Below are 144,179 nucleotides of genomic sequence, written 5' to 3'. Positions count from 1 at the left end.
TTTTTTGTGTGACTAATGTTGACTTCCAGTTAGTCATTTCATTGGTTGGTCAAGTTTGTGAAAGGTCGTTGTGACGTGACCTGTAATATGGGATATCCTCAGCAGTAGTGAGAACTTGGACATGATTTAATGAGTCTGAGGTAATCGAGGCATGTGATTATTCCTATGTTGTTTATTTAAAGGGTTAATTGTTTATTTAACAAGATTTTCTGCAGCCTTGGTAATATGCAGCCGCTAACTGACTCGTCTTGCATCAAAACACAGGCTGTGTACTCGCGGGTATGATATAAGTAAAAGAGGTGGAAGGGTACAACACCCTCAATACCTCAGGCTAGAAATGATAAACATCTAACAATGTCCGTATAACTGCTGTTGCCTCGTGATAGAAACATTCCCACTGAAATGAGGGAACCCAAGCAATCAATGCATTAATCAGTGATTGCTAACTGCTTGTGTATTGAATACACAATCCTGTATAGAAAGTGGACAAATGTAACAAATGTGATATTTGGTGTAACACTTTCTTAGTAAAGTACAAATTCTAGTACTTTGTGGTTGAGTCCCACCAAGGATTCAAACCAATACTCTCAGAGTAAGGCACCAAATCTTCAGCACACAAAGTCAGCGATCTAACTCACTCAGCCACTGAGGATTCCAAAATATAACATTTGTTACATTTGACCACTTTATAAATGGCATTCGTAGCTTTCGGCCATGGGACCCATGCCAATCTTCACTTGTCAGAGGGGTACACAAAGTATACGATCTGGACTACCAGTTGTCAGACTTTCATTTTGTGGAAGCCTCGCTGTTCGCTGTCAATGTCAGGTTGCAATGTTCAGTGTCAGGTTGCACTGTTCAGTGTCAGGTGGCACTGTTCAGTGTCAGGTGGCACTGTTCAGTGTCAGGTGGCACTGTTCAGTGTCAGGTGGCACTGTTCAGTGTCAGGTGGCACTAGTGCATGTTTAATATGGTAACTGCATGTTTAATATGGTAACATTGCGCCCGGCCACCTTCATACCTTACTTCACCTCACCGGGTGTTTGGGACCACTTCTAACTTGGACAGAGGGAAAGAAAATGGCTCAATAAGAAGTTTCAGTTTTCAAAATGGTCGAAGTTAAAGGGTCAAACGAATGAAGGTCAACATTTAAAGTATTGCAAAAAATGGAAAATGTGCCAGTATTCATCCATCTTGTGAGGTACTGACCTCAGTGGGAGGGAGGGGGGGATATGGGGCTGGAATATATTGTCTCTTCACTTTGTTTTGTTTTCCTTTGCATTACAAGTTCCCGTTTGGTTAATATCTTGACAGTACACTATGAATATACTGTCCGGGATTCGAACCCACACATCTCAGAGTGAGGCACCAAATTGCCAGCACACAAAGTCAGCGTACCATACTACATCTCTTTTCCAAGTGTTATGTGTCATTTGACCTTGTCCTTTGGACTTGACATCATGAATCAGGTCAGTCTTATGATGATGCCAAGGAAACAAGAGAATGTATGGGATGTTGAACAGTCATTCTCAGTTAAGTGGTACAAATGCAGTCGCTGAGATATGACACTGATTTATGCCTAAATATTTTGCAACCAAACAGGTTTATTCAAAGCTGGAAGAAACATACAAAAAGTATATAACTTGTAAAATACAACAAAAGCTATAGTTGGTAAGAAATTGTTCGTGAATGAGGAATTTTCAAAGCGATTTTTAAGGATGTAATTACATGTGACAGCGAGTAAAAGGTACCGGTAATGTGAATTTGAATTAGTTTCAGCCTATCGTCATGAACAGGGCTACTATATCCACAAATGTTTCGTAACAGAACAGCGCCAAACCGCAGCTTTTATGTATGGATATTGAACCATTGAAGTTCAGATGTAATTTACGTTTAGTAATTTATGTTTGATAGGCATTTGAACAAAAACCCCGTTTAGTAGTAAATGCAAACCCCAAAGACTGTTTAAACACAGGTGTTTCTACCACAGGCCATTGCATCACGCCTTCTGATGTCACCAGATACATCTGGAGGTTTGGCTTGTCCATGTTGTTCAGTGTAACGTAACTTACAAACTCTGTGACGTACATTTCTCGTGATAGGAATCTTCATTTACTACTATCTAACTTTATAAAATCTGACAAGTCTTTCTTTTATTTTGTGCTTAGAAGTGTCATCAATTTAGATAACCCGCCAGGTTAAATTAAAATATTGAGTTTTTATCATTTTTAGTCAAATTCAATGACAGATCATTTATTGTTCGGAATTCTTCAAACAACCCATGCCAGGAGCTGTATTTTTAAATGTAATCGAGGTTAATTGTAAATTGTATTTGTAAAATTAATCACTGGGTCAGATTACACTCAAATACAAGTGTTTTAGGAAGTAATTTCAAATGCAAACCAACAGTTTTCAGAGTGATGTAAATTACAATGTAAATTACACATTCAGTATGGAATAGATTAGTGTCAATAAGTTCAAGTAAACTGAACCAATGCAACAGTAATCGTTTGAAGAGGTTTTATATAAGCTGCTACTTTAAATTAGACTGTTTATTGCAGACAATATGGCAAAATTGTTTAAATTTGAAATTTACGTCAAGGTCATATGTACTGTGCTACTGTTTGAACGACTGTCTAAATGTGAGAACCAAGTATTTTTCATATTGCTACGTTATGTGACTTCCCAGTGACATTTATCAAGATATTTTGATGTATGAAGACTTGCCTTCCCGGGATCTGTAATGAGGCTTATATGTTGTCCTCGGGTCTAATATCTTGCACATGCAAATAAAGGAGAAAAACTATAAGTATAAAGTAGACATCTTTAAAAGTTATTGTGAATGAAATATCTAGTTTCCTTTTAGTATTTAGAATATGCTGCATTGTCCATCAAAGGATCTTTAGGAATTGCGATAGATTCTGTTATTTTTAACCAGGTTTTGTTATGTAAATTACACTGTAGTATCAGGGTAGGGCACTTTGTATTACTTGGGTCACAACACTATTTGTTCCTAAGTGCTGAATGTTTGGTTATAGTATTGTTGAAGTTTCTACTTTATGAAAATAAAAAGTTTTCATGAAAAATCAAAACTTATTTTTTCTATACTTTGCTCATCTAGTTGTTCCATTTAACTGAGAATGACTGATAAGTGATTACATTCAAAGCGATCTTGTTCATGAACTGAAAAGTTTTGAATATTAACGACATTGAGATCATTCTGTAATCTGAGATTATGTTTTCCCAATTATATACAGCTATAGTTGATAGGTTCCCTTATGAGTGCAACCTGGTTTCATCTGGTGCAACAAGGCAGTGATGTCAACATGCGCCAGGTGCAAGCTGTATCTAGTTCCTACAGCGAGCCCCAGGTGGTCTGACTCAGTGACTTGGTTCATGATGTGTGTGGAGCGTTGCTTGTGATATCAGTTGCTGGATTGTCTGGTCAACATGGACTAAATGGATCCGGTGGTAGGGTTTGGGGACTTGATTGATTGTGTGTTATTGTATCACAGTTATGTAAATCAATGCTCATGATGTCATTCACTGGATTCTCTGGTCCAGACTTAATTATTTACAGGCCGCCATCATACATCTGGAATATTGCTCAGTGTGGCGTCAAACAACAAACAATACAAATCGAGTACATGTAGTAGTAGTGGTTTATTTCAGTAAATCAGGCCACAGGCCCATTTTACAATATATATATTCAAGCATTCAAACATGTTGCGCCACAAGTGCATGTAGTAATATCAATACTAATCAGTACAAGGGTATCTGAGACCATATACATATGGTGGTAGAATTAATAGTTTATATAATGGATAACTGCTTGCTCCTCATTTTAAGAGCAAAGAATGTAAACTTGGCAAGATTATTGATTGTGAAAGCATTACTGGTGGTAAATAAAACCTTACATTTATGCTCTGATGGAGATGTATTATAATAACTTGGCAGAAAGTTTCTTCTAAGATCGTCATAAAACGGACAAACTAAACAAACATGGTATTCTGTTTCTACACTTGGAATGATACAAAATGGACAAAGTCTTTCACACTTTGGAATACCTAACTTTCTACCCTGTGATACCATAAGATCACTGCTCGACGTGCGAAACTGTGAGAGAATAATCCTAAATGCAGCAATTTTCACAACACTTAAATAATTTTCATATTCATTTGATAGCTTAATTGTTTTATACAAATATAATGAAGATAATTTGTCAAAAGATTCAAAGAGACACTGGTTATCAATATCAATACATCTTGTTCTGAAAGCGGATATAAATGAATGGATACAAGAAACTGATTGTCTATTCCAAATTTCACCATATCCAAAGGAAAATAACAGATTTTTAACAATACAAATACCAGATCTGTATGTGTGAAAGAAACACTTTTTTACAAAATTTATTATTCCCAAACCAATATACATGTTACAGAAAAAATAAATAATTATAACAACTAGTTAAAACATTTATTTCATTTTTCATATAGAACATGCAACTGAATACCAATCTTAACATATATAAATTCTATATGTGGCAGTAACACTTTTTATATATTTCTTGTATTTGACTTGAGTATTTTAGTTTTGTTGCTTTGTACATCAGAGCCACCAGTAAATGTAAATAAATAAATGCTTTTTCATTCACAGTTTTAGTCATCTTGTTTTATGATATTGCTTAGTCTATCTCAAACATACACTATTAGTCACAGCCCTTGCACTGAGCATGCTTGCTGCTGATCAGTTTGTGTAACTCACTCCCTGTGCACTGTCTGACACAATAGCCCAAGCCCTTCCCCCACTCAAGCCCTTTCCCCACTCAAGCCCTTTCCCCACTCAAGCCCTTTCCCCACTCAAGCCCTTTATCGCCAGCTTGGGTATTCAGCTGGGCTGTGTACTGGACACCTCAGAAGGGCAGGGGTCACTCCACATATAGTCATCTAAGGAGATATACTCACGACTCTAATCGGAATTGTGAATCCCAAGGAAATAACTTTGGTTCTTTGGCTCATATTCCAAGGTTAGTGTTTTATTGTTGGATTGAGTATTTTATCTATAATTGTATTCCCAATATTGTAGGAATATAGTAGCTGTCTTTGTATGTAATACACAGTACTGTTGTCAGGCAAAAACGTTCAAAGAAATCAATAATGTTTTTTGGTTGGACATTGTAATTGCCTTTGATAGGTTTTCATAGAAAATACAGTCCAAATCATTTCACGACTTTATTACAGAACCTATCTTTTACTACAAAGACATCACCATTGGTAGAGAGATTATTTTCTATTCTAAATGGTTTGATAGAGGTGTCAGCCAAGTACTGGGCTTTATTAACCCTGAAGGAAACTACCTAACATTTGAGCAATTCCAATACACCTTTGGACTTGATGTCAACTTCCTTCATAATTATGGGATTATCAGAGCTATGATGAAGTAACAAGATATGTTGAAAATAAGTAAACCATGTTTTGCCAATTGGATGATAACCCTGTTGTCCGAAAATTGCTATCAGTTCAGAGGCATAAGTGTTATTATTTTGTATTGAATACTGATAGTCACCTTTACATTTGAAATTTGACCTTCAGCTTATTATCCCCCGCCACGAAGTGGAAGGGGGATATAGGAATGGGTGCTGTCCGTCACATTTCATTCTGGAGCAGATCTTGAAAACTGTACCATATTTCTTCACCAAACTTGGCACATAGATAGGTCTAGTGGTGAACTGGTGCCTTTTGATAGTTTTAGATTTAAAAATTATTTTTTTCGAGTTCCCATGGCAGCGACTTTGATTTAGACTGAAAATGGTGGTAGTCCTCGTTTCTGGAACAGATCTTGAAAACTGTACCACATTTCTTCACCACACTTGGCACATAGATAGGTCTAGTGGTGAACTGGTGCCCTTTGATAGTTTGGGATTTTAAAAAAACACTTTTTTTCGAGATTCCATGGCAACGACTTTGACTTAGACTGAAAACGGCGGTAGTCGTTGTTTCTGGAGCAGATCTTGAAAGCCTTACAATATTTCTTCACCAAACTTAGCACATAATGTCATCTTGCAGTTATGAATACATTTCCTTTCTTGTTGGTAAGCTCTGCATTTCTTGTGTGTCATGGACACGGTTGTTGCATTCACTTACTAACTTCATGCAGAAACACAACTCATTACAAATACAACAGTGTAACTGATCTTAAACCTACTCAACTGTATTAACGCTGTCTCCTATCCTGTATATATTCTTGTCAACCTTGTCTGTGGCTATTCATGTTAAACTGCGGCATGGTATCTCGGTGGGCTAGCACTATAGGTTACACACAACCAAATGTTTTCCCATAGACTTCTATAGTAACGTTATGATTTTTTTTTAAATAACTAAGCATTCAACAGCTATTACCTGTACGTGTGGGCACAGTTTGGCCTTAGAGCAGCAATAAAAAAAATAAAAATGACTAGCTTACCCAGCTCCTTTTCCGAGTACCGGAAGCTAAACACACCACCCCCAGTTTCGCACCAAATGTCACCTACTTTAAAATAGCTGTGGTCACATTCAGCATAAGTCATCATGTTGAAAAAGACAGTACTAAATATAGAAGAACATGGTCAGTTTTAATAACTGGATGGATGTACATTTGAAAGACATAAAAATCTTACAGAATATCCTCCAATCACAGCCTGCAGATATCTCTCGATCTGCACTGAAGGCTCCCTACGAAAACCGCACTCTCCAAACTGGTACTGATTTGGTGTAGTAGAACCTGTAGACAAATCAGAATATATTTGCACTTGTCAAATCTGTGATTTATATATTGTATATATATGTAGCTTCTCAGAAAAAAAATGGAAATTGGATTAAACTTCACTACTTGTTCCTATCCAGCATGTCTATATGGCACCAGAATACATAGTTTTGATGCACAGAAAGAGTTGTGAGAGTTTAATGGTGTACACTTCATCAATGTTTTACAAAAGGTATTTCTGTATTAATAAAGAAGTTTTTACCTTCATGCACTGACCATGGAAGTTCATTTATATTTCATAAAAGATGGTGGTCAGGGGTCAATTCTATAAATGATTGAGGCTGCATAGATCATATCACCCTAAAATATTTTTTCGACTAAAAAAATTGAACAAATCTTTAAACCTCAAAACCAGTTACAATACATATTTAAAATTGAGTAGTGGTGTGTTGTTTGCCTTCCTTTGCTGACATCATCAGAACATAGCAGAGTCTGCTACATTCATGGAATATGGTTTTGACACTCATGACATGATGCGATTGATATTGTTTGAGATTGCTCGAACTTACACCATCCATTGTTTATATAATTAAACACTCAAATGGCTGTCAGCATTTGGTAAATCATCTATGGAGGGGCTATCACAAATGTTTGTGCTTTCATATACTCCAAAAATCAAAAGTATAATCCTCTATGATATAGGCTGATGACATAAGTACACATGGAAAGGAATCAGAAAAAAATCTCAAAATTGGACAGAGAGCATGGAATTCAGGCCAACAATAAGCAAGGGACACATTAAGCAGCTTTAAAGTCATCATATATGTAAGGCTGGATAATGAACTTTACCAGAAAATAGGAAGTAAAGGGGTGCATTGTTAACAGCAATCTCAAATGCTGACCAGTGAACCATACCGCCTATTAAAGCCGAGAAATTGAAATGGACCCTCAAGTAGAAAAAAGCTTTTTGAAACCACAACATGGAAGGAAATTACACTTAACTCTATTGATTTATTTAGTTAAGACTTTAAAATACTCACAGGACATCAAACATTCTTACTGTTTAATGTTTCAAGGTGGCTAAACTTGCTTATTTCAGTTATTTGCCAGTTTCAATGAAACAAAGTTAAAATTCCATATAATTATGAAAATGTACAGCTTATCCTGGCATAAATGTAATTCTTTTTATTCACAATTAACAGTGTCATGCAATACCAGCTTAAAATAGTGTTTCTCTCCAATAATTTATGGGTTTATAGGGGAATGAAAGATACAATGCATTTTACTAAACAGGGGAGATAATTTAGTTTTGTCGAACACTATCACATTCTTTAGATGATTTCAGAACCATAATGTTACATTCCAAAAGAGCCAGTGGATATTATTTTCATCTAAGCAGGTTCTGGGACTGGTGTATAGCCCTTACTTCATGTTTGCAAACTAAAAAACTGCACAGTGAGGCATTAAGGGACCACTGTCAGAAATGTCTAGTGCATGAGGGTGATCTTATTATGGCACTTGATAGTGAGCAACAGAGGGGCCTCAAGTGGACTGGGGTTCTTAAATGTACTTACTGTACCTACATGTCCAAGTTCCACAACTTCTACAAGGTAATGAAGCGCAGCGAGGCAAAACAAGGGTTGTCGATCACACACTGCCAACACCGGACTTCGGATCAGCTTCTCCAAATGCCAAATTCGATGTCGAAACTCCTACTTCTTCTGCATGAGTGCACATATACCTCCCCAGTCAACATCAGGCATGTGAAAAGCTGAAAAAAGTGTTCAGACAATATCAAATGGCAAACCAGTTTGGATATAACAGCCAGGAGTCAGTTCTTGAGGGGACAAAATAATTATTTGAAAGTTATATGAGTGAAAAATAAGTCTGTTTTAAGAAACTTAATAGAAAAATAGCATCATTCATTCACACAAGAGCACCTAACAGAAAGACATATTGGTATGCTACATTGTTTACTATAAATAAGGGGATGTTTGACATATTCTGCTGTCAGCAGTGTACATGCTTCATATTCAAGATAACGGCATCGCGTAACTTGACTGGCAAGCGATTGACACAAGGCAGAAATTGTTGTGGCAGTGGTGACTTTATCCTAATTTGTTGTCAAATTCATCAGTTTCAACAAATTCAGAAGGCAGGAGGAGGGCTTGTTGGACAGAGGTACCCTGGGGGGTTCGTGCTGAGTTCGACCACAATACGAAGCAACATTCATTTCCAGCCCATCCAAATGCTCCATTCAACCCAAAATGTCCCCAACTTCACTGTCATTATTTTTAAATTTGCCTCCATGGTGTATCCATGGTGAAATATAAACAGAAAAGCATGTAAAGTATGAATTACTGAAATGTGCACTCACCCTACAGGTTACACACAACCAAATGTTTTCCCATAGACTTCTATAGTAACGTTATGATTTTTTTTTAAATAACTAAGCATTCAACAGCTATTACCTGTACGTGTGGGCACAGTTTGGCCTTAGAGCAGCAATAAAAAAAATAAAAATGACTAGCTTACCCAGCTCCTTTTCCGAGTACCGGAAGCTAAACACACCACCCCCAGTTTCGCACCAAATGTCACCTACTTTAAAATAGCTGTGGTCACATTCAGCATAAGTCATCATGTTGAAAAAGACAGTACTAAATATAGAAGAACATGGTCAGTTTTAATAACTGGATGGATGTACATTTGAAAGACATAAAAATCTTACAGAATATCCTCCAATCACAGCCTGCAGATATCTCTCGATCTGCACTGAAGGCTCCCTACGAAAACCGCACTCTCCAAACTGGTACTGATTTGGTGTAGTAGAACCTGTAAGCTCAGCATTAGTCCGGATAGTACAAGCAGCCACACACACATGCTATATAAGTGCAATAATAATATGTCCAAACTTTAATGTAGACTAGGTAGGTTACAGTGTTGGCGGCCATGGCTTATTTTTCTTTAATTTGTGACCAATGAGTCCTGGATTTGTTTCGGAATGAAATATTATCAAGAGGTTATGCTGTACTTTCTGACTTCAATCTAACCGTCCCGCCACTAATATATGCACCCTGTTACCAAAATCCAAACACGGAAGATTCACCAGTTGACCAGGGACTTAATTTAAAATCACATCGTATTTTAGTGTCATTTTCATGCAATGAAAATTGGATTTCTTAACATTAATGCATTAAAGTCTCAAACACTTTTTACAAGGTTCTATTTATGTTTGTGTTACCCCAGTGACACATCTCTCTGCATTAGACACAGGCTTGGTTGCAGGTAGTTCTACAACTAAGGTAATACGTTTTCTAATAAACCTGGAATGATATATTGCTGTAAGACCCATCACTAAATTATCAGAACAATGGAATGAATGTAAATGTAAGATGTCAAATTGTCATTGGTGTAACACTAATTTAGGATACGTTTTATGGTGTTTTGATGTTGTTCTTACAAAAAATAATTAAAATCCGTTTTCTGTGATACACGAAAAACGCATTTGAATCACATTTACCTTTTTCATTTCATAAAAGGGTTACCCATTTCATAATATCAGTGGCATAACAAATTAAGTCATTGAAATAACAGTAGTGTTGTGTGGTAATCATAATTTCTCTTTTTCATATATGTTTATGATGTTTTTTTATAAAAGAACTTATTTCAGTTTGTAAAGGCTTTACCATGACAATAAGTACAAAGAGTTGTTTAATTAGAAGAACCACATTACGAAATTTCGCTAAAGTGTCAGTGGGGGTTTGAATTGTGTCATGTGTAACCAAGTTTGTCAAAAAAGTAAGTTACAATTGCTGAATGTCTAATTTTTTTCTGTTTCCTATCAGGACTTGATCATATTTGAAATGAATCAAATGTGTATTAAACTATAATTAAACTATTTTATCAGTAACATGATATTTTGAACTATTCATCATGTTCTGGTCAGTGGAGTAACAACATTTGCCTTAAGTGTAATGCATTTTGAATATAACAACTACTCCCTCTGCATGTGGTCACAAAAACAAATTAACAATTTCTATGCATCAAATGAACAAAATGTGTTGAATCAGTGCACATGTGATAGATAACAATATTACACTTATGACAACAGACGTCAAGCTAACAGATTCTTTTCAACTGATCTGCTGCCTTCTATTCATGCCGTCGGCTACTTGGCCTCATGCGCAGAAAGTGACCAGGAGAAGGGACCTTTCAGTTTCTTCTCAATTTTCAAAGGGTGATTACTTTTAATTTGGCTATTTATGATTTGTTACACTGCTGACAGTGTTTTTTGGGCAAGTATATAATTGTATATATGTGTATAACTTAAAAAGACTGTAACACCAGGTGATTCACGAGGTATTATGAAGAGATTATAAATGTGCCATAAGAATTATAAAATTGTTCCAAACATTTCATTTAACAGGAAAAAATGCAACGCAAAGTGATTTCACAGTGCACTGACAAGATAATATACTGTATTTGGAATTATTTGAACATTTTTTAATATGATTAAATTACGTAAGAGGAGTTAAATCTTGTTTACTTATATAAACGAATGGATTTAGTAATCAAATCTATTTTCGATTTCTTTCCAAATTGTCATTTTCTGAGAATTTCTCAACTGACCATAAAAAGGACCAACTTTGACAATGACCTATATTTAGCAGTCCTTACTCTACCAAATGAAACAGATTCACCTTCAGTCACAGTGACACACTGACAGCCATAATCACCTGAACATGCTAAATGTCTCGCTTCAAAAATATGTCATCAGAGGGATTTATCAAGCTGTTATGACTTGATGCCCATGCTTGGCTGACGAATCTGGAAATTTGTACCAATGTCAGGACATTTTCAGATTACTTAATTGGTCTTTCTATCAAATAGAGCTGAATAATTATTCCCTTAATATCTTCATGAAAACCAGCCACCACTGTTGAAAGTTGGAATTTTTTTGGCCATATGATAATGGGGAATACAATCACAATTGTTCAGATTTGGAACTGAAATTTGGTCTCTGTATGTAATCATCACAAAAGTATGATCATACCTAAATAAACTGTTGAGTAATGTCCACGTCCATGTGAGTAAGTATGCTGGTATCATAGTATGGGGAGCCTTCAGGGGGATGTATGGAACCAAGAAGAAGATCTCTTTTACCTTGGAGTGACATCCTCTGTGGTGTAGTGGTAGAGCCACTGTCCGGAGAGCGGAAGATCCGGGTCACATCTTACCAAAAGATGTTAAGATATGGTACATGTTGTTGCCCTGCCTGTTGTCCTGCACACATGCACACTATGTAATTGCAATAATCTTGGACGTGATGCGATGTTAAACCCCATTTCACCTCACCTGGAGATTTGGCTGTAAAATGTTCCTCACCAAGTCAGTGTCATGTTGAGAGCTGATAAAGTGGTTCAGTGATTATGTGATGAAGCTGATTGAGTGACTGCGTGCAATCCTTTGAAAGCTTCAGAATTAAGAAATTGTCACCAAGTGCTTGTCACCAAGATGGCTGCAGAACACAATTGAGACTGGGATGGGCCCACGGCATCATTGCATCAGGCTGTTGGTTTAAAGTCAGGCATAGTACCCACTTCATGTACGATTGTTTGTCAGTGTGAAACACAACATGCACAGCTCGTCTGTCAATGGAAATGTCTTTCACCTAGTTTCAATTATGTTCAGCAGAATGACAAATTGTCGTGGGTATGTGCGATATATATGAATGAAAGTTGTTTGGTTTAAATATTTTTCATTGCCTAGAAAATTTCATTTGGGACCATATATGTTCTGTGTGACAGGCTGTTGTACCAGGATTGTGATCTGGATGCCTGACATTTGTAAAACCCTGACAGGTCAAACTGTGAGGAAGATGCCGAGGTTCAGTGGGTAGAGTACGTGGGTTAGCATAATCTTAGCACAATCTTAGCACTCCTTCACACTTGAATATGACAAATATACCAACAGATTAATCATAGGAAACACGCTATTAAATGTGACCAGGATGTACATATATATATATATATATATATATATATATATATATATATATATATATATATATATATAATGTATATTTATATAGGCATTATTAGCGGGGTTGTATCCTTAATATATATTGGGAATAAAAATTGTCTTATGCGAGCCTTTGGCACAACTGTGCTCAACATGGGTTGGCACTATGGTCAAAAGTAAGGTTGAAAGGGCAAGGATGAAAATGACACAAACAGGGCTTTATGATAATTTTGATGAAAAAATGTTGTAGAATGTCATAGAAGAATAGCCAGAAGGTAATATAAGATAAGTGAGAGTGATGATGCTGCAAATCTGCTTCCTGACCTGCACATTAAATTTACTGATTTTCTGTGATGCTATGCTGGTCCAAGCATGCTAATAGATATTTACCAGTAGCTAGATGGTGAAAATTCCCATCTGACGTGGTCATATTCAGCTGATGTAACCAATCTGTAGATATGGTCAAAGGGGAGACAATTTTCAAATTGTATTTCCACAGTTACTTCCCTTGAATGCAGTGTATCCCCAGGTGATTGAAAAAACATGTTTTCTCTAAACCCCATGAGGCTCAACGCTTTTGCTTGAATAATAATGACTTAGTTTAGTGATAATTAACACAACTGGTAGAATTGTTTGATTAATTGTGAAATAAAATAATTAAATCCCACTTAATGCCAATCCAACACAACATACAGTGATACTGTTGTTTGCAAATACAAATATAAATGTAACTTCAAGAATCCGATTCTGGTGCTCTGTATCTACCATCTATGTTTTCCCTGTAAAGGGAGTTATTTTGGATTCAAAGCCGAGTATCCTTGGGAGGCAAATTGGGGAAAATATTTGTTATTCTGTTCAAAATGGGAGTTATTTTACAGTTCTTATTTTCCAAAGTTTTGGGGGTATTTATACACTGTATCGTTGCATCATGATTCCTCCCTTCTTCCCTGGTCCTGTTCTCAGTGTACCACAAGTCACCCCCACACAGCCACAAAATTAGGACTACTGTGACAGCATGAACTTGGGAAGGTGTAAACGTGGGAACTTGTGCTGATGATTGCTGCAGACCCGGTTGGGAATATCGGCGTCTGACATGATCTAGATCAGTCTGTGTTGTCTCATGGATGGTGAGCTGGTGTAGTGTTTACTGAAGTAACATTGGATCATTACTTTCAACTTGACTCGGAGATACTGTGGTGTTTAAGTTAAGTTCAGGCAGCAGTTCAGCCTTGTGGAAATATGGATGAAAAAGGTTTCATACATACAGGACCCATATACGATCAGTCTGAACCCAGAAATACTCTTTAATTGAACTGGTCGATTGTGTGTCAGCTTGCTTACTTACTTACTTACTTACTTACTTACTTACTTACTTACTTACTTACTTATTTACTTTGGAGATTTAACGTGCGCTTTCCGACTGATGCGTATTTCGCACACGGGCCCGGCCAGGCCATTTAATGTGTTTCCGAAAGGGGCGAAAATGGTCTGTGCAACCCAAGAGGGGGGTTTAGGGGTTGCTTATATAGAATTTGGGAATTTTGAGATTTGGAATAGATGCTGATGGGGTTGGGGAGGAGAACTAAGGGAGCTGGGTATGGTGGATGTTTGTTTGTTTATGTGATTTTGATTTGGTGAGTTATTGTGTTTTTAGATGCATTTTATTAGTTCCGTTTTTATTAAGAATACGCCTAAGGCCTTGAAGTTTTCTAGTTTATTTTGTGGGTTTAGTATTGCTTCTAGAGTGAGAGCCTTGTTTAGATTGAGGGTGGTTTGTAATGCGGTTCGATGTGTTAGGTAGTGTGTGCAGTGGATGAGTGCATGTTCTGGGGTTTCTGGTGGTTTGCAGTGTGGGCAGTTACCTGTAGTGTGTTTTTTTATTTTTTTTAGGTGGTTATTTAGGTTGGTGTATCCTGTTTGGAGTTTAGTGATTACTCTGTCGATTTTTTTTGATGGATTGAGAATTTTTGGTTTGGTTAGTGGTTTGCTGAGCACTTTTTTGATTTGGCTATTTGAGTTAAGATATAGGTTATGCCATTTTTTGTGATTTTTTGCTTGTTTACACTTTTAATTTCTGATTTTGAGATGGGTAAGTTTAATCTTATTTCTGGGATTTTGAGGGATAATTTAGCTGCTTTATCGGCGTTTTCATTACCGTATATTCCTACGTGGGCGGGTATCCACAAGAAGGTTATTTGTTTGCCTGCCTTAGTTACGTCGGTTTTTGGTATTTTTGTTTTGGAGGGCTTGCAGTCCACTTAGGGAGTCGGTAAGTATTAGGATTGTTTTTGTGGTTTTTGGATTCTTGATTATGGAGAGCTGAGGCCATGCCCATTAGTTCTGGCGTGAATATTGATTGGTTGTTTGGGAGTTGGAAGGATTGTGTGGTTTTAGCTGGTTGTGTGGTATGGACTCCGAAACCTGTGTGTTTGGAGGTCGGATCTGAGGATCCGTCCGTGTAAATGTGACACCAATTTGGCCAATTTTCGTGTATGTATGCTAGTGTGGTAGTTTTAGCTATGTTTGGGTCGGTTTGTATATTTATTTGGCTAGCTAGTGTTGTGTCTATTTTGGGTATTTTAAGTTTAGGGGTGAAGATATTTGATTGTTTGCAGTTTTGTTTAAGATTTTTAATTTGGTGTTCATTTAGGTAGTTTGTTATTCTTTGGGATATTGGGGTAAGTAAGGGGTGTTTACGAGCTAGAGCTTGGTTTTTGGGGCTGATGTTTGGTTTATTAAGTTTTGGATGAGAGGGTTTGATTGGGACGCGGCCCAGAAATTTAAGCTTAGCTGTTCCCTGAGTACACTTAGTGGCATTTCTCCTGTTAAGGCCTGAAGTGAGGTGTAGGAGGTGCCATGTTGGGTGCGTATAATTAGTTTGAGAGCCTGATATTGTATTGAGTCAAGTTTTTTAGATAGAGAGTTGTTTAGGGTGTTGTATATGGCGCAGCCGTAGTCTAGTTTTGATCTAATTAGTGATATGTAGAGAGAGAGGAGGGTATCTTTGGAGGCTCCCCAGTTAGAGCCAGTTAGGCATCTTAGGGTGTTTAGGTCTTTACTGCATTTAGTTGTTAGGTTTTGGATGTGAGCATCCCAGTTGAGATGTTCATCGAAAATAAGTCCTAAGAATTTGGTTTGTTTTTTAAATTTGATTGTTTGATTGTTTAGCTGGAGGATTGGGGAGGCGGGTTTCATGTTTTTATGTTTGAATACTATTCCTGTTGTTTTTTCTGAGTTAAGGGAGAAGCCCCATTTGTCAGCCCATTGTTGTATTTTATTAAGAGAGTAAATTTTGGACCATTTTCATGCTTTTAGTGCGGATCCAGATGGCTCCATTATCCGCGAATTTTGATGTGTTTACTTTAGAGGATAGGCCGTCGAATACATCGTTTATCATTATATTGAAGAGGGTGGGGCTGAGGATACTGCCCTGTGGAGTGCCATTTTCTAGGGGACATTGGTCCGATAGAGTTTGGTCTATACCCACGGTTATTTTACGATTGTTTAGGAAGTCCTTGATGTAGTTTATTATCTGACCTTTGAGTCCTATTTTTTTAAGTTTTTGTATTAGCCCATCGTGCCATACCATGTCGAAAGCTTTAGAGAAGTCTAAGAAGATGCCTGTGGTATATAGTTTATTTAGTTGTCCTGTCTTAATATCTTGTTCTAGTCGGGCGAGGTTATCTAGGGTTGAGCGGCCAGGAGTGAAACCACTTTGATCTGGGTTTATGATGTTATTTTGGGTTAAGTAATGTTGTAATCTATTTTTAGCCATTCATTCCATTACTTTACATAAGTTTGAAGTTAGGGATATTGGTCTATATGAGTTAGCATGATTAGCTGGTTTATTAGATTTAGGGATTGGTATGACTAGGGCCTGTTTCCAGGGAGTAGGAACCTGTCCGTTTAGGTAGATGAGATTGTATAGTTTGAGTAGTGCCTGGAGTAGTTTTAGGGGGAGTTTTTTAATTATTTGGTAAGAAGTTAGGTCTAATCCTGGGGCTGTGCCCTTGTTCCTGTTTTGGATTACGTAGAGGAGCTCCTCCATTGTGTAGGGTTGATTTATTTCTAGATTGTTATTGTTTGGTTCTTTTGTGGGTTTGTTTTCTGTTTTAAGTTTATCTTGGAATTTTTGGCTGAAGTTGGTGTTACTGCTAACGGCCGAAAAGTGGTTGGCGAGATTATTTGCTTTTTGGCCGGGGTTGGTTGAGTTGTCAATGTTAGGTTGTTTTTTATGTCGTTTTAAGCCTCTGATGGCGTGGATTTTGAGCCAGACCATTCTGGCATCTGTACGGTTATTTATACCTTCGCAGAATTTTTTCCAGTCTCTACTTTTGGCTATTTGGACTAGTTTTTGAACCTGGTGGTTTAGTTCGTGGGCTATGTTTAAATATTTGTAGTCGTGTTTTGCTTTATTGAAGGCTGATTTACATTTCGTCTAGTCTGTTCTATTTCCTCATTCCACCATGGTACCGTCGGTTTGCCTGTCTTAGATGTTTTGAAGGGGATGGAGGTTTTGGCTGCGTTTATTATATAGTCTGTTAGGTTTTTACAATAGGTTTCTGGATCATTATTTTCTATTTCGTTTAAGTTAGCTTCGTTGCAGATATCTTGGAATTGGTCCCAGTTAGCTTTATTGTAATGGAATTTTGGTTCTTGGTTTTCTGTTTGGATTGGTACATTTGTATTTCCTATGGTTATGTTTATGGGGAAGTGGTCACTACCTAGCGGGACATCGTGCACTTCCCATTGAATACTTTGGGCTAGATCTGCGGTGCATATGGTTAGGTCGATAGCCGACATTTTTTGGCTTATCTTATCGTACCTCGTGGGTTGGTTGCTATTAAGGAGTACTAGGTCGTTTGTTTCTATCCATTCGGAGATTAATTTGCCATGATTATCTATTTTATCATCTATGCTCCATGTAGGATGGTGAGCGTTAAAGTCTCCTAGGAATATAGTAGATTTATCGCTTATTTGGAGTAGTTTGTTTAGATCCTCAGGTTGGACTTTTTGTTCCGCCCAGTGGTAAATATTTATGATGTTTATGTTTTGGTTATTTAATGTGATTTTAATGCCGTTGGCTTCTAGGTTTGGCGTGTCTATTTTTATTTCTTCGTAATTTATATCTTCCCTGATAAATATGATTAGTCCTCCTGCGGCTCTTCTTGTTTTCGGTTTAGCTCTGTCAGTTCTAACTGAGTTGTAGTTAGGTAGTGTGAATTTGGATTTTTTTGAGAATTTGGTTTCCTGTATACAAGCAATGTGAGGGCCTGTGTCAGCAGGGCTTTATCATACTTATACATTGGTGAAGAGGTCTACTACGTCTATGATTTCACTAAAAGAAAACTAACAGAAGCAATCCACATTTGCCGCCACAAGCCATCAATCAACAGAGATCAAGGTTATTTCATCCCATCCGCCTACTATGAACTCATCAAGCAATAACCACTTATCTTGTTTAATTGGCTTCATGTCCCATTGGCTTCCACCTATGTGTTCTCTGTCCAACGTGTTGTGACAGTATTGTCCCCTTGTTGTCAACACCTTACCTATGTTATCCCACTCATACATGCAATTGCTGTTAATGTTAATCCTCCACCTACTATATATATTCTGTACTAAGGCCCTCATTCAGTCTTGCTTGACAACGGTATAAGGATCTATACCGAAAAGTCGCTTTTTACAGTATTAAATAAGTTGTTATCCATAAAATTGTGTTTACCTTGTCATCCGTCAACTTCTAAGTAATGCCTATCACACAATGTCTTAAATAACTAAGCATTCAGCAGCCATTTAATAGATGCACATGTGTGCACAGATTGGCCTCAAAGCAGCAATAAAAACAAAAAGAATTGACTAGCTTAGCCAGCTCCTTTTCCGATTTACAGTTCCGCACCAAATGTAACTTCCTTGAAAATATCTGTGGTCACATTCATCATAAGTCATCATGTCAAAAAACCAGCACTGAATATAGAAAAACATTGTCAATTTTAATTACTGGATGGAAGTACATAACCAAAAACTTGAAATCTTACATAAAATCATCCAATCACAGCTGCCAGATGATTAAAAAAGGCTCTCAATGAAATCTGCTGGTTGAACGACTTATTCTGATTTGGTGTTGTAGGACTTGCAGACAAATTAGAAAACATTTGATTTATGTTTTGTATATATATATATGTTGCTTCTCAGAAAAAAAGAAAGAAAATTGGATTTAACTAATCTATCATGTCTATATGGCACGCGAATACAAAGTTTTGATGTACTGAAAGAGCTGTAAGAGTTAAATGATATACAATGTATATTTAATTAAAGTTTTACAATATGTTTTTCTGTATTAATAAGAAGTTTCTACAATCAAACACAGACCATGGGAGTTTATTCATGTTTCATAATAGAAGGGGCTCATGGATCAGTTCCCTACATGGTTGAGGCTGCTTAGATCATTTCACCCTAAAAATATTTCAACTATAAAAAATAAACAAATCTTTAAACCTCAACTCCAATAAAAATACATATTTCAAATTCATTAATGGTCAGTTGTTTGCCTCCCTTTGCTGATATCATCAGATAATATCAGAGTTTGGTTTTGACAGTCATGACATGATATGATTGATATAGTTGGAGATTACTCAAGTTTTCATCCCTGCATTGTTTCTACTATCAAGCACCCAATGACTGTCCACATTTGGTAAATCATCTATAGTAGGGCTGACACAAATGTATGTGCTTTCTTTTACTCCCAAAATCAAAAGTAGAAGCACCTATGATAAAACCTGGTGACATAAGTACACATGGAAAGAAATCAAAAACATTATTCAAATTTGGACAGAAAAAGCTTGGAATTCAGGCCAGAACATTGGCCAGAGACACATTAAGCAGCTTTAAAGTTCTCATACATGTGAGGCGAGGAAGTAAAGGGGTGGATTGTTACTACACTGTCTGTCACAGCAGATGGAGGGAAGTAACCCCTTCAAGTAAAAGAAAACGCTTTAAAACCACTACGTGAAAGAAAATTACTCTTAAATTTAATGATTCATTTACTTAAGACCTTGAAATACTCCCAGAAAATCTAAAACATTTTCTGTTTAATGTTTTTAGGCTGCTTAACATGCCAATTACAATTATTTGCCAGTTTGAAGGAGACAAAGCAAAAATTCCATATTAGGAAGTATACAGGTTAATTATCCCGACAGGTTATACAAGTGTGTATATATATATATATATATATATATATATATATATATATATATATATATATATATATATATAGATAGATAGATAGATAGATAGATATAGATATATATATATGTAGCTTCTCAGAAAAAAATGGAAATTGGATTAAACTTCACTACTTGTTCCTATCCAGCATGTCTATATGGCACCAGGATACATAGTTTTGATGCACCGCCCGAAAGAGTTGTAAGAGTTTAATGATGTACACTTCATCAATGTTTTACTAAATGTATTTCTGTATTAATAAAGACGTCTCTACCTTCAAACACTGACCATGAGAGTCAATTCATATTTCATAAAAGAAGGGTCAAGGGTCAATTCCATACATGGTTTAGGCTGCATAGATCATATCACCCTAAAATATTTTTTCAACTAAAAAATTTACAAATCTTTAAACCTCAAAACCAATTACAATACATATTTAAAATTGATTACTGGTCTGTTGTTAGCCTTCCTTTGCTGACATCATCAGAATATAGCAGAGTCTGCTACATTCATGGAATATGGTTTTGACATTCATGACATATGCATGATGCAATTGATATTGTTCGAGATTGCTTGAACTTACACCCTACATTGTTTATATAATTAAATACTAAAATTACTGTCAGCATTTGGTTAATCATCTATGGAGCGGCTATGACAAATGTTTGAGCTTTTATTTATTCAAAAAATCAAACGTATAAGCACCTATGACATAAGCTGGTGACATAAGTACACATGGAAAGGAATCAGAAAAAAATGTCAAAGTTGGACAGAGAGCATGGAATTCAGCCCAACAATTAGCAAGGGACATATTAAGCAGCTTTAAAGTCATTATATATGTAAGGCGGGATAATGAACTTTACCAGAAAATAGGAAGTAAAGGGGTGCATTGTTGCCAGCAATCTCAAACATTGACCAGTGAACCATGCCGCCTAATTAAGCCGAGAAATGGAAATGTTATCCCCCACCCCAACGAAGTTGGCCGGGGATATTGAAATGGGTTCCGTCCGTCTGTGTGTCCGTGTGTGCGTGTGTGCATGTGTGCGTGTGTGTGAGCGTGCGTCCCGGAATTGTTTACGGAGCATAACTCAGAAACAGTGAAATATTTCTCTGTGAAACTTTGCATGTCTATCAGACTCATGCTGAACTGGTGCCGTTTGCTATTGAGGAATTTTAGAAATTTTAATGTTTTACGTTTCCATGGCCACAAGTTGGACTTGGGTTCTATAAGGGTGGTGTTCATTTCCAGAGCATAACTCAAAATCCATTTAATACTTTCTAACAAAACTTTGCATGTTTACCAGACACATACTGAACTGGTGCCTTTTGCTATTTAGGAATTTTAGAAATTTTTATTGTTTATGTTTCCATGACAACAAGTTGGATTTAAGTTTTAATATAGGGTGGGTTCACTTATGGAGTATAACAAATAAACTGTTAAAATATTTGCTTGCCAAACATTGCTTATTTTAGAATTTCCGTTCAGTTTATTTTACATGGGCTAAGAAAAATGTGGGGTTAGTTACCTAGTTTGGGACCATAACATGTTAAAATGGGCGGGGTGTTTCTCTCCAATAATTTGTGGGTTTATGGGGGATGGAAAGATACAATACATTTTATTAAATGGGGAGATAATTTAGTAATGTCGAACACTATCACATTCTTTACAGATGATTTCAGAACCATAATGTTACATTCCACAAGAACCAGAGGGTATTATTTTCATCTAAGCAAGTTCTGGGGCTGGTGTATGGCCCTTGCTTCATGTTTGCAAACTGAAAAACTGCACAGTGAGGCATTGAGGGAGCACTGTCAGAAATTTCTAATGCATATGAAGGTGATGTTATGATGGAACTTGATAGTGAGCAACAGAGATGCCTTAAGTGAACTGGGGTTCTTAAATGTACTTAAAGGGGCACTGATCTAACGCAATTCCCCGGGACTGGTTGTTGCCTTTGTTATTGGTTTTTCCCAGTGAATACCCGGATGTATAGCAGAAATCTAGACTAGTTCGCGACCTCTGCTGTGCCATTCGTAAGCGCATTAGTCACTTTTATGGGTAGTAATAAGGGCGTATGGTCACATTGATCAACAAAATGAAATACAGTTTTCGAGATAATAAGGAAATGTAGGTATCTTTGTGAGTAGCATTGGTAATGGTGACGAAGTTTTGATAAGTCACTTGCTTGGTAATTTTGCGATTTTCGTTTACACTATTTTGACTTGCAACACAAAGTATATATTTCACATGAGCATATGCTTTTTTTATAGTGTGTATATTTTTTTACTGTCAAATGTGTAACAAATTTATTAAACGTCTAAATATTCAGTTATTTTACAAAGTGACTGAAAAACATTTCCATCTGTATTATTATGACAACGAATTCCAAATATTTTGATGTTTAATGTCATCACCAAGAGACTGAAAATGTAACGTTGAAAAGTACATTTCTAAGTTGTTTGGCTTTTAATCCTACATAATAATCTGTTGTGATGTTTGTAGGCCCTTTTGATCGTCTTGATCAATCTGGACAGATTTTTTAGTCAAAATGACTGAAATATTTACACATTTTATAAATTGCCTGAGAGAATCACATTTTACAAATGGACGGTAATATTTACACGCTTACAAAGGAAAAGACCTGTGACAACAACGTCTATCGCGCATTGAAGAATTTCCCAACCAAGACGTAGAGAAACAAGAACGAATCGGTTCAAATGAAGGAAAACAAAATGCAAATATCATAATTACAACCTACCAAATTTATGTGTATAAGTTTTAGGCAGCTTCCTTGTTCGAGGAATGTATCCGTGAATATCCACACAAAGGAACAATATCCCACTCGTCTGCAGCTGTACAAAGAAACTTATTCGATGTCACGTGTCTCAGTAACAATCAAATATTTTAAAAGATATATATCGTTTCGGGATGTTATAACCCGTGTTCGTTTCTCAACTGATCGCTTGGATTGTTTCGGTGTTTTACATAGGTGTCAAGTCTCAATGGTCGGCTGAGAAAGCCCACGTGACAACTATTTTCATAGCGTCCACGGTTCCTAAAAATTCCATTGAGTGATAGATAACAATGATCAATCAATCAACGTATTATCAGTTAACCCTTTGAACAAAGTATGTTGATTTTACATCGGCACTTCGCGCCATGATATGAGTGTATTCCCTTTGTTTTAGTAAACCTAGACATGTAAACACTCACTCTTGACATATCCACTATGCAAGATAACAGTGATTAATCAATCAACGTATTTTCTGTTAATCCTTTGATGACTAGGAACGATCCGTTGATTTACAAAAAAAAGTAAATCAAGTGATCATTCATCTCTTGCTGGGCTGCCACGTGCATATTACATAACACACATTTCACCTCACTTCAAACCTGGATTTAGATTGAATAATTACCCCAGACACAATAAATGCCAAATGGGAACCTTTGTCAGGTAATCTAAGTGGTGCTACCACTAATTGTACCTGTAATAAATTCATTAACTGAGCATCAAGTGAATGACGACAAATACACAAGTGTAGGGTTATACGAGAAAACGTGGATGACAACAAGGGAGTAGTAATCGTATTATCGACGCAAGCCGAAATCCGAAAATGCTTTCACTGCATGGATACTGTTTTTAGTATTAAACTATAACCATCTGGGGTATTTCCAAATGACGACGTCCGATGAGCTCCCTTGTTCTTTTTTTCTGTTTGTTTAGGCTGAAGAAATGAATTAACATGCGCCCTTTGTCGAAATCCTTATAGATCACAGTTAACCAATCAGTGTTCAAAAATGCGTAAAACAAATATTGCCTCCAGCCTCCAAGTTTATTTAGCTGTCCTTGCAGACGGTACCCCAGTCTCTGGTCACGCTCAGTTGCGTTGCGTATCATCCGGGTACTCACGGGGGGAAAACAATAACAAAGGCAACAACCAGTCCGTTAGATCAGTGCCCCTTTAATGTACCTGCATGTCCAAGTTCCACAACTTCTACAAGGTAATAGAGCGAAGCGAGGCAAAACTAGGGACATCGATCACACACTGCCAACACCGGACTTCAGATCGGCTTCTCCAAATGCCAAATTGGATGTGAAAACTTCTATTTCTTCTGCATGAGTGCACATATACCTCCCCAGTCAACATCAGGCATGCTGAAAGTTGAAAACAGTGTTGAGACAATATTGTATGTCAAACCATGTTGGACATAACAGCCAGGAGACAGCTGCATGTTGAGGGAAAACAATGATTATTTGAACATCATGTTAGTTAAAAAAAAGTTTTTAGAAATATAAAAGATAATTTGGATCACCAATACACAAAAAGGCCCCTATTTAGACACTAAATACATGTAGGAGGGTTTGTGATATGTTCTGCTGGCAGCAGTGTACATGCTGCATACTCATGATACCAGTATCATGTGACTTGGCCAGCAGGTGATTAACACAGACACACAAATTGTTGTGGCAGTGGTGACTTTATCCTCATCAGTTGTCAGATTCATCAGTTTCAACAAATTCAAAAGGCAGGGGACCGTGACTTGAGGTACAATCTGCCTGGAGGGGGCTCTCCTCTTGTAGACCAAGAAACAAGGCAATGTTCATATTCCTATTGTGAGAAAAGGACACATGGAAACTTGTATGCATGAAATGTTTACTATATGCTCTGGCCTCTAAGGACTGAGCAAACCTTCATACCAAGGAAGGACAGCCTGATAGGGGTTAAGGAACTTCATTTAACTTGCTCCAGGTGCATGTTGACATGAGAACCTAGTTGCACCAGACGAAATAAAGTCGTACTCTTGTCCCATAAATTAATCAAAGATGAAACATTGATGAATAAACTGAATCAGTACATCTCAGATGTCTGATGACATAATATATTTACATAAATATTGCGGTAAAACATAATAGGATGTGCACATAATCTTGAAGTTCCCACAGTTTGAGGATGTCAAGCCCAGGAAATAACAAACAATAAACGATGTGCTCAAAGATTGTTGTTGAGTGGAAATGTAAGGGACAGTCAGACACAACTGATCACTTACGTTTAAATTTGTTTCCGGTGTTTCACATAGGTGTCAAATCTCATAGGTCAGCTGAGATAGCACGTGTGACAGCTATTTTCATGATGTCCACAGTTCTTGAAATAAATCAATTGAGGTATATAACAATGAGCAATCAATCAATGTATTTTCGGCTAATCCTTTCAACAAAGTATGTTGTTTTTACATGACCACTTCATGCCCAGATATGGGTGTATTCCTTCTGATTTAGTAAACCTACACATGTAAACACTTAATTTTGACAAATCCACTTTGCAAGATAACAGTGATTAATCAATACACATATTTTCAGTTAATCCTTTGATGGGTGTTTTTTTTATAACTCAGGTGATCAGTCCTGTCTGGCTCCCCTGTACTGGGCATGCAAATAACATAACATACATTTCACCCCACTTCAAACCTGGATTTAGATTGAATAATTACCTGTCAGGTAATCTGAGTGGAGCTACCCCTAATTATACCTGCAATAAATTCATTAACTGAGCATCAAATGAATGACAACAAATACACAGGTGTAGAGTTATACCAGGATACATGGATGACAACAAATACACAGGTGTGGAGTTATACCAGGATACATGGATGACAACAAATCAGGGGTCCGGAAACGGTCATATGCGCCGGACATGTCCGATTGGGAATCTCAAATGTCCGGTTTAAAATATAGCTTACCGGACATTTATTTTTTTTTGTCCGGACATTCTTAACTTACTTACTTACTTTGGAGATTTAACGTGCGCTTTCCGACTGATGCGTATTTCGCACACGGGCCCGGCCAGGCCATTTAATGTGTTTCCGAAAGGGGCGAAGGTGGTCTGTGCAACCCAAGAGGGGGGTTTTAGGGGTTGCTTATATAGAATTTGGGAATTTTGAGATTTGGAATAGATGCCGATGGGATTGGGGAGGAGAACTAAGGGAGCTGGGTATGGTGGATGTTTGTTTGTTTATGTGATTTTGATTTGGTGAGTTATTGTGTTTTTAGATGCGTTTTATTAGTTCCGTTTTTATTAAGAATACGCCTAAGGCCTTGAAGTTTTCTAGTTTATTTTGTGGGTTTAGTATTGCTTCTAGAGTTAGAGCCTTGTTTAGATTGAGGGTGGTTTGTAATGCGGTTCGATGTGTTAGGTAGTGTGTGCAGTGGATGAGTGCGTGTTCTGGGGTTTCTGGTTGTTTGCAGTGTGGGCAGTTACCTGTAGTGTGTTTTTTAAATTTTTTTAGGTGGTTATTTAGGTTGGTGTGTCCTGTTTGGAGTTTAGTGATTACTCTGTCGATTTTTTTTGATGGATGGAGAATTTTTGGTTTGGTTAGTGGTTTGCTGAGCACTTTTTTGATTTGGCTATTTGAGTTTAGATATAGGTTATGCCATTTTTTGGTGATTTTTTGCTTGTTTACACTTTTAATTTCTGATTTTGAGATGGGTAAGTTTAAGCTTATTTCTGGGATTTTGAGGGATAGTTTAGCTGCTTTATCGGCGTTTTCATTACCGTATATTCCTACGTGGGCGGGTATCCACAAGAAGGTTATTTGTTTGCCTGCCTTAGTTAGGTCGTTGGAGCTTTTAAGTATTTGATTTATTAATTTAGGTCGGTTTTTGGTATTTTTGTTTTGGAGGGCTTGCAGTCCACTTAGGGAGTCGGTAAGTATTAGGATTTTTTTGTGGTTTTTGGATTCTTGATTATGGAGGGCTGAGGCCATGCCCATTAGTTCTGCCGTGAATATTGATTGGTTGTTTGGGAGTCGGAAGGATTGTGTGGTTTTAGTTGGTTGTCTGGTATGGACTCCGAAACCTGTGTGTTTGGAGGTCGGATCTGAGGATCCGTCCGTGTAAATGTGACACCAATTTGGCCAATTTTCGTGTATGTATGCTAGTGTGGTAGTTTTAGCTATGTTTGGGTCGGTTTGTTTATTTATTTGGCTAGCTAGTGTTGTGTCTATTTTGGGTATTTTAAGTTTAGGGGTGAAGATATTTGATTGTTTGCAGTTTTGTTTAAGATTTTTAATTTGGTGTTCATTTAGGTAGTTTGTTATTCTTTGGGATATTGGGGTAAGTAAGGGGTGTTTACGAGCTAGAGCTTGGTTTTTGGGGCTGATGTTTTGGTTTATTAAGTTTTGGATGAGAGGGTTTGATTGGGACGCGGCCCAGAAATTTAAGCTTAGCTGTTCCCTGAGTACACTTAGTGGCATTTCTCCTGTTAAGGCCTGAAGTGAGGTGTAGGAGGTGCCATGTTGGGTGCGTGTAATTAGTTTGAGAGCCTGATATTGTATTGAGTCAAGTTTTTTAGATAGAGAGTTGTTTAGGGTGTTGTATATAGCGCAGCCGTAGTCTAGTTTTGATCTAATTAGTGATATGTAGAGAGAGAGGAGGGTATCTTTGGATGCTCCCCAGTTAGAACCAGTTAGGCATCTTAGGGTTTTTAGGTCTTTACTGCATTTAGTTGTTAGGTTTTGGATGTGAGCATCCCAGGTGAGATGTTCATCGAAAATAAGTCCTAAGAATTTGGTTTGTTTTTTAAATTTGATTGTTTGATTGTTTAGCTGGAGGATTGGGGAGGCGGGTTTCATGTTTTTATGTTTGAATACTATTCCTGTTGTTTTTTCTGAGTTAAGGGAGAAGCCCCATTTGTCAGCCCACTGTTGTATTTTATTAAGAGATTTTTGGAGTAAATTTTGGACCATGTTCATGCTTTTAGTGCGGATCCAGATGGCTCCATCATCTGCGGACATTCTTAAATTTTGACCGGACATTATCTACAGTTAGGACTGAGCAGTTTCTGTCTGCAATTGTAACACAATAAAGGGTATCTACTCTGACAAGCTTTGTTTGTTTTGATTGCTGTAAATACATCGTACCTACATGATAGTCCAAGCGGTCAATCACTGTAGGAGGCAATAAACTGAGTTGACATTGATTGGCGACACTGAGTCGAGGATTAATTACTGAGAACATCTTGTTAATTTGAGTGAAAGGTGTATAAATACCTTGCATCATGGATGTATTTATTATCCTCACAATGCTACGATACGTAACCTCAGACAAGAAGCGAAAGCGTGAAGACATCCAGTCGACCGATGCCGATCAGTCGAGCGGACCTGCCAAACCCTCAAAGTCTGGACGATCATTTTGTAAGTCGTGGTTAACGACTTTCACTTGGTTGACTTACAATGAGGATTTGCAGATGATGTTCTGCCAGGTAAAGGAATTTTATTATTTTCAGTTGCTGGTCGTATATTAAATCCTGTCCGTCCGCCATATTGTTTTCTGTGACGATCAATATGTTTTTATTGTCAGATAAATAAATGAAAGTTCAGATGAAAAAGATAACTATTGCTATCAACGGTATTTTAGTATTTGTAGTTATATTATCTGTGTGGATTTAAAAAAAAATCTTTCGTTTAAAAAATATTTCTGGCGAAGACTGACGGTTCTGACGAGTATGAAAGTGTCAAAATGACGAGATCACATCATGACATAACACTGACTGATAGGGCTAGGGACTGCGTACAGGTTTTAGTTGACAATGTGACGGACAGATTCCCCGACAACGAACTATACAGTGCATTTGGTGCACTTGACCCAACGGCTTTCCCTGACAACACACGTGACTTGGCAAGTTATGGGGACGAGAGTATAGCGACTTTAGGACGCCATTACGGTAGCAGACGACAAGGACATACACCTGTTGACAAAGACGCTCTGGAGAGGGAATGGGGGATATTTCGGCCTTTGGTGTACAACAATTACAGACAAATAACATATGGACAGATGTTAGTTACTGCCTATGCTTCTAAATTGACGGAACAATTCCCTAATGTAGTGAAACTAATGGACGCATTTTGCCCGTATCCAGTGTAGAGTGTGAGCGAGGTTTTTCCAAACAAAACCTCATCAAGACTCGACTAAGGTGCTCTTTGACGACGGAAACATTGGACAGACTGATGCGGATTTCAATTTGCGGACCAAGAATGAAGGACTTTGACCCTAGACCGACGCTATGACGATGGAAGGGCAGACGACATAGACATTTGTACAGCGGCAACGAATCGATAGCCAAGATATCGAAACCAACCTGTCGATAGATGATGCGGGAAAAGTATGGCATTGTAATTATAAATATATTATATTTATGCATGTAAATAAAACTACAAACAACATGTATACCGGTGTTTTTATTGTTTATATATTATGAACACGACATATGAAAGGTCTTACTGAAATACGATACGCGATTTGAAGGGGGCTTGGCCTAAATACAAATGTCCGATTGGGATTTTAGATTTTCCGGACCCCTGGTGTGGCCTAAATGCAAATGTCCGATTGGGATTTAAAATTTTCCGGACCCCTGCAACAAATACACCGGTGTAGAGTTATACCAGGATACATGGATGACAACCAATACACCGGTGTGGAGTTAAACCAGGATACATGGATGACAACAAATACACAGGTGTAGAGTTATACCAGGATACATGGATGACAACAAATACACAGGTGTGGAGTTATACCAGGATACATGAATGACAACCAATACACCAGTGTAGAGTTATACCAGGATACATGAATGACAACAAATACACCGGTGTAGAGTTATACCAGGATACATGAATGACAACAAATACACAGGTGTAGAGTTATACCAGGATACATGGATGACAACAAATACACCGGTGTAGAGTTATACCAGGATACATGAATGACAACAAATACACAGGTGTAGAGTTATACCAGGATACATGGATGACAACAAATACACCAGTGTAGAGTTATACCAGGATACATGGATGACAATCAATACACCGGTGTAGAGTTATACCAGGATACATGGATGACAACAAATACACAGGTGTAGAGTAATACCAGGATACATGAATGACAACAAATACACAGGTGTAGAGTTATACCAGGATACATGGATGACAACCAATACACCGGTGTAGAGTTATACCAGGATACATGGATGACAACAAATACACCGGTGTAGAGTTATACCAGGATACATGGATGACAACCAATACACAGGTGTAGAGTTATACCAGGATACATGGATGACAACAAATACACAGGTGTGGAGTTATACCAGGATACATGGATGACAACCAATACACCGGTGTAGAGTTATACAGGATACATGGATGACAACCAATACACAGGTGTAGAGTTATACCAGGATACATGGATGACAACCAATACACAGGTGTAGAGTTATACCAGGATACATGGATGACAACAAGGGAGTTACTAGCAATTGTATTCCACACAATCCAAAATCCAAAAATGCATTCACTGCAGGGATACTTTTTTGTTAACTAAAACCATCAAGGGTATTTCCACACAAAAACATCTTATGAGCCACCACCATTGTTTTTGTGGGTTTGTTTAGGTTGAAGAAGTTAATTAAAATGTGCCCTTTGTACTATCAGAATCTTCATAGATCACAGGTAACAAATCAGTGTTCAGAAATGTATATTCAATGACTACCAGACAGTGTTAGACAGCCCGGAAGAAGCATTTTTACTGCTTGCATTTTTCCTTTGAATGAATGTAAGAAAGAAAGGAATGTAAGAAAATCCAAATTTGAACAAAATTACAGTTTTATAGGTCCATAATGTATCCCTGCATGGAGATAAGGGTCCAAGTTGGCCTAGGTGTGTCTGCAAAAGTAAAGTCTGTCAACATGGTCTATGAAAACATCATGAAATATTTTACTGCTATAAATATGTTGAATTAAATAATAAATATTCACATTTCTAAATTACAACATGATAACTAGAGATGCCCGGGGAACGCGGGGGGGTCATGAGTAGGACCCGGGTACCCACAGTACTCATCTACCCGGTTTATTCACGTAGTACTTTGTTTAACGACAATAACAATCAAACTCCATGGTAACACTTCAAGGCGCTAAATGGTTGCATTTCAGACAATACACACATTCCTTCTGATTTTTATATGTTTGAGTACATATTAAAGCTTCTGTCAACTTTAGTGTATGCATGATCAGATCGTTTTATGCGTGTATCTTAGAAGTTTTTGCCAGGGCTCTGGTAAAACAATTCCCAATCGGACATTTTGTACCCAACTCTTGAGAGCAACAGCTCGTACTTGCGTGGGGTTGAAATATTAGAATCAACAGGCCTGTTTCTATACAATGGGTAAGTGTATATTTTTTTCACAATAGATAGGCCTAGTAGCATAAATATACATATATAATAATGATCTCAGATCTTGTAGAATGTCAGAGTGTTTTCTAAAATTCAAATATACTGCATTGTCAGCTTGTTCATGCAGAAGTCTCAGTCCAAAGAACAACTTGCCCCTCATATCTCCTGGATATACGGCCTCTCTGAATGAGAGCAGTTTTGACCAAAGTGACAAGTGGTAAATTGATCCGATCCAAAGCGGTAAATAACTTACTTGTTCCCTCTGTCTTAATTCCTATCTGCTGATCGACTATATGTACATCTAAAACTAGAATGAACAGGCTGCGCCGAGATAAGCTGTACATCAACGATCAAGACAAAGAGAGTAGTGACCCTTGTTTAAGGGTTTTGACTAGATGGAGGGCTGTAAGTATGGCTTATAGTTCGGCAGTATTAGTATTAGTGTAACTTTTTTAATGATAATTAGGGGTTATTGGTTGGGCCTGGTCTACATGGATACCTGGCCCTGTGTTATTGTTCTTGTCTTGTGAGGCGTCAGAGACCTTTACTGAGATATGATGCTTGAACCTGTTATGTACAATTGATTCCAAAATTTTACATAAATGGGAAGTTAGTAATATTGGGCGATATGAGTCAGGCTCATTTTGGGGTTTTCCTGGTTTCAGGACTGGTTCTGCTTTTGTATGTTTCCATATTGATGGTGTAGTGCCTGTTGTCCATACTTTGTTATATAATCCTAAATGTCAATTTTGAATTTTGATGGGGATTTTATTAAAAATAATTTAACTGATGTTGTCAAGACCTGTGGCTGAGGCTGTATTTTGTTTTTTTAAGGCTGTTTGCAATTCATGTTTGTTAAGTACTTTGTTGATTGGTAGGTGGGTGTGGTCTGGCCTTTTTGTGAATGAGGGATATTTTTTTAGGGTGTTTTGAAATTGGGGTGGGTAGTTGGTGGAGCTGCTAGTTTCAGCAAAATGGGCAGCAATAGCATTAGCGTTCTCTTTGTTTGTGGATAGGTCCTTAATGTTTGGGTAAAATTGTTTTTTTAGGTGATAATTGGGTTTCCTGTATTTAGTGAGGATTGGTCAGGAAAAGTAATTTTAAAGCCTCGGGCACAAATGTTGTCATATTTATTGCTGATACCGGTTGGGGTGTTTACTGATGGTAGGGGAGGGACTGATTGATTCCAGGTGTAGTCAACACTTGGGGATATGATGTTGATGTGTTTTGGGTGGGGGTGGAGGCCAGGGAAATCATTGTTATTGGGGGTGGAGAAAATGGATGTGGATAGTAGGGGGGAGGTCATATTTACCCCTGCAGAGAATGATGAATCCATGAAAGAAATAAAGGTGGCAGTAAAAAAAAGAAGAGTCGAGTTGAGGGGTGTGTCTATGTGTGTGTGCTGAATTCCAATGGCAGCTGGTTGCTATAGATGCTTGAGCTGAGAGGCGGGGTCAGGCAGTAGAGGAAACTTTAGTGATGTTGGGTTAAGTTGGCGTTAAGTCTTGAGGGTTGGTGGATTTGATGATGATAGGCACTCACAGTGGTATGGCTGTAATATACAGCAAAAAGCTGGAAAAACCCTCTTACTGACTCACTTCAGGTATTTTTCTTATGGTTTAATTGGTTTTCTTCTAAAAACAATGACTTTGAAATCAGTAATGGATGCAGAAAAAATTACTGAAGTTTGTGACAGTGTTTTGTGTGAAAAGGACAGTGATTCCTGACACGTAATAAGTTTCTGTGGATACAGTGACACTTTTCCTTGCTGTGGTTCTCTGATATGCACATGCAGTCAAAGGGGAGATAATTTTCACATTTGTATTTACACAGTTACCTCCCTTGGATGATTTTACACTGTTTCTTTGCTCCAGCTCTTCCTCCAGTATGCTCTGTGAGCTGAAACATCAGCTGAAAACATTTTGTAAACAAATTTGACCATCAACTTTGTTAGGTGTCTAAGGTTTAGTTCAGGTACTACGTTTGACCATAGATAAGCCATTCTTATAGATAAGCCGAGGTATTAACTTAATTCTTGAAATCTGTATCAAAATGTCATGTGCAGTAGATAAGCCCCCCAACTTGAAACTACGTCTCGTCATGATCTGTCATCGGAAATAAAAACATCAACAAATCCTTATTGAATTACGCAAGTTAATCCTGCTGTTACACCATCGGTAATAAAAAACTGTTTAATTGTATATCTGGACACATGTTTGTAATGTACATAATCCATGTTATTAATATTAGTCCAACTTTCATTCAATAATATTTACATTAATTTCGAAGTGCATCTAGTTGTACAATTTCCCGTTCCATCAGGTCCGCTTTACCAACTCACCGTTATTCACAGCAACCACCATCATATTGCCGCTACTGACACCTGGAAATGAACCTTAGTTGACAGAAAAAGGATACATGTATCATAACTGCCATACTTTAAATTGTTCAAAGTAATATTTGTTGTAGTTTGACGATTAAATGTCAAGATATTGTTTCTGTGATGGAAATAGCAAAATCTCGTGAAAGCTCAACGGTGATTTGTCCAATTGTTCCGACAATACACAAAAGTGCTGCTGCATAACCCTGTTTATGGCTATCATTAGGTTGAAGATATGTAGTAAAACCTGCAATTAAAATAACAAGATATCAGAATATATTATTCGTAGTAAAATAGTAATTTAAGATACTATTTATTCTGATCATAGCATCAAAATTCTTTTCTGTTATATTTTTTGGTATGTTTTAATGTAATCACTGGTAGATTGGGCTTAGTTTACGAGACACATACACGGTAATCTTTATCCCTGAATCTAAAACAATGCCTAGCATAACAAGATATACAATCGAAATGGTAAATCATCATGTCCTGTGATGTTTATTCGCAAATTTTACATTTTCATTGACAAAGTTTGTTAAAGCATTGTTCATTCACCTGAAGCGATACAATGTAGTTTTTTTTACCAGAAACAGAAACAGAAAAAGTTTGATGAAAGTGTAACCTAACCATAAGCCGACCCCTTTCTATGGAATCTTTTTTCTGGTCCTCAAAATTCGGATTTTCTACGGTCATATAAGGAAGTAAAATTATTGTTTTGTTGTTTGTAATGAAAGTCATTGTGAATCATTGACAAAAAGTGGTTTTGTTTACAAATAGCATGTTGAATGCTGTAGAGTTTCAGAAGGTGTATTTGTCTACATGATTGTTTTACTTTTATCTATCTAGTATATTTTATGTTGAATCTGTGATTGGTAGTGGATGTATAATTTATCATCATCTCTATGACTGAAGTGTTTCTGATGCAAAGTAAAACAGACTCACTGACTCACACTTCTCAGAATGCCCAGTGCTGATATTGTTACACTGTGTTGCTTGAAGGAGAGTAGTCCATGGAAGACGATATGTGCAGGAACTGAGAAGAAAACGTGTGTGTGGAAAGGAGGCTGTGGACCTCAACATTTGCTTCATGTTTTTATGTTTTGTTGAAAATTTACCTTTGTTAAACAATTTGAAGAAATTATGAAATATCTGTTTAAAGTTTCTTGTATTAAACAAACCACGAGACCTAGGTTAAGGATATTTAGTATCTTGTGTAGCTATATATGACCATTTCTCAATTATTTTTGTTATTTGTTTATTATCCCCTGCCCAATGAAGTTGGCGGGGAATATAGAAACGGGCGGTGTCGGGCCGGGAAGTCGAAAATCTATTTACCAGTAGTACCGGAAAGGCGAATGGAGGGGTAAGGGACTAGGGACCAGGCAGGCGAATGAAAAGATCAGTGATGTGTACCCTCGTTATGTATACAACGGACACTTGTACATTGAGGACACTGGGGTGTTGTGAGACGGAAAAGTGAAGAAAGAGATAAAAAAAATTGAACTCAGAGAATGTGATTACTAACTTCCATTGAACTTGTGAGACGGAAAAAGAAAGAAAGAGATAATCTGCTAAAATTGTTAAAATTGAACTCAGAGAATGTGATTACTAACTTCCATTGAACTCAGATTAAGTAATCTAGTAAAGAAATGATGAAGCTATAACAACACGCGGGAATCAGTTAATCTCTACTACAATATCTTGTATTGAGAAGATGTGACTTTAACGCAAAAGTTGTTTGAATTGTGAGTAGGATGTCTCTTTGTTCTGAAACCCAAGTAAGAAGTATATAAGATTTTTATATGTACAAGATCATTAACGTTCAAAACGATGGCTTATGCACAGGTACGTTTGATTTTCATCGACTCTGTTCGTGGCGGCAAGCATCTTTACTACAGTGGTCATAAGTATCGTAATAACAAGAAGACTGATGAGAAGACTTATTGGAAGTGTGTCACCAGCCAGTGCAAGGCCAAACTCATCACCTCCGATGATGTCCTTCAGTCACAAGGACAGGCACACAACCATGTAGAACAGCCCTTCATCATGCACGTTGATGCCTTCAAATCGAAACTAGTTCATCGTACCAAGACCGAGGTGACTCCTATACCCAGGATCTACGATCATGAGATCGCCAAGCTGAGGAAGAACCATGACGTTGTACCTGATGGTGTGCTGGCTGAGATCCCGACCTTTGCAGCCTTGAAGACTATCCTTTACCGCCAGCGTCACAAGACTGTTCCACGCCTGCCTCAAAGTAGACTACACGTCAACTTAGAAGGAGAGTGGACCCGTACTCAAGGAGGAGTGAGATTTCTTCATACGGTACCTATGTCAGAAGGCATCTTTGAGGTAGTGAATCTTCTGAAACGTGAACAATCTCTAACAGAAGTGAGGGTTGAGCAGCTAGGCGTTCACCCAAGAACACCTGCTCGGAAGAGAAAATACCGAGTGATTGACTCTAGACTCCGTGCCTTGAAAGAAGATCTGTTGAACCAATTGACGACAACAATGGACTACACTGACGATGTGACAGATCTCCTGCACTGGGAATGAACTGAATTATTACATAAATGATAAAATGTATGTCTATATACATCTTCAAATACATGCATGATATATGATATGTTATACTATACTTGTTATATATTGACTTTGTTGTCCAGATTAAATAGTGTCCTCATTTCATTGGTGTTTTCTTTGTAATTAACAAGTACGGGGAAGGCGATCATCTGCCATAATAAGAATTTTTGTGATGACCGGGAAGGCGAACGTAATTTCTAACTCTGAGGGATTGATTTTCGCCTTCCCGGCCATATCCAAACGGGCTCCGTCCATCCGTCCGTCACGTTTTGTTTCCGGAGCATAACTCATAAACCGTTCAATATTTTTTCATCAAACTTTGCAGGTCTGTCAGGTACATGCTGAACTGGTGCCTTTTGCTATTGAGAAATTTTAGAATTTTTTATATTTTACGTTTCCATGGCAACAAGATGGACTTAGGTTCCAAACTCATCTTTTTTTTACAATTTCCATGACAAGTTCCCCCACGGTTAAAAAAGGTTAGGGTTTGTTTAGATTCAATTATGTCATAAATTCTGCAACAGGGGCGGGGGATATAGCCACGCTAGTGGCACACTCTTGTTATTATTTGTTTTGTTTGTTTTTGGAATTAACACATGTTGAACTGAACTTTCGCTTTTATGTTGCTCCTTAAGATGATATACTTTGTAAATTTCTCCTTAGCGTTATGCCATACATATTTAAAATATCAATGCTGACAACTTTTGTTTAGTGGTTGTCTTTGTTGACATTTTGAATTGCTGACTCCTTATCCAGGTGAGCTACAGTGCTGAGATACTATTATTTTACTGATAAGGTCAGTGTTCTCATATCATGTTGTGTGCCAACACAGGTTTCCGGTGAAGAGATTAGACCATAAGCTACTCAGAATAGAGATCCATGCACCAAGAACCGAGAATCCAGGCCAGAACAGAGGGCAGACATAAGGTGCAGACACAAGGGTCAAAGCAAGAACAGAGGGCAGATGTAAGGTTCAGAAACAAAGGTCAAGAACAACAGAGGTGAAGGTACAGACACAGAAACAAGGACAACGGATCAAGATACAGACACACGGGACAAAGACAACAGACGAAGACACAGACAAGGTCGAGGGCAGCAGAGGTGAAGGTACAGGCACAGGTGAAGGTATGAAGTATATTTTTGCATGTGTGACTTAGTAATGTCACAAGCAGAAACTTGGTCACAGTAACTTCTGCTTTGATGTTCATACTGGATGATCTTGTTAGGTATGAAGATTGATGGACTTACTATGGCCAAAACACACAGTACAAACTCACACATGCTTGAGCTTACACTAGGCAGATGAGCTAGCCGAAACATGATGCATGATTGTAAGGTGATAACAACTTAATACTGTCACATCCAGACCACACGTCCCCAGGGCAATAAGGGGATGGAAGGCTGTTAACTTGTTACTACCAATACACCCTGCTGTGCTGTAACAACTTCAGGCAGGAGACACAGCACATTTCTATGGCAATGGCAACTTAATGATGTCAAATTCACTCAGTAGTCCTCCGGGGCAATGAAGGAATGTGAATGTGTTAACTTGTTACTGCCATTTATAGACAATGATACATCTAACTGTACTAACTGCTGCCCACAACTTGGCCACAATAACTTACTGAAGCCCTCCCTGTAGAGATGGGAGAGATGTCGAGCTTGTGTAACTTATTTGGCCAAGGTCACACATACACTTACACTTGCAGGTGAGTCGTATGACTTGCCACCCTCCACCTAACCGAGTTCTTACTAACATCATCTAGGCTGTAATAACTTCACATTACTTCATCCATGATGTTCCCAGTAGAAAACATGGACATGTGGTTTGACAGTGTGTTAACTTATTACAGCGTTGTGCTGCATTTGTGTCGTCTGTTGTCCATCTAGTTCCAATTGAGCAACAGATGGAAACCATTATTTACCCTGCTGCTTGAGGTTGGGGTAAAGTCATAGCATGTCACCGGCATCTATTGGCTGTCTGTATGGTGCAACTGCTTGAGGTTGAGGTAATGTTGAAGCATGTCATAGGCATCTATTGGCTGTCTGAATGGTGCAACTGCTTGAGGTTTGGGTAATGTCATAGCATGTCACCGGCATCTATTGGCTGTCTGTATGGTGCAACTGCTTGAGGTTGGGGTAATGTCATAGCATGTCACCGGCATCTATTGGCTGTCTGTATGGTGCAACTGCTTGAGGTTGGGGTAATGTCATAGCATGTCACCGGCATCTATTGACTGTCTGTATGGTGCAACTGCCTGAGGTTTGGGTAATGTCATAGCATGTCACCGGCATCTATTGGCTGTCTGTATGGTGCAACTGCTTGAGGTTGGGGTAAAGTCATAGCATGTCACCGGCATCTATTGACTGTCTGTATGGTGCAACTGCCTGAGGTTTGGGTAAAGTCATAGCATGTCACCGGCATCTATTGACTGTCTGTATAGTGCAACTGCTTGAGGTTGGGGTAAAGTCATAGCAGGTCACCGGCATCTATTGACTGTCTGTATGGTGCAACTGCCTGAGGTTGGGGTAAAGTCATAGCATGTCACCGGCATCTATTGACTGTCTGTATGGTGCAACTGCCTGAGGTTGGGGTAATGTCATAGCATGTCACCGGCATCTATTGACTGTCTGTATGGTGCATCTGCTTGAGGTTTGGGTAAAGTCATAGCATGTCACCGGCATCTATTGGCTGTCTGTATGGTGCAACTGCCTGAGGTTGGGGTAAAGTCATAGCATGTCACCGGCATCTATTGGCTGTCTGTATGGTGCAACTGCTTGAGGTTGGTGTAAAGTCATAGCATGTCACCTATTGGCTGTCTGTATGGTGCATCTGCTTGAGGTTTGGGTAATGTCATAGCATGTCACCGGCATCTATTGGCTGTCTGTATGGTGCAACTGCCTGAGGTTGGTGTAATGTCATAGCATGTCACCGGCATCTATTGGCTGTCTGTATGGTGCAACTGCTTGAGGTTGGTGTAAAGTCATAGCATGTCACCGGCATCTATTGGCTGTCTGTATGGTGCATCTGCTTGAGGTTTGGGTAATGTCATAGCATGTCACCGGCATCTATTGACTGTCTGTATGGTGCACCTGCTTGAGGTTGGGGTAAAGTCATAGTATGTCACCGGCATCTATTGACTGTCTGTAAGGTGCATCTGCTTGAGGTTGGGGTAATGTCATAGTATGTCACCGGCATCTATTGACTGTCTGTATGGTGCAACTGCTTGAGGTTTGGGTAATGTTGAAGCATGTCACTGGCATCTATTGACTGTATGGTGCAACTGCTTGAGGTTGGGGTAATGTCATAGCATGTCACCGGCATCTATTGACTGTCTGTATGGTGCAACTGCCTGAGGTTGGGGTAAAGTCATAGCATGTCACCGGCATCTATTGGCTGTCTGTATGGTGCAACTGCTTGAGGTTGGGGTAAAGTCATAGTATGTCACCGGCATCTATTGACTGTCTGTAAGGTGCATCTGCTTGAGGTTGGGGTAATGTCATAGTATGTCACCGGCATCTATTGACTGTCTGTATGGTGCAACTGCTTGAGGTTGAGGTAATGTCATAGAATGTCACCGGCATCTATTGGCTGTCTGTATGGTCCAACTGCTTGAGGTTTGGGTAATGTCATAGCATGTCACCGGCATCTATTGACTGTCTGTATGGTGCAACTGCTTGAGGTTTGGGTAATGTCATAGCATGTCACCGGCATCTATTGACTGTCTGTATGGTGCATCTGCTTGAGGTTTGGGTAATGTCATAGCATGTCACCGGCATCTATTGACTGTCTGTATGGTGCAACTGCTTGAGGTTTGGGTAATGTCATAGCATGTCACCGGCATCTATTGACTGTCTGTATGGTGCAACTGCTTGAGGTTTGGGTAATGTCATAGCATGTCACCGGCATCTATTGACTGTCTGTATGGTGCAACTGCTTGAGGTTTGGGTAATGTCATAGCATGTCACCGGCATCTATTGACTGTCTGTATGGTGCAACTGCTTGAGGTTGGGGTAAAGTCATAGCATGTCACCGGCATCTATTGACTGTCTGTATGGTGCAACTGCCTGAGGTTGGGGTAAAGTCATAGCATGTCACCGGCATCTATTGACTGTCTGTATGGTGCAACTGCTTGAGGTTTGGGTAATGTCATAGCATGTCACCGGCATCTATTGACTGTCTGTATGGTGCATCTGCTTGAGGTTTGGGTAATGTCATAGCATGTCACCGGCATCTATTGACTGTCTGTATGGTGCAACTGCTTGAGGTTGGGGTAAAGTCATAGCATGTCACCGGCATCTATTGACTGTCTGTATGGTGCAACTGCCTGAGGTTGGGGTAAAGTCATAGCATGTCACCGGCATCTATTGACTGTCTGTATGGTGCAACTGCCTGAGGTTGGGGTAAAGTCATAGCATGTCACCGGCATCTATTGACTGTCTGTATGGTGCAACTGCTTGAGGTTTGGGTAATGTCATAGCATGTCACCGGCATCTATTGACTGTCTGTATGGTGCAACTGCCTGAGGTTTGGGTAAAGTCATAGCATGTCACCGGCATCTATTGACTGTCTGTATAGTGCAACTGCTTGAGGTTGGGGTAAAGTCATAGCATGTCACCGGCATCTATTGACTGTCTGTATGGTGCAACTGCCTGATGTTGGGGTAAAGTCATAGCATGTCACCGGCATCTATTGACTGTCTGTATGGTGCAACTGCCTGAGGTTGGGGTAATGTCATAGCATGTCACCGGCATCTATTGGCTGTCTGTATGGTGCATCTGCTTGAGGTTTGGGTAAAGTCATAGCATGTCACCGGCATCTATTGACTGTCTGTATGGTGCAACTGCCTGAGGTTGGGGTAAAGTCATAGCATGTCACCGGCATCTATTGGCTGTCTGTATGGTGCAACTGCTTGAGGTTGGTGTAAAGTCATAGCATGTCACCTATTGGCTGTCTGTATGGTGCATCTGCTTGAGGTTTGGGTAATGTCATAGCATGTCACCGGCATCTATTGGCTGTCTGTATGGTGCAACTGCCTGAGGTTGGTGTAAAGTCATAGCATGTCACCGGCATCTATTGGCTGTCTGTATGGTGCAACTGCTTGAGGTTGGTGTAAAGTCATAGCATGTCACCGGCATCTATTGGCTGTCTGTATGGTGCATCTGCTTGAGGTTTAGGTAATGTCATAGCATGTCACCGGCATCTATTGACTGTCTGTATGGTGCACCTGCTTGAGGTTGGGGTAAAGTCATAGTATGTCACCGGCATCTATTGACTGTCTGTAAGGTGCATCTGCTTGAGGTTGGGGTAATGTCATAGTATGTCACCGGCATCTATTGACTGTCTGTATGGTGCAACTGCTTGAGGTTTGGGTAATGTTGAAGCATGTCACTGGCATCTATTGACTGTATGGTGCAACTGCTTGAGGTTGGGGTAATGTCATAGCATGTCACCGGCATCTATTGACTGTCTGTATGGTGCAACTGCCTGAGGTTGGGGTAAAGTCATAGCATGTCACCGGCATCTATTGACTGTCTGTATGGTGCAACTGCCTGAGGTTGGGGTAATGTCATAGCATGTCACCGGCATCTATTGACTGTCTGTATGGTGCAACTGCCTGAGGTTGGGGTAAAGTCATAGCATGTCACCGGCATCTATTGGCTGTCTGTATGGTGCAACTGCTTGAGGTTGGGGTAAAGTCATAGTATGTCACCGGCATCTATTGACTGTCTGTAAGGTGCATCTGCTTGAGGTTGGGGTAATGTCATAGTATGTCACCGGCATCTATTGACTGTCTGTATGGTGCAACTGCTTGAGGTTGAGGTAATGTCATAGAATGTCACCGGCATCTATTGGCTGTCTGTATGGTCCAACTGCTTGAGGTTTGGGTAATGTCATAGCATGTCACCGGCATCTATTGACTGTCTGTATGGTGCACCTGCTTGAGGTTGGGGTAAAGTCATAGTATGTCACCGGCATCTATTGACTGTCTGTAAGGTGCATCTGCTTGAGGTTGGGGTAATGTCATAGTATGTCACCGGCATCTATTGACTGTCTGTATGGTGCAACTGCTTGAGGTTTGGGTAATGTTGAAGCATGTCACTGGCATCTATTGACTGTATGGTGCAACTGCTTGAGGTTGGGGTAATGTCATAGCATGTCACCGGCATCTATTGACTGTCTGTATGGTGCAACTGCCTGAGGTTGGGGTAAAGTCATAGCATGTCACCGGCATCTATTGACTGTCTGTATGGTGCAACTGCCTGAGGTTGGGGTAATGTCATAGCATGTCACCGGCATCTATTGACTGTCTGTATGGTGCAACTGCCTGAGGTTGGGGTAAAGTCATAGCATGTCACCGGCATCTATTGGCTGTCTGTATGGTGCAACTGCTTGAGGTTGGGGTAAAGTCATAGTATGTCACCGGCATCTATTGACTGTCTGTAAGGTGCATCTGCTTGAGGTTGGGGTAATGTCATAGTATGTCACCGGCATCTATTGACTGTCTGTATGGTGCAACTGCTTGAGGTTGAGGTAATGTCATAGAATGTCACCGGCATCTATTGGCTGTCTGTATGGTCCAACTGCTTGAGGTTTGGGTAATGTCATAGCATGTCACCGGCATCTATTGACTGTCTGTATGGTGCAACTGCTTGAGGTTTGGGTAATGTCATAGCATGTCACCGGCATCTATTGACTGTCTGTATGGTGCATCTGCTTGAGGTTTGGGTAATGTCATAGCATGTCACCGGCATCTATTGACTGTCTGTATGGTGCAACTGCTTGAGGTTTGGGTAATGTCATAGCATGTCACCGGCATCTATTGACTGTCTGTATGGTGCAACTGCTTGAGGTTTGGGTAATGTCATAGCATGTCACCGGCATCTATTGACTGTCTGTATGGTGCAACTGCTTGAGGTTGGGGTAAAGTCATAGCATGTCACCGGCATCTATTGACTGTCTGTATGGTGCAACTGCTTGAGGTTTGGGTAATGTCATAGCATGTCACCGGCATCTATTGACTGTCTGTATGGTGCATCTGCTTGAGGTTTGGGTAATGTCATAGCATGTCACCGGCATCTATTGACTGTCTGTATGGTGCAACTGCTTGAGGTTTGGGTAATGTCATAGCATGTCACCGGCATCTATTGACTGTCTGTATGGTGCAACTGCTTGAGGTTTGGGTAATGTTGAAGCATGTCACTGGCATCTATTGACTGTATGGTGCAACTGCTTGAGGTTTGGGTAATGTCATAGCATGTCACCGGCATCTATTGACTGTCTGTATGGTGCAACTGCTTGAGGTTTGGGTTATGTCATAGCATGTCACCGGCATCTATTGACTGTCTGTATGGTGCAACTGCTTGAGGTTGAGGTAATGTCATAGCATGTCATCGGCATCTATTGACTGTATGGTGCAACTGCTTGAGGTTTGGGTAATGTCATAGTTGGTCATCGGCATCTATTGACTGTCTGTATGGTGCAACTGCTTGAGGTTTGGGTAATGTCATAGCATTCAGGTTGTGTTTGGATCATGGCCACTTGAGGATACAGATCACAGTAACTAGAGGATACAGATCATAGGCACCAGAGGGTATGGAATAAAGCCACTGGAGGATATGAATCACAACCACTTGAGGTTACAGAATACAGCCACTGTAGGATACAGGTCACTGCCACTTGAGGATATGGAAAACAGCCATTTGAGGATATGGATCACAGCCACTGGAGGATGCGGTTCATAGCCAGTGGAGGATAAGGATTGCAGCCACTTTAGGATATGGATCACTGCCACTGGAGGATATGGATTGCAGCCACTGGAGGATACAGGTCACTGCAAATGGAGGATACAGATCCTGGCCATTAACGGATGCAGATCACAGCCACTGGAGGATACAGATTACATCCATTGGAGGATACAGATCACAGGAGGATACGAATCACAACCACTAGAGGATATGGATTACAGCCAATGGAGGAAATGGATCACTGGCACTGGAGGGTACAGATCATGGCCATTGGAGGATATTAATCACATCGACTGGAGGATATGGATCTCAGCAGATCCCAGCCACTCGAGAATATGGATCAAAGCTCCTGGAGAATATGGATTGCAGTGAATTATAGCCACTAGAGGATATGGATCACAGCCACTGTAGGATACAGGTCACAGCCATTGGAGGATACAAAGCTCATCCACTGGAGGATATGGATCACAGCCACTAGAGGATACAGATCTCAGGAACTGGAGGATATGGAAAACAGCCATTGGAGGATACAAATCGCATCCACTGGAGGATATGGATCACAGCCACTGGAGGATACAGATCACTGTCACTGGAGGATACAGTTCACAGCCACTGGAGGATATGGATTGCAACGGATTACAGCCACTGGAGGATATGGATCACTGCCACTGCAGGATACAGCTCAGCCATTGGAGGATACGGAACACAGCCACTGGAGGATGCAGATCAGTGACACTGGAGGATATGGATCACAGCCAGTGGGGGATATAGATAACATACACTAGAGGATACGGATTGTAGCTGCTGGAAGATACAGATCACAGTCACTGGAGAATACAGAATACAGCCACTGGAGGAGATGGAATACAGCCACTGGAGGATACGGGTCATAGCCACTTGAGGATACAAATCGCATCAACTGGAGGATATGGATCGCAGTGAATTGCAGCTACTGGAGAATATGGATCACAGCCACTGGAGGATATAGCTCAAAGCCATTGGAGGATACAGATCACAGCCATTGAAGGATACCAATTGCATCCTGTGGAGGATATGGATTGCAGCCACTGGAGAATATGGATTGCAGCCACTGGAGGATACAGATCACTGCCACTGGAGGATACAGTTCACCGCCACTGGAGGATATGGATTGCAGCCACTGGAGGATACAGATCACTGCCACTGGAGGATACAGTTCACAGCCACTGGAGGATATGGATCACAGCCTTTGGAGGTTAAAACTCGCAGCCACTAGAGTATATGAATCCTTGCCACGGGAGGATACAGATCACAGCCACTTGAGGATACTGAATACAGCCACAATATGATAAGGAATGTAGCCACTGGAGGATATGGATCCCAGCCACTGGAGGTTAGAAATCACAGCCACTGATGGAAACGGAATACAGTCACTAAAAGATATGGATCATTGCATCTTGATGATACAGATCATAGGCACTGAAAGTTATGGATCACTGCCACTGGAGGATTCTAAATACAGCCACTGGAGGATACGGATTACAGCCACTGGAGGATACGAATCCTATCCACTGGAGGATATGGATCGCAGCCACTGGAAAATATGGATCACAGCCACAGGAGGATACAGATTGCAGCCACTGGAGGATATGAATTGCACTCCACTGGAGGATATGGGCCACAGCGGATCTCAGCCACTGGAGGATATGGATGACAGTCACTAGAGAATATGGATCACAGCCAGTGGAGGATATGGATCACATCCACTCAAGGATACAGATCACAGCCACAGGAGAATACAGAATACAGCTCCAGGAGATACGGGATATAGCCACTGGAGGATTTGGGTCACTGCCATTTGAGGATATGAATCACAGCCATTGGAAGATACGAATCGCATTGCCTGGAGGATATTGATCATAGCCACTGGAGGATATGGGTCACTGCCACTGGAGGATATGAATCACAGCCACTGGAGAATAAAGATCACTGCCACTGGAGGATACAGATCACAGCCACTTGAGGATATTGATTGCAACGGATTACAGCCACTGGAGGATATGGATCACAGCCACTGGATGATATGGATCACAGCCACTGGAGGATACAGATCACTGCCAATTGAGGCTATAGCTTGCAGCCATTGGAGGATACGAATCTTTTCCTCTGGAGGATATGAATCGCATCCGCTGAGATTGCTGAGATACAGATTGCAGCCACTGGAGAAAAAATGGATCACTGCCACTAGAGGACAGAAATCACAGCCACTGACGGATATGGTATACAACCACCTGAGAATATGGATCACAGCCATTGGTGGATCACAGCCACTGGAGGATACTGATCACAGTCACTGGAAGATATGGAATACAGCTATTGGAGGATACAGATTGCAGCCTCGGAAGGATACACATCATAGCCATGGATGGATATGGATCACAACCACTGAAGGATACGAATCCTATCCACTGGATGATATGGATCACAGCCACTGGAGGAGACAGATCACAGCCACTGGAACATATGGAAAACAGCTATTGGAGGATATGGAATTCAGCCACTGGAGGATACAGCTCACAGCTATTGGAGGATACCGATCGAAGCCTCAAAAGTATACACATCACAGCCACGGATGGATATGCATTGTTGCGGATCGCAGCCACTGGAGGATACAGATCACAGCCACTGGAGGGTACAGTTCGCAGCCATTGGAGGATCCGAATCCTATCAACAGGAGGATATGGGATACAGCAGATCTCAGCCACCGGAGGATATGGAGTACAGCCACTGGAAGATATGGGATACAGCCACTAGAGGATACGGGTCACTACATACGGTATATACATTGCAGCCACTGGAGAATACGGATCACAGCAGCTGGTGGATACAGGTCACTGCCACTGGATGATATGAATCTCATTGACAGGAGGATGTAGATCGAGCCACTGGAGGATATGAATCACAGCCTTGGAGGATATGAATCACAGCCTTGGAGGATATGAATCGCATTGAATGGAGGATACAAATCGCATCCACTGGATAATATGGGTCCAGTGGATCTCAGCCACTGGAGGATATGAATCACAGTCACTGGCGGATACAGATCAGAGCCACGGGAGAATATTGATTGCTGCGGATCTCATCTACTGGATGATACAGATCACAGCCACTGGAGGACACAGATCTCAGCCATTGAAAGATATGAATCGTATCCACTGGAGGGTATGGGCCACAGTCACTAGAGAATATTGATCACAGCCAGTGGAGGATTTGGATCACATCCACTCGAGGATACAGATCACAGCCACCGGAGAATACAGAATACAGAATACAGCCACTGGAAGATACGGGTCACTGCCACTTGAGGATAAGAATCACAGCCATTGGAACATACAAATCGCATTGCTTGGAGGATATGGATCATAGCCACTGGAGGATATGGGTCACTGCCACTGGAGGATATGAATCACAGCCATTGGAAGATACGAATCGCATTGACTGGAGGATATGGATCATAGCCACTGGAGGATACGGGACACTGCCACTGGATGATATGAATCACACCCATTGGAGGATACAAATTGCATTGACTGGACGAAATGGATCACTGCCACTGGAGGATACAGATCACAACCGCTGGAGGATACTGAAGGTAGCCACTGGAGGATATAGATCACTGCCACTAGAGGATACAGATCACTGCCACTGGAGGATACATATCACTGCCACTGGAGGATACAGTTCACAGCCACAGGAGGATATTGATTGCAACGGATTACAGCCACAGGAGGATACAGATCACTGCCACTGGAGGATACAGCTCGCAGCCATTGGAGGATACGAATCCTATCCACTGGAGAATATGGATTGCAGCCACAGGAGGATACAGATCACTGCTACTGGAGGATACAGATTGCAGCCACTTGAGGAAATGGAAAACTGCTACTAGAGGATAGAAATCACAGCCACTGACGGATATGGTATATAACCACTTGAGAATATGGATCACAGCCATTGGTGGATCACAGCCACTGGAGGATACTGATCACAGTCACTGGAAGATATGGAATACAGCTATTGGAGGATATGGAATTCAGCCACTGGAGGATACAGCTCACAGCTATTGGAGGATACAGATCGCAGCCTTGGAAGGATACACATCACAGCCACAGATGGATATGCATTGCTGCGGATCGCAGCCACTGGAGGATACAGATCACAGCCATTGGAGGATCCGAATCCTATCAACAGGAGGATATGGGATACAGCAGATCTCAGCCACCGGAGGATATGGAGTACAGCCACTGGAAGATATGGGATACAGCCACTAGAGGATACGGGTCACTACATACGGTATATACATTGCAGCCACTGGAGAATACGGATCACAGCAGCTGGTGGATACAGGTCACTGCCACTGGATGATATGAATCTCATTGACAGGAGGATGTAGATCGAGCCACTGGAGGATATGAATCACAGCCTTGGAGGATATGAATCACAGCCTTGGAGGATATGAATCGCATTGAATGGAGGATACAAATCGCATCCACTGGATAATATGGGTCCAGTGGATCTCAGCCACTGGAGGATATGAATCACAGTCACTGGCGGATACAGATCAGAGCCACTGGAGAATATTGATTGCTGCGGATCTCATCTACTGGATGATACAGATCACAGCCACTGGAGGACACAGATCTCAGCCATTGAAAGATATGAATCGTATCCACTGGAGGGTATGGGCCACAGTCACTAGAGAATATTGATCACAGCCAGTGGAGGATTTGGATCACATCCACTCGAGGATACAGATCACAGCCACTGGAGAATACAGAATACAGAATACAGCCACTGGAAGATACGGGTCACTGCCACTTGAGGATAAGAATCACAGCCATTGGAACATACAAATCGCATTGCTTGGAGGATATGGATCATAGCCACTGGAGGATATGGGTCACTGCCACTGGAGGATATGAATCACAGCCATTGGAAGATACGAATCGCATTGACTGGAGGATATGGATCATAGCCACTGGAGGATACGGGACACTGCCACTGGATGATATGAATCACACCCATTGGAGGATACAAATTGCATTGACTGGACGAAATGGATCACTGCCACTGGAGGATACAGATCACAACCGCTGGAGGATACTGAAGGTAGCCACTGGAGGATATAGATCACTGCCACTAGAGGATACAGATCACTGCCACTGGAGGATACATATCACTGCCACTGGAGGATACAGTTCACAGCCACAGGAGGATATTGATTGCAACGGATTACAGCCACAGGAGGATACAGATCACTGCCACTGGAGGATACAGCTCGCAGCCATTGGAGGATACGAATCCTATCCACTGGAGAATATGGATTGCAGCCACAGGAGGATACAGATCACTGCTACTGGAGGATACAGATTGCAGCCACTTGAGGAAATGGAAAACTGCTACTAGAGGATAGAAATCACAGCCACTGACGGATATGGTATATAACCACTTGAGAATATGGATCACAGCCATTGGTGGATCACAGCCACTGGAGGATACTGATCACAGTCACTGGAAGATATGGAATACAGCTATTGGAGGATATGGAATTCAGCCACTGGAGGATACAGCTCACAGCTATTGGAGGATACAGATCGCAGCCTTGGAAGGATACACATCACAGCCACAGATGGATATGCATTGCTGCGGATCGCAGCCACTGGAGGATACAGATCACAGCCATTGGAGGATACAGTTCACAGCCACTGGAGGATATAGATTGCAACGAATTACAGCCACTGGAGGATATGGATCACAGCCTTTGGAAGATGCAGCTTGCAGACATTGGAGGATACGAATCGCATCCACAGGAGAATATGGTTCGCAGCCACTGAAGAATATGGATCACAGCCACTGGAGGATACAGATCACTGCCACTGGAGGATACAGATTTCAGCCACTGGAAGATATTGATCACTGCCACTGGAGGATAGAAATCACAGCCACAGACAGAAACAGAATACAGCAACTGACGGAAAGGGAATACAGCCACTGGAGGATATGGATCACAGCCACTGGAGGATATGGATCATTGTATCTTGAGGATACAGATCATAGGCACTGAACTTATGGATCACTGCCACTGGAGGATACTGAATACAGACACTGGAGGATACAGGTCACTGCCACTGGAGGAAATGAATCACAGCCACTGGAGGTTACAGCTCACAACCCCTGGAGGATATGCATCGCATTGCATGGAGGATATGGATTGCAGCCACTGGAGAATAAGGATCACAGCCACTCCCGGGTACAGAATACAGCCACTAGAGTATATGAATCCTTGCCACTGGAGGATACAGATCACAGCCACTGGAGAATGCAGAATACAGCCACTGGAAGATACGGGATACAGCCACTGGAGGATACGGATCACTGCCGCTGGAGGATACAGGTCACTGCCACTGGAGTATGTGAATCGCAGCCATTGAAGGAAACAAATCGCATTGACTGGAGTATATAAACTACCAGGCAAAAGAAAGTTTTCACTTTAAAAATAGTTGTATAAAAAGTAAAAAAACTGGTACAGGTTTGAATCCCCGCAGAAAACATTCGCCCAAATGCAACATGACCACAACCACAACGCAGATTTTCGAAACGCAGCTTTCCAAATCATGCATTGTTGGAAACTCGCAAAACGTGATTTTGAGACATTGGTTCAAATGCAAGTGCGTGATTGTGGCAAAAATACCGACGTTGGACAGAGCAGGCATTCAGTAAGCAAAAAAACCCCAAGAATATGCCCAGACTTACACAAGCGCAACGAGACAGAGCAATTGGTATGGCAAATATGGGGGCTACTCAACGTCAGATAGCCAGAACCTTCAACTGCTCCCAGACCACCATCAGCAAGTTGATAATCTGCTACCGCGACAGGACAGACTCAAGACCGGCCAAGATCGGGAAGATCGAGAGTCACAACACCAGCCGAAGTCCGCTACATCCTGCAGATTCACCTCCGAAACATATGGGTGACGGCGACGTCAACGGCGGCAATAGCACTAGGGCATGCCATCAGCAGACGAACAGTCCTTTGATGACTTCGTACGGCTGGTATACGAGCCTACCGACCCTTCCGTGGAATGGCCTTGACCCGTCTACACTGTCAACGCAGACTGCAATGGGCACGAACTGTGCATCGGTGGCAGCGACGAGACTGGGCGAGAGTGCTCTTTACAGATGAAAGTCGGTTCTGTCTGACTGGCGCCAAACTGCATTAGAGAAGTTCACCTGTTTGGAGAAGGAGGCGTCATGGTATTGGGTGTCATTTGTGGCCAGATTACAACACGGCTGGTTATCATCCGAGGAAACCTGAATGCTCAGCGAAACAGGGATGAAGTGTTGAAACCTGTTGTGGTACCCTTTATTCTGTTAAAATAGACAGACACAGGTTCTTCATTTACACTTGTATTCAAAACGACTGCCAACACAATACACCTCCTGCACCCACACAGGTTGTCACTCAACTGCCTGGCTAGAGCAAACCAAGATGGCCGCCGTAAAGTCATTCTCAAATCATAGACGGCAGTTTCGTATTCGAGGGAAAGTTTCGTATCCACACGTTAACATACTCCCCTTTTTTCTTTTTTCTTTTTAAATTGACATCACATCTGTACAAGTATAAAAGTAACTGTACATTCAAACATGAAATATTATCTTTTGTTTTATGTGATTGAAATAAAATATTTAGTTTTTTACAACATGAATTAAAAACTGAACTAATAAAAAAGTTTCATATCACAACACTACTTCAGTCCATAAACTGCATTATTTCTTGCAGTTAGACGACAACTGTAACATCACACATGTTAAATGTTCAATTGTCCAGTCTTCAAGATCTCCAGAAGTTTCATCGCAGATGCTCCTCTTTTTGTCAAACTGTCAGCAAGCTGGTCACTTGATTTAACCCAACACACCTTGGAGATTTCTTTTCTTTCTAGCATTTGCTTTATTCCTGCAATGTCTATTCTCAGACGTTTTTCACTGACAGATTTTGTTGAGTGAATGTTCTCACAGAGTGACTTATTGTCAGTGTAGCAATCAATAGGGATAACATTCTTTCCCAAACCATTTGTAAGAATTTCACTGATGAGATGTCCAAGACAACTCACTGCTTCTAGTCCATCTACCATGGCAAGGGCCTCTGCAGCAAACATCAGCCAAGAGGATTAATTTTGCAACAAGACAACGCAAGGCCTCACACCGCCCGAATTGTTCAAGACTACCTGAACAACGTTAACCTCAACGTATTGCCCTGGCCACCTTGTTCTCCAGACATGAACCCCATTGAACATCTCTGGGATCATCTAGATCGTCAGCTGAGACAACATGTACCGCCTCCAGCGAACCGACAGGAACTTGAACAGACTCTATTGAACTTATGGAACAGGATTCCTGCTGACGTTATCCGCCGACTGACGACGTCAATGAGGAGGCGTGTGTTGGCGTGCATGGATCAGGGGTGGAAATTAAAAAAAACCTTCACTTGCCATCGGACAAGTTTAAAGACAATTTTCACTTGCCCTGATTTCATTTTCACTTGCCCAAATAATTTCAAAATAAAACTTCAAATCATCAATATGTGTTTATTTACCGTTGAACAATATTACGCTACACCAGCACTGTTATATCTACATAAGTACTCGGGTAAATTTAGTGTTTACCTAAGTCCTAGCATTTTGCTTTGCAGCAATCGTCCCTTGTACTGGTTGTGCTTTAGCGCCAACAGGTGTCGTCCACTGAAGTACTGAGGGTCGTGGATTGAAGTCCCTAAGTATTTTAGGACCATAAGTCATCACGGTCAGTGTACTCTGCAACAACTCTTGGGACAATACTGCCCTCTGGTTGGTTTTGACAATGTTCATAGATGAAAACATACGTTGGCATATAGCTGTGGCTGGACTCATTACGAACATTAGTTCAACAAGTTTCAGATCATGCAAATACTTGGCTGGTTTCAAACTGAGAAGACGAGAGTAAGTGTCAAACAGTGATGGACAGTTGGGCAAGCTCTTGATGTAACCCTTCAAATCCACGAATTCACTCATAATCTTTGTCTGTTCACCTTGTGGAAATAACACAGAGTAGTGTGTCATGATATCTGAGATCTCAGCCTAGCCATACACAGATAATCTTTCTCTATCTTTTGGCCAAACATGGTAATCAAAGACGCTGAAACTTTTGAGGGGTGACTCCTCAAAACAGCTAACCTCTTCTCCAGGTAAGTGATAATCCCATCGACTAGAGACAACAAGAAGGGGTGTTTGCCAAGGTCAACTCCAGCAGGACAGTCAGTCAGACGAACACCTTCGAATGTCTTGTCTGCAGAGTACGAACATAGGAAATGTTTCATGTTGTCCTTGTTTTGAGGATCCATCTTGTAATATCAGACCTTCAATGACTAAGAGATCTTCTCGCTAAAACACAAGTGACACATCAGTCAGAATTGGAAGAATGTCAAGTAAAATAAACATTGTTTTCACGAATGAGAATGTCTTGAGTTTCTTGACCCACCCCTTAGCTTTTGCACTTAGCTCCGACCTTCCAGTTGCAACTGACTCCATATGATTCAGGATTGAGTGGTAACTTGTCCTCATGGCTATCACAGCTTGTATCTTGCTAGCCAGCCATCGAACTTGTTTCACATCACTGGGGTTTACTAACTCTGTGTTAAAGATGTCAGACACAGCTTTGAGTTCCCGCCGCATTTTAGGGCTGTAATGGTAAAACTTAAACACTTGTTTTAATGTTTCTTCAAAACTAGAAAGATTCTGCAGATGTTTTACAGCATCCAATACACACAATTCCAATTTGTGAGCAACACAGTGGATAGGTGTGACGTGTTTAGCAACTTCCTTTATTTTAGCCGCAACCCCTCCTTTTGATACTAACATCACTGAAGCACCATCGAAATTCACACACACCAACTTTGGTCCAATTTCTTCAGCTTTCAACAAACTGTCAAAATCAACTCCGCAGGAATTGATGGCAGATTTTATACCCGCCAAAACTCCATCTGCGTGGCAATGTTCTAATTGCACTGTGCCAGCATGAAATGATACTGGTGCTCCTTGGGATAGATATCTAATGAAGACAGTTTCTTGTTCCAATACAGCTGTGTCTGTGCTGCCATCACTCATTATAGAAATGAAATTAGATTGTTGAAGTTCTTGGATAAATGTCTTGCGTAGAGAGTCAGAAATGTATTTCAAAAACTCTCCACAGGCCTTACTGTACTTCGTGCCGATGTCAATGCCTGCACTTTCGAGAAGATCAAGATTGGTTTCATAATCCAGTAAGGGCTTACCCCTAAATGCGACTTGAAAAGCGGCAATAAACAAAATATCAAGTCTTTTTAGAGTCTGTTCATCCAACTGTGTAAATGCTTTAAGAATGACACTTGTCCTTTGCGATCTATTGGCAACCTGTGAATCTCCATGCAGCTGTGATCGATAATAGGCTTCACATTCTAAATGGACATCGGAAACCTCATGACTTGTCAAATAATGTTTTCGATTGTGTACAACCGTCAACAAAAACATGTTATTTCTGGAACAAATTCTGCACTTCATGACATTTTGTGTTTCGTCATACACCACCCATGGAAACTCATCGCACCAACTCTGAATGAATTTTCTGTCCCGTTTTTCGGCATCATACTTCTTGTTCTTAGAACATGTGTCCTCATTTGGTTGTTTTCTTTTACATGATTCGCTATCATCGGCATTTTCAGATTTATTTTCACTTTCCCCACTGAAAAAACTTTTAATCGACGCTGTTTACATTGGAGACAGTCACAGGCCTCGACGTGTTTCAATTACGAGACCCCTCTAGGCAGTATTGATCATGTATCAATTATCAGATCCCTCTAGGCCACAATGAGAGAAAAGCATTCAAACCGAGTGTATAAAGTTGTTTCATACTGTTCTGATTGAATATTAAAACGAAAATAGAAAAGGGACGTAACTCTAAGTCTCGTGTGTTCTTTAATAGTGTCAGTGTTTTGCGAGAGCGCGTTTACGAAATTTCTCTCAGCTAAGTTATTGTACCATTTTACCAGTAGTTACACATGTAGACAGTGATAGTAATTTCCAATATTACTTGCCTCCAGACAAGTTAAAGTAAGTGATTTTGTTGCCGACCTCATATTTCTACTTTCTATATTGCTACTTGAGTCGGGAAATGGCAAATTTCCAACCCTGATGGATGCCCAGGGTGGTCACACTCGCTATTGATGACGTGTTACCTGACTACTGTGTCATTAATGGGCTCTTCATGCACTTTTTCAATGATCTCTGATTTGTGTAATTTTTAATTTGGACCTCTTGACTCTTTCTTTGTGTATTGCGGAGAATGCAATATCGGCATTACAATGCATTTTCATTCTAATTCATGGAAAATGATTTCTGTTTATAAATTAATCATCATAAATCTCACATATGCCTTTGTTTTTGGTGTTTGGTCAAGTGAAGTCGGTGAAAACTTTCTTTTGCCCGGTAGTTTACATCGCAGCACTGGATGATATGAATCGCATTGACTGGAGGATGTAGATCGCAGCCACTATAGGATATGAATCACAGCCATTGGAGGATATGAATCGCATTGAATGGAGGACACAAATCGCATCCACTGGAGGATATGGGTCACAGTGGATCTCAGCCACTGGAGTATATAAATCACAGTCACTGGAGAATATGGATCACAGCCACTGGCGGATACAGATCAGAGGATATGGATTGCTGCGGATCTCATCTACTGGATGATACAGATCACAACCACTGGAGGACACAGATCACAGCCATTGAAGGATATAAATCGCATCCACTCGAGGATATGGGCCACAGCGGATCTCAGCCACTGGAGGATATGGATCACAGTCGATAGAGAATATGGATCACAGCCAGTGGAGGATATGGATCACATCCACTCGAGGATACAGATCACAGCCTCCAGAGAATACAGAATACAGCAACAGGAAGATATGGGATACAGCCACTGGAGGAAACGGGTCACTGCCACTTGAGGATATGAATCACAGCCATTGGAAGATACAAATCGCATTGACTAGAGGATATGGGATACAGCCACTGGAGGATACGAATTGCATTGACTGGACAAAATGGATCACTGCCACTGGAGGATACAGATCACAGCCACTTGAGGATACAGATCACAACCGCTGGAGGATACAGTTCACAGCCACAGGAGGATATTGATTGCAACAGATTACAGCCACAGGAGGACATGGATCACAGCCACTGGAGGACATGGATCACAGCCACTGGAAGATATGGAATCCTATCCACTGGAGGATATGGATCGCAGCCACAGGAGGATACAGCTCACAGCTATCGGAGGATACGGATAGCAGCCTCGGAAGGATACACATCACAGCCATTAGCGGATACTGAATACAGCCATTGGAGGATATGGATCACAACCACTGGAGGATATGGATCACAGCCAGTGGAGAATGTGAATCATAGCCATTGGAGGATACAGAATATGGAAACAGGATATTATAGATCAAACCCACTGGAGGATATGGATCATAGTGAGTGGAGGATACAGAATACAGGAACAGGAGGATAAGGATCACAGCCACTGGAGGATATGAATCGCATTGACTGGAGGTTACAGCTCACAGCCATACAAATATCCACTGGATGATATGGATCGCAGCCACTTGAGGTTGTGGATCAGTGCCACTGGAGGATATGAAAATTGCCACTTGAGAATACAGATTATTGGCACTTGAGGATGAGGATCACTGCCACTGGAGGATACAGATTGCAGTCACTGGAGGATATGGATCACAACAACTGGAAGATATGGGCCACATCCGCAGGACTACAGGATCTACAGGATCGGCCAACCAATGGCATGACTTCCGTATGGGAGCTTCAGTTACGCAACAGTCTACCCATTCATAGATCTTACGGAATCCTGGACACGGTTAGATGATGACCTGCATGGTGATCCACTCAATTACTTTGCTAATCACCAGCCGGATGACTCCCGGTCGGGGGTCACCTACATCCCTTCTGACTCTGACCCAGACAATGAAGACGGTCATTATGAGGATGCGAATTTACCTCCACGTGAGTTTGGTATTCTTTTTTCCTCTGTGGATTTATTGGACTCCCTGTCATGACACACCTGCCTCCATGTATGGACCAAGCTATTCCTGCCCAAATGCAGGAATATGCGGGTTGCCAAGCCCCCATTTCATCTCACATTCACCGAGCTACACAAGAGTGATTATTGATCAAGCCTCAGTAACAGGAACTACTGGACGTCTTCCCAATTTATTTGAATGCAACGTCAGCAGCTCCTATCACAAATCAGATGGAGGGAGGTATCAACTCACCCAAGAAGATGATGTGCCAACCCATCACACAGCCCAAGATACTTAACAAACAATTTGGGAGAGATTTCAGGTGTCTACAATCAACTTAGTGGATAAAGCTCATGAATCATCCAATCAACCAAGACACCAATCTGAAAGACATTTCCTTCTGGGAACCAGCGAGGAATAAGTTTATTCCTTTTGCAAGTAATCCTTTCAAACCTTCTGACGAACAGATCATTCTCAACACCAGGAGGTCGTATGGACCGTAGATGACTTCCCTCTGCTCCCACAAACCCTATCGATTTTGCTATGTCTACAGATTACCATCTACAACTACCGTTTTTCAACATGAGACCAACTCTGGGTCCAGTGGTGGAATGTCTGTTGTTTTTAAGCCACCAACTGGACATTGATTATGTTAGACAACAGGATCCTGGACGTTGTATCCAACGGCTACAAGCTACACTTCTGGACCCGTTCACTTCTTGTTGTCTGGACTCCGGGGTCGCAGATTCCATCTGGAAGGAGCAGCCATTCTTGACATCAACACATTGCTGGACAAACAGGCCTTTCACGTACTCCAAGACACAGACACCACCAAGGGCTTTTATTCTCCAGTTTTTTTGGTACCAAAAGAAAAATACCACCAAATTTAGGATGATTATCGATCTGGAGAAGCTGAACAAATTCTTCCTGATCCCTCTTCCAAGATTCCAGATGGAATCTGTCAAACACTAAGAGATTGGCATTGATCTACAAGATGCCTTTCTCCATGTGCCTATCAATCAGTCATCATAAAAATATCCCTGCTGTGCAGTAAACGGATGTTGTTAGGGGTTCTCCCATTTGTGATCTTGATTGCGCTGTGGTTATTCACCAGAATAACAGCACCAGTGATCAGTTTTGCCCATCTCCATCTGATTCGTCTACATGGATACTTAAGATTTTCTGGCAGCAGACCAGACAAAGTCTCAAATTTATCAGAATCCTACCTTTCTGACTCAACTCATGACATGCCTCTGATTCGTTATTTTTCCTTCCAAGCTGGAGCTCACGTCCGTTAACCTCGGGGCCCATTTCTTTCAAAACAAGGGCATTCTCTGTCCTCCTGAAGATTGTTTTGTTTCCAGTCTCCACATGGTCAGATGGTTGATGTCCCTCCTTGGAAGGTTAACATCCCTCCAAGACCCCCCATGAGTTCACAAAAATGTCATTGCCCGTGTCTGACAGCTGGACGCCATCCTGTCTGAACAAACCCCTGTCTGCATACAAACGGATACAACGAACTGTTACAAAATCCCTGATTTATCTCCTTTATATTATCATATAAAATTTACGTACATAACAAACTCTCTACAGCGAACTAACGGATATAGCGAACTGATATTGGATCACCGACAAGGCCCATCCACCACTAATTAGTGACTTGTGCAGCGAACTGCGAAATCTCACTCAGTGTCAAGTGTCACTGACATTTGGCTGTACGCAATCAGCGGCGAATCAACACAATCACAGTCTATATTTTTATTTTCCTATGTTAAATAAGTCGGTAGGATTACAAGAGTTCGGTCCGACGTATATCACGATAATGCCATAAAATAAAGTTGTGTTATCTAATCGCCGACCGTCTAACTAACGGTAATTTTATTGTTTCTTTATTCTAAACAATAAAACTTTACATACACAATGTTCAACATTTTGAAAACCGCGCCCACTGCCGGCGGCAGTTGACACATCGTTCAATTGAGAAAGCTCATGACTCACTTGTATTTGAGAAGGGTCCTTACCAGTAGGAATACCATGGAAACATGTCTTCCAAATAATTATGACATGGCTTCAGTATCGCTTTATGGCTTCAACAAAATAGTCGTTGATTACAAAGCTCCGTTCCTCACCATCCAAGGTAGAGGAAAAACATGTAACAAACTATACCTGTGTCTTTTCACTTGATTATCAACACGAGCTGTGCATCTGGAAATGGCAAACAGTTTGGATACAGATGCATTTCTGAATTCATTCTTTAGGATGGTGAACAGAAGAGGGCTACCAACTGATTTCATTTCTGACAATGGTACAAACTTTGTCGGGGCTGTCAGGAACTGAAGCCACTTTTTGAAGTGGATGGTCAAGACAACTCACAACTATACACATTCGAAAAAGTTAAGCACCCCCCAGAAATTTTCTGTATAGTAAATAAGAATCACGAACATGATAAAATGGACAGAGTGAAGTTGGCGAAAGCCTTATGTTTGTAAAGAGCAATCATCTGAGAACAAGGAAAACAAAGAACAATTGTGAGCTAGCATGAAATTTTAATTGAGATATGGTTGCCCAAACACCGGTACTGTTTTTACCTCAACATAACACCCTCTATAAGTATAGCACTGCTAATCTGGAACAACGATAAATTATTGCACATAATGAATAAAAATGTGTATTCACGTCCATTAATGACCTTCGCGTGTCAAAAAGTTTAATAACGGGTGGGGCCACCGCGTGCCCCGGATGACAGCCTCAACCCTTCTCCTCATCCCTCCAGTCAGATGTCGGAAAATCTCAAGGGGAAATAGTGCCCATTCATGATGCAAACTGCTGCCAATTCATCCAGATTATGTGGAGGAGGGTCCATTGCCTGCACTCTACGCCCAAGAACGTCCCAAATGTGTTCTATGGGGTTAAGATCTGGACTCCTTGCAGGCCAAGGTAGAGGTTCAATAGCGTTGTTTGCCAAATATACAGTCACAGCTCTTGAATGGTGGCGTCTAGCGTTATCGTCCATGATCACTGCCAGCGGCAGTTGACACATCGTTCGATTGCACCCGAACGTCCGCGGAGAATGCTAAGAAAGCGCCTCGGGCTATTGAACGCATGCCTGACCATGTGACTTGTGTGTAGGGCATCATGTGATGACTTTTTGTAACAGTACTGTGGTTGGCCAGTCCCCAAGGTCATTACCTCCCTAATGAAGGAGCCAGGCTGGTGGAGGACTGCGCATTAGTTTTTGCGGTAGAAATAGCAACAATGATCTCCACTTCATTCCTCTTTGCCTATACCTTGTTAAGCAAGTTGCTACAACCTATTGATGCGAATGTACTTAGCATATGCAGCAGATTTCCATGTGCAAAGTAGCTCATGAGGTATTCCCTTCGTTGCCGCATATGTGGGGGCACCAATCCTGAATGAGTGTGTTGTTGTTTTTTTCTGTAAAAGTTAAGGAACTGTATGGCTTTCCTGAGTAACTGATATCTGGTGACAGCTTTACCATTCAAATGGACGAAGAACTGGCCTGGTTGGGCTGAGCGTAAAGACAGATATGGGGTTAATGACTAAACTAAAAGGTTTTCAGTAGGATCAGACCAGCTATTCATTTTCTGATGTCTGGCAAGAGCTGTCAAATGACCTTAATGCAGCTGCATAGTTGTGTTGATTATTGCTCGACACTGATGCTTTAATTAACACAAAGGCCTCCGTCTTAGATAAGCCACAGATTCCAGGGTACTGGTGTCAGTTTGGCTCTGGCTTCTGGTTTCGGCAGACTAAACTTCTGAAGATCAAAACGAGATAAGGAATCTGCTATGCTGTTTTTAAAACCAGGTAAATACTGACCTTTGACTAATGAGACTGGTTTGAAGACATGTTAAGCATGGATAGATAGCTGGAACAGACAACTTGCTTCATCGGTAAAACAAAAGTATGTCATGGCACCAACTGTCAACCTTCAACTGTCAACTGTCCATGTGCAAAACTCACTGGGGTACGTGTCAGATTGGTTTGATATCTTGGCTTGATAGGATTTACAATTGTCAGATTGATTTGATACCTTGGCATGATAGGATTTACAATCATCAGATTGGCATGATATGTTGTTGCGATAGGACGTATATTCAACAGCTTCATTTTATAGTTCGTCAAGGTAGGACCTAAGTGGAACACATTAGTTAAGATAGGCCATCGCAATATCTAAAATAGAGCTAGTCTGATAGGTTTGATAGCAATAGACTTTGAGAATCATATTTAGTTAATTTTGTCACATTTGCATTTCTTCATCTTTTTAGGAAGAGATTCATGTTGAGATCATGTTTTAGTGATGTTTACATCAGTAAGGGAAATTCACATTTTAGTTAATAGCATGTATTCTACTGCGCAACAATGGTAGCAGAGCGAGGTTTTCTGTTGCATTTCAATTTGAAACAAAGGCTGTATTAGATTTGTAATTAGTTATTACATAGACAGCTTAGTCCAAAGTGGAATAGATAGCCAGTGTAGCAAGTGCCCCATTCATGATGCAAACTGCTGCCAATTCATTCAGATTGTGTGGAGGAGGGTCCATTGCCTGCACTCTACACCCAAGAATGGTCCAAATGTGTTCTATGGGATTAAGATCTGGACTCATTGCAGGCCAAGGTAGAGGTGCAATAGCGTTGTTTGCCAAATATGCAGTCACAGCTCTTGAATGGTGGGGTCTAGCGTTATCCTCCATGAACACGGGTCTTGATGCCAGAGGTTGTCAAAATAGGGAACAACAACTGGTTCAAGAACTACCTGGATGTAACGTTGACCATTGAGATTGCCCTGTATAGTCACAAGATCTAGCTTGCAATCATGGGATATGCACCACCATATCATCATGGAGCCACCACTAAACGGAACAGTTGGTTTAATGTTCTTGGGGGTGTATGCTGTACCTTGGTGCCTCCACACTCTTGTTCGGCCATCATTCACATGCAGCTGAAACCTGCTTTCATCTGACCAATGAATACATCTCCATGTTCTGAGGTTCCACCCTTGGTGTGCCAAACACCATTTTAATCGCAGTCTCCGATGATGATGTACAAGTTGGGGGCGTTTGACGACTCTTCGGGCCCTCATTCCAGCAGCCTTAAACGATTCTGCAATGTTTGGCAAGACAGACGTCTATGGGGTGACCAATTACGCCTCAGGTAGGTGCTCATCGCAAATGGATTTCTTCGCACTAGTTGCAGTAATATCCTCTTTTCACGTCCTGACGTCACAGGAGGATGTCCTGTACGTGGCAGGTCCTTCACTGAATTGGTTTGGGCGTGTTTTCGCACTAGTTGGCTGATTACTCAGTAATGGTATCTGAGTTGACGTCCAATCGCCTTGAAAGCCATCCTTGCGGCATGCATACCAATGATTCTCCATCTCAGCGCTTTTCATAATCTCCTTCTTGCCATTTTCAGGCTAGACGATTACACAAATCAGTTTACACTGTTTTCAGTTCCAGTATTTGCTGCGTAAACATACTGTCTTTTGCTCAGTGCTAGGGAGGCATGATGCACATGCAAAACACAGGAAATTGGAACGTCACCATCAAGCATGAACGGTCACATTATTCAGACAAAACAACATTGATATCATAATTAGTATTGCAATCAACATTAAACATTTTGGTAGTGTTTTATCATACATAATATTAGGGGGTGCTTAACTTTTTTATGTGTATATTTGAAAACCAGACATTTCTGATCCAACTTATGACTTGTCTGTGATTCTCATTTATCCTTCCAAATCTGAGCTCACACCCGTCCTGGATCTGAATTACACCGGGGCCCAATTGCTTCTTCAGAAGGGTGTACTCGGCCCTTAGTCTCATGATTGACAACGCTCTGACATTACCAACTCTTTGAATCTTGCCTCTACAGCCTTGTCTTGCTCTCTCCTTTATGACAATCTAGACGGGGATGACGATCTGGATTAGGAAATGTTGCCGTTACTATCCCTATGGTTGCTGATTTCCTGACATTTTCATCAGTATAACAAGTCTCGGCATGGCACAATCGCCGGTTATTGATCCGCTCTTCATTCAGTTCTCCAACACGACGGCCTTTCGATCAGCAATCATCCTGTCTTTTAAATGTGTTCATTCCTTTTGGAAGATGTCCTTGTACCTTCCTGAAATGGAACCTGTCAGTGGTTTTATCAGCTCTTCTAACAGAACCCTTTGAACCTCTTGCTTCCGCTACATTTCTCCAAAAATCAAAGAAAGCAGCCTTATTAGCCATGGCTACTGCTGCTAGGGCCTCTGAGCTGCACGCACTGGATTACTTGAGTCTCACTCACACCCCTAACTGGTCTTCCATCACCTTACATTCTCTGGGACAATTTGAAGCTAAAAACCAAGTTGGGTCACAGCAATACACCATTCCTGCAGGAGGACCAACTTTGGATTATCCAGACTGTCTTGTGTGCCCCATAAGAGCTCTCAAGTTCTGTCTGTCAGCTACGGATCCCGATCGCCGGTGTCGGAAGATATTATTCATATTGTAACCGAAGGTGTTGGGTACGATACCCTCCTACCTTAGCCACTTATTCTCACATCTCCTTACACACAAGTGGTCCCCAAATGTGTTTCTGTAGCCTCTGTTTTTTATACACAACACAAGAGTCTGATAAAACTTTTGATCAACTCAAAACACTCTTTCTGATCCAGACTTTCAGTATACAGAGAGAACCTCTCTGGTTAACCTTGAGTCTCTGAAACCCTGCACCACTCTCGGACAACTAACAAAATACTATCTTTGATAATTTCAGCTCCTCCCACCGAAATAATGTTAACATCATGCGACATGAGTCGTAAGCTTATCTCAATAAAAGCTAATTTCCATTCCCTCAAGTAGTAGATTCAGTTTGTGCTGTCAAACTCTTCTTGTCTGAATGACTTGGATTACTACCTAAATTCATGAGTCAATGGAACACAAGATGAAAACTAAATACTATGTCAGACTGGTATGTGCCCGAAAACTCTTAATCAGAACATTCCAACCAAGCAGGAGTTTTCAAAATATTTTGGCAAGACAAGACTGATAATTTATTCCATCTTTTCATTTGCTCCCTGGCACTTACATTACATGACCTGAATCTTGGTAATTTGCTTTTACTCATAAAAAGTTATTTCTATCACCAAGAGAAACGGAATCAATAATCTTGTAGGTAGGTCGACGTTTCCTCCCAGTACAATCATGCTTCCCATTTCCTTTTTTAAACCTGTCACCCCTGTCACCTCTGTCACCCGTCACCCCTACAATGGAAATGGCATGTCCGATTTCCAAGAAATTACTTGGCAAATCCAAACGATGCGATGAATTGAAAACATCTATATTTGGACTAAGTTTGTCGGGTTATTTGTGAACTTCTTTTCAATGTGTTTTGAACACTTATTTTGAACTACACAAGACTATGGGATTTTAATCTTGGATTTAGTAATATTTGTTGCATATATAACTACCTGTGACCACTTTTCGGAATGTTCTAAGATTGCGGACCTTTGTACCCTGTGCAAGAGAGCACCGTTTTCAAAGCGTTGTTGCCGTCATGGTAGAATGGAGATAAACCTACTGTGTTTTGAAATTTGAAATTTGATATAGTCCCACTGTAGAGTATATAACTATAACTCTAAAGCGCTTGGTTCCAAATTAAAATAAAGACAAGCTGTGGTAATACTTCTCTTTATTACCCACGTGGTGAAGACACAGGTGGTAAGATACTAAATCTGTACGTCACATGTGTGTCGTACAAGGTTGACCTTGTTTTATTCGTTTTGATTGGATAATCGTGACCTCTGTCACACCGGGACTACTTTTTTCCTTCATAAAAAATCGCGAGACGTCGTTCATTTTGCAACTACAAGGCAGAACTGAAGCAATCTCATGTGAGCAAGGGATATTAACAAACACTTTTTTAAACAAAACAAGATAGTCACATGCATCAAATTCGGTTTGCATTCTATATAAATTATGCATTGAGCTTCCACAGACATTATATAATCGAGCTATGTCCATTTACAATGTTCGACAACCGTTCAATAGATCGAGTGTCCCAATGAGCGTGACACACCCGACTACTTTCGCAACTTCCAATTTGATTTAACATAAAAGGATAAGCGTGGTGAAATGAAGTCAGTTTAAACTATCTGGACAGATATCTAGACTTACTTGGGATGATCCGGTCGTGCCATCAGTGTCCTCTTCGAAGCGTATTTTGTGGCACTGTTTCGGGAGTTGTATGTTCACGACTGCACAACCAGATCACTCAAAGTGAACATTTCCCATAGAAATCATTAGAAGTGTGCCCGATTTCTGATTATGTGGTCCAAAATATCCCAAAGGTGAACAATAACATTCCATATCTCCAGCGTAAAACGCTGAGTAGATCACGGTTGTCTTTTCTTATTCCGGTGGTGACCTTGCCCTCCGTTTGAAGCTGTCTCTGACATGCATGCAGACTTGAGCGTGTTGAATTTCATGTCTTCAGTGAAGGGTGGTATAGTAAACGTGAATGTCTTTGGCGAACACTATGAATTCCCTCTTCCAAAATGGTACGGACATGATACAAATTCAGCTGATAGACCAAGGAAACCGAATCATTTTGAATGCACAGACGGGACCCCGGCAGTGTGATTGACCGACTGTTGGTCCGATATTCAAAGCCCGACACTAATGTGACTTTTCAAATTTTCTTATAGGTGTCCTGTGTCCTAACAACATGGCGCTTGAATTCTCATAAGTTGAAGAAATTCTTCCAAAAGGATCTTGAGCGTCGGTGCTGTTATGTTTGCAAACAAAAATGCAGGCGCATGTTGTTAATGGGTATGCATAGGAATGTAAACAAAGCCCATATTTGGGCATATATCAATATTCATGCGCAACCAGATTTTGCAACCGGTTTCAGTTTGGTCTGTCAATGAACAAAAGTTGTTACTTATTTACACTTACATACATATATAACGTGGGTAATAAATAAAATAGCACACTCATTCGTGAACTTTCTATGTTATCTGACCTCGCTTTCGCTCGGTCAGATACCATAGAAAGTCCACTCGTTTCATAAAAATGGTATCTAACGAGAATGAGTGTGGTATTCTCTATATAAGTTTCTGTTGTCCGTGTTTTGTTGGCAGTGAGTATAAACATGTTTGTGAGAAAGGACACCTGCACAAAGCATGCAGTAAATGTCACATTTGTATACAGTATAACATCAACATTTGTACAAGAGGACACTCGTATGTCTGCAGTCACTTGAATTACTACGAATGAGACATTTCCGGGTTCTCCTCTCTTTGTGGAAAAGATCGATTAATTAACTTAACATTCCCGACAGCGGCTGTCTTAGTAGCTGTGGCGTGAGATGGTGGGGCAGAAGGTCTACCTGACCGATTCATTGAGTTTGGGATATTGTACATTCCCATGTATCAGAGAAACACTTGTTTTGTAATCCTGGTCCATCACCCTGGTCATTCCATCACTCTGGTCAGTCTACCTGCTTTAACCCATGATAGTGATGCCTACCTTGGTAACTCTACATCCTCATTAGTGATTGTGTTGATCAAAATCGGCAAATGACAAAATCATGTCAAATCTTACTCATCATGTACCATATTTTCTTGAGTATAGTGCATACTTTTTTTCCCAAAAACACAGCTGTGTAGAAGAGGGCTGGCATTATACATGCCATAATGAGTTTTGATGGTTTTGTTAACAGCAACCACTGTCGGATAACCGCTATTGACCCCTTGAAACAAACTTTATTTGACAGAGAATGGATACATGTATCATAAATACCATGCTTTGACTCGTTAAAAGTCATATTTGTTATAGTTTGACTATTCTATGTCAACACGTAGTTCTCGCGATCACATGCGCGGGAGCCTCGACGGTGACTCGTCAGATTGGTCCATGTAAAAAAAAATAACCGGCAATAGTGATCAGCTGCTTCGCTTAGAGTTATTATTATTTAGTAAAAGCTGCAACTAAAATAACAAGATATATGAATATTTTATTCCAGATAATAAAAATAGTTTCAGATACAACTTTTTTCAATCCTTGCATTAAAATCCTGTAAAGTTTTATCATTGGGTGTGACTTGACTGAATCACCGGTAGATTCCAAGAAAATGTGTGTATAGCTGATTGCTGTTTCCGGCTTAGTTTTCGAGAAAATACACAAGGTACTCTTAAACCCTGGATGTAAAACAATGCCTAGCAGAACAAAAAATACAACTTAAACGGTAAATCAACATGTCTGGTAATTTTTTATCTCAAATTTAAAATTTGTACTGACTAAGTTTCTCATCACCCGTTCGTTTACTTGAATTTCGCTGAAGGGGTACAGTGAAATTTTTTTCTGCGCATAATATTCGATTATTTTTTTCTCCAAAATACTGAATCCATTAGAGGGGGGTGCGCATTATGCTTGGGTGTGCACTATACTCAAGAAAATACGGTAATGGGGATCGATTGTGGAATCATGTTTGGTCCTAAAAATTCTTAGATATATTGGACTAACCGGAATTGTGGCCAAAGTTATGTAAGTCCATTTAGTTCTGGATGCCAGTTCTATTTCCAAAAAGGTCTTAGAATTTCTCCTTCTCTTCATAATAATGTACACCGCCATGGCAGATATGACCAAAACTCCGGCACAGAAAAGTATATTAATATCAAACATTGCCAGATTATTGTTGGTTGAAGCCTTTGTGGGAGATGGAGTTGGTGGAAGCCATTTAAAATGCCTTTCTGAGTCTCGGTTTAGAACTGATGCTGAAGCTCTGTCAAGATTACAAGCCAAAATTAGCACACTTAACCTTCTTGACAGAATACCCATGTAGATAAAAGTATGAGTCCAAAGAAAGCATCCATTAATCATGAATGAGGTTCCTGATAGCCATTGAGTCTCTCCTACTGGAGTCCAGTTATTCATAAAAATAGGATCGGTTGTGTCAGTGTAAGTATCTTGTTTTGTTTTGCAAGTTTAACAGCTCTACGAAGGCTTATCTGTTCATCATCACCCATTACTTTTTTAAAGGTGTGATTAGCCACTTTAAATGCTTGAATATCACAACTAGTAGGTTCATCAGTTAAGATATCTACTTCTGCTCTGAGATCGCCTGCTGAAAAATAGTGTCTCAGTTGTGCTACATTCAGAGGATATTTGGAACTAGTTTTTGTGGTTGCTTCATGACATCCTGTCGGTCTAGGTGGTATTGTCATTCCATCTCCATCCCCTCACAGTTGCACAACAATGATATGACGCACAAACTACAGCCTTTCATCTGTTTGGTTTTGTCTTCACAAGTGTAGCTAGTTAGAGATCTTGGGCATGTCTGTTCGTACATTAAGAGTCGTCCCATGTGCCTGAAGGTTGCACCCCAGTGAAGACGATAGATATCTGGAATGTGTGTCACCAATGGTACTGAGTTCCACATCATCGGTAGGGTCATCATCACCTTAAGTGCAAAGCCGAGAGGTCCTGTAGAACACAAATATCCAAGTAAACTCTCAGATTTTAAATCTGATCCCAGTTGCAGTTCCTACCCTTTTATCCTTATGAAGCCATTTCTTCCCTGAGTGAAAAATAATATCCAACAATCCAATTGATGTACCATTCAACATATTACTTTCCCATAAATAATGTCTACCAACATGACGTAAACCGCAGAACACAGCACTGTGCTCCTACAGTCTCAGTCCTTAGTCCTGAATGAATTCATCCTTAGTCTTTCAAATGTACTCAATATACTCAGCAGCCTGAGGTAGAGACATATCTACCTCACCACAGGTATCTCTAGACTTGAACTCTCAAGCTTTGAAACAGCACAGACATCTTGTCATCTATATGTTTAACATATTCGAATAAACCCAGGCATGTTTCCTCTACATTCTTGTTGACACTGCATGACTGGGTAGGCATGTTATCTCTACAGCTTATCGTCATTTCATAACTGCGTAGGCATGTGACCTCTACGACTTATAAACTTCTATTTCCTATTTCCTGATTTGACACGTGTCTCAATACAGTGGGACTACAATTTGCTTACAGGTATAAGCTACTGGTGTGTGACAAAACAATTCTCCATATCATGTGACTAAGTACATGATCATCATATTTTCTTTATTGCATCCTTGTTGTTTACTTTTGTGTTTCCGCTTCGCCTTACATGTCAGGTTCCTTCTGATGTGGAAGTCCTCCACAATTTCTGATGGGGGAAATTCACTTAGAACCCATTCTCTTTTTGAGATACCGGTATATCGGACCTTGTACCATTCACTTCTGCAATCCGACATACATTTCTCCAAGGTTTCAATTTGCTTGACCTCCACTTCAGGTCCAATGCAATGGCAAAAGACTTTGTGTGCGAGGTTCCAGTACATCAATTGGTAAACCAGGGTCCCTGCAAAACACAGTGAAGTATGGCAAGAAACATGTCAAGGTGACTGCAGGACTCATTCTGTAACCAGCGAGTATTCTTGGTAACAACTTTGGCCAATTCTCCTGTTCCTTGTCACCATAGATACAGAGTGTTTGACCAATAAAACTATTCATGCCCTCAGTGTGTCTATTTGTTTCCACATGAAAGGGGCATGTTATCTGTCTACCTATATCCAGTAATCTGCATACTTCATTCAGCAGTTTGTAGGTCAACTCCAGGCCTCTGTCAGTGAGGGCATGAGTATCTGCTTATGACTCGTGCCACATAAAATGACTCTTTGCTTATCAGTGGATGGACAAGTTCAATCTGCCACCTCTGAACAACATTGAGCAGTGGTAGAGGCTTTAAGGTTGCCAGCTTTGCTTCGATTTGTCTCTTTGCTGACTGACAATCAACACAGGAAGCAACCCATGCACATACCCTCAGATGTCCGATAAGCACAAAGACCAACAAAAAGTAAGCAGTTTAGAACTCATGCTTGTACAAATTGCCAAATTTTCCCCAGTATTTCAAGGAATCCCATTTTCAAGACATTCATGTCCATAGGCTGCATATGTCATGCCAAACGTCTCCACTTTGTATTTCGGGCGAGAGGTGCTCATTTTCTCTTCTTTGCTGACATCAAGCTTAAACCCAATGAAAGACCAGAGAATTTGTATCATGGCTTTTGTAGAGGACAATTTACTCTGTTGTGAGGGTGCTATCACCCACCTTGCCACTGCACTGGATGAAGACAGGGAACTCTCCCAATCATTGGAAAACTTTGTGGTGCTAACCTAGTTGAGACTATTTCATGTTGAACTGCCAAAATTAGTTAAACAGTTCTATGGTACAGATCTCCACTCGCCAACACTGGCTTTGCTGACACCAGAAATCTCGCAGGCACTGGACTTGATGAAATCCTCACTGCAGAGGATGCGAAGGTTATGTGCGCTGCCTCTAACCAACAACATCTATCATCCCTATGATTTTGTAAACAAACAACACGACGGATTCGGAAGTTCAGCAAATCATGCCCATTATGCAAAACCGCAGGTCGTGGTGACCAGAGTCACTTCCTAAATGAGTGCAAATTCCTACCAGATCATGATCGTAAATATATGCTCCCAGCAAGGCAAATGGTTAACATCCTAGATGACTCTGAAGAAGTTGATATTTATCATGCTGACACGTTGGAACAAGTGTGTACTGCAGAACCTATTGCTGAATCTGTCTCTACACAAGTTTCAAGTTTGACAGTCACCACACATATTCACCTTCTGTGGCCATCAGACAGCTTGTCTGACAATATGATTCGTCTCTAAGCAGCAACAGGTCTCAGTGCTGACATCAAGACAAGCTCTCAGTCAGCCAACCAGGCCGATGGCTCATCCCAACTGATGGTTGTTTGAAAGACAAGTATTCTTGTGTGCGGGGACAACAAGGAGTTCAGCTTTAATGGTCTTGTGGTGGAGAACCTTGATGTGGATATTCTTGGTGGCATACCATTTATGAAGAGACCAATGATATAGCTGTACCCACTGCAAAGCGACAAATCTTACTTTGTGATTGTACAGTATATATGTACAGTTCGATAGGGATGTCCAACAAGCATACTGTTAGAAGAGCTTTATACTCAGAGCTCCAAACAGCTGTACAACTATATGGCCTGGAGAGTTTATAGAGGTACCAGTCCAGAAAGTTATGCATCCACAGATTACATGTTTGTCATTGAACCCCGGAGGGATACTCACCCTGGAGAGTCTACCTTGTCACTAACATGTCCAGATGTCCTATCCAGCATACCAGGTAAACGCCATATTCCTAATCTGACAGATACTCCATAAATGCTCAATGATTTCGTCATAGGGATACCTGACACACCAAAAGCATGCTCGGAAACTGAGGTCAAACACTTCTCAGCCTCTGTCCATGTAGACCCTGACTATGTACTTTCTTCAGACCCTAAGTCCAAGTTCATGTCGCTACTCACAGAATTCAATGACATTTTTTACCCAAACCTTGATAGATATGATGGTGCATCCGGACATGGGACCCGTACAACCTTCTCAAAGCAAGGGCAGAGTGCCATTGTATTCAAGAAATAAACTGAAGCTTAATGAGAGGATGCTAGCATTCATGTGGAGTATCTCAATCCATCCTTTTTGGTAAAGAAGTGCTGGTTACAGATTAGTGACTGCATTCTCTGATGTTGGAAGATAGTAAGCCACAGCCTGCACTCATGGAAGATGTGGGCACCACACTACGTCAAATTGCCAAATATCGGTACATTATATCCTCAGGAATCAATGAAGTGACTGGTGACTCCATGCCGGGGAGTTAGGGTGTATGCTAGATCAGCCATGGGAATGCCGGGATCAGAGACCACTTTGGTGGAGCTTATGTACTGCGTGCTAGGGGATCTACTGGAGGAAGGGGTTCTTACCAAGCTTGCTGATGACCTTTACTGTGGAGCTGATACTCCGATACGCTCAGATACGACAATATCAGACTGACGCTTCAGAAGACGATCATCTCCCCCCACAACAATATCAGACTGATGCTTCAGAAAACGATCATCTCCCCCCACAACAACAAACATCTTGGGTTGGCATTGGCACCAGGGTTCCATTCAAGCGAGCCCATGACGCATTTCTACTCTGGCTTCTTGTCCACCTCCAGAAACAGTTGATGGGTTCCGATCATTCATTGTAGGCTACAAGGTTCTGTCACGCGTCATACGTGGATGTTCCGCGCTTCTCACCCCACTTGATGATGCAGCTGCTGGCCACCAATCAAAGCAAAAGCTATTCTGGACTGACCATTTACTTGAGGCTTTTCAAAGGCACAGACAGGACTCTCCCTTGCCTTAAAGATCAACTATGGAATTGGTGCTACCCTGTACATTAATCGAGTTGAATCACTGCACACAGCCGGTTTCTTTCGTGCCAAGCTCCATAAGTAACAGGTCGCCTGGCTACCGTGTGAGGTAGAAGCACTGTCCATCACTATCGCCACTAAGCACTTGTCCTTTTCATCATACAATCTAAACTCAAAAGATTTTATCCTCACTGACAGCAGACCTTTTTGTTTCGAGAATTTTCTGCTAGATCCTGTGTCTCCACTTTCTTGTGGACAGTCAGTCGATATCAGGCAACAGCTCAGGTTCGGAAAATGCACCATCTGACTTCGCAAGCCGAAATGCCCCAGAATATGACAACCTATCTTGCCACATTTGCTCATTTATTGAGCACACAGAAGACTCTGTTGTCAGACACAGTTCCATTTCTGACATCATGAATGGAACCAGTTGACTTCCGTTTACAAGGTGACTAGCTTGGCGGTCTCTACAGGAGGAGTAGGAAGATCTTTGACAGACCCACACACACCTTCTTCAAGGTACTAGGCCCTCTAGGAAACTCACAAATATTAAAGATATCAAGGGATATTTAAATGCAGCAACAATCTCCAAAAATTGCTTGCTTGTGGTCCAACAAACAGACCCGCTCCACCAAACACGGATCCGATAGATCGTGCTTCAGTTCAAAACAAGTGTGTCACAGATACTTGATTGCTTTGGATTTGGACAAGTCAATTGAGAATGTCACAAAATCCTCCACCAATGTGCCTCCGGGAGGAAGACGCCACATGTCCTGGTAGAACAAAGCACCAGTCACCCCCCTCAAAGTATTTGTTTCACTTCTGTGTCAGATGTCATGTGACCCGAAGAACAGTTCTACATGAATGTGTTACATCCTACACTGCCACTTGCATTGAAGAACATGAGCATGCTTCCACTCTTTGTGAAGCCTTGATCCGCCTACATATTGAATTCCGACCTCTTGATGGTCCCAGGGGCGGTCGGGTAGCCTAGTGGTTCAAGCGTTCGCTCGTCACGCCGAAGACCCGGGTTCGATTCCCGACATGGGTACAATGTGTGAAGCCCATTTCTGGTGTCCCCCGCCGTGATATTGCTGGAATATTGCTAAAAGCGGCGTAAAACCAAACTCACTCACTCACTCACTCTTGATGGTCCCCATGCTGTTATCTGTACTGACCCTGCTCCAGGTGTCATGAGTCTCGAGAAGAACACTTCTGTCAGATGGTCATTCGAAATACTCAAGAGTGAAAACCAAGAACATGAACTCTGTTGCTGAGAAGGCCATAGAAGAGTTGGAGATGAGTTGGTGCGTCAAGACCAAGTACGTGGCCCCACCATTTCAACTGCCCTTGCCATCGCTGTTAATCGCTTAAACTCACGTATTTGCTCTCTGGGTCTATCATCTCGTGAGATGTGGATGTGGATCTGGTAGTTGCCAAGGATGGGCTTTGGTGCAACATTCACAAGTTTGTAGTGTTCCAAATACACAGCAATTGGTCAGAGTGAAGCTCTCAGAATGTTACAAGGTGCCATTTTGTACCAAGACATCTCAGGATGAAGTTGCCAGCGAGGACACTTGGACAGCGATGATCAACCTGTCCAACATCCTCAAGTACCATGTGCACCACAGATTCCTCTTGTAATCCTCACTCCACCAATCCAACAGTCAATATCAAGAGCTCGATGATATTCCCCAACCTGACATTTACTTGACCCTCCTTGCTCTTGGGTATTGTTACCTGCTGAAAATGTGCATGGGTATCTGGTTTTGCCCATGGACTGTGTGTCATCCTCTTTTCGTTCTTGAATGTGGAGACAAAAAAGTTCACAAATCTTGCACCTAAGAGGTGAGGTGAAATGGGGGTTTAACGTCACTTCCAAGATTATTGCACTTAAATTGTGATGTGTTTGTGTGTGTGTGTGTGTGTGTGTGTGTGTGTGTGTGTGTGTGTGTGTGTGTGTGTGTGTGTGTGTGTCTGTGCCTGCTTCTTCTAGTCCAGACTGATGCCGATTTATAGTGCTAGGACACTGAGATACCATGTTGCAGTTTAACATGAATACCCCACTCAGACACAATATACTGACTCCGAGCCAACCAGTCCTTGTTTCAGGCCCTTCATGCCAAGCACCAGACAAGAAGAACCATCTTTTGATGCCTTTTTGAATGACGCTGCCGGGGATCAAACCCCTGACCTTTCGCTCTCCGGGCGGACGCTTTACAACGAGACCACTGAGGCAGTCCTTGCAGCTAAGATTTGATAATGGCCCATTCAGTCATATGCCAGTTATCAAGTGCATAAAGGTTCTGTGTTCTGATCTCATTCTTCATGTTTTTTTAAACTGATGGTTACACCAAAGAGGTTCTGATAGTTTTCTTCAATGTTTGTGGAGTTGGTTTTGTGTGATCTGTACAGTGTTCCCCAAGCAGCCAAAACATCTCTCCAGTAAGGGTTAGTTCAGTGTATACAGTTTTCAATATCGGCCCCAAGTAGGAATATGTTCTTGGGCGGAAAGATGCAAGGGTTATTACAGTTTTTGTTTTGGAGATGTTTTTTGAGAACTGACAGTTTTAGAGAAGTGATAAAGGACCTTACCTCTATCATTCTCAGTCCGCCTTTGTCATATTTTCTAATTAAAGTTGTTCGTTTTATTTTGTCCCTTTTATCATTCCAGATGAATCTGTACAATATTATGTTTAGTTGATCAATAAATTCACTTGGAGGGTTTGGAAGAGAGGAAAATGTACTTAGGTTGACAGGGCCAAGGTTTTGACAACAGTAATTTTATCTATCAATGTTAAATTTCTTTTCCTCCAATTCCCTAAAATTTGATTAATAATTTCAATTCTCTTCTTTGTATTGATTACCCACAGATTATCTAAATTCGAATTAAGCTTTATTCCCAATATTTTAAAGTCCCCATTGTGCCAGTCTAGTTTCAGATCCTGACATAATTTGATGTCACAGCCTGTCATTGAGCCTATCCATATCGCTTTTGTTTTATCAATATTAATTTTTAATCCTGACATTTTATAAAAATCATTTAGGGTGTCTATCTGTACTTAAACTTTCATCAGTCCCATCTAGAAATATTTCAGTATCATCAGCATATTGTCCAAGTTTATGTTCCACATTGTTCAGTTTGATACCTTTTATTGCATTATTATCAAGACGAATCATTATTCCCAACGTTTCAGCAACGAGCAGGAATAGATATGGAGACAATGGGTCTCCTTGTCTACATCCCCTTTCGTTAAAGAAGAATGCAGATTTATAAGTATGTGTATCCATTTTCTTATATACTGAACAGATAAAGAAACGCATTTTTGGATTATTAGGACATAATTGTGCATGATCAAAATTGTTATTTTTCTTCATGAATATGTTTTTTAGACTTTAAAAAAAGCCAGTTTATGACATTCAACTGATCATACCGGTTGCGTTCGGTGTAACAGTTGTGAACCTTGGGAACTGTGAGATGCCCGTGGGAGCAAGTTGCAAGTGATGCACAGGAAAATTGAAATGTACGTGAAACATCTGCCAGGGTTCTGTATAAGAACCACCTGACACCTACTGAGAATTCAGTTGCTTTGTGAAACAGCGACCATGCCACGACTATCCTCCCAACAACGTGAACAAGCCATCGGACGATTAAATGCTGGACAACGTACCCAAGTCATTACCAATGCTTTTAACTGCAGTGTACGAACCATTGAAAGACTTCGGATTCGTTACAACACCACCAACAGCACTAATGACCGTCCACGCAGTGGTCGTCGCCGAGTCACAACACCAAGACAATATCGCTTCATCCTGCAGCAACTTCTGCAGGACAGATTCACCCCATGGCACAGACAGCTCGTCAGACCATTGGCAACCATCAGCGACCCATCAGTGCTGACACTGTTCGAAATTGGCTCGCCTCCCAGAACCTGTCTTGTCGCCGTCCACACAGGGGTCAAGTGCTCACTCCTCATCATCGTCAGCAACATCTTGTGTGGGCCACCCAACGACAACATTGGCGGCATCAGCAGTGGAGGACCCACGTGTTCTCAGATGAGAGTCAGTACTGCATTTCCACCATAGATGGCAGAGTACAGGTGTGGCAAAGGGGAGGTGAATGTTTTACAGAACAGTGTGTGGTTGAAAGAGACCCGTGGGGAAGACCAAGCATTATGGTATGGGGTGCAATCGGCATCAATCAGAAACTTGGACCTGTTGTCTTCAAGAATATTGGCCCAGGCAGAGGCCATGGAGTCACAGCCGCCCGTTACATCGACCAGGTTCTCCGACCCCACATTGTACCTGATTTTGCAAGACTCCAAAACCACACCTTCCAGCATGACAACGCCCGTCCACACACTGCCATAGCCACCAGGACCTTCCTCCAACAGCAAACATCAGAGTAATACCATGGCCTTCACTCCGCCCGGACTTAAACCCAATTGAACACTTGTGGGATGACATAGGTTGTGAAATACGGGGAACTTATCATATACAAGACTATGTTAAATGTTGAAAGATACCTTTGTAGGGATATTCCAACACATTTAAGAATTGTTATCTTAAAGTTCAGATGTAGTAATTATAATATTGCAGTTGAAAATGACAGATATACTTGAATTGAATATAATGAAAGATTATGTCCATATTGCAAATCAAGGAGCCATTCGTATATTGAAGATGAATTCCATGTGTTATTTGTGTGTGGTAGTTATTAAGAAATTAGAAAAATTTCAGGAAGATAATATATGGATGTCAACTTCTTTATTATGAGGAACACAACGTTTCGGAGTACCGGTATATGCTTACTCCTTCACCAGGTGAATGAATACCATGAGGCAGAGAGCATGTATATGTACATGTACAAGTTGTGTTCCTCATAATAAAGAACTTGACATCCATATGTTCCCTTCCTTATGTGTATAACTTCAAAATGCCTTTCAAAGTTATGTGGGTAAATGTATTAATGAACCTAATACCATGCACACTAATGAACCTCATACCATGCACACTATTGTTTCATGAACCTCATACCATGCACACTATTGTTTCATGAACCTCATACCATGCACACTATTGTTTCATGAACCTCATACCATGCACACTATTGTTTCATGAACCTCATACCATCCACACTATTGTTTCATGAACCTCATACCATGCACACTATTGTTTCAACATGAAAACCAGGAAGCTATCTTTAACATTGGTTTATTCCTGGATTATGTCTATATGATTAGCAATGCTAGAAATTAAAAAGAAGAAGAAAGAATCTGAAAATAGGAAACATGTTTGTAAATGTGTACACATAAATATAAAATCTGTCTGTATTTTCAGGCAAAGGCCTTACACAGAATAAATTTGCCTTGCCTTGAATGAAATCTTGGAGAAAGTAATACAATGGATTACAAGTCCAGATACACAATGAACACTTTTGTAGCCAGACAGTGTAATAACAGGACTAACTTATATAGCGACGACTGGGCCACCTGTGCCCCGCCCATGAGCATGATGAATGGAATCAAACCTGGATCCAGTTTGTTATCTCACAAATAAATGTTGGCATGTCAGCTTCAAAAGTAGACACTTACCAATTTGCTGAAAGCCACTAGAGTGGGCGGGGTTCTGACAGACCAAGTATCATAAATTACTTAGTGTGACTATGGGATACAAATGCACAACCAGCAGATCCTCAGACTCGAAGGGAGGCAACTTTGCACAGTGAGTTATGGCATCTTATAGTGATGTGCTACTAATGTCGCCCTCATCTGATCCTGGTTTTGATACAAGGGTGAGCAGGTGAAAACACTGCATTCACAATCATTCTGGGGGTGTTCATAAATAACACAGGTCGTTTTATGTGAAGAGGATTTATTGATGGTCAGAACAAACGCCCTGAAAATATACACAGACATAAATAAGCAAGGGCACCTCACATTCACATGCAGTCATGTTATATTTTATTCTCGTCCCACCCACAACATCATAGAAATCGATAGACCTCATGTTTTTAACAAAACCATTGAAGGATATGTTATAAGTCACAATAACTCTATATATCATTTGTATCCTATACATGTAAAATGATATAAATATAATTATTGATTACCTAATACACAAGAAAAAACACAAGCATACCCTGTAGGTAAACTGTGTTCTCCAACACAAACACACAGAACTATGATGCCTGCATCTAAATACAAATACAAACCCAAATATACTCGCTTAGTTAAAACTGGTAATCTTAGAAAACATGAATTATAACATAACATACCTATGAACGCTTTACATTATACTTCAATAATTACATTGCTGGATTTCTCTTGGAGCTCACCGAGCTAGTTTAAACATTTAAACGGCTGCAATTATATGACTAAGTAATGACTTATCTGAATAAGTATTAAGACTTTGTCACACTACAACTGATTACACAAACAGATACAAGCCAGTTATAACAATACCTATTGAAACATTACTAACCTGTAGGTTTCCATCTCAAGAGATGAGAATATGACACAAAGCAAATGTTAGTTGTCAGCGTGGTCAAGGTGTGGTGTAGTGTAGTGGCTGAGGTCAGCATGGTCAAGGGTGTAGTGGTTGGTGTGCTGGGTGTTAGTATTTGAAACAAGGCCAATCAGGCTTAAGCTGAATTAAACAAAGGACCGACCCAAGCTACCTACCCTACCCCACAGCCAGCAGAAGTTAAATAAAGGAAAACTCCATGCACAGATTAGGTCATTATGCTGCTGCAGCACTGTAGAATACAGCAGCCATACAGGTTTATTTATTTTAATTACATTACAAAAAAAAAGCAGAGGCCGCTTTCTTCCAATTGCATCTTGTTCCATCTGAGTCAGCCTGTTTCAGGAGTAGGTGACCCAGCTTCTCCCACACTCAGAGTATGAGGAATCATTCTTTGTTATCCCCCGCCGCGCGAAAGCGCGAAGCGGAGGATATAGTATTCACGACCGTCCGTCCGTCCGTACGTCCCACCTGTTTGTTGCCGCGATATCTCAAGAACTAAACACTGGATTGTCTTCATATTTGGAACTATGGTGTATATACAGACTTCGCAGACACCAGTCGGTTTTGGTGACCTTGACCCCATTTTCAAGGTCACAGCAGGCATATCTGCTTTTGGAGTTGGAAAACGGTGTTGCCGCGATATCTCAAGAACTAAACACTGGATTGTCTTCATATTTGGAACTATGGTGTATATACAGACTCCGCAGACACCAGTCGGTTTTGGTGACCTTGATCCCATTTTAAAGGTCACAGCAGGCAAATCTGCTTTTGGAGTTAGAAAACGGTGTTGCCGCGATATCTCAAGAACTAATTGCTGGATTGTCTTCATATTTGGAACTATGGTGTACAGGCGGGGGATATTTCGTCACTCTGTGACAAATACTTGTTCTATCAGCTGCCGGCACAGACTGATTTGTATTTGTAAAAATATATAGTACAACAGCCACTCATGTCAAACATGCAACACTCATACACCTGCACTTTCCAAGAAACGTCAATCACTCATATCAAACATTCACTTGCCATTCCTGTTCAGAGGGTTTAACATATGATAACTAGTTTATATATAACTAATAATATATTCTTATTGTTTAATGTAGATATCGTAATCAGCTAATTACTTAAATGATAACAAGGTCATACAACATTACTAGACAGAACCACGCAAAAAACCACTGAAAACATTGGCCTGAATGCACCACTTGTCCAGGTGTGGGGTTGTTGGCAGCGGCATGTGGTGCACGGGCGGCATGTGGTGCACGGTCGGCATGTACAAATGTGTGCAGCAGTGAACTCTGTCCCTGGGCGTGTCAGTTTTTAGTCCTGCTTTGATAGCGAGGGGCCAAGCTGTTGATGGCTGCCTCTAACAGTGTCACATCAGGGCACAATTGTATAAAATTTGTCAAATAAGACTTTAATAGAGCCAAATAAGGGTTTTACATTATCAGATATAGACTAAAACATGGTCAAAAAGAGGAGTAAAACATGGTCAAATAAGGGCATGTAAATTGTGAATTTAGAAATTGTTTCTGAAATCATAGGTTAATGTAAATATGGTGTAAATTTGAGTTTCAATGAGTAAACAGACTTGAACTTTAATCATTGTTGAGTTGTTTTTAAGACTTCCACTACAAAACAAAATGGTAGCTGAGCGTGGTTACAATACCACATCTTTGCTAAATCACATGATAATGGGATTTCCATAGACCTTCCAGTTTCATTGTATATGTTGTGGTATAGTCAGTTGGAAATAAGTTGTGTGATAAAGCAGAAGGTGAAATTTGTGTGTTAATACAGCAACTGTTGCTATGGTAGCGATACACTGGTTGTTTACCCGTGCATGTGTAGAGTTGGGTATTATGTGGAATTTTGATGAGAGAATTTGATCACGTGTTAGATTACAAACATGTACCATCTCAGAAATAGTTGGTTGGTTGGTTTGTTGTTTAACGCCGCACTCAGCAATATTCCAGCTATATGACGGCGGTCTGTATATAAAAGAGTCTGGACCACACAATCCAGTGATTAATATCATGAGCATCGATCCACGCAATTGGGATCGATGACATGCATCAACCAAGTCAGCGAACCAAACCACCCGATCCCGTTAGTCGCCTTTGACGACAAGCATAGTCGCCTGTTACGGCAAGCATGGGTTGCTGAAGATCTATTCTACCCCAGATCTTCACGGGTCTTCAGAAATAGGTCTGATGCTGCTTACAAATATTGTCTATCACAACTGTTCACTTTTGAAAAGAAGATAGATGTGAAAACTGTCCCTGTAAATAATGCTTCATCTTGTCATACAGAATCAGTCGGAAGTCAGTTAGGTAGTCAAGTAGAACCACATCATGAACCAGTTCCCATGGTGAGGCAGCAGTCAGCTAGTTGTTACAGTACAATCGTAGGGCACCTACACTTTTACACAGTCATGATATGGTGAAGATCAAACACATATCGCTGGGTCCTCAGAAGTAATGACTGCAGTCTATTGGGAGCTCTATAGACAAGGGCTTCTTGCCGATAGACACTAATGGCTTGTGATCAGTTATCACAGTTACACTTCTGCCATATGTGTAATGGTGGAATTTCTCAAGACCAAAGGTCACTGCAGGCATTTCCTTTTCTATTTGAGAAAATTTTTGCTCTGTCAGTTATAGGAGCCAATCTTCATCTGGAAGCTCAACATGGTTGACTTTGCTATCTTGCTTCTTACTGGGACACTTTGATGCAAAATGATTCAGCTGGGGACACTTCGCACACTTTTTCCCTATGCAGGACAACTTTTACGAGCCATGATATGAGAATAACCACAGAATTTACAGTCCCTCTCACGCAGGGATTGAGGTCTCTGACTTCTCGATGATGAATTCATCTGACTGAAGTGGCTTCTTTTTCCTTGAACTCACAGAATCTGTTGCAACTCTATTGATAGGTTCAGGTCTGATCAACTTTGACGGAACTGACGCATTTTCAGTGGTTTAACAGATGTCTATACATGTTTCTAGGTTGAGGTCCCTCTCTTTGAGCAGTGCTTGCTGAGTGTCAGGATGTCTTACTCCAAGGATGAGTCTATCTCTTATTATTGAAGAGATACAATTTTGACAATAGTTGCAGGTTTTCACAAGAGAACGGATTGATCCTAAGAAATTTTCATGTCTCTCCTTCCTTCTATTTTCTGAGATTGAAGATGTATCTTTCATAGGTCTCATTAACTTCACCAATAGTAAATGCTTCGAATTTGTCTAGAATTTCTTCGACAGTTCTCTCAGCTTCTGGTGTTTGAAAATGGAATCCATTGATCACCAAGTGTGTTTAGGAGCAAAGCTACAAATGTACTTGATATTCCCTTCCATATCCTGGCATGTTCACAAGTATAGAATAATTTGTCCATTTCTGCTTGAATATTTTCCAATTTTTGTTGGATTCAGTAACAAGAGGTAATGGAGGTTTGGACATGTATTGGATGTATTCCTGGAGATTCAGGACATCAGAGACCAGAGCACTTACTTCCCAAATGAAAAGTAGCTTGAACTAAACTGTTTGCTTCAGAGGTTTTGGGAAGTAAAGAGTTTCAGCCATCAGAACCAGTCTTGACTAAGCAAGATGAATAGATTGTTGAATCTGTGCAAAGATCTGTCACTTATGACAATGGACAATACCTTGGAAGGCAGATTTCAAAAGTCTTCCTGACAATTACAACATGGCCTATAAATGTCTCTGTCAAACAGAAAAAAGTTGTCGAAAAGACAAAGCTGTAGCTGAAGTTTATGATCAAACTACGTTGTAAAGGGTTATATTCGGATTGTATCTGCAAATGAAGAAACTTCTTGCAGTTAGTGGTTCCTACCACACTTTCCTGTAGCACAACCAAAGTCAGCGTTGTTTTTTATGCTTCAGCGAAATGTCAGGGCATTTCATTGAATGATATCATAAACCAGAGTTTAAAACTTCAGGCAACTTGTTTGAGATACTTCTTTGATTCCTCAAATACAAAATAGCTTTGGTTTGTGACATTGCTGAAATGTATTTACAAATAGGAATTCCATTCAAAGACCGTTCATACTTTAGGTTCATGTGGAGATCATTAACGCAATCAGAAATACCACAGATATATGAATTCCAGAGAATAGTGAATGCTTCTCCTTTTCTGGAACAATACATTTCTAGGGAAAATTCAAGGAGGCTTGAGCATCTCTTCCCAACAGCTGCAAACATTGTTTGTAAATCCACATACATGGTTGATGGTATGGACTCGAAATGTACAAGCTACTTACAGCTTTGTGGGGTAAAGCTGGAGGTGAGGTGAAATTGGGTTTAACGTCACTTCCAAGATTATTGCACTTATAAAGCGACGTGCATGTACGTGTGTGTGTTTGTGTGGCTGCTTGTACTAGTCTGGACTGATGCCGATTTATAGTGCTAGCTCACTGAGATACCATGCCGCAGTTTAACATGAATACCCCACTCAGACACAGTATACTGACTCCGAGCCGACCAGTCCTTGTTTTAGCCCCTTAATGCCGAGCGCCAGACAGGGTAACAACAAGTACCATCTTTTAACGTCTTTTGGTATGACGCGGCCGGGGATCGAACCCCGGATCTTCCGCTCTCTGGACGGAGGCGGTCCGGTAAAGCTGGAATGCAATCCAGAAAATGGTTATCAAATTCTCCAGAGGTCCTTGAACACATACCAGTAAAAGAAAGAGCATCTGAGGTCAACTTGACCCAGGTTGAGTTGCCATCAGCAGAAACACTTGGTCTTGTCTGGCCAACTCGGGATGATGATTTCTGCTTTTGTAGTCCTAGCCTAAGCCTAAGTGGGATGTCTCAATCGGATTGAAACAAACTTATGCCACCAACAAGTACAATCATTTAATGAATCATAGACATAAGAACTGCAACTGTAGTTTTATTATTGTCTTTGTACCAGACCATCTTGTGAACCTACCCAGTGAAATCACCAGAAATGGACAAAACTGGCTATAGGGCAGTCATCAAGTACCTGACACTGAAAGGGCTAACTCCAACACAGATACATGCTGACATGGTCTCCACTTTAGGGGATGATGCCCCTTCCTTTTCCACTGTAAAGAAGTGGGCTGCGAAATTCAAGCGTGGCAGAGAGAGCCTTGACAATGACCCACATCCAGGAAGGCCTTCAACAGCAACCATTCCGGAAAACATTAGCCGGATGCATGACATGGTGATGGCTGATCGATGATTGACCACTTGACATATTGCCAGTGTTGTGGGCATCTCTCATGAGAGGGTTGAGGACATTATCACCAACGAGTTGGGAATGACAAAAGTTTCTGCAAGATGGGTGCCAAAGCTCTTGACAGCGGATCAGAAATGTTTCAGATTCCTGACGTCCCGTGACAATTTATGCCGTTTTGAAGCAGATCCTGATGATTTTTTGGCCCGATTTGTAACCATGGATGAGACCTGGATTCATCACTTTCAACCAGAAACCAAAATTCAGTCAAAACAATGGAAGCATCACCAGCCCCCCCAAAAGCCAAGTCGGTTCCTTCTGCTGGAAAGGTGATGGCTTCAGTCTTTTGGGATTCCAAGGGTATTCTGCTGATTGACTATCCTGAAAAAGGCCAGACTATCAATGGAAGATATTATGCTGACCTACTGAGACAGTTGCGTGAAGCTATCAAAGCTAAGTAACGGGGAATGCTCACTAAAGGAGTCCTGTTCCACCAAGACAATGCTCCTGTTCACAAATCAGTGGTTGCCATGTCAGCGATCCATGATTGTGGCTTCGAACTCATTGACCATCCCCCTTATTCACCTCATTTGGCCCCGTCAGACTTCCACCTGTTTCCCAAAATGAAAAAGGAACTAGCCGGTCGCCATTTTCCTAGTAATAATGACGTCATTTCCGCTGTGAATGACATTTTTAGGGTGGCTGAAGGAACTATCTTCTTGACCAGCATCCAGGCCTTGCAGCATCGCTGGCAATAGTGTGTAAACCTGGAAGGGGACTATGTGGAGAAATACATGAAAACCATCAACTTGGTAGGGGTCTTTCACAGTTAGGCTTAGAACTTTTCAGCCAGCCCTCGTACTTACCAAGAGATGATTTCTTTGAGAGATAGCAAAATTGTTTGATCCCCTTGGTTTCCTTGCTCCATTTCACATCAGGGCAAATATTACCTGAAACTGTGGTTGTCAGGCATGGACTGGGGTGATGTGCTTGAGCCTGATCTCCAAAATGAAGCATCACAGTGGCTCACAGAGAGAAATCAGTTACATGTAATACGGTTTCCCAGATGTTTACAATTGAATGTTGATATTAGAACAACAATACTGCATGTATTTGTTGATGCATCCTTGTATTCTGTCAATACTTACAAACAGTGACTATTCAAGCCAGCTGGAAGCAGCTAAAAGTGGGGTTGTTCCTTTGAAGTGTGTAACCTCCCTGACTGGAGTTAATGGCAGCTATTGTTCGCTTGATGTTGGCTGTTTCACATTTCCTTGAAATTAGTATTTCCTGTTCAGTACTGTGGACTGATAGCCTTAATGTGCTATGTTGGATATAGTCGTTAATTTATGTCATTTGTAGCCAACCATGTTGCATTCATTCAAGAGCATACTGATTCCTCTCAATGGAAGCATGTCTTGCCTCTGCGATGCAATATTTCATCTGGATGCCTCTCTCTTTCTATGTTCCAGGTAAAAAACATTACATTAGAGTTATCTTTCGTGCTCATTTCCCACTTCCTGAAAAAGCACTAGTTTGACACGAGTGGTTTCTGCGCCTACCAAAAGGACTCAAGTGCTGACATGTACAGGTTTTTTACCCCTTTTGTACCACGGGTTTATGTCGATTAAAGGTATGAGGACAAACATCTTTTTGAAGTCATCGTAGTAAAAAATCTTCATTGCCACGCTCGTATAAGGCACAGTGCTCAGATGACCGTAAGACGTACAATCCATTAATATTATATTCTTCAAAGAACTGTGCGTGAGTATTACACTATTACATCACGTGAAGGATCTAGACGTTTAACAGAACTAGGTTACAAACTTTATCGAGAAAACTTGCAAATGTATGTCAACAAACTTTCCAAACTAGCAAGGTAAATAGAGAGTGCCTGTTCACTGTGAACACCAGTTGATTTTTTTGGACGGTTAACCAGTGTGCCTGCATATATTGACTGTCTATACAAGAAGTATGAGGAAAACTTATTTGGAATTCTTTGCATATTAACGAACTGGCCCTGAAGAAAGTTCACAAGTACAGGCTACACATCAAAACATTGCAGATTCACTCTTGAATAAGGACAATAAGTAGACTGATTACAATCGAAATCGGATCACGCATCACAGTCTATGATTCCACGTGCAGGTACACACAACTATTGGAGACTGTTGCGCTGGGGCAAAGCTGTCAAACACCGGGAACAACCTCACAGCAGGGAGTCTTGGATGTTGACAAGAAATCAAGGTGACATGACCGTACTTCCCACACATCGTCGGGGCTCAAAGAAATTCCGGAATTTGTGGAAAACCAGCAGACCTTTTTTGAGTTTGAAACTAGGGTACTTGACCATGTTGACACGGTGTACAAGAACCAAGACATATCTGTAAATACAAGTACATCTCACAAAGCTGGGCAGAGTAGTCTAAACACAGTTGATGACCTTCAGTCATTCTATAACCATGGTTACCATACTCAACCAAAGCAAGTACATGCCCCGGAAGCCTCGACAATTCAACATGATATTGTTCCACCAAATAGTATGAACCTTATGTCCCAGACATGACAGCGCCCCCTGCATTGGGACATGTGACAAACCAACTGGGTTTGTGTTCAGAACTCTCCAAATATTTGATGAAGAAATACCTCCTCCTCTCTTGGCTGAGTAAATTCAACAATAAGACAGATTTTTTTGCTGGGTGGCAGAATAGCTTTACACAAATTATGTACAAACTAAACGTGTCTCCGCAGGAGGAAATGGACTTGCTGGTCAGGTGTCTTGGCCGGGACCCCAGCAGAAAAGCCGCTAGTATCAGTACTGCTAATGCTCAATATTCCCTTCGGGGTCTTCAGAAGATCTCGGAACCATTTGGAAACAGATATGCCAGTCCCGAGCTTGAAGAGTCTGTCTGCACTCAAGAAAAATATTTCCAACTTTCCTACAAAGATCATGATAAACTCTATGATTTGGCAGACAGTGTGTCCGAGATTGAGTCTGTGAAGGACAATCAGAGGTACTCAGCCCTTCTGGCATACTATGACTCTTCAGCAGCCATTACTCTGATTGTGAACAGGCTTCCCTACGCTCTTCAAGAGAAATGGACCAATGAAGCTGTCAAATACAAGGAACGGTATCATGTTACTTATCTTCCCTTTTCCGTGTTCTCATAATTCATAAGCAGACAGGCCAGAATACGAAATGATCCAAGCATTCTTTATGACTCACAGTCAGCGGCAATGAAATGACATCCCTTGAATATCAACCCAAACTTCAAATTGTTATCAAAGAAAACTGAAATCGAATGTTACGGACCTTGTTAGACTCTGTCCCGACCACGATAAATCGGAGGGACATACTCCCAATTATTGTAAGGGGTTCTGACGTCTGTCTGAGTGAGAGAAAGAACTTTCTTGGTAAGCATAGAATATGCTTCAAGTGTTGTGAATCAAGTGTAGCGTTCAGTGTTTCTTTTGTGGGAGTGTTCAGCATGCTACCACCATGCACTCTAAGAATGATGGAGAAACCTCCACTAAAGTTGCAGACAGCAGGACTTCACTGAGGAAGCATGAAGGGGAGAGAAAGGTTATGACTCCATCACCGTCACATCATGAAGAGAAGCCAATTACGATGTCCGCTTGCACGAAGATATGTGATAATTTAGTTGGTGGCAAGTCATGTGACAAGATTCTGCTTGTCAAGGTATTTCAGAAAGAATAATTGGAGAAGTCTGTCTTGGGCAGGTACACAAACCGGATGTGATAATAGTTAACAAAACTCACATGCTCTGGGATGGTCGAAAGACAATCAAGGAGCCCTGTCCTAATAATTTTGAAGTCAAAGAGAGGAATTACTTTGGGGAAAGTGTCTTTCAGGAAACAAGACTTGACGAAACGCAAACTTTGTCTATTGAGGACAAGCAATTCCTGAGGATTATGGATGCTGAATTGTCAAAGGATAGTGATGGCTATTTGACTGCTCCACTACCATTTTGACAAAATCGTCCCAGGCTGCAATGTTACAAATTCCATTACATTCATCGAGCAAATCTATTGGACTCCAGCATGCGCAAAGATTCCCCAAAGCGAGAACATATGACAACATTCATGGCTAAAGTCATAGACAAGGGACATGCGGAAATAGCCCCTCCATTGGAAAAGGATCAAGAGTGTTGGTACTTGCCCTTGTTTGGTGTTTACAATGCCAAGAAACCAGGACAAATCAGGGGCGTATTTGATTCATCTGTGAAGTACAATGGCGTCTCTCTGAACAGTGTCCTAATGACTGGTTCTGACCTCACAAATCCTTCTCAGGTTCCGAACCGAATCCTTTGCAGTGACGGCAGATGTGGAGCAAATGTTTTACTGCTTCAAGTTGAAACCATCTCATCGTGACTACCTAAGATTTTTCTGGTACAGAAATAATGATCCTAGCCAAGACTTGTTTGAGTACAGAATGACTGCTGATGTGTTTTGGAATTCACCCTCTCCTGCAGTTGCTACCTATGGTCTCAGACCATAATGCTGGTAAATGCTGATGTTATTATGAAACAGTTCAGGGAAAAAAACCTTTACGTTGAAGATGGACTGCTGTCTGTCCCCACAGAGAAAAAAAGCCATTGACAGGGTATGAAACTCTCAAAAATTTCAGCCAGACCACAGGACTGGCCAGCTGAAATACTTGCCAGCCCTGACCAAAACCTGCCTGCCCACTATAATCATATGTTTCTCAGGATAATTTAATTAAAACTTTAAATCAAATTCATTGAACATGAAGTAATGCAAGAAAAGAAATAGCAAACACTTTTTAGGTCAGATTTGTATTTAATATCCTAGAATACATCATGTAAATATCCTTATTCCTAAATAGAGCCTCATGACTTTCAATCAATGTCCATGTCAGTGTCAGTGTCATTGTGATTGTCACTTCCTTCAACGAGGTCACTGAAGTCTGACTCATATAGTCAGAATCTTGATATCTAGTAGCAATATCTCCGTGGTAACAGCTGCTCTTGCAATGGCATCATCATTATCATCATCTTCTTCATCTTGTTGGTCAAGTTGTTCAAGGGATTCTTTCAGCTGCTCTGGCACAGTCTTTTTATAGTCCATGAAGTCTGGCCTCCTATGATGGGACTTGTTCCACTTGTGGATGGCTTCGTCAGGTAGAAAATCATTAGAATGATTAGAATGTAGCTGTATTGTCATCAACAATGTCATAGATGAACTATTCAGGTTATTTCTGAATTGAGATTTTATAATTTTCATGTGGGAGAATCCCCTTTCACATTCTGCAGTTGCAGCTGGCAAAGACATAATCAAATCTATCACGAGCAGGATGTTGCCGCATCTCCCAGTCCCAGCTACTCCATACAGATTGTTAACAACCTCCCAGGGCATCTTGTGAACATCATGGCTGCAGGAAAAGATTGAAAGCTGAATGAGACATCAAACTTTCTAAGTTGATTTAATTTCCAAAGGTTGAAAAATTTACCTTTGTAATTATGACAATTTAGTTATTACAATACCAGTCATAATGAATAAACTGAACTTCTAATTGAAGCAGCTTAAACAGGTGCAAACCTCTCATACAAAGCTTGTTTAAGGAATGTCAATTCTTCTTCTGCAGCTCCTACATCCACAGACTGTGCCTCAAGTTGAGGTCTGAATAGGTCAATTATTTCTGCAACAGCATCATCACCAAAATCTGAAAATTGTAAATTTTATCAATAGAGTTGTAATTACATTCAGTCATTAGTTATTCTCCATTTTAATTCAATATTACCCAAAGTAGCTTTGTAGAACAGAGATTGATACTATACTTAATAAAGGTGATATGTTACTGTATAACTGGTCAACTATAAACAGGAAAGGTAACTTAGCATGTTTGAGAAAAAGCTAGATCTCAGACATGCAATGATAATGAAATCAGAAATTATCAGTGAAATGAAACACACCACATGCATCCTCATATGTAGCAGGCCATGATTCCAAATCAGCAAATGTTGTTGCTTTAAGAACACCCTGATCCAAGTCAGTGAATCTGTCTTTAAGACAAGTCACTAAGGCATGAATTAACTTTGGAGACTGACTTGGGAACAATCTGTCGCCTGCTTTCAGTGTTTCTCCTTTAAAGCTGTCAGAACCACTGACTTTTCTTAGCTCAGGGCCTTCTCTGAAATATGTAACACCACCACCACTTACACAACACTACAGCTAAAGCAAGAAAAGGTTTCATATGCAAAAGCAGAATATGTGAAGATTATGTTGTGCACAAAAGCAGTGAAGAGATAGAAAAGGGTAAGCATATGCTAGTCTAAGTAAGCCTGTATCTAGCAGCAGATTGAAGATATTATGCTTATGCAGGAGGGAGTAGAAGCAGATGATGAATGAATGTGCTACAATTTGCTAATAGTTGTGTCTAAAATAGTTCATACCATACATTTTAATAAAACCTTACCTGTCTTTAAGTGTCTGCAAGTTAGTCAAGGAAGTGTGCAACTGCTGGTGAACATTAAAGATGCATGCCTGTCTTAGTTGCAGCAACTTTGACAGTACTGTGAGCTTGTTCAAAACATCAACCATGAAATGAGCAAACATCACAATGTCCTTAGACCGGAGGAGACTGAGGAAGTGCTTAGCTTTCGACTGTGATGCTGACTGACTTCGCACAGCAGCTACCTACAAAATTAAACCATACAATAAATTCCAAACTGAATTTGAAATAGATAATTGATCAACTGATGAATGATTTTTCTTTGGTGTCAACATTTTTCAAAACAAATTTTACTTTTCAATAATAATTTCAAGAAATAATGTTTTCTTTTCTTTTCAACTGTTTATTTTATTCATCAGTTCAATCTGTAATTATTCACAAATATTTACCTTTGACAAGTGGGTCACAACAGCTTTGTATCCATTCAGTAATGCCTTGAGAGCAATCAATACATGGCCCACCCAGCGTGTTCCCCCAACTCTAGTTGGCATTGATGATTTCAGCTTTTGGTCAGCGAATGAGGCTTTCAAACCTGACTTTTGTTTTGGGCTTCTGTAGAACTTGAAAATGTTGTCAAGTAGCTCAAACCCTTTTCTGAAGAGTGGAACTGTCTTTGCTGCATCTTTCATGGCTAATTCCACTCGATGAGACATACACTGTATCATGATAATCCCAGGACTAATGTTCCTCTGAAAATGTGCAATAACACCATTCAAGCGACTGGTATTCACACTAGCACCGTCTCCTGCCAATCCAACAATTTTCTGATAAGGTACATCCTTTGAAAGAGAAGAAAATATGCCAGTAGCTGAAGCAGAAGCACATTCCTTCATGCCAAGAAGGTAGCAAGAGTCACCCCCTGGTGAGCAAAGTTTTTGTTTTTTCTGCAATGCTCACCTCTGCAGAATGAGAGTCTTGATATTGCACAGCATGGCGATGTCCTTCTGACTTGTTATGGGTAGTTAATGCATCATGCCTCAAGTTACTGCAACCAGTAACAAACGGCCCCTTTGAATATTTTCTAAACTTGTCACTTATCACTTTCCTAGCGAGTGAACCATACACAGAACGGCAAGTACCACAGTACACAAGCTCACGATTATCGTCTGTCACCAACCATGAAAATTCAGTTTTCCAAAAAGGAACGATCGTTCTTTTTTGCTTCGTGCTATCATAAAAGCCTCATGCTGTCGAGCAACGTGGGTAATTGGCGCCGCCATTTGCAATATCACTAGCAACAGAAACAGGGTCACTGATTGGTCGTCGTGTCGGGGATTATCCAATCAAATAGCTTGTCTCAAATGGGGTTTCTTTTTGGTTACATTTTATCATTCATCTTTACATGTGAATTAATGCTTAGCATCGGGAAATATTTAGAATATTTTCACATATGAAATATAACCCGACCGTCGGACAGGGGTATTTGAAAATCTGGCAGCCCGAGTTGAAATCAACCCGTCTCGGACGGTCGGGCAGGCAGGTACTTCGAACGCTGCCATTGATCTGATTCCGAGAACCCAGAGAGTGCTCCAACATGGGGGTCACATAAGACTACACAAGATAGCCTCCAGCTTTGATGCAGGGGACCTCGCCAAGGACATCAAGGACTTAGACTTCAACACAAACACTCCTCCACCTCAAAGAAGCCTTGGCCTATCCTGGAATATAAACAAAGACACTTTCACCTTCCAAGTCTGTGCTGAGAGGAAGCCCTTCACAAAGTGAGGGGTATTGTCTACAATTAACAACCTCTATGACCCTGTGGGCTTTGCAGCACCAGTTGTCATCAAAGGAAAACTGTTGCTTAGGGAACTAATGTCAACAACTTCTGGTTGGGATGACCCCTTCCCTCTTCTTACTTATCTCAGTGGCAGAACTGGTGTAACTTCCTCAAGAATCTTGAGAATGTTGAGATCCCAAGACCTTTTTAAAAAAACTCACTGTCTGATTCCCTTACTAAAGAGATTCATATATTCTCTGACGCTCGAAGGAAGCAATTGGTGTTGTTGCTTACCTCAAGATGTACGACGTCAATGGCACCAGTACGCTGAATTTCATGCTGGGTAAGTCCAGAGTAGCCCCACGTCATGGACATGCCATACCTAGAGTGACAGAATGCCTGCACTTTTTCACAGCAGGGTCGTATTATATATGCAATGAGAAACAATGATGTATGTCGCAAACAGGATTAACAGAATTCGCTGATCTTCACAACCCAATCAGTGGAACTATGTCCCAAGCCAAAATTATACATCTCATATGTGTGACTCGCAACTTGTCTCGCTTGTTGACCCAGACAATGATAAAGAGGTTAGAACCAGTCTCAAGTCGACTAAAACCTTAGTCACTACAGCTCCATGGAAACAACTAGGCACTGATTGAACAACAGTTCATGTGTTGGTTGGCACCAGTGTAAAGACTTCAGAAATGTAGAAGGATTCAAGGATGCAGAGGCCTTCATTGTCAAAGTAGTCCAACTGGAAGCTTACTCCGAGGAGATCATGTGTCTGCAAAAACACAAGCCACTTCTGAGGAAAAGCTCAATCTTGTCCCTCTCACCTGCTTTAGTTGAACAAGGCGTTATTAGGGTAGGAGGAAAACTGAAGAACAGCATACTGACGGCTCATGAGATTAATCAAGTTATCATTCCCAAGGGAAACCACGTGGCAAAACTTCTTGTACACCACTACCATGACAGACATCAAGGAAGACATCTGATGGAAGGTGCTCTGAAATTGGCAGGTTACTGGATTAGTGTGTCACATGCAATCGGCTCAGACGAAAACTCAAATGATGTCAGATTTGCCTCCAGACCACTTGGTGCCATGCCTACCATTCACTTATGTTGGTATTGACACTTTCAGACCATGGGAAATTGTGACTTGTCGTGCAAGTGCAAACAGCAAATGCTCGGTGACATTGTTCACCTGCCTAATGATACGTGCAGTACACATTGAACTCCCTGAAGAAATGACAAGCTCCTCATTCACAAGCAGTCTCAGAAGGTTTATTGCCTTAAGGGAAGAAGTCAAGCAATTCCATTCCGATCAGGGAACAAATTTCATTGGTGCTATTGAATCCCTTAATGTCTCTGCTGTTAATGTAGAAGATGGGCCTGTACAAGAATTCCTGTATAACAATGGTGTGGTTTGGTTGTTCAACACCCCTCACTCATCTCACATGGGAGTTGTATGGGCAAAGAATGATTGGGACTGCTCGGAGAATACTTGATGCCATGCTCCTGAACACAAAACGGTTAACCCATGAAGTACTCACGAAAATACTTTAAAATGCCACAATAGTTGCACTCTTTACCCTTGGCAGAACACTTTCCAACATGAGAATACAAATCACAGAAATAACAAGTTTGTTTTGATCCACTGAATTGTCTGGCTCTTGATCGTCCGTGTCTTGACCTAGATTCTCTTTGCTGTGAGTGGGATCGAGATGGTCTGTGTGTGAAATGATTGTTCTGTGAGTGTGAATGAGATGGTGCATTTATTGCCGATGTTTCCACATTACTAGCTTGAAAATCGCTAATTTTGAGAGATCTGCCTGCAGTTAGCAATCTTGTCAAATCAAGATCTTCTCATAGCGCTCGTCTCCTAAGTCTCTGAGACATACATGTCAAGTCGATCTACGAGAATATCTCTTTGTCAACATCGTTAAAGTCACAGGTTTGCACTAATTTTCTCAATATTGTGCAGTAAGTGTCAATGCTTTCACCTACATTTGAATGAAATAGTCAGTGAGTGGTTTTGAATAGTGTCAAATGTTTCTTTGACTGTAGGGACAGCTGGATGTAACAACCAGGCATGCTTCTGAGTTGGCTCAACTATGTTCAGACCTACCATAAGACTTTCAAAACGTGTCAAGTTGACAACCATTGCTTCCATCAAGGACCACTGTTTCCGTCAGTATGAACATCCAACGTGGGAAACACGGGTGGGCTTTGTCATGAAACAGCCATGAAAATGATACTTTGTTCACCTGTGCATCCTCATCGCCAATATGATGTCCAAGATGCTGCTTGATCTGTTGACTGTTGTCAAGTGATACAATGATCCCTTGATATACCGCTGTCATCGGGTTCCAACAAACCGATCCTGCGTTCTAGGAAAGAGCGTTGTACAGATATTCATTCACAGGTAGATCTATGTAACACTGATCGTGGATGATGATTCAAAATGCATGTGTAAAAAAATAAAAATACTTTGTGTAAATTAATCAAAGTACAGTGTATTATTTTACGACTGGATGTTACACATGTAGAATCTAAATGAGGAAACAAAGTGTTGTTATATTCCACGTTTTTCGGAAGAAATTTGGTCCAATCGCCGACCTACTCACATTATCGATCGATGACAGAACACTACAAAGCCGAACAAGCCTTGTAACGAAACTAATGTGCAACCAAGGCTGTGATTGGTCAATAAATAATGACGTATCAAAGTTATGAAAACCCCGGACACAGCCTGCTCCATGTATGCACTTTATGTACAATGTACATGGACATAACATGTGTAACTACACGGTTATTTGAGCAATTTATAAAAATCAAACAAACACAAACGTAGATTTGAGTGGATGAGATATATTTAGTTCTATTATCAATGATAATTATGCCCAAGGAAAATGTTGCATTGAAACACTCATACCATGCAATCAGTGTATGTACATGAGGAAATGAACAAATTTATTTACTAAAAAAGTCACTGATTTTCGTTTGTTTCTGACTGTCACGTTCCTCTGTTCTCAGTTGTGACAGTATGCAGCGAACTTTCATTACGTGAAGTTGTTCGTATCTGTCATTTTCTAAGTGCTACAATAAACACTCAGCCCCATTAATGGCATCTCGAACGGAGGGTGCCATTGGCTGAACAGATTCATCGTCACTGTTTTCATCCTCTTCATCATCAATGATTTCGACGGGCATAGCTGCGGCAACCAACTCTTGGTCGTTCAGAAGTTCGGCAATCGGCAGGTTGTCGTCGCACGTGTTCCACCCCGTGGCCGTCTCTGGGGATACATCGATGCTGTTCTCCTTAGCATAGTCGCGGTACTTTCGTACAGCATCGGTGACATCTTCTTGAAACCCCATGAAATCTTCATCAACCCTGAATGCTGGCCCAAGTCCCTTCATCCAGCAGTTGTTGATGGTGGCTGGCGTCACCTTCATCAAGGCTTTGTCTGTCTGAAGAACAGCATCCTTCACTGTGTGTCTTCAGGAACGCAACAGGATCCAATCCTCTTTCCACCAACGCACTCACTAGGAATCTCCAATAATGTGCCTTGTACCCTTTTATTATCCCTTGGTCGCGCGGTTGAATAAGGGAGGTTGTGTTTTCGGCAATAGGAATGCCTTTATGAGTCCATCATGTGACTGTAAAGTACTTGCTGGGGGATGGGCGGGGCAGTTATCCAATAGGAGGATGGCTTTCTCCTCCAAGTTCCATGATCGGATATGGTCACAGAGAGCTGGAACAAACTTGCGAAAAAAATAATCTTAAAAAATCTTGGCTGTCATCCACGCATTTGCAGAAGCGCTGTTGTGTGCAGGAAGTGTTTCTCTGTTTACGTGATGAAAGCACCTTGGATTCTGGGCACTGCCGATCACCAATGGCTTCAACTTGTGAGTCCCAGGCTTGTTGCACTTGAGCAAAACTGTCACCCGTTGCTTGGTGGACTTGAACCCAGTCTGCTTGTCTTCTTTGGTGCCTAGGTTCTTGTCAGGCAACAGCTTGTAGTACAGGCCGGTCTCGTCACAGTTGTAAATCTGCTCCTAGTCGTACCCCTCGGACTCAATCAGCTCTCTTAGGATGGCGGAAAATGTGTCAGCAGCATTGTCGTCAGCCGATCTCCGCTCCCCAGTCACTGTAAACGACTTGTTTCCATGTCGTTTTTGGAATCTCGACAACCAGCCTGCGCTGGCCTTGAATGTGTCGTCAGGTCCATGTATATCTAGGGACAGTTTCTGAGCTTGCATTTTCACTATCTCGCCAGAAAGTGGTATGCCACCATGTCTGCTTTGCGTGAACCACGCAAACAGCGCTGCATCCAGTGTAGAGTCAGTTGCCCCTTTATTTTGCTTCTTCTGCAATCCCCCGATCTCCTGGGTTTCAAATGCAAGATCTTGAAGTTTTTCTTCTTCTTTTAGCCATTCCCAGTTGAACGGCTGACACTAGCTTGCGATTCACCCTCTCTCACCCGCCTCACAATCCCCAACTTTTCTTTAATAGTGTACGCCTGTCGCTTAGATTTACTCGCAGTGGCTGCCATGATTGAAATGGTAAAGACTAATGAACTAAGATTTATTTTATACCCTTCGTAATTACGCTATTTAAACAATGAAGTTCCAATGTTTTTTTAGGTCTCTCATGGTTACTCACTTCTGGATTAAATACCGGAAGCCATTGTTTCTATTGTTGTGATTGCATTACACGCGGCCGGTTTGAAGTTGGAAGACATCTCACATGTTGTCTTACCAATCACAACAAGCTGAGATTAGTATTTAATCAAACAATGCAGCTTATGTTTGTTATTGCTGTGATTTGATTTTATGTGAGTATAATGCCAGATCTGTGTACAAAATATTTTTTCACAACCGGAACAAAAGGCAGAATGGTTTCGATCACATGCAGCCGGATACAATAAACGTAATTGTTTACAAATACACACACGTGTACTTCGACTTGGAATTAAATCTCATCAGTTTATTTGTAACTTTATTTGCTTTAATACGCTTTTAGGGGGAAATTCTTCATGCATTTTTGGGAGCCAAGGTTTACCCCACGCCGCATCCGGAGTAGTGGTACATCGAGGAGCGTTAAGTCGAGGGATCACTGTATGATGTTTGATAGAGTGAGATGAACACTTTATTGATCTTTAACAAAAGAACACAGAGTGCCGCTATTGATACCCACTTGCACATGGTCATAAATCCCAAACGAGACTCGTACCTCTGACCCATGTATATACATACAATAATGAGGGGCGGTCGGGTAGCCTAGTGGTTAAAGCGTTCGCTCGTCACGCCGAAGACCTGGGTTCAATTCCCGACATGGGTACAATGTGTGAAGCCCATTTCTTGTGTCCTGTTCTGAAGACATGTCTGTTCATTAAAATGTGCTCCAAAACGCACCCGGAGCCTATAGATCGCGCTTCACGTGCACTCGTGTTAGTTTTAAATAAAGAATATGTTCTCCAAAGCACACCCGATGCATACCGATCGCATCGCCTGAATACACCAACGTATGGCTGTGACTGCACGTGAAGTGTGAGGGTTGTGAGCAAATATAAGGCGGTAGCTCGCATCAGTTAGTTAGTTGGTCATAGTTCGCTAGAGAGCTGGTTAGAGAGTTCGCTAGATGGATAGTTAGATGGTTAGAGAGAGAGAGTTGGCAGAATGTTCGTCAGAATGTTCGTTAGAAGGTTCGTTAGAGAGCTGATGAGTTAGATGGTGTTAGAGTGTTAGAGTGTTTGACAGTGTTAAGACTTCCTTAGGAGTAACTGTTAGAATTAGCATTTAGTTTCTATCATTTGAGGTTTATTCATCTTTCCTTCACATAATAACAGGTAATCACGTTTAGTTCCTCATAGATCTTCATAGTTTTATAATAGGTTATCACGTTTAGTTCCTTGTTTCATTCAAAAAAGGTAAGTCATTCAAATTTACGATTAGTTTTCATTTTAAGTTAAACCACGCTCAAATATTCAGTTCCACTGCGCAACATTTGGTAGCAGAGCGTGGTTTCTCTGGTTAGAATATTTTAGTTTTGTATTAGGCTTTCGTTAGTTTAGATTAGCATTAGGTATAGCTGACTGTTACATGCAAGCAGTATGTTGCAGTTAGGGTCTGCGAGTAAGGCGGATGTAGAAAAGGATACTTCTTCAGACGTAGCGCTGAAACAGTACGCTTCTTCAGACGTAGCTCTAAAACAGAACACTTCTGAACTTGAGCTAAAGATAGCTAAAGTTAAGCATCAGAAAACTATTACAAAGTCGGCTTTGACAAAATCAAAGAACAAATTGTTGAATTTAGTTGAACTTGGGACACCAGATCGTAAGACAATTAGGAGTCTAATTGATCAGGTAAGTTTTCTGCAAAGCAAGGCTATAGGTCTCATAGTGGAATTACTAGAAGCTTACAACTGGGTTGGTGACCTAGAGAAAGTTCAGAAAACTAGTAAGGAGATAGAAACTGTTGAAGATGAAATTGAACTTGCCCTTGATAAGGCTGAAGCATTTCTTAAGGACAGATCACATGTTAGTTCGGATGCAAAAAGCATTCAGTCAGAAATGTTAAGGTCTCGCCAATTCGATGCGAATCGGTTGCATGATAGCTGTGAAGGTTTGTTGCACGATGCAGACTTGGACAGTGATGGCGCTGAGCAAATCAGTAACCAAGGTTACAAACATGCTGCGTTCAAGTTAGGCCATTTTCAACAAAGGTCAAATATGGATATGAAACGGACACCAGTCCCAGATAACACAAAAGGTTGTTATACAACTTCAGGTAAGTCATCTAGGCAACACAATTTAGGTGAAGACATGGGGAAACAATTGAAGAGAGTTTCCATTCCAGTATTTTCTGGCGATGTCAGAGAATATGAAGGCTGGAAGTCTGCTTTTTATAGCATGTGTTGATAAAGCTCCAGCCACCAATGAATATAAACTTCTGCAATTGAAGCAGTACCTTTCTGGAGAAGCAGCACACATAGTTGCAAGGTTAGGGCACAGTGCTTCGGTCTATGATGTAGCCTTGGAGAGATTGGACAGAAAATATGGTGGCAAGAGACGCCAGGTAGCATTACAATTAGACGAAATATACAATTTCAAGCCAATATGATTAGGGAATGCTAAGGATATGGACAAATTTGCAGACATGCTTGATGTAGCTGTAGTCAGTCTGAGGGAATCTGATAAAATAGAGGAACTTGGTAGTGGATGTTTGTATTCACTACTGGTTAAGAAACTGAATGAGCCTATGATTACTCAGTTCCACAGATGGTTATTTGAGCACCACCGACAAGAGTCTGTTGAGACGCTTAGGGAATGGATTCTGCAAGAAGCAGAGTTCCAAACGATAGCTTCAGAGGTAAAACATGGAATAGCTGATAGGTCAAAAACAGACAAGAGAGATAGTTCTAAGAAAGGAACATATGCAACCACACATAATAAAACTAGGGCAAGGCAATGTCATGTGTGTCATGAAGCAGATCATGACACTTCGGACTGCATAGAGTTTAAATCTATTGGCCTACCTAAACGCTGGGAAAGGGCAAAACAGTTAGGTTTATGCTTTCGTTGCCTTGATATCGGTCATCTGGGAAGATCGTGTAGCAGAGTTTTGAAGTGTGGGATTGATGGCTGTAAAGCAAACCATAACAGGTTACTTCATGATCAAACCAAAGCTACAAGCAGTGCTAGGGCCGACAGTGGTAATGTAGAGATGAAACATACAACAAGAACACCACAAGCAGGTAGGTCAGAAACAGTCACCATGGCAACTTCTAAGCAGGAAGGTCATTACCTTTCACTTAGGACAGTTCCTGTTATCCTTAAGAATGGTCAGCACAGAATGATGGTTAATGCCTTGCTGGATGATGCCAGCATGCATACTTACATCAACGAGGATGTAGCAGCAGAACTTGGTGTTCAAGGTCAGACACAGCAAGTTTCAGTCAATGTCCTCAATGACAAACAGGAAATATTTGATAGTATGCTAATTGATATCGGCTTAGAAAGTACTGATGGTTCAGTTGACATGAACATCACAGCTTTGACAACTACCAAGGTAACGGGTAGAATGGAAGTCATTGATTGGCGAAAACATGCCAAGGAATGGCCACATTTGACGAAAATAAAATTTCCAAAGGTAAGTTCTCGTCCAAGAGTTGACATCCTGTTAGGTATGGATTATTTAGAGCTGCATTCCTCTCTTAAAGAGGTCCGTGGAGCTCAAGGAGAGCCTGTGGCTCGGTTGACACCCTTAGGTTGGACCTGTGTTGGTGCTGTATCAGGTTCAGACAAAACAACACACGTAGCAGGTTCCTTCTTCATCAGAAATACAGAAATAGAAGCAATCGCATATACAGATATTGAATCTTTGATTCACTCATTTTGGGAGTCTGAAAGCATTTCAGGTTTGACATCGATTAGAAGCATTGATGCGAATGATGCAGTTAAGGCTGTAGAACAGTCCCTTGTTTACAGAAAAGACAAATATCAGGTTGGCATTCCATGGAAGGAGGGTCATGAGAATCTGAAAAACAATTATGACATGGCATACAATCGTCTTCTTAATTTAGAAAAGAAGTTGTCTAAGCATCAAACAATTTCAGGAGCCTACAATGAAGTCATAGAACAATACCTGAAAAAAGGTTACATCAGAAAAGTACCTGAAACAGAAATAGATCAAAGTAAATGGTACTTACCACATTTTCCAGTCATTAAACCAGACAGAAGTACAACAAAGGTGAGAATCGTATTCGATGCATCTGCAAAGAATAAAGGCATATCTCTAAATGATGTCATTCATCAAGGACCAAAACTCCAGAATGATCTATTCGAGATCTTGCTGCGGTTTCGAAAACATCCTGTTGCAATCATTTGCGATATTGTTGAAATGTACCTTCAAATTGAAGTCGATCAGGATGACCGTCCATATCTAAGGTTTCTTTGGAGGTCGATGGATCTGAACAAAAAGCCAGATGTATTTGAGTTCTCAAAGGTTGTGTTTGGGCTAAATTGTTCCCCCTTTTTAGCTCAGTATATCACTCAAGAACATGCTAAGTCCATGGAGAAAGAACTTCCATTGGCTGCAGCAACCGTGGAAAAGTCAACATATATGGATGACAATATGGATTCCGTTGACACAAATAGCAAAGCTATAGAGCTTTACAAACAGCTGCAACAGCTGTGGAGTACAGCAGGTATGCACGCTCGTAAGTGGGTTTCCAATTCCGTGCAAGTTCTCCAAGAAATACCAGAAGAGGATAGATTGAAAGAGATTAATATTCAAATGAGTGAATTGCCATCTGTAAAAGCACTGGGCCTACTGTGGAATGCAGAATCAGGTGAGTTTAGGTTTTCTTTCATGTCCTAAAAGCAGGATATCAAGATGACTAAGAGGAACTTCTTGAAAGAAACTGCTAAGCTGTTTGATCCTCTTGGGTTCTTAGGTCCATTCATCATTAGGGCAAGGGTTCTTCTGCAAGAAATGTGGATATCCGGTGTTAACTGGGATGAAACACTCAGTCCAGATCTGGAACAAAAAGCATGGTCATGGTACCTTGAAATTGAAAAGTTGTGTTCTGTTAAAATTCCAAGGGGGCTTGAGGTTAGCTTAGATACTTCAAAGATGAAGTTGCACACATTTGTAGATGCTTCAGAGGCAGCATTTGGAGCTGTGGTATATTTAGTAACCACTCTTGAAGATGACACAAAGTCGAGTTATCTAGTTGCTTCCAAGTGCCATGTTGCTCCCCTTAAGGCAGTTAGTATGCCTCGATTGGAGCTGCTTGCGGCATTTCTGGGTGTATGACTGTTACTGGCTATAACAAAGGCATTAGAATTACCTTTGCAGCGTGCAACGCTATGGTCAGACAGCCAGAACGTACTGTGGTGGATCAAAAGACAGAGTCGGTGTTTTAAGCCATTTGTAGCAAATAGGATTGGATACATACAGGAGCATACAAACATCAGTCAGTGGAAATATGTACCATCCAAACTGAATGCAGCAGACATTCTTAATAGAGGTGTAGATGCTGAAGCACTTTTGACAGAAAAATGGCTGAATGGACCTGAATTTGTGACACATGATGAAACCGAATTGCCGAAGCAGACCATTGACATGGACAATACTGAGACATCAGAACTGAAGAAGCCTTCTCAAGTAAACATCACCATGTTTACTAAATCTGATCCAATCTCTTGGAGATTAGCGCCATCTAGATTTTCAAGTTGGAAGAGATTGTGTAGAGTGTCGGCATGGATCTATAGGTTTCTGAACAACGCTAGGGTTCCATATTCACTTAGGAAAAAGGGTGAACTTGATCCTGAAGAAATTGAGGACGCCGAAACTACAGTTATGGTCAGGACTCAAAGAGAAGAATTTTCTGATGACTACTCGTCACTGTTGAGGAAATCAAACTTGCCTTCAAACAGCAAGTTGTTATGCTTACAGACTTACGTTGATAAAAATGGGTTGATGAGGACAGGAGGGAGACTCAGATTTGCTGACGTATTGTCATTCAGTGCCAGATTTCCAATTATACTCCCTAGACATAGTTTGGTCACCAAACTGATTTTCAAGTTTAACCATGAGCAGGTCAAGCACACAGGTACGAACAGTACGTTATCAGCAGTGTCATCTAGGTTTTGGATTATTTCAGCTAGAGAGGAAATTCGTCAGTGGGAAAGAGAATGTTCTTGGTGTAGACGACAAAAAGCCAAACCAGCGCATCAGATAATGGCAGACCTACCGAAGATCAGAGTGAGGTGTACAATGAAAGCATTTGTGACAACAGGTGTGGACTATGCAGGTCCTTTTTTCACTGTACAGGGTCGGGCAAGGTCGACAGAAACGTTATCTCTGCCTTTTCACATGTTTGTCAACCCGAGCGGTTCATTTAGAAATGGCATTCGGTTTAGACACAGATTCATTTCTGAATGCTCTGTTTTGTATGGCTCACAGACGAGGTATGCCAAAGGAGGTAATCTCGGATAATGGAACCAACTTTGTTGGTGCTGCAAAGGAGCTGAAGCAGCTCATTTCAGGACTAAACTCGGATGTGATTAAGTCAACCTTGGCAAACAAAAGTGTGAAGTGGTTGTTTAATCCTCCACACGCACCATATTTTGGAGGTGTTTTCGAGTCTTTAGTGAAGTCAGCAAAACGGGCTATCTATGCTATACTGAGTTCAGGTGACGTCAGCGATGAAGAGCTGATGACAGCCTTTACAGGAGCTGAAGCTCTTCTGAATTCTAGGCCTTTGACCTATCAAAGTGCACATCCACAGGATGACGTGCCTCTTACGCCCAACCATTTCCTACATGGTCAGGTGGGTGGAGATTTCGCACCAGAGTTAGACTCTACCTTGTTCAGCCCAAAGAAGCGATGGAGGAGAGTTCAAGAACTCATCAGACATGTGTGGAAACGATGGATGAGGGAGTGGCTCCCGACTCTCAACATCAGAAAGAAGTGGTTCACACCATCCAGAGATATACAGGTCGATGACGTTGTCATTGTGGTATCTCCAGATACTCCTCTTGGAGTTTGGCCTCTTGGCAGAGTTCTCAAAACGTATCCTGGAAAGGATGATCACGTTCGCGTTCTTGATGTTCAAGTTGGCAAAACAGTCTTGAAAAGACCTATCACGAAGGTCTGCCCTCTTGAATGGAGTTGAGTTCTGAAATTGTCAAATTGGATAACAGCAACAATTGTACATACTCATAGATTCATATTCCTTTTTTCAGTTTCTTCTAAGTTTAGTCGGTTTTCATGATAGACATGGATCTATCATGGAGGGGGGCATGTTCTGAAGACATATCTGTTCATTAAAATGTGCTCCAAAACGCACCAGGAGCCTATAGATCGCGCTTCACATGCACTCGTGTTAGTTTTAAATAAAGAATATGTTCTCCAAAACACACCCGATGCATACCGATCGCGTCGCCTGAATACACCAACGTATGGCTGTGACTGCACGTGAAATGTGAGGGTTGTGAGCAAATATAAGGCGGTAGCTCGCATCAGTTAGTTAGTTGGTCATAGTTCGCTAGAGAGCTGGTTAGAGCTGGTTAGAGAGTTCGCTAGATGGATAGTTAGATGGTTAGAGAGAGAGAGAGAGTTGGCAGAATGTTCGTTAGAAGGTTCGTTAGAGAGCTGATGAGTTAGATGGTGTTAGAGTGTTAGAGTGTTTGACAGTGTTAAGACTTCCTTAGGAGTAGCAGTTAGAATTAGCATTTAGTTTCTATCATTTGAGGTTTATTCATCTTTCCTTCACATAATAACAGGTAATCACGTTTAGTTCCTCATAGATCTTCATAGTTTTATAATAGGTTATCACGTTTAGTTCCTTGTTTCATTCAAAAAAGGTAAGTCATTCAAATTTACGATTAGTTTTCATTTTAAGTTAAACCACGCTCAAATATTCAGTTCCCCGCCGTGATATTGCTAGAATATTGCTAAAAGCAGCGTAAAACCATACTCACTCACTCACTCACTCACATACAATAATAGACCTTAATTGCATGTACACTACAGGTGGTTGTCGCTCTTCATGTTGAGGGTGCTGTAGAACTTAGATCCTGCGAGTACTTGAAACATTTTCTCCATTCAGGGAATTGTGTAGCTTTACTTAATGGTCTGTTGGTTAAGTTGGCGAAAATCAACGCAAAGTCAAAGTTTTCTTGACTTCTTACCTACCAGTACAACATTTGAAGACCATGGAGAACGACTCCACAAAGTAGAAGTTAAGTAGAAGTTGGTTAAGATCTTCCTTAACGTCTTTGTAGTTGGTGGTACTCTTTTGTAACAATGTTTGCATGGCATGTCATCTGTAAGTTCAATCTGATGACATAGCCTGTCTGTGTGTCCCAAGTCAGTGTCTCCTGTGGAAAATACATCCAAGTAATCCTAGATGACTTGTTTTCCCTGTGCAAGTTCTTCCTCTGACACAGCTGTATTGTTAATGTCCGTGAGGTCCAAGACAGAGGCATCTTTAGATGTACTGATGATGAAGAGGTCTGTGGTATACCTTACTTCACAACTTGCAATCACATAGAGAACACGACTAAGTACTGAGCTAGCATTTGAGTGTAGAGTGTGAGTTGAGTGTATCAGAGGCGCTCCTGCCAGTGTAATATCGCCAATATGAGCGCCTCCAAATCGAGGTTGTTGATGTGCCAAGTGTGCTGTGCGCCGGACCACAGCCCTGAGGTCATCTGGTCCTCCTGTAGAAGGCATCTACGATCAGATGGGACATTGGGTGGAACTCTGTTAAGGAGACACCTAAGATGAGGCGGGTAAATAATGACAAGGCCACTGAAATACCAAATGTGAGTACTGCCTGTCAAGAATAGAGTGAGAATCAAAACAGCCATTTATTCGTTAAGCACTTTTTGGAATCAACATAGGTTCAGAATTCAGCTTTAGAACACTTTAAACGCTGAAAACAGATCAGGATCAAATATCCAGGTCTCTTGTGGCAGAAGCACATGGTTTACATGAAAAAAAATAAAAGTTGGAATTAGATAAATGAAATATTTACCTTGGATCATAGAAAAATTAAAATAAGGCAATTTGGCAACTGACACTTTAGAACAGCCGCCCCCAAATTTATGAAATAAATTTTAGATTCGTGAGAGTCAAATTGTACCTAGCTGGGTTTGGGCAAAACAGGTCTCTCTGAATGCACTCAATGCAGAATGCCTGAATGTCAACAAAGTCAACAGGGTGAAGTCCTCATCACAACAAGAAGTCATCAGGGTCCGGTATCATCGGGCAGTTCTGGTAGCAGCACTATTCTTGCATTGTGATCTTCCGGAGACATTTGAAGAACAGGCTTTCATTGGTGAAGGGAATGCATGTTTCTTGGATCCAGTGAATCAACCAGACTGAGAAGTAATGACGGTACAGATAAACACCCCTGTAAGGAAATCTCAGAATGAAATCAGCTTGTCATCAATGCCGAATCTGATGCAGATATTATTCCTTCATCAATCTTCTATAAACTCCACCTGCAAGGTTGTAATCTCCAGACACCTGGAGTAAAATCTGAGTGGAGTAATCATCTGCAGCCTGGGAGTTTGCAAGATATGCGTGGACGTACCTGGATGTGACTGTGCAACAGAGCTTCAGGTCATCGACACTGACGGACCAGTACGAAACCGCACAAAGAGTTTGACTGCTAAATTTGACATTCCAATCACTGTTGGCATTACGAAGCAAGAAACCAAGATGTGTGATTCTACCATGACATTGATGAATGCTTGATACTGATTGGTTCAAAAGAGGCTTCCTTTTTGCTACGAAAACCCCTTTCAAATATATTAAGCTTTTACACAAAAAAACGTGCGTATGAATACATAGATAGCCTACATATCAATTCTTAGAAAATGGCTGCTGATCGATCACCCCCATATGAACTGTAAAACGTATCTATATTTCCTCTAATGCATGCTGGGTCTTCAATACCAGCCAGGTCTCTTATACACGCCGAGGCAAGGGCTCTCGCGAAATTAATAGATGGCATAGCGTCAAATAGAGGAAATATTTTAGTTTGATATCAGATGTTTTGGGTGTTGGCTAGGCTGCAACCCTGACTGCATCGATGATGACATTAAAAGATTTAACGAAGGCATATCTTTTGCATACAGATGAAATGTTTATGAAACTGTTAGGGAAATGTTCTATGGTGACCAGAATTGGAACAGTTTAAGTTATTTCCTCATTGAAACAACCGACAATGAAAGTAAAATATAACATTATAAAAATTGATTGAAAAAACTTTATTCATTACAACATGTTGTTTACAAACCTTTTGTTAGCTATATTCATCGATTTCTCAGTTCACCACCATCCTAAGGACTTCGCAGAAGCAGATATGCAAGTCCATCACTCAGAAAACACTTATCCATTTGAAAATCCATGAAAACAATGTCCCGACATCATTGAAGTCAAACTTGATGAAATTCATTTCAGAACATGCACAATTAAGAAAATCATACACGACCCTCTATGTCTGGGCAACGAATGGGTCATTCCATTCACACTCTGGCTAGGAATCCATGAAATCTTGAAATTGACAGGTCACACCATGCAGATACTAAGATAGGCCCAACCTCGTGTAAACATGTCTAGTTCATCTGCAGGCTAAAAAGCGGCTGTTCAGTCATACTCAGTTGCATTGGTAATCATATTGTACCAGCAGGCTTGATCATTCCCAGTAAATCTACAGGTTAATGTTGAACCACATCATAGATCGGTGTTGTCATTTTGCTTCATTTAGCTAGCAACGGAGAATGTAAACACAAGATTGTCAGCCATTGACAGCTGCGAGGTGTGAGTAACCGTGATGTAGGTCAAGTTCTACCACATCCAAGTTCAGGGTGGAGAGGCATTTATTTTTATTTTATTATTGTTTACTGGGGGTAATTGCTAACTAACGATTAACACTTACACATGTTAAATGTATAACAGAATGTTAATTCAAAAAGTTTGTTGTAGAAAATTATTATTTGTTTAGCATTTTAAAACCTTTTCTACAACCTGTCACCCCTACAATAGAAATGATGGCATGTTCGATTTCCAAGAAATGACCTCTCCCTTCAAATTCCAAGAATTGACCTCTCCCTTCAAATTCCAAGAATTGACAGTCAGTCCACAGTGTACAACAGTGAGTGAGTGAGTGAGTTTGGTTTACGCCGCATTTAGCAATATTCCAGCAATATCACGGCAGGGGACACCAGAAATGGGCTTCACACAGTGTACAACAGTGAACAACAAGTTGTTAGAAATTGAAACATCTGTCTTTGGACTAATTTTGTAGTGTTATTTGTCAACTTCTTTTGAAAAACTATGTGTTTTGAACACTTAATTTGAACTACTCACGACTATGGTGTTTTTAATCTTGAACTTTAGTAATAATTGTTACATATACCTGTGACCACTTTTCGGAATGTTCTAAGATTGCGTACCTGTGTGCCTGTGTTGTTACGCGTTGCAAGAGAGCGCCGTTTTCAAAGCGTTGTTGCCGTCATGGTAGAATGGAGATAAACCAACTGTGTTTTGAAATTTGATGTAGTCCCACTGTGGAGTAGATACCTCTTTATTATAAAGTGCCCAGTTCAAAATCAAAATATAGAGGAATCTACTCTACAGTGGGACTACATCAAATTTCAAAACACAGTAGGTTTATCTCCTAAATGACAGAAGTCTGAGATCTCTGGGATTAATGGAAAACTGCCCTGTTTCTACAGGAATAATACAGTTCACAGGCACTGAATATTTGGTGAAGCACATTGTTATCCAGCTTTGTTAATATTCTGACTCAGTCCTGTTGATTGCCAAGGTTTCTATAGGAAGCAGAGGTACTTCCGGTGATGTATACACATGCACAAAAGTTAAGCGCCACCATATTCATAGTCTCTTGATTTCACGTGTGGGAATCAGAAATGCGAAATATGATGATGTATGACTGAATTAGGCTTCCATAGTTTCATGAACCCAAATTTGTCCAGATACCACAAGGAAAGCGTGCTTTACATGTTGCTGCAGTTCCCCTACCCTATAAATAGTGAAATTCAAGTTTCAGACAGGTGGTTGCATTTTGCTCCTGTGTGAGATTCCCCTTCTAATAGAGGTTGAAAATCAGCCATGGTGAGGAGAAAGTTAACGAACGCTGAAAGATGGCAAGTGATAGGCATGAAAAATGCTGGCATGTCATGCAGGGCCATTGCAAGACAAATGGGTCGTCATCACAGTGTTATCATTCGTTTGATTGTCAAACATGGTCAAACCAATGATGTCAATGACAGGCATAGGTCTGGTAGGCCAAGAAAGACCTCTAACAGAGAGGATAGACGTCTTTTCAGGAGAGTCAGACGAAATCCATTTGCCACTTCAACAGATTAAGAGTGTGGATTACCCATCAGAAACTCTCGATGATGACCGTAAGACGTCGCCTCAGAGCGGCTGGTTATAATGCCAGAAGACCAGTAAAACATCCTCAACTGACTGAGAGGCACATGCGGAATCGTCTGATATGGTGTCGTGCCCGTAGTCGATGGAACTTGGCCAACTGGAGAAGGATCCATTGGTCTGATGAGTGTATAATGCTGCTACGAACTGTTGATGGTCAATACGTGTTTGGAGGCAACGTAACACTCGTTTTGCACCAAGGAACATCCAGAAGACCTTAGCATGTGGCGGGGGGTCTGTCATGATATGGGTTGTGTTTCCTTCAGCTGCAAACATCTGCTGGTGACAATTCGTGGAAACCTGAATGGCCAACAATACCAAGATGCCGATCTTCGTCCAGTGGTAGTCCCTCATTTTGACAACCATCCTCTTCAGACATGACCTGTTTACATGGACGACAATGCTAGACCACACAGACCTCGGGTAGTTTTGGCTTATTTGTGTAAAGAAACTATTGCCGCTCTTCCTTGGCCCGCCTGTAGTCAGGATCTTAATCCGATCTCTGGGACATTCTTGGCCGTAAAATCATACATCGTGATCCCCCAGTTCAAAATCTTGCTGGACTTGAAGCTGCACTTCATGAAGAATGGATCCGTTTGCCTCAGAGAAGCATTCAACGACTTGTAATGAGTATGAGGCGTAGGGTTGAAGCTGTGGTCAATGTCTGTGGATCATACACACGTTACTGACGTTTCTGTCTTGCAATAGACTCTGCACTCCCTAGGGTGTCTACTTGACACCTGATATGGCCTGCTGATATCATGACAGTTACATGACAAAAAAAGTTTTTCAATGTTTTCTAATCGTTCAATTTCTGGTCTTCGGTAAAATTCCATTCTGCTCATATTCTTTTGGAACACAAGATAAACTTGCTTTGGGACAACTTTTGCATCACATGAGGTTTACATATACGGCTTATAACAATCGTACATCTCGTTATAATAGTCATCATTAAGTGCCAAAAGTAACAGCGCACAAATATGGTGGGTGGCGCTTAAGTTTTGTGCATGTGTATATAATCAACAACAAAAGTTCCTGTGACACCAATATTTTAGTGTATTTTTCAAACAAGTAAAGTTTGGTTTTCAATATAGTAGTACATGTATGGAATCAAGTTACAAAAACGCAACTGCTACAGAAAAGCATGCATTCCATGCAAAAGTTGACTTTTATGCAAGCCCCATGCATTTCACTACCCAAGAATGGGTATAAAAACATGAGTGTTAACTGGATTCCATATGCATTGTTTAGCATCGCACTGACAACCACTCAGAAAAACAACAAAATTACGCAATTATTCAACATTACGAAATGCCACGCCTGTCCGAAAATGAGCGTCTGCGAGCCATTGATATGCTTGAAGCAGGATCGAGTCAATGTGATGTTGCAAGACAATTCATCGTCCACAAAAACACCATTTGGTGTTTATGGCAACGTTGGCAACAGACGAATGTAGTCAGAGACCATCCTCGGAGTGGCAGGCAAGGAGTAACCAATAATCGTCAAGACAACTGAATTCAAACAACACACCTACGAAATCGATTCCAGCCAGCAACAGTGACTGCAAGAAGCATCCCTGGCCTTCGACGAATATCTTCACAAACCGTATGTCGTCACCTCAGATGTACAGGGATTGTTGCCAGAAGACCCGCCAGACGTCCCATTTTGACAGGAAATCACCATCAAGCACGTTCTATTCACTGACGAGCCTCGTTTTCACCTCAGCCACAGCGATGGACGGATTCGAATGTATCGATGTTCAGGTGAACGTTACGTCAACCATTGTGTCATTGAAGAAGGACGGTTTGGGGGCGGCAGCGTTATGGTATGGGGTGGGATTACAGCAAGACAGAGGACCCGTTTGATAGCGGTAGAGGGAAATCTCAATGGACAGCGCTACCGCGACGAGATCTTAAGTTGTCATGGCCCAGACATTACCTTTCAACATGACAACGCCCGGCCTCATATTGCTCGACTTGTTCAGGATTCTCTTCAACAAAACAACGTGAATGTCATCCCCTGGCCAGCTCACTCCCCTGATCTCTCACCAATCGAGCACATATGGGATGAGATGGGTCGGTGCCTTCGACGTCAACCACGTGTTCCACAGACACACCAGGAACTTCGAAACATGCTCCAGCAGATATGGACAGATATCCCACTGGACTTTGTGCGACACCTGGTCCATTCAATGAGACAAAGATGTGTTGCTTGCATCGCAACCAGAGGTGAACACACATGCTATTGATTTGTAAATTTACATTTTGGCATGTTCATGTTTTTTATGAAATCACACATTTTCTGAAGTCAGTATGGCAAATTAAACCATTTGAACACTTACAGGAGTCTTTTATCTGTTGCAAACCGAAATTGTTTCAGATTTGGTAAAAAACATAACTTTGCATTAAATCATATTTAATATCACAGGAACTTTTGTTGTTCAGTATAGTTACTGTACTCCACTGGAATGAAACTTCACTCATGAGTGTCAATTGACTTGACTGTCCAGTCATCACAAAGTGGACCAGGCTCAAATAGGTCATCCCGCTGATGTTTGGAGCAACAGAGGGTTTGCACTAGGATTTTGTCTCGGTAAGGGTAGGGGAGAAGATAACCAATATGATCTATTGGCTGGCCAATATATGGTATACCATCTTCATGATGAGATGACTATATTGGATAGATCCATGCTTGTATGTGATAACATCATTATCACATTGCCATTGTAACCCAAGGATCATCTTTTCCATGTACCAACCAAATTCACAACTCTCTGACCCTGCATCAGAGGGGAAGTCTTTGTAACTGTGGGGACATTGCCGGCCCACTGTCTCATGTTGAATCCACCTTATGTAAGGGGCTGTCTCATCTTGACGATTCGATCTTTGCCCTGGGTCTCTGTAGGAAGTCTCTCCAAGACTTTGTCCACACAGAACGATTTGAGGGTCAACTCAGAAACATCAGGATATCGTCCTCGTTGTCGATGGCGTGCTTTGTTAGGAGGTTGCACAACACCGACTGCAGGTTGTGCCAAATGGCAAAATTTGCAATTCATAGGTATCAGTTTAACTATCAGGGTTCAGGTTATGCCACAGGAAGCTATGGAGACCAGAGTGCCAGTTGCAAATTTGTCCAGCTGGGAAAGGACCACTTCCCTCTCAGGAAAAGGAAGAATGTCAAGTTTCCATAATCTTTTAACAGATTCCATCAATAAGGGGCACGGTTTTGTCTTCACAGTCAACAAACAGGTTGAATTCATTTGATTTTCTCTGATACAGTGATAGCACTGTCAGTAAATTGTAGCGGCATGATCAGATCCAATTAGGATGAGAGGTGCGGCATTGTCTATTTTTGGTTGATGAAGACTTAGTAGATGTTCATAGCTCTTCTGCATGGATTCAACAGGATAACTATGCCCAGACAATGAGAGCTGGTCAGAAGCAAAGGCATTGCTTTTTGGAAATTTGTCATCAGGTATGTCTCTGTGAGATACCTTGAGGTTCGCTGCATATCCAGAACAGTGGAATGGTGTATCGTGGTATAAAAGGAATTCGTTCAAAACATGCAAGAGAAAAGCCATGTGCTGCATGGACCAGCTGGAGTCATGACATGATAAACTGAACAACTTCTCATCACCTACCTCGGTTGTTCAGTTGGAAAAAATTGTGTTACAAGACTTAGCACGATATGAGAGATTGCAGTTACGATTCACGTCATGGCATTTTCATGTTTATAAAAATGGTGACTTTATCAAATCATCAAACACAATTGTGTTCACATCAAGAGGCAAGTTTACAAAATGTCAATTGTAAAACCAATGTAAAACCCGAAAACAGTTTTAGAAGTGACCCATTTCAAAACCTAGGTTTGGAAGAGTAACGCTTCAAAACCATGTTTTGGAAGATGAGCTGGTCACTAGGTTTACCCGAGGTAAGATGGTAATACAGTGACAGGTTTATGAAACAAGGGTATGACACTTGCTACAATGTAGGGTATGACACTTGCTACAATATAGGGTATGACACTTGCTACAATATAGGGTATGACACTTGCTACAATATAGGGTATGACACTTGCTACAATATAGGGTATGACCTTTCACAGCAACAACAACAGAGCATCAGCTACCCAGAGGATTTCACTACTGGAGCTATCTGATATCATGCCGACAACAAAGTATCTACTAATATTTAGAGTCAAGTTACTGTTCAAGTTTTCTATTGTGTATTTGTACAAAGTTGTTTTCATGACTATTGGGTATTAGCACCATAGGTAAAGAAGATAAGTAAGTTTGCATTAATTAACTTAGTTAATAATTTCAAAATCCTAGCTTCAACATTACAGTATGCCCAAAACAATCAATATTCATGTGTTGAAGAACATACAGATATGATGTAGTCCATTCATATGAAAATTATATATAAAGGATATTGTAGATCCGAATTCTGTTTTCTTTAATGTAACATTTGTTAATTCTAACATTTGCATGTGCATGTTGTAGATTTCTAGTAGTGACATTTCTCATCATGTCAACAAATACTGATTATAACATTATGATTATGTCATCATAAACCCATTTCTTAATTTCCATTATACATACCGGTACCCGGAATTATGTGTATGTCATGCCGATAACTTGATGAACATGACACTGTAAACATTACTGTCATATTGTTACTGTTCTGGAATGAAAATGTAATGTTAATTCCTTAAGTGTTGAGAAACAGTCATTTTAAAAAAAATTCTGTTTCATGATTTACTTGTTGAACATGTTTATGGTGAATGTGGTATTTGGTGTCGTGTTATGCACGGGGTAATACTTGGCGGAGGCTATTTCATATGACTTCAATGTCTTGATACAGCTCTTTCAACTATGGAAAACATATAATTTGAACAGAATATTGACTTTTGGGTGTATTGATTAGAAATTAGAATCAATGATGCTATGTATCACAGCCATGCAATTGCAATGTTCCAGTGTTTTTGATTAATGATTGAATATTGTTTTGTGTTTCTCAAACTTCAGCATCATAGTCTACTTCATGTGGAGAATGTATCCTTGGAACAAAAGTAAGTGAAGGAGAGTGTGTTATTATTTAATAAATATCAATAAAGTTATTGTCACTTGGTCCATCCATGTTCTTATGTTGTACAATCACATGTCCTGTGCCACTGCTCATTGTAATCTTTTGATTCTATTGTGTTTCATAAATGTGTTTTAGAAATCACGCAAGAAGTTTCTGAAGTTGGACAAGGACACAGACAAGGGTACCCTGGGGTACCTGAAGAGGGTAGGCAACAGATCCAGTATCAATGGCAAAGTCAAAGATCTCTTTAAGGTAACAATCTAAAGCATAAGTTACGATCTTGGGGTGGGGCACATTAGACATTGGATAAAAGGGATTGTTACATGAAATATGCACACCTGGTTAATTTAATTCATTTATTGCCAACAAATTATTCAGTCTAAATTATTCAGCACAAAAGAATGTAATGTATTTACATTACGTAACAATATGTTTATGTTTTGCTCACTCTTCATTCTCTTGTAGATACTGGTAGATATATTGTGCATTGCAGAATCATTAAGCATGTTTCAACCCTGGTTAACAAGCTTATGCATGTTGCGTATGGCCTTTAATTATTACTGTTGTAATCATAGTCCATGAGCCAGACCGAATATGAGTATCAAAAAGCTGAACAGATCCAATGTGGATTTTCAGTTAGCATGATGTCTTAAGTGTTCAAAAAGCCCACCCGGACATTCAGGATCGGTAGCTTAATACCAATTTGGTGGCCATCTTTAAAATGGCCGCCACGCCCATTCAGAAATATACTAACCACCGGAAAAACTGAAATAACTCGCCACCAAGATGACCTATGAACATGCAATATGGCTTATTTTGTTCGTAACGAAATTCTGCACCAGACAGTATATAATAACTTGACTTTTGATTTTATAATCTGTTCCAAAATTCGGAGTTTTTCAAACATATGGGTATGCGTTGATGCTTTTTTTCACAAAGTTCTTTCAAATGTCAAGCCTGCTATACACACCAGCAAATGTATGTCCTAGATCACCTTGGGCAGCTCTCCAGGTGTGGATAAAATGTTTGGGGCAGTTATTTGACCCTTAAGTATAAGTGCAGACAATAAAATTTTGGTAATAATTTATTGCATTTGGCGCTTTCTGGAGTGGGTTATCACCACGAATCAGAGGAAATCAGTTAAACCATACCCAAAAAAGCCTTTATGCACAAATTGGCCTCTCTATCGAAAATGGGCTCTGCTGCTACTTGGGTAGGGTTTTGTGAATTGGAATTATAGTCTGTTTCTAATAATCAATCGACTGAAAGAAAAATGCTATTCCAGGTGACTTGTGGTTCAAAACATAAGTCCGCATTAGTCTTCATCACTATCTATGTCACTATCGTCACTCTCTTGGACTGGGTCGGTGTCATCTTCCGCTGTCATGTTGGCACAGTTCTGCAGTTTGCATGCTGGGGTGCAGGGTAATCCATTCTGGATACAGGTGCAACTGTCTTCAGCACAAACACGTGGACACTTGCAAGCCATCAGGGAGAGAACCATCTCAGGAGCCGGTGCTCCAGTTAACCACGATATTGCAATGTCTCCGTCACTCAGATGCCAGCCATGCCCTTCGGTTGGTTCAGGGAGGTCTACTGTGTTCTGAAGGCTGCGCCGCCATATAGCTGCCTGATAGTTAGCACGTTTAGTATGCTGTAGCAAGGCATCCTTACAAGGTGGAAGCTGCCCAGATGACAAATCACCCTTTTTGGCACAGAACATATCGTACCTCAGTTCATTCACCCCTTTGGCCTTTGTATTGCGACAGTACATGCTACAGGTGAACTCTTGTATGCCATCAAATAGATCATCTGAAACGGACCACTGCTGTCCAAGAAGCACAAACGTATCCCTGAACTGTTCATTCTTCCTGATCAAGTTAACGGCTTTTACCTTTCCCTTGCCCGCGAATGAGCTTACAGAATCACAGCCAGTCCAGGCATGGACACCTATTAGTGCCTCACAGACCTTCTTGCCTAGTGTGGTACCCAATTTGGAAATGTCAATCAGTCTAATCTGATTTTTCTTTCCTCTTCTCAATAGTATCCGTGTGCCAATTTCTGAATGCATCCCAAGGAGGATAACAAAAACATCCGTATCCTCTGAAATCACAATCACTGTAGGATAGTTTGCTGCGGCATGCTTGGCATGGACAACAAGTCGTGTATCGGCTTCTTCATGTCCAGTTGTAGCCAATTCTTCCACCTCTGTCACTTTATCCTGTGTAATCTGAAAGCATAGTCCTTCGGATGTTACCATTAACGTAGTGTTACCAAGAAGCTCTCTTTTCTTTTCGTCTTTCCAGCTATCCGCCAGAAACTTTGTCAGCTTAGTCTTGCTCTCGGTGCTGGCTAACAGACGTTTATAGTTCTTGATACGATGGCCAGGCTTGATTTGACTGAAGACAATCCCTTGAGTAGACCCGCGATTGATCCTTTCTGCAGTCTTTATCGACTGGTCCCTGTACATATCAAATACTACATCGATTCTCTCACTTCCTCGTCCGTCAGTAAGGATCTGTTTCAGTATTCGATCAGACAGTTCGTCAAATGTCAGTTGCTCCCCATGGACCTTTTGAACAATGCCCATGGCATCAACGATGGTTGCCCTTCGCCCGGTGGCCATGTCAGTGATTGCCATGTCCTTCTCAATATGCTTGCCTAATGATGATTTTCCTGTTTTCTTCAGTGTCCCATCACCATTGGCTAGTGCCCATGGCTTTTGACCAAGGGGATAACACATAACCTCTCGCATGTCCAGCTTTCTGTTCTGGGCAATAAGAAGCATGTGACCAAATGCCCGATTGTCTGCTTTCAGAACAATTTCTTTGTTTGTTCCTTTTACCACAGTGTCCTTTTTCATGTCGGGGAATGTCTTCAATTTCAACTTCTTTATGGGATCATAGAATCCCGACCCTTTTTCCAGCCGTTCCGCCTGCAGCTTGTATGCCTCCTCTCCCCTTTCTCGAGCTTTAATAATGTCACTGCATACATCAGGTGGTGCTGCTGCACCTGTGGAAATGCAGACTAGATCAATGGGCTCATTCCCAAAGGGGTTTATCCAACTGCTTTCAAGCAGTTCGACTATAGACTCCACATCAGCTTCGTCTCTGGTGATCCGCGAATTCTGCAAGTCAGCATGACCAAGCCCTGGACTCTGCAACGAGATGAGGTCTCTTAGCTGTCTCAGAGCATTTGCCCTATGCTCTGCCGTGAGATAGTAGCGAGACAGTGCACCCTGATTTAAGCTAAAGCCCTTTGTCCCACCGGGCGTCTGGGTGTCCTTATTAACAGTCTCTTCAAGGGTCTGGTCTACTGCAATTCTGCCAAATGGATTACTCTGTCGGAGCTGCACCGAGAATCCACCATCAAGAAAGTGCCGTTGTAGATCTGGGCAGGTTCTATCCAGTTCACTCATCTGCGCATAGTAAACCGGGAGATATCGTGCATAGTTCGTTTTGTCCATTGCGAAACACCAGGGTATCAAATCCCTGATGCTACTCAGATGCAAATGCCAGTCTCCGGTTCGGTCTGCACGAATCAAACCAAGTAGTATTTCTACCAGATCAATGTACAGCATCCAGTAGGCAGCCAACTGACCGTTCTCATGACGTAGACCATCCAAGAAAACTGCAAACAAGTCGAGGATCCTCTGACAGGATTCGTTATTCAAGGTAGATTCGAATGTTGTGAATACCCATATGTTTTGAAAAACTCCAAATTTTGGAACAAATTATAAATTCAAAAATAAAGTTGTTATATACTGTCTGGTGCAGAATTTTGTTGCGAACAAAATAAGCCATATTGCATGTTCATAGGTCATCTTGGTGGTGAGTTATTTGAGTTTTTCTGATGTTAGTATTCTTCTGAAAGGGCGTGGCGGCCATTTTAAAGATGGCCGCCAAAAGTGTATTAAGCTACCGATCCTGAATGTCCGGGTGGGCTTTTTGGACACTTAAGACATCATGCTAACTGAAAATCCACATCGGATCTGTTCAGCTTTTTGATACTCAAACCTGAAATTTTGAGGTCTGGCTCATGGACTATCAGTGGAAATCTGTCGTCAATTCAGGCACATGAACAATGTGTGGACACAGTTGGAACGTCTTACCTGCACACAGTCAGCCCCACAGAGCCACACAGACAACCTCACAGACAGCCACACATACAGCCACACAGACAACCCAACAGTCAGCCTCAAAGACAGCCCAATAGACAGCCCAATAGAGCCAGACAGACAACCCCATATACAGCCCCACAGACAGCCACACAGACAACCCAACAGTCAGCCTCAAAGACAGCCCCATAGACAGCCCAATAGAGCCAGACAGACAGCCACACAGACAACTTCACAGACAACCACACAGACAACTTCACAGACAGCCACACAGACAGCCACACAGTCAGCCACACAGACAACCTCACAGACAGCCACACAGACAACCTCACAGACAGCCACACAGACAACCTCACAGACAGACACACAGACAGCCACACAGACAGCCTCAAAGACAGCCCAATAGACAGCCCAATAGAGCCAAACAGACAACCCCACAGACAGCCACACAGACAGCCACACAGACAGCCACACAGAGCCACACAGACAGCCACACAGAGCCACACAGACAGCCACACAGAGCCACACAGACAGCCCCACAGAGCCCCACAGACAGCCCCACAGAGCCACACAGACAGCCCCACAAAGCCCCACAGAGCCACACAGACAACCTCACAGACAGCCACACAGACAACCTCACAGACAGCCACACGGACAGCCTCACAGACAGCCACACAGACAGCCACACAGACAACCTCACAGACAGCCACACAGACAGCCACACAGTCAGCCTCAAAGACAGCCCCATAGAGCCAGACAGACAACCCCATAGACAGCCACACAGACAGACAACCCCACAGAGCCACACAGACAGCCCCACAGAGCCACACAGACAGCTCCACGGAGCCACACAGACAACCCCACAGACAACCCCACAGACAGCCACACAGACAACCCCACAGAGCCACACAGACAGCCCCACAGAGCCACACAGACAGCTCCACAGAGCCACACAGACAGCTCCACAGAGCCACACAGACAACCCCACAGACAGCCACACAGACAACCCCACAGAGCCACACAGTCAGCCTCAAAGACACCCCTATAGAGCCAGACAGACAACCCCATAGACAGCCCCACAGAGCCACACAGACAACCCCACAGACAGCCACACAGACAGCCACACAGACAGCCCCACAGAGCCCCACAGACAGCCACACAGAGCCACACAGAGCCACACAGACAGCCCCACAGAGCCACACAGACACAGACACACGAGTTGATAGGGAGACCTGATGGATGAACATGAATTGATAGGGAGAGCTGATGGATGTACACAAGTTGATAGGGAGACCTGATGGATGAACATTAATTGATAGGGAGAGTTGATGGATGTACACTAATTGATAGGGAGACCTGATGGATGAACATGAATTGATAGGGAGAGTTGATGGATGTACACGAATTGATAGGGAGAGCTGATGGATGTACATGAAGTGATAGGGAGAGCTGATGGATGTACATGAATTGATAGGGAGAGCTGATGGATGTTCATGAATTGATAGGGAGAGCTGATGGATGTACATGAATTGATAGGGAGAGCTGATGTATGTACCCGAATTGATAGGGAGAGCTGATGGATGTACACAAACTAATACATTGTATGAATAGAAGCGATCAGCACAATTAAGCCATTGTCTTTCTTACTAAGATCATTTGTAGCAAAGGTATATATTATCCACAACAATCTCGCTCTTACACATTATTCCAGATGACATGAAACATGGACTAAACAGGTAAGTTATGTGCTTAAAAATAATTACTGATCAATACTCTTCAAATTTGTAGACAACTCCAACAACAGAGACTGTGGACATCATTGTAACTATCGGTGCAGTTGAAAACAAAGTCACACTACCAGTTGAGGAAAACAGACTGAAAGTCAAGATCTCCACCCCTGGAAATGTGTTTGTTGTCAGTACCACCACCCCGCAAGTGAAACGTGGTGTTTCCGTTAACATTCCTGGCCTGTTAACACCAGTCACAATTGTGAAAATGTGGCAATGCCAGATGGCCTCCACAACTGTTTCAAAACTTCATGATCAGGTATTTTCAAGTCCTTGCCATACAAGAGAAGGTAATATGTACCTAACAAACATATCATTGAAATATTCATGGTGGCATTTTGTCTCCTCACATTCTGCCTTGTCCAGATACATGACCGCATGTATTGACTACATCCTGAAGACAGAAATGATGCTGACACCCCGTCTGGCCGTGAAAGTCAGAGCATCATCATTTGTCAACCCAAGAGGACGAAAGGGGCACAACAGGGCTGCAGATATGTAAAAGGAAAAACAGTTGCTGGTCTTGAAGGATTTAATAAGAGGTCTGGGTGCAAACAAGACAGAGAAGCCTACTGTCAAGATCTCAAAGGCAGCCCCAGTCATTGAAGATATTGTCGAAAATCTCCTTCAGTTTACTGAGACAGCAGCTTTTCAAACACATCACCTTCAGAGATTTGTTACCAAAGATATTAATGAGATCCTCTCTGTCCTGGAAAGATACACCCCATGGAAAGTGACCCCGGTAGACAACTGTTGGGATTCTCAGGCCTTACCAAGTCACCATTCACCTTCCATGCAAGTCTGATGGCAACTGTAGCCAGGTTGACGCATGGTGTTATCACAGTTGCTGTTGATGATGACAATGAAAGACAAGAATAGCAGCATCCTGATAGGTCAGTGATATGATCATGTATATCATTGTAGATGTGACTGTAAAGTTGAGACTTTTTGTCAGGACTATAGAGTGGATTGTATCAAGAAGCATGGTTGTGTGATCAAGGTCCATTGGTCCACAGCATTGGCACCACTGAATGTGTCAATGCAAAGTTTGAAAACATTGAGAGGTCATCCAGTTGAGTGAGTGAGTAAGTTGGGTTTAACGCCGCTTTTAACAGTATTCCAGTTATATCACGGTGTGTCAGCTTAATGGGGGAGGTAAGCCCGAAGTGATGCAGGTCTCAGACGTTTACAACTTCGGTGAAACCCACAAGCACGGGTATGGTGCTGACAAACCTAGAAACATAATTGGGGTGAACCGGGATTCGAACCCACAATCATAGGTTTCTGGCGTGCCCAAGGGACGCAACTCTACACAGCGAATCACAGCGCCTTAGACGACTGGGCCACCCGTGCCCCCTCATCCAGTAGAGTGTTTGGTGAATTACAACGTGTCAGTGACACAACATGTAGCATCTTTTATTGGTCAAGAGTACAGGGCCCACATGCACAAAGTGATCTTAATTAGCACTAAGATGATCGTAACTCCCATACTTTAACATACGCTTAACATCGTCTAAGTGCTAAGAGGTGTTCCGTGATCTGCAGCCAACACAACATGCTTCAGAATCTCCACTGAACATTGAGGAATCCAAGCCGAAGTGTGACATCAGTTGATTTCTTAAACAGGATGTCTTGTATAAACAATAATTGACCATGTGTTCTCACATATCCTCACGATCTTTGGCAATGTCACTTTGGTTGTAGTACAAAATTGCACTTGATTCTTGTCTCTTTCTTCTTGCATGTCCTAGTTCCTGGAAGTATTTCTCCAGTGCCGTTGGCCGTTGAAAGTGTATCACATGTAAAGTACTTGGAGCATTCATCACTGGATAATCCAACAGATTGGATAACAATTATTCAGCAGTCGGTTGGATCCAATCATCCCACTTGTCAAACTTCATGTTGGGAGGACCAGCAGCAAGCTCCGTTATGACTTCCTCATGTTGGGAGGAGCAGCAGCAAGCTCTGTTATGAATTCTTCATGTTGGGAAGAGCAGCAGCAAGCTCCGTCATGGCTTCCTCATGTTGGGAAGAGCAGCAGCAAGCTCCGTCATTGCTTCCTCATGTTGGTAGTAGCAGCAGCAAGCTCCGTTATGGCTTCCTCATGTTGGGAAGAGCAGCAGCAAGCTCCGTCATGGCTTCCTCATGTTGGTAGTAGCAGCAGCAAGCTCCGTTATGGCTTCCTCATATTGGGAAGAGCAGCAGCAAGCTCTGTCATGGCTTCATCATGTTGGTAGTAGCAGCAGCAAGCTCTGTCATGGCTTCATCATGTTGGGAGGACCAGCAGCAAGCTCCGTTATGACTTCCTCATGTTGGGAGGAGCAGCAGCAAGCTCTGTTATGAATTCTTCATGTTGGGAAGAGCAGCAGCAAGCTCCGTCATGGCTTCCTCATGTTGGGAAGAGCAGCAGCAAGCTCCGTCATGGCTTCCTCATGTTGGTAGTAGCAGCAGCAAGCTCCGTTATGGCTTCCTCATATTGGGAAGAGCAGCAGCAAGCTCTGTCATGGCTTCATCATGTTGGGAAGAGCAGCAGCAAGCTCCGTTATGGCTTCCTCATGTTGGGAGGAGCAGCAGCAAGCTCTGTCATGGCTTCATCATGTTGGGAAGAGCAGCAGCAAGCTCCGTTATGGCTTCCTCATGTTGGGAAGAGCAGCAGCAAGCTCCGTTATGGCTTCCTCATGTTGGGAGGAGCAGCAGCAAGCTCTGTCATGACTTCCTCATGTTGGGAAGAGCAGCAGCAAGCTCAGTTATGGCTTCCTCATGTTGGGAAGAGCAGCAGCAAGCTCTGTTATGACTTCCTCATTTTGGGAAGAGCAGCAGCACGCTTTTAGCAATATTCCAGCAATATCATGGCGGGGGACACCAGAAATGGGCTTTACACATTGTACCCATGTCGGAAATCAAACCCGGGTCTTCGGCGTGACAAGCGAATGCTTTAACCACTAGGCTACCCGACCGCCCCCTCATGTTGGGAGGAGCAGCAGCAAGCTCCATCATGGCACCAGGTGTCGCAGTTGCTGTAAGTGCCAGACGCACAGCTTCAGGAAAGATGCAAACCACTATATATAGACATTATTAGTTGTGTTGTTTCTGTGTCATAAATATCATATATTACATAAAAGAAATTATCATAAAATGGGTAGGTTTCTTGGCAGGATAAAGCCAACGGATAAAAACGATATCCGTTGGGGTCATTTGCGTATAGAGATGCAAATATCAAAGGTCAAGTAGGGACTACTATCAGTGTTTATAAACAAACATGGCGTTGTCCTCGTCATTTGGCGATCGAGTCAGAATTAACCATCGAGAATCTGGATAAACTACAGGGATAATTGTTATCAATATCAAAAGAATATACTCTAATATACTGAAAATCAGTGTCTAAATGTGACGTAGCTAAGGCATTTTATAAGTTTTGGCAACTTTGGACATATAAATTTCAAAACAATTTTGCAAGGACACTAGGCCTAGCCAAGCAGGATCAGTAGCCATATCTGTGCTTGTAGACCTCTGAGGCTTGAAACCTTTTCCACAAATTAAAATATTTGAATTTGGCCAAAATATGTTTGAATTGTAACCGTGTTTCGTTTTGTTGCTGTGTGTACATCTGACTACACTTCATAATGCCATGAAAGGACAGGCCGACTGTCAACAACGTCTGAACGTGGCCGGGACGTCTCATAGACTAGGGTTAGAGTAGCTTCCCTTTGACAAAGGGCAGTTACTCTCCTGGACAGACCAATGGATTGCTACGAAAGGCAATTAAAAACAATTATTGTTTTGCGTATTTTCAGTTTCAGTTGGAACTATATTGGCTACTGTCACTGTCACATCACTTACCCTATGACGTAATAAATATTAATGCGTGCATTCCAGGAAAACTCGCAATGTTTCGGTAATGTTTGTGAGAGAGGGAAAACGATTTTGAAGCACAGAATTAAAGAATGACATTATATGATAAAGAGGTTATCACGCTTGTGTGTTTGGGAATAGTAAATAATCTGTATTAGGAATTAACACTATGTCTTTAGCTGGCTAAATACAATGTTTATTCCTAATGTAGGATATTTACCATCCCCAAACATACAAGTGTGATAACCTCAATGTCTTATGCGAGCCTTTGGCACAACCCGGGGTGGTGCTACGATCGAGCGAAGAAAAGTCAGTTTGAAAGGGCAAGGGTGAAAATGAGACTTTTATATAGGCCAGTGAACACTCTTGTTGGGGAAAATGACACAAACAGGGCTTAATGACAATTTTGATGAAAAGGATACTTTGGTTTCTTAATGCTGTAGAATATCATAGAAGAATTGCCAGAAGATAATAAAAACATAAAGTGTTATTGATGGTGTTACAAGTCTGCATCTGACCTGCACGTTCAGTTAATGGATCATGACACATAGCTGGATGGTGAAAATCTATCTCCCGTCATATTCAGCTGATGTAACCAATCTGCAGATATGGTCAAAGGGGAGACAATTTTCAAATTGTATTTCCACAGTTACTTCCCCTGAATGCAGTGTATCCACAGGCGATTGAACATATTTTCTCTGAACCCCATGAGGCTCAACGCTCTTGCTTGAATAATGATTACTTAGTTTAGTGATAATTAACACTTTTGGAAGAATTATTTAATTAATTCTTAAATTAATAAATTCCATTTATGCCAGTCCAACACAACATACAGTGAGAATGTTGTTTGTAAATACAAATCCATATTTTACTAATAATGCTGTGCTGCAGACCAGGTTGGGAATATCAGCGTCTGACATGATCTAGATCAGTTTGTGTTGTCTCATGGATGGTGAGCTGGTGTAGTGTTTACTGAAGTAACATTGATCATTACTTTCAGCTTGACTGGTATAGTGTGGGGTTTAAGCTAAGTACAGGCAGCAGTTCAGCTGAGAGCTTGCGTGAATAATGATGATTAATGTTTGATACATACAGTCACAGACACAATCAGTCCCATTGATCCCCAAAATGATTTTTTATCGCCCCGGGGGGATATAGTAGACCATTAGATATTTTTCAACAAAACTGTACAGATATATCATACAGATCCTTTTGCTATTTGCAGATTTTGGGCATTTTCTTCTTCTTGATTTGCTTTGAAACAAGTCTCAAAAGGGAGGGGTAGGTGTTGTTTCCGGAGCACAAGTTGACAACTGTGAAAGGCTTTTCATCCAAATCTGGTATATGTATTAACCATGGGCTGAAGCGCCTTTTACTTTTTAGGAATTTTAAAAAAATTCCTTTTCCCCTGTTTCCATGGAAACAAGTTAGATTTAGCTGAAACGGAGGTGGCTGTCATTTGCTACTTAGGGGCGTTTAGAATTTATACAGTATTTTTGCCGTTTCCATGGCAACAAGTTTGACTATGATGCTGTTCATATTGGTGTGTTTGTGCAGAACTTATCTCTAAAACTAATAGGTACTCTTTCTTTAAACTGTGCACACACAAAGACCTGTGCCTTTGCTATTCAGGGATTTTTAGAATTAATATTTTTTTTCCATAGCAACAAGTTTGATTTTGTCTCTGTTCATAGTGGTGTTTACCTGACATGGAAATACGAAGTTCCGAATCCCAATTCCATGGTATTGTTTTGATAGCTCAATAACTACTCTTGGATACGGACAGACAGAAATTCTCTCATCAATTGGGACTTAAAGTAACAGTGAGATGATTTGTTCTTTCGAATTTGTGGGGGGCGGGGGGAATTGTCATCTTCTGAAGAGTCTTGTTTAACTGAATTGTCATCTTGTACCCCAGTAACATGTCCAGATCTGTGGGTCTAAGAACATCTGTGTGAATAAGGGAGTTGAATGTCTGTATGACAGGAAGTAGAACAAATGTATGTATGAGTGAGGGAGTAGAATGTCTGGTATGAGTGAGGGAGTAGAATGTCTGTATGACAGGTAGTAGAACAAATGTCTGTATGAGTGAGTGAGGTAGTAGAACAAACATCTGTATGAGTGAGTGAGGGAGTAGAATGTCTGTATGACACAGAGTAGAACAAACGTCTGTATGAGTGAGGGAGTAGAATGTCTGGTATGAGCGAGGGAGTAGAATGTCTGTATGACAGGGAGTAGAACAAACGTCTGTATGAGTGAGGGAGTAGAATGTCTGGTATGAGCGAGGGAGTAGAATGTCTGTATGACGGAGTAGAACAAACGTCTGTATGAGTGACAGGGTAGAACATCTGTATGACACGGAGTAGAACGAACGTCTGTATGAGTGAGGGAGTAGAACAGATGTATGAGTGAGTGAGGGAGTAGAACATCTGTATGACAGGAAGTAGAACGAACGTCTGTATGAGTGAGGGGGTAGAACACCTGTATGACACGGAGTAGAACGAACGTCTGTAGGAGTGAGGGAGTAGAATGGATGTATGAGTGAGGGAGTAGAACGGATGTATGAGTGAGGGAGTAGACCTGTTGATTAATGTCCTTCAAGAGGTAAGAAATGTAGTGAATGTGGAATTCTAAATCATTTAACTCGTGTGTGTCGTTTCAAGCCTTGAGTACAGTACAGTTTGTTGATGGTGATTTTACGAATGCTTCGCCTCCTGATGATACCGATAGAGAAGAGGATTAGTTGTATAACGTTGTTGCAGAACATTTAATCAATTCCCCTGTAAGCCTGTGAAGACTGTTGACATTGCTGGAACATTGCTATTTCATCAAAAGACATTGCAGGTGAATTCCCCAAATTATTCAATGGCATTGGCATGGTCAAGAATGTACATGCTGATGAACATATTCAACCAGTGAGATAATCACACTACACAATTACCTTTCATGTGCGAAGGATGTTGAAAATGAACTGCAATGTTTGAAAGAGCTTGATATTATAGAAAAGGTTGAAGGTCCAACTCCGTGGGTAAGTCCAATTGTACTACACTGTAGTACACAGAAAAATCGGATGGTGTGAGACTGTGTGTTATTGTAAATAACATATACATAATTGAGATATATACATGCATCCCTGAAATACAACTTCAGTCATTCATACCTCTATCAATAAATACATGCATACTTCTAGCGAGATATGTACAAAGTCTAGAAAAACACCTGATTTACTAAATAATAGCAAATATGCACTAAATACCAAAATACACAAATACTAAATTACCAATGCATTGAAATATCAAATATATGTATAGATAAGCAATACTCATTAATCAGCACCCTAATCTCATCACACTCACCTCATTCACTAATCTTATCGTTTACATTTGTTTATGTTTACAAGTTATTTAAAACCTATTTTATTACTTATGTACTTGATTTAAATTAATGATTAAAAGCATAGTGTTTAGATTGATATACATTAATTATGATCACTGACCTTGACTACTTGATCTTTAATGTAATGTGAGTTGCTGTGCAGCACAGGTGTGTTTGCAGCATAAGATTAGTAATGGCAGGCGAGAAAGGGATTTGAATTGAAAGGTATACTAATTGGCTAACAACAGGTAAAACTAATGATGAGCAAACAATAGAACAAAACACCCTTGGAAGTAACATAGACTGGGCCATTGACCTTTAACCCTGTAGAAGCTTATCAGTAGCAAATGCCGATAAGGACACAACTAATAATAGATAGGAAACCAGGAAATGACACAACCCTCTGTTGAATCAAACAAGCTGAAATAGAATAAAAGTGATACATTATCTACACTAAAAATACTTACATGTTTACAAACTGCAGAATTAACACCTACTACACTAGGTATCCGGAAGTCGAGACTGTTCACTGCACATCATCCAGATCCGTGATTCCCAAGATTGCAAGTTATCTTGGATTTCACAATCAGCGAATCACTGTATTATTTCCGGGAGCAAATGGGGAAGTTGAACGGTTTATGCGCAGTTTGAAGAAATGTATTCAAGCTGCCACAGCAGAGAGAGTCAACTGGAAACAAAAACTCTGGAAGTTCATGAGACAATACAGAGCCGCAAAGCACGACTAATACCAGACAATTGGAAAATGAAAACACAGTTACCCGATATACAGATGCAACAAACTCAGAGACCAGTCCGACACAATCAGATACAGAGATGAGACACAGAAAATTGAATTAAAAGGGTATGCGGACAACAGAAGACACACAAAGAACTCAAGTTTGAGAGAAGACAACACTGTTCTAGTTTGCCAACCACAGTGAAACAAGTTTACATCAAGATATTATCCTCGTCCCCGAACACAGTTACTGAATCTGAAGGCAGCATGCTGACTGCACGAGGACAACACAGAATCACAAGAAAGTCTGCACATTTTAAACCTGTTACAGTGCATATAGACAACTCACAAAGAGACACTGATTTTACTGAGCTTCGTTTTGAAGAATCAAGTTCAGCACAAACCACTTCCAGCGAACATCATTCTCCTAGTGATGTTACTCAACCAAAAGCTTGTCTCAAATCACTTAACTATTTGAGAAGATCGACTAGAAAGAAGAAACTCCCAGTTCGATTCAAAGACTATAAAATATATTGAAACTGACTCTCCAAGAAGAAGATTCAAATATTTGAACTGTAAATGTGTTAACAAGTGTTTCAAAGTGTTTCGATGACTTTGATTTAGTTCAGTGTGAAACACTCCGAGTGTGAAAGAACTATACTCAAGTGACATTCATAGGTTGCAGATCCCAGCTGCATTGTGAACAGTGACTCAAACTAAAGTGACTTAAACTTTCAATTATTAATTTCTTATTTATACATAAGTACATGTTAGGATTGTGTAAGACTCTTAAGGTTATGTATTGCATGTTGCTTATGATACAGTTTAAGTGTTACAATATGTTTCAGAATCTTTCAACAGTTCAAATTGTAACTGTTAATTATTTTATATACTAACAAAAATGCTTACAGTAAAAGTAGCTAAAACAATCCTGGAAATTAGTTAAAAGTGATCAATGGTTGTACATTTATTGTCCACTAGCATATACATATATATATAGAACGTTATTATCTACAGATAAGGAGAGATGTAGTGCTTACAAAAGTATTGATGTTATGTCATAGGTCGCAGGTCATAGGTCAATATGCGATCCCGTAATACGTCATCATTATTACTGTAAGAATATGATGTCATAATATGATTCACGAGATGTGTGGCCGCCATGTTGTGAGGCCAAAGCAGTGCCCCGAAATAACACAAAATAAACCGAGTGTTACAAGCACCACCTATGTCTTTATTCCATATCAACATTTTACACATGCATCAACCAAGTCAGCGAGCCTGACCACCCGGTCCTGTTAGCCACCTCCAACGACAAGCATGGGTTGCTGAAGACCAACTCTAACCCGGATCACAGCAGGTCAAAGTATATTTTTCATGTTCAGCGTTTCAATGTGTTAAACGCTTTAACACTCCTGCATCACAGTACGATCTCTCGAAACTTTATACATGAAGGAATTCTCCTGCTCCAGTGTTACTTAGTTATTAAGATAAAAATGTCACTTCCAAAGAAAATATCCAAATAACCTGTACAGACAGTGGGAAATTTCCTTATCACATGATGGACTGCGGAGTCCCTACCGTAAAGTATGACCAATGAAAAAGTCAAAGGCAAGTTATACTCATCTGGCATGGCACAAGAAACTGACAATCATCCGTGCAAAAGCCACAAATGCATTAAATAATAATTGGCTCAATTAACCACCTACATGGCTAAACAGCATTCTGGCCAAGAGGAATAGGCTTCCTGCGTGTCTACAATGCTGACACCTTCATCCTCGAATATCTGCGGATACAGTTTATAACTGACAACTAATCCAATGTACTCCAAACAACAGAGGAGGGTTGCGAAGATGTTTGTTCTGATATAGAACCCATTCGGTGCAGCATGCCCTACCTCTTGACTGGCTTCCAATCATGCAGCCTGACCAGATCCCCGCCTTCATATACCCCAACCTGCAGAAACAGTGTGCCAGTGACAAACTGACAATCCTGACATGGAACCGATCAGAACCACTTATGAAAGGCTAACAACATGAGAACAAATGAACAATGAACAACAAAACAACATCACACTACGCATACAGACAAACGAAGGTAAATCAAAATGCAAAACGTCTACAATAAATTAGATTACTTTGTCAAATTTGACTTTAAAATGCCTTGTGATGAGAGGGTGGTATTCACGGTATGCATACACAGCGGAGTGAGTGAGTGTTTTTTAATGGTACAGTCAGCAATATTCCAGCTACATCACAGCGGGCTGCCTGGACCAGACAAACCAGTGACAGAAAACATGAGCCCCATGTCGCCATGATGACCGAGTCTGTCAAGTGGGTGAGTGATTTGAGTTTAATGTCGCTTCGGACATTATTCCAGTCATATAATAGCGTGTCAGCTTAAAGTGGGAGGAAAGCCTGAAGTGATGGAGATCTCAGACGTTACCATTTCGATGAAACCCATCAAATGTTGCACTCATAATAAGGATGTGGATATAATTTATTTGAAGGTGTGTGTGGCCTTGAACTTCTAAGGCAACCAATCTTATGGACAAAATAGGAGGTACAGGAGGGGTAAAAAATCCTCTCTCAGAGAGTTTTACAATCTTCAAGATACTACATTCAATGATAAATGTTCAACCTTGAAAGGTAAATTCTCCCTACCTAACACACAGGGACGGGTCACCACCCCTTGTATTTGCGACTAGTTTCGTGTTTGCAAATCATAAAAAATATATACATTGTAAACAAAAGAAACACAAAATATTTAGGATCACGAAAATTCTATATTATACATATAGATATGATTATATACAAAATCAACTTTAACAAAAATATTTATAAAAACTTCGAGACCGCTGTTGGAAGCGAAAGAATACACGTTAGTCAAGTAACACAAAATTCGCTTTTCGATACGAACTGTCTCGATTGAAAAGTTAAGTGAAGAGTTCACAGCTTATAACGGAATATTTTCAAGAGAATAACAAACGCCATGAAGCGATATTATCTCCATAAATGACCATCTGTCAATATTTTGCCTTGTCAATGTGGAACTAACGTAAAAAGGAAGTCAACAGTTTGTGAACGGGCCAGACACTTACGACAATTTGTGGTCCCTCTTGTATGACGATTCCGTCAAAGTGTCATTTTCACTGCAGTGAAATATCAAGTGTTATGATCACTGTGCACAATGAAAATATCATTTTTCTCATTCGGAAAACTCAGTGTTCACATTTAAGAATGAGATAAAAAGAGTGAGTGAGTATGGTTTTACGCTTCACACATTGTACCCATTTCGGGAATCGAACCCGGCGTGACGAGCGAACGCTTTAACCACTAGGCTACCCGACCGCCCCAGATAAATAGAGGATACTATATGAGTGTTCATGTCATGCTATGTTTTTATGACACACGTAGTGGGTGGCCAGGCTCGCTGACTCGGTTGATGCATGTCATCATTTCCCAATTGCGTGGATAGATGGTCATGATGTCAATCGCTGGACTGTCTGGTCCAGACTCCATTATTTACAGACTGCCGTCATACAGCTGGAATATTTCCGAAATTAATAACATTGGTATTACACCGGAACGAGTTTAGTATTTTATTTATTGCTAGTCTTGCCGTTTATAACTTTTACAATTTCACTGTCGTGTGGAAATATGCAGGCATATATGCGATCCACAGACAATAAAATGAGATCACTTATCTCACATCTATTGAAGCTGGTTAGCAGTTTTTTTACACTTAAGGCACTGCTTGTACGGACTGAAGTTGTATACAACTCGACATTCACACGGCGGCGGGTTGCATACAACTCGGATCTCGCAAGATCTCTGACCAAAAGCTTGTGATTCGCTAAATTACCGATGGAATCCTGGTTGACGAGTTAATTTTCAGACCCACAGTTTTAAAAAATCAATGCTGAGCGAGAATTGCGGTACTGGGCCATCCTCTGACTTTGAAATTTAACGGAGTTGTATATTATTGAATTTTCAACACCATGATGAAAAATTAAAGACAGGTTTGAAAAACAAAAAGTGCCAAATGTTGTCCAAGTTTCTGTTTTGCTTACGAAAAAGCCTTTAAAATATGCAGCCACATTTGATCGCACATAGATCAAGTACAGTGCAACGACATTTTTTATTTGACAGCTTTATGTAAACTGTGAGCGAACAAAATACTGTCTGACACTATGACATATATATTATAATTGTACGTTATGTATAACGTGACATGGTCGATACGAAATCGTATTTGTTTTATGTGGCGAAAATAAAGTTTCTGCTATGACGTTAAAACTCAAGCGAGTATCCGTCATATCCGTGGTGAAAATTTGCTATGGCTCAGGACAATACATTTTAGTATATCTTTATATCGATATTGATAACATTTTGTGACAATATAGAAGAATGTATTGTAAAAATCATGAAAGTGTCCTATGGCCAGTTGAAACCAGATACTTTTTGGTTTTATCCCAATTTATAATAAACGTTAAAATCGGTGCCACAAAAAGTAACAGTATATATATTACTACCTACATTCGTTCAAACAGCTCCACAAGCGCACCCTCAAACGCTAACCCAAACCCCAACAGACCTTGACCCGCCTCCACCCATGACTCTCAAAATGTCGACCTCTATATTTTAGGCGCACCTGACTCAATCTTTTAGTCACAAATGTTCCGCCAATCAAACGATAAAATCCAAATGTAAAACAAAAAGTGTTGTCCACACTTGTGTATACATTAATAAATATATAATGTGACGAATTTCCTTCAACTATACATTCACTTTTAATTTTAGAAATGAAGTGGATATTTTATTTAACTTAATTATTTAAATTTGCGATAATATTTCACGATTCTCCAAAGGAAATACGTATATATGCTGCAGTGTGTTTCATTCACTCACATCTTAAAGGAAGAATATGCGTAACACCACACGATGCATGTCAATTTCTATGTTTAAAGAAATAGCAGATAAAAGTTTCATAAATTCTATGGCATTTTAGATACTATCAGTACCAGTACCACATACATGTACCCATTTTGCAGCAGTGCATTGTTTTACTGGGTGAAAAGATATTCAAGATATATTCAAATTACAATTCAAGATCGAACCAGTAAACTCCTTCATGAAATTCACCCGCACTTCAAAGAAAATAACAAAATTTGTATATGTACAACGGTGTTGATGTTGTCGTATACTAATATCACATCACTACCGGTAACCTCCCTTCATAACACAGCGAGTTCACTGAAAGCAGTACGCCGAATGTTTGGAGTAGGTTTTACCGTGATGCTGGGATCACGTATATATACTCACACGGAAAAGAAACGCAAGTCGAGTATGCAGTATACATGTTATTTATTTTCAACAGTACAGACAAGAAATACTAATAGGGCAAGATCGACAAAAAATGACAGAAGACAGTTTAATGGATTAATAGGCAGATGACATAATTGTTTTTTTTTCAAATGTTAAGGGTTTACACAGTTTCGGGTCAATACCCGAAATGTCAGTCAATACCTGGTGTGACCACCATTTGCATTGATCACTGCCACACATCTCCTGTACATTGAGTAGATCAGACGATTTGTGAAGGCCCTAGGGATCCTCCTGCACACATCCAGAGCAGCTGTGCGTAGTTCATCGGCAGGTGTAGGGACTGGGCGCACATTGTGCAGACGCCTTCGAACCTCATCCCACAAGTGTTCGATGGGGTTCAGATCAGGGCTGAGGGCTGGCCACGGTAGAACACGGATGTTATGTTGTTGCAGAAAAGCCATGGTAGCTCTGGCAACATGGGGACGAGCGTTGTCCTGCTTGAAAATGTGTTGTTGATGTTGTGCAAAAAATGAAACAACGTGGGGTCTGATCACTTGGTCGATATACCACTGAGCAGTGACGCCGTGTCCCCGACCTTGACCAATATTCAGAAAGCACATAGGCTCAAGTCTCGCATTAAGTTCAATCTCTGCCCATATCATGACACTAGGTCCACCCCATGGATCCCTTTCCACAACGTTTCTGTCAGCGAAATGATCACCTCGACGCCGCCAAATTCTGACTCTTCCGTCTGCATCGGAGACACAAAAGCGACTTTCATCAGAGAAGATGACACGCATCCACTCAAGATGACGCCAATTGTGATGATCCTGTGCCCAATGAAGTCGTGCTTGTCGATGCCGTGGTTGGAGAACAGGACGTCGTGCTGGTCGGCGACATCTGAGGTTGTTGGAACGAAGGCGTCGGATCACAGTGTCCCGGCTAATGTGTCGATTATGTGTTCCTATGGCCTGTCGAGCACTTTCACTTGCAGTTAGGAACGGAAGTCGCTGGTGCTGACGGGTAATCTGCCGATCTTGTCGAGGTGTGGTGACCCTAGGACGACCGCTCCGAGGAAGGTCATCTGTGGTCTGTGTAGCATTGTATCGATGCAGCTTCCAAACGTCCGATAGCCTGGTTTCTCTGAATTTGAGTTAGGCGTGGCATTGTTGACTAAGGAGTGGTAGGTCAAAAAAACGGCCACAGTTTTATACCCACTGCAGTTCGTGCATTTTCGCGAGAAATGGGTGCATGATACCCACATATTCATTGAAATGGTGCGTTTTGGCGATTCGTTTTTTATGTTGCGTTTTTACTCGGGGCTTCCAAAATGCAACCAAAAATATTGATAACACCATCAGGCTTCACTACATGCTGAAATCGTATCAATTTATGGTTCCGTGTTTGTTACCTATTTGCCTAAAACCACTTGCGTTTCTTTTGCGTGTGAGTATACATAAATGAGTCATGTAAGTTAAGTTATCAGAATCAATCTGAAATCAACAGGTTCTGTTTGTTTTTTAGGTTTCCATTCTCGCCTTGATACGACGGGGAAAGACAGACCAATACCGTCGTTGGTGTTCCTGATTTTGCGTCAGTAATGGCGTCAGGTTGAACGATTTCTGTTGACTTTTCCAAATAAGTATCTAATTATTAATTCATCAATTCTTGCCACGATTATCGACCCACAAACATACTCGCAATAATCTGTGCTTATGTATGCAACACACTGACGACTGAATCTCTCGGAATAGTTTAATATGTTAACATGTAAATCTAGAAGTATTCTTTGTTTACATGTTCAGACGAGAAGGCCCATTGGAAGGTATCAGAGCACAGGGTTTGGTTTCACACTTGGACATTTCGGCTGATTTTATTTGGACCGTTTGTGTAAGAGACTTAGACAATTTGCCAATTGATTGTTAATGGTATGATTGTTTCAGGGATGTATGGATCGTAGTTGAGTGGGAAATACACGTGATGTGCATCCTGGCATACGCGTAACGAATGGTGATGGAGGTTCGGTTCGAGTTTTTACATTTTGAAAATGAATGAGGGGTTATTGGAGTCTTTCCTGAATGATCATTGGTGTTTGGACAAAGTGCCGACACCCGATAGTTTTGCAAATGAACATCCCGTATCCGTTATTTGAATAAATAATTACAATGAGAGTGGTAAATTGGTAAATGCGAAAATGACGATATTTTCGTTGTACACTACTTTCTGATGTCGTTTATTGAACATAATATTATGCTTTCACTAAAATAGTTTCTAATGGCATCTCATTGGATACTTTCCAGCAGCATCCACAACTATGACGTCTACTTGTGTGTGACGTATTTTGTGTTTTATAAACGTATTATGGACCTAATCTATTCAATATTGGATATGTATTTGTGCAATATTTAGTGATTATTTCTCTTCATATAGTCTCAGAATTATACAATTAAAGATGCGAAGACAGCTCCTTTGGTATAGAATTGTCAGGAAAATCGTATAAGGTTGGACCAACTAGGTGCATGGCACGGTTTATATTTTGTATACTTTTTACAATTCTTGGAGAAATAAAGAAAACAGTTTAAAAAGGGCTAAACCCATTGATTATATAATCCGAAAATCGTTTGTGACCAACACGCACAATGCGAATGTTTTAGACATCACCGTTTTGTGTATCAAACGGCATAAAAATCAATTCCAAAACCAAGACTATTCTTCTAAAAATGTGTGCATATATTTTAACCAAAAAAATGTTCCATTGCTTCAAAGAGACTGGGTGAAATTGCATTTCAGTGTTCGACCGTAGTAGTCTTCGGTGGGCAGCTTAAAGCAACGTTTAACATGTTGAAATAATTGAGTGAGTATGGTGGGTTTGACGCCGACTCTAGCACTATTCCAGCAATATCACGGTGGGGGACACCAGAAAAGGGCTTCACACATTGTACCATGTGGGGAATCGAACCCGGGTCTTCGGTGTGACGAGCGAACGCGAAGTTATTTTTAATGCCGAAGAGCCGTAACAGGTCACATGTCGACATGGTAACATATACACAAACAATTCCCCACACCTCACATTCGATTGTAAATTATCGTTCACCTGTAATTCAGCTTTGTTGAAGATAACGGGTGAGTGAAATACGATCTAGCCCGCGGGTGATACTATGTTGTCAACTGCCAATCATGCAACTGTTTTATGAAATCGATTGCTCCTCAGTGAAATAGACATGCACATAACAACTGGCGCACACATATAAGCTATATTACGTTTGAAAAGCTGGTTATGATGATTAGGGAAGAAGCGGAGTTAGTTTATACATTCCACCCCCTCCACGGCCTCCCCCACTCGTGTGAAGTACAAGGCGCTGCCTCCACGTCCTCACGTGACCTGTCACTTCTTGGCAGTGATGGATATCCTTGGGCTATTTATATTGTTCACGTGACAGTGGGTGGTGCTTCCGGATACGGCTTACATTTCTTCAAATGTTTCCTAAACTCGATCATGTGCTGAGTATTGGTAAGTGCATTGTTTTTCATTTCTCCCTCCACACGATTGATTCTCTCCTGGTTCCTAGTCACGCGGCTTGTGAGTCTTTGGTGCCTCTGGGTGTTGTTAAACCTTTTGTTTGTTGTTTACACCGCACTCAGCAATATTCCAGCTATATGACTGCGGTCTGTAAATACTCGAGTCTGGACCAGACAAGCCAGTGATTGACATCATGAGCATCGATCAACGAAGTTGGAATACGATGACATGCATCAAACAAGTCAGCGATCCTGACCACCCGATCCCGTCTTACGACAACCATAGTCGCAATTTACATAAAGCGTTGGTTGATGAAGACCTATTCTACCCCTGATCTTCACGGAAAGATGGTCTAACATGTACGGAGCCTCACGTTTCGACGTTGACCGATTGGCACGAATTGTACCCAAAGTTGAAGTCAGAAAATATAAATGTAGATAGCTTTAATTCCTGTTTATTTCTTCGACTGCTCCTGACAGTTTTAGCTTTAATGGTTTGGAAAAAATCCAGCTCCCATAATGTGATAAGACTAACTGTGGACTTTTCCTGAAGGCATTGGGTGTAATGTGTAGTCGTTTGTGACCCTGCAAACGACTTATGGCAACACTTCTTACAAAGTAAAGACTTGTACTTGTTTCTTTAACCATATCAAGAATCCTGAACTTAAATAATTAACCGGTGAAGATCCGGGTTAGAATTGGTCTTGAGCAACCCATGCTACTCCAAAGAGGCGACTGGTGGGATCAGGTGGGATCAGGTGGTCAGTCTCCTGACTTGGTTAATGCATGTCATTGTATCCCAATTGTGTTGATTGATATCAATCACTGGATTGTCTGGTCCAGGCTCGATTATTTACAGACCACCATCATATAGCTGGAATACTGCTGAGTGCAGTATTATACAACAAACAAAAAAACAAAACAAACATTAATTGAAGCTCATGACGTCAATCAAATGTGTAGTGACTAAATTTAGACTCTCTATTTATTTAGAGAGAGACAGGTACACTGAAAGTTACTAAATACACAATGAGCTGCAAAAATATTATGTAACGTGAGCGGAGAGATTTGCCTCCCCGCGTGGTCACATTGTATTGAACCCCCAAATAGTGTTCGAAATAAGAGCTTGTCCATAGGCTCATGGCAAGTAGATCTTGTATCGGACCATAGTTTAAAAAAAGTATATAGGTCCTTCCGGTCTGCAGTAAATTTGCGTCTTGATTTGTTTGTCACAATAAGCTGCAGTTAGAGGGCCTCAAGAGTTTAGTCAGGGTTCTAAAGTCTGTGGGTCAGGATGGCAGGCAGCCTGGTTTTATTTCAAACACTGGCCGAAAAACAAAATAACAATCAATACGTGGGACCAACCTGGGTCCATCACTAATCCTCAGTCACTTTCCCTTTATGTGTCATTGTCTCTGGCCTCTCTTGCTTTTTCAGTGACAATGCTTACTACATGTACTACTGATTCAAAAACAAACAAAATAACAATTAATGTTGTCAAATGGGAGACAGGGGTCTCATGTGATAATTGTATCAACAAAGATTTATTTGTAACAAATGTCATATTTGGGATAACACTTTCTCAGTAAAGTACAGATTCTCGTACTTTTTTGCGTTGAGCCCTGTTCGTGATTCTAACCCACACTGACAGAGTGAGGCACCTAATTGCCAGCATACAAAATCAGCGATCTAACCCACTCAGCCACTGAGGCTTCCAACAACTGGTAGTCTAGATCACATACTTTGTGTACCCCACTGACAAGGGTAAATTGGCACGGTTCCCATGGCCGAAAGCTGAGAATTCACAATGCCATTTAGAAAGTGGTCAAACGTAACAAATGTTGTATTTGGGATAACACTTTCTTAGTAAAGCACAGATTCTCTACCAGACTACCAGTTGTTATCCCAAATATAACATTTCTTATATTTGACCACTTTCTAAAGGGCATTGTGAATTCACAAGATTTATTTGGGGACCATCTTGGCGTCATTGGACCATTTCCTCCAAAATGAGGGTTTTTCACTACAATTAGGGGCCATTTTCTCCAAAATGTCTGGGACCGAGAGAAAGAGGGAGAATGCACTGCTAAATATAACCACTGGCAGTCAGCGGACTGGCAATCCTTACCTGGATCATAGACATGTGATCACACTCAATGCTGTTTATAGCCAGCAAAATGGATATTTATTTTTTTAAAGTGAACTTAGCAGTTTTTGTCATTACTGCAAGTAAAAATTTTATTGCTGGAATGGCTTGTTTTCACTTTGTAAGTATTAGCACACATGCTATCTTGTTAAATTAATACTCTTGATATTTCTTGATTCTGTATAAAGTGGTGAGGGCCCTAGACACAGACTGGGACAGGCACCAGAGTATCGTCAGACTTGTAATTCATAGGTTGACATGTTACACTGCTGTAACAATATGAAAGGTATCCTGATACCGAGAGGCATAAGTGCATGAGTATTAAAGAAAGGAAAACAAATGCATATTTTTCCCATATCTCAGCCAATTGACTTAATTTGTAATATGAAGACTATTACTCAGTCTGATCATGTGGGCGGCCCTGTCATCTAAGGCAAACTAATTCGTTGTGAAGAGCTGCACCCCTTGGACACGCCAGAAACCTAGAATCCTAGTTCTCTCTGATTATATATCTAGTTTTATCAGGACAAGCCTGTGCTCGTGGGTTCCACCAGTGGTAAGTGTCTAAGACCTGCATCACCTCAGGCTATCCTCCCACGTCAAGCCGGACAGGCACTGGTACAACTGGAATACAGTGAAAGCGCATTAACCCAACTCACTCACTCACTCACTCACTGTCTGATCATGTATTGACATTAAGATGTACTTACACAACACCAATAAATGATCAGACATTATATACAGACTTCATGCATGTATGATCCAAAATGGAGCCAAAATGGAGATTAGTACCAATCTTAGACTGATCAATGTCAATATGAATCAAGTTATTAATACAATCGATTTGTGAGAAAACATGATGAAGACTATGGTGTATTGAGGAGATGAATGTATCTGCCAGCCTAATGCTTCACACAAACAATCATTGACATGCGAGATCCATCACGATGCATCTTCCCTAGGCAAGGGAGGTAGCTGACTATAAAAGTCAATCTTCCCGAGGCAAGGGCGTTAACTGACTATAAAAGTCCATCTTCCCTAGGCAAGGATGTTAACTGACTATAATAGTCCATCTTCCCGAGGCAAGGATGTTAACTGACTATAAAAGTCCATCTTCCCAAGGCAAGGATGTTAACTGACTATAAAAGTCTATCTTCCCGAGGCAAGAATGTTAACTGATTATAAAAGTCCATCTTCCCTGGGGAAGGGTGTTAAATGACTACAAAAATCAAGTTTCCACCCTTGCCAAACTAGGCCAAAGAAGAAGCTGTGGCTTCAGACATGAAACGATTGTGGCGAATGGGTCCAGGGTAATTGTCAAAATACAATCAAGATTAAGTACAATCGCCAGTAAGGTTTGACGGACACTCTTAGGCCACTGACGATTGGGACACAAGATGGAGAGGCTTTTCGGTTGCGAGAGGTTTTATTTCCGAACACCACGAGGCGAGTACAAAATAATGAGAGAGAGAAGAGCGAAGACAAGGGAGGTAACTCGGGAGTCTTCCGTACCGCTAATAACCAGCCAACACTATTGGCGTAACTTCTTCTTTCCTTCTCCAGAAGGCCAGTAACAGAAACTGAGTAAAGAATTGGGTTTTCTGCCTGGGAATTAAGATGGACATAATGGTGGTACCATACACTAACCGCCGTGTGAACTAAATGTAACACAAACATTGCCTATAATGTACGAGAAAACGTAACATTATGGGAATAGTGACAAACAAAATGTATGAAGCATAGGATAGACCGTCATAGGGTAGACTGCCCTCAAGTCTATGGGATTATTCTGCCCAACACACTGTGTGAGTCCACAATGACTCGCTTGAGAATAAACTCACAGATTGTCTATATCAGTCAAGGACGTAGTCACGTAAACGGCTGGGTAGATGACGTGAGCGTGTAGGGTACCTCTGTGTCTGTACCTGACTAGTCACGGGTTCAGAGGTGTAGACGGGGCCGGGAATATCGCTGACTGTATCTTCTTGGTTTGTTTGGATAGTATGGGAACTGCAGGCTGGTGCAGGCATCTCATGAGTCTGATACTCAGGTATAGGGTCATTCTCTGGAGGACTAGAAAGGATTACTGCAATATGAGGGGGGTCTGGTGGTTGATGGCAGCTTGCCATTGACTTGTCTCCTTCAGTGTCGTCATCCTCATTGGCCCCTGCATGAGAGCGTACTGACGTCAGCGGCATGAAATTAGGTACTGTGAAGCACTCAGACTGTTTCACTCTGTATGAAGCACTCCTCAACTGCTTTCCAGCAAACTTTTGAATGTTGCACCAAGAACCATCTGAGTGGACCACAAGGTAGCGGTCTCTAGCTCGAGTCTTGTTACGGTCTGTGTGAAGATAAACCAGGTCACCAACCTGTACCTGGGCACTAGAGGGTAGAACTCCCTTCAGGGCTTTTGACTTTTGGCTGTGGCGGTGATTACTGGAATGCTGGGAATGTTGGTCAGTTATCAACTGCCTGTCGCTGATAGGTAAGTGACTGTTAGTGAATTGATCCCGTTGTGTCCACATTTCTCTGGCCGATAGGCCCCTTCCCCGAATACGAGCGTTCAACTGGGCTAGGGTCAAACAAAGCGTCAGAACTGTGACAGAGCCACCCAAAGGATCTTGGCGTAGAAGTTCTTCTTCTAGCTCTTGGACGGCTCTTTCGGCAACAGGGTTTTTATTGACATTCTTCACTCTCCCTATCTCAAGATTTATTCTGTGCTTGTGAAGGAGCTTATCATTGATGATAGGGGCAAATCCGGTGGCAGGGTCTGTTCTGATCACAGCTACTGGACCGTCTAATGGTCTGAGTTCAACGCAAAGGAGGATGAGACCATCGCGTAGTGTATCTCCCCTCTCATTTTCGATGAGACATGCGCTGGTGTACGAGGTTACTGTTTCTCGCAAGACAAGAATGAGTTGTCGTGACCGCTTCAAGACATCTGCAGCAAACGACGTACCTATTGATTCTGGGGGGTCAGAGGTCGACTGTTCTATGATGGTATGGGTCATCTTCTGTAATGATGAGCATTGATGGCAACTCTTCGTTGTTTGATCTATAGCTCTATCCATGTCGAGAGCATAGAAGAAACGGTGCACTACCTGTTTAAGTTGGTGGGAGGAGGGATGGTCTAACTGGATATGTATGGATGTGAGTAAACCATCTAGGACTTTGCGGGGTACTGCTATGAGTTCACGAGTTGGGGCTAGAGGTTCAACTCTTGGCACAACCAACAATCCATCCTTAGCTATGGTGACTGAATGGAGATACCTCTTGACATCCTTGATGTTGGTGAGCTTCTTAGATGGCCTGGTACCCTGAAGCAGGTGAGCATGGGTCCTTCTCATATCTTGACAGTCAGATTGTATGTCGTGCCACGCAGCTCTGCTGGTGAAGGGTAACTTAGCATCTCCGGCGATGATTTCTTGAACTGACATTGTACGGACAACCGAGTCTTCAGTTTTCCGGACAAAGGAGCAAATTTGACAAGTTGGCTCAGTACAATCAGGGGCGTTCCGACTTGAGAAGTCTGAGGGTACATTTGCTGATTCAGCCAGGTGACGAATAGTAGCCTGATATCGACTGACTGTGGAAAGGAAAGTTGATACGCGTGGGCTCGCTGAGAATTCCCCCCTGCACAATTTCTCAAATGCCTGAACACAAGGCTTGCTGTCAGTCAGAATGCATGTGTTGTGGTGAGATTGGATGATGAAGGGGCTGAAGTGTTTCGTGGCCGCAGCAACAGAAAGAGCTTCGATTTCACAGGGAAGCCATGAAACCTGGCGTCCATGAAGTTTGGCACTAAAGAAACCTGCAAGAAGTTGCCTACTGTCGCGTGTGACGTAAAGTGTTGCTCCGACACCACGAGACTTGACAGCACAGACCCCCTAGACATGGCTAGAGTAGTTTGCGCCCTGGTGATGAACAGTTGAGGTTTTAAGACACGAAGTTGGAGGGTCATGGGCTGTCGCATTGTTGTCCGGTAGGATAGCAACTGGTCTGACTTGACAAAAGTGTTCATGTCGTCTCACGGTCTGTGGACTATCAGTCAAATTTGGGATGCGGATCCTGCCTGAGACACTTGTTAAGAGGCTAGGTGGAGGCCACATGTAGTCGTCTTTTGTAGTCACTTGTCTTGAGTCGATACGTGGCTCAACTGCCACGGTTCCATCTTGAGAGTACATGTCGTCGGGAAGGCTTACCTCCAGATATTCACCAGGCCATACTGTAGCAACATGGGGAGCTCGTATAAGGCTTGCACGCCGCACAGTGTGACGAGTGGTTGGTTCGTAGGTAGAGCCATAAGTATATGTAGCATTGTCACCGACGTGCACTTGTCGTTCAGCTGGTCGAGTGTACACATCATTGCACTCAAGGAAGGGGGTTCCTGCAATGACATCGACATCGAGGTCCTTAACCACCAAGCCTTCGAACAAAAACTGTTTGTCATCGCGCGCAAATGTCATGCAGGAGTCTCCAACGACTTCTAGGGGTGAGGATCCATCTGCTTGATGGGCTGACTGTGATGACTTGGTAATCTTAGCATCTAGACGTATTGCGGCTGACAGGCGAATCATATTGCCGGTTGCTCCAGAGTCGAGTGTGAGGCGGACACCATGATGATGGTGGAAAACATCAATATATGGAGATTGGCGGACCTGGATCCTAAGTGCTGAGAGGTTAGACTTAGATAATGTTGGGGGCTCGATGGTGAAAACATCCTCTGTCTCCTCATTGTCAATGTCGTTTATGTCCAAAATGTGCGATATCTGTCGAGCCTTCGTCATGTATTTCCTGTCCCGTTCTGGTAGGTGTGGGCACACACTGAGGAAGTGGCGTATGTCTGAACGACCAGCTTGACTGCACAGAGGGCACATCTTGTTTGGGCG

The 144,179-nt window shown here is 41.2% G+C and overlaps 2 protein-coding genes, 1 long non-coding RNA gene and 1 pseudogene across 3 annotated transcripts; 2 read left to right on the top strand and 2 right to left on the bottom strand.

Moving 5' to 3' along the window:
- The first annotated feature begins 37,192 nt into the window (after positions 1 to 37,192).
- Positions 37,193 to 121,509, top strand: LOC125377224 (annotated as a pseudogene).
- LOC124137366 lies at positions 89,538 to 90,711 on the bottom strand. The gene is made up of 3 exons (XR_006861511.2): positions 90,600 to 90,711; positions 89,723 to 89,846; positions 89,538 to 89,555 (listed from the first exon to the last, which is right to left on the bottom strand). It is a non-coding gene; the product is annotated as an uncharacterized LOC124137366 (long non-coding RNA).
- Positions 95,458 to 96,914, bottom strand: LOC125377233. The gene is made up of 3 exons (XM_048390024.1): positions 96,843 to 96,914; positions 96,227 to 96,417; positions 95,458 to 95,857 (listed from the first exon to the last, which is right to left on the bottom strand). The coding sequence occupies exons 1-3, from the start codon at positions 96,912 to 96,914 to the stop codon at positions 95,458 to 95,460; spliced, it is 663 nt and encodes a 220-aa protein (XP_048245981.1).
- On the top strand, positions 118,505 to 119,615 carry LOC125377232 (clumping factor B-like). The gene is made up of 2 exons (XM_048390023.1): positions 118,505 to 118,830; positions 118,964 to 119,615. Exons 1-2 carry the CDS (start codon positions 118,505 to 118,507, stop codon positions 119,613 to 119,615), a joined length of 978 nt encoding a protein of 325 aa, XP_048245980.1.
- Positions 121,510 to 144,179: the final 22,670 nt, after the last annotated feature.

This window comes from Haliotis rufescens, unplaced genomic scaffold (assembly GCF_023055435.1).
Source record: "Haliotis rufescens isolate VD_foot unplaced genomic scaffold, xgHalRufe1.0.p SCAF_80, whole genome shotgun sequence".
NCBI classification, from domain to species: Eukaryota; Metazoa; Mollusca; class Gastropoda; order Lepetellida; family Haliotidae; genus Haliotis; species Haliotis rufescens.
The sequence above is the reverse complement of the archived record's forward strand: the minus strand, read 5'-3'. Positions and strand labels throughout refer to the sequence as shown.

What these genes read in the sequence shown, in the direction of transcription:
- LOC125377232 (XM_048390023.1), top strand. Translation starts at nt 118,505, where the DNA reads ATGAACAATGTGTGGACACAGTTGGAACGTCTTACCTGCACACAGTCA. An exon ending in GCCACACAGACAGCCACACA is followed by an intron (nt 118,831 to 118,963) that starts GTCAGCCACACA and finishes ACAGCCCAATAG; the next exon opens with AGCCAAACAGACAACCCCAC.
- LOC125377233 (XM_048390024.1), bottom strand. Translation starts at nt 96,914, where the DNA reads ATGGCAGCCACTGCGAGTAAATCTAAGCGACAGGCGTACACTATTAAA. An exon ending in AGTTGGGGATTGTGAGGCGG is followed by an intron (nt 96,418 to 96,842) that starts GTGAGAGAGGGT and finishes GGGTACGACTAG; the next exon opens with GAGCAGATTTACAACTGTGA. An exon ending in GGCAGTGCCCAGAATCCAAG is followed by an intron (nt 95,858 to 96,226) that starts GTGCTTTCATCA and finishes GCGTTCCTGAAG; the next exon opens with ACACACAGTGAAGGATGCTG.